Consider the following 144,179-nt stretch of genomic DNA (forward strand, 5'->3'; position numbering starts at 1 on the left):
ACCTGAGGCGTTTGATCTCAGGCCCCTCAGACGTGGTCTGGACCTGTTCCTCGTCTCTGCGTGCAGTCACATCTCCGGCAGCAGAGAAGTTGACCTTTGGGCCGCGACGTGCAGATCATCACATCAGACGCAGCGGAGTGAGTTCAAAAACTCTTCACACACTGAACTTGAAGAGGGGAAAACAGCCAGAAATTACACAAGAATGCTTCCGCAGCCTAAAGGTCGTGGGGTCACGTGTTGTACCTGCTCTAAGGACACAATGTTCCCTTCTGTCATCGCTCAAAGGCTTAATAGTTACAGGTGTTGTGACACGTACACTGACTTTGCTCAACCCTGTAAAGCGCTCACTCTCCCACACCAAAGCCCATAGAGAAAATCAGCGATTGTAACCTCACATATTAAACTACTTCAATCAGATTTACCTCAGTGACACAAAGTGACCACACGAGGCAGCAGCACACCAGCAGCTCCTGTGTCCCCGTGAGCTAAAATCGCTGATTTTCTCAATGGGCTTTGGTGTGGGAGAGTGAGTGGTTTACAAACTAAAAACCTCTGTCAGACAGTGAGTTAAAGTGGCAAACATATTTTTATTATATATCATAGACTTAAACAGGCGTATATCTGATGACTAAAGGTAAAAAGATTTTTATACAATTTGCGTGGAAACCCATGGAAAAGGAGAAAGGGCCACTTCGTATAATCACTCCAGCAGACTAACTGACTAACAAGTCCATTTCTGGGAAGTGCTGTATATAAAAACGCGTAATTACCACCTAATAAAGGCATTTATCACTCTGTGTGATGGGTTCGCGCACGCTAACAAAACACAGACCTCACAGGTGACCGCTTCGCCCGCGACAACGTCGGCCGTGGAAATCACACGAGGTGACACGAGGCTGACGCCGGGAGAAGTGTACACACAGCTGGACGTCTGGTGAACCAGGGTAATTTGGCAGCTGGATTAGAGAGAGAGGGAGAGAGAGAGAGGGAGAGAGAGAGAGAGAGAGAGAGAGAGGGAGAGAGAGGGAGAGAGAGAGGGAGATTTGGTGCTTTTACCTCTGTGGACGTGGGCGGGCGCTGTTGAGAAGGATCCCCGTGGCCTCATGGGAAAACCCTCTTGACGTCAAAGCGCGTTCCAAACTCACAGATAGAGTGTTTTCATACGAGCTGCGCGGGCTTGGATTACAGTAAAGGAGGGGAAATTGCAACCGCAGAGCCCAGTTTGAACTTAGGAGCCTCACTCCTTCTCAAATATGATCACGTACCTTCACACACAGATTTATCCTCTTTCTGTTTTCTCTCTCTCTCTCTCTTTGTGTTTGGGCTTCTGTTTTTGACAACACTGTAGTTTTGTTTTCCATGTTTGACTCACGGACGTCTTCCCGCTCACTGAGCGCGTGTTTTCTGTGCAAACTCAATTTTCTTGGGCGTCAAAGAAACAGAGAATAAAAAGTTAAAACATAAAAAAATACGGCTTTTTGGAATCAGGAATTTGTTTGTGCGTGGTAACACAAGCAGAGAGTACGCTTCCTTAACAATTGTTGATTATTCTATCATTTATTTATAAGATCTCTGATTTTCAAATGATTCAAATTCTGTAAACACTGTAAAAACGGAGAAAATGTTCTGATTTTTTGCCTAAAAAGACAAATATTCTTTGTAAATGATTTTTGCACTAGAAAAAATCTCATATGAAGTAAAACGTTGTCTCACTAAGATGTTACAGCTTACTTTAATTTAGCCTCAGTCACCAATAACAAACTACAATGTGTTTATTTGAAGTAAACGTTCCCCACGTGACATCATTGTCAGCTAAACTTTCTTAAATGTTAAGGTTTAAGCCTTTTTTTTCTTTGTTTTACTGCACGTCACAGTCTGAAAGAAGCTGCTGATTTATAATCAAGGTCTAAATATTCTAGCCGAGCAAAATGAGCTTACTCTATTCAATTCTTTTTCTTAAATCAAGAAAACTGAAGTGAGTTGAAGAATATTTGGCGTGTTTTTAAAAAGGGCTGCTTTTACAGTGCATTTTCTTGCGCGCGCTCTCTGATTATTGTTTTGTGTTTGTTTGTTTGCACCTGCAGGGTCAGTTGTTATGGACTTTAACATGTGACATTAGTGTTTAAAGTTTAACGCTTACATTGACTCGTCGTAGTCGTTTCATTCCATCCACTCATCCATCATCTGCTGCTTTATCCTCCATATGAGGGTCGCTGGTGCCAATCTCAGGTGACACAACCTCAGGTGACACAACCTGGACACACATAGAGACAAACAACCATCCACACTCACACCTACGGTCAATTTAGAGTGTCCAATTCGCCTCATCCTGAAGTCTGCATGGATTTGGACTGTGGGAGGAAACCGGAGAACCCGGAGCAAACCCACGCACACACGGGGAGAACACTGAGAGAGTGATTTAACACGAGCTAACACGGAAAAAAAGGCTTTAGAAAACAGCTCATTTCTACAGTCTACGTATGTTGCTCCTCCACGTCCCTCCAGGTGGCGCTACATGGGCGGCGACAGCTCCAGCTGTTCGTGCTGCAGCCGTAGCCAGCTGTTCCTCTCTGTCTCTGCACACCTCACAAAAACACACACATGCATAAGTACAGAACCACAGACACGCTGACATTTGTGCACCTGTACACACTTTTGTGTGTATTTATTGCTTCCGCTGCACCAAAACACATGCTTCTGTGTGTGAGTGTTTTCACAGAATACAGTGTTTGAGGAAAATGATGGACCCGGGGACGGAGCGGATCTTCACTTTCCTCACTGTAAAACCACAGCGCTGTGCTCTCTGCGGCGGCGCCTTGATGTGCACCGCGCCGTGAAGCAACACTGAGGTTCAAACAGCCGGAAAAACACAGTGTTTTTGATGGACACTGACACTGTGAGGACTCACCTGTTAGTTCTGCGCCTGCGTAAGTCCACGAGATCTGAAGAGAACGTCCACTGCTTTATCACGCTGTTGAAACAGTTTGAAGACAGAAAAACAACAGAACTGACATAAGAATGCTTCTGCAGCCTAAAGGTCACAGGGGTCACGTATTGTACCTGCTTTAAAGACACAGTGTTCCCTTCCATCGTCGCTTGAAGGCATAGTTACAGGTGCTGTCAAGTGTGGTTGTACACTGACACATAATCAACACTGACCTCTCTGCTTTATGTCACTGTTAGACCCACTTTTCTGACTGGAAACTGAAGTTTGTAAACCTCTCACTGTCCCACACCAAACCCCATAGAGAAAATCAGCGATTTTAACATCACAGCACACAGGAGTTGTTGATCCACTGCTGCCTCCATCACTAAGTTCAAATGTGTTATTTTGTGAATTCGGCTCATGAAATTCTCCACTCAGGTTTACCTCAGTGACACAAACTGGCCACACGAGGCAGCAGTGGACCAGCAGCTCCTGTGTCTTCACAAGCTAAAAACGCTGGTTTTCTTGATGGGCTTTGGTGTGAGAGAGCGAGAGGTTTATAAACGTTCAGTTTCCGGTCAGAAACACAAGTTGCTTTCACTTTTTGAAGTTCAGGGAACTTTTTCTTTGGACGTTTCTGGGCTAAAATATTTGATTAATGAGTAACAAAAAAAATACGTTGTAAAAAAACATGTTTGTAAACCACTCACTCTCCCACACCAAAGTCCATTGAAAAAAAACTGCGTTTTTAGCTCACAGGGACACAGGAGCTGCTGGTCCACCGCTGCCTCTTGTGGTCACTTTGTGTCACTTACACAAATCCGAACTGATTACTTCAAACACGGAATTCATCAAATAAGACATGTGAACTCACCGATGGAGGCAGCAGTAGATCAACAACTCGTGTGTTTCCGTGAGCTAAAATGACTGATTTTCTCTATGGGGTTTGGTGCGGGGAGAAAAGTGTCTGCACACTTGGCCTTGGTTGGAATCCTGGCAGGCTGAACGGAGAATGGACAGAGTTACAGCAAGAACAATCACACTACAGTACGTAGAATTCATTATACATTCCATATTGTTGTGTTTGTCCAGGTGTGTAGCAGCAGTCTGCAGGGCCTACGATGGGGGGGCGTTGAAGGGGTTTATGGGGGGTCTTGTTTCTAAGATAACACCAAAACACAATTAACCCCCGTGATACATGAGAAGCACTTCCTGAGCTGCAGCTACACCAGCAGTTTCCCCTTCAAACCTGCTCTATAGTCAGGGGGTCTATTGTAAAAAGGTGTGTTTACTTTGGCCTGAGCTCACCTTTTTGCCATTACCTAACCCCTCCCCTCTCCATCACACACACACGTGCACACACACTGACACTATGCAGATGAAACACAAGCTGAATTGTGCAAATTACCTTTGTCAATGAAAAAGAAAGAAAGAAAAAGGAGCCTTAATCTCCTTCGGTTTGAAAGGAAATGTTATTTTGCTGAGTTTCATTGGCAGTTTTTTGGTGCGTTGCCCCCCCCGCCTGCCCCCCCCATGTCACGACGGCACATTCCTGGCAAAGTGCTGTAAAATAAACAGCGCGCCACTAAATCTCAACGAGCCGAGAAGGAGCGGGCGAGAGGGAAAACAAGCGCACGCCGGCGAGAAAATGGGCAACCGTTGTTTGTTGTTACAGATGTGTCCACGGCTCTCTGCTGCCCGCCACTGATTTTCATTGTGGGAGAGCACGAGCGTAGTGAGACACCAGAGCTGGAATGATTCTTGTTTTAATCGTAGATGATGATGAGGAGGAGGAGGAGGAGGAGGAGAGGTTTTGTTCAGTACTAAGCTGCAGTACGTACGTAACCCTTGATGATTGTTGTTGTTGTTGCCTCTGAACTCAAAACTATCACACCTGACTGAGGGAGCGTTTGTGTGTATACAGCAGCAGAGCTGGCGCGGGCGGAGTTTAAGATTTTTTTTATCGACTTATGGCGTTTTGCTAAAGGTTATTTACTAGAAGTTATTTAGGTATTTCCCTGTTAAACAGACAGAAAACTGAAGTTTGTAAACCGCACATTCACCTGCACCAAACTCCATAGAGAAAATCAGTGATTTTAGCTCACAGGGACACGAGAGCTGCTGGTCTGCCGCTGCCTCGTGTGGTCACTTTTTGTCAATAAGCGGAATGTGAACAAAGTTTTTCAAAAGCCGAATTGACAAAATAACATATTTGAACTTACTGAAGGAGGCAGCAGTAGATCAACAACTCCTGTGTGCTGTGATGTTAAAATCACTGATTTTCCCTATGGGGTTTGGTGTGGTGGCGCTCAAAGTGAAACAAACTTCAGTTCCTAGAATTACACACTACAGCTTTAAAAAAAATATATATATATGCCAGGTTAAGTCTATTTTAAATAAATAATATTTTCAACACTATATTTCCCTGTTAAACAAGACTTTTCCAACAGGAAACGGAAGTTTGTTTCACCTGCACCAAACTCCATAGATAAAATCAGCGATTTAAGCTTGCACGGACACAGTTGCTGCTGGTCTGCTGCTGCCTCATGTGGTCAGTTTGTGCAACTGAGGGGAATGTGAACAAAGTTTTTCAAAAGCCGAATCGATAAAATAACATATTTCAACTTACTGAAGGAGGCAGCAGTAGATCAACAACTCATGTGTGCTGTGATGTTAAAATCACTGGTTTTCCCTATGGGGTTTGGTCAAAGCGAAACATCAGTTCCCAGGTGGGGAAATGCTGTCTCATGGCTCCAAAACGTTAACATTTAATATATTTTAGACTTGAGCAGGTGATGATTTTAGTAGCTGAGCCTGTTTTTGAAGTGGCTAAAAAATCCGATTTCCTCGTGTCAGAGTGTCCATGTTTCAGGGTTCGTTCTTGGCCACACACACACACACACACACACACACACTGTGCAGTGTCTGTGGGTGTGTCGTGTTAAAACAGCCGCTCCAAATGGAGAAATTGCTGCTCTTGCACCTTGCATTCTTGCCGGGGCCTCACTGCTCTGCTTTCTGTGGCTTCCACGGTCGGAAGCGTCCTCAGTGTTACGACCATAAAAGCTGGAACATTACATAACACAGGAGTCAGGAGAGAGGAGGTCAATTCTTTATACTTTTGATGAATAATGAAGATAATCCTCATATTTGGTCATCGAGATGTGTCCACGTTGTTTCTAATGATGATTCATTTCCTCTTGATTTCCCTTCATGCTGACTTCATATTAAGCCTGAAAGCCATTAATTGTGTAACTTCTAAGGGCGTTTGGTTAAGCAGAGGTTACACTAAAAGTAATTTATTGTTTTAAAACATCTGAAAAATCTTGAGTCGGTTCTCCAGACGTTATGTCCAGTAGTTTCTGTACATGCAAGCAGTTCAAAGAACCTTACATCTGTTGAGAATTGCATGAAATGTACAGGCTCACGTTGCATAAGATACATAAAAAAAACACACAGTCAGTGTGTTACATACATGTCTGTGCTGAGAAACTGCGGAAGGGCAAAAAAAACAGATTATAGCAACTTAATATAAGGCTTAATTAATAAAAAATCAACATTATCTTAAGTCTATGATGTCTCAGGGATATTTTAACTGCTTTAAACACAGTTTCTCAGCAGGAAACTGAAGTTTGTGTCGCTTTGAGCCGTCCACACCAAACCCCATAGAGAAAATCAGCGATTTCTACGTCACAGCACACAGGAGTTGTCGATCCACTTCTGCCTCTATGAGTAACTTCAAATGTGTTATTTTATCAATTCGGCTTTTGAAATACTTTGTTCACGTTTTCCTCAGTGACACAAACTGACCACACGAGGCAGCAGTGGACCAGCAGCCCCTGCGTCCGTGTGAGCTAAAATCACTGATTTTCTCCATGGAGTTTGGTGCGTTTCAATATTAAGTTGCGGTCTGCTCTGGTTGTGCAGTGTCCTCTGTGTTACAACCATGAAGTCTTTCAGAAATGTCCACAGCACAGGAGACGGAACATCTTGTACGAAACGACAGGCCCGCCGCTTCATGTTGAATACATTTGTGAATGAAGCCTGAAATCCATTAATTCTGAGACTTCCAAAACTTTTTAATGCAATTGTGAACAGATGGAGCGCTCTTTGAACTGCGTGCATGTATATACTGCGTATAAACCCGACATGGACGCGTCGCTGCTGCATGTAAAAGTCAACCAGGGTGCATAAAGTTGTCAAATGTCCATTGCATGACAGTGAAAATCCCCCACTCCTTGGTTCTCAGCGGTGCATCGTTGATTGTTCAGAGTTGAAAAGGTCGTCCTCGTGCATCAGCAGCAAACACTAACTGGTGTCATCGCTCTCCTTCTTGAAAAGATCTCCCCTCGCCAGGATTTATAAGTGTCTTGGAGAGAGAAGGAGGAGACGTGTGAGCCAGCGCTCTGCAGAGCATCTCCAAGAAATATACACGGAGGAGAGGCCGCGCTCGCGCTCGCCTCGCCTCGCCGCGAGGAGATCAATCACGGGGGAAGTGAGAGGTGGAAAAAAAAAACCCTGTTCCTCTGTCGCTGACGTGGACCGTGTTCGCACTCACACGGTCACATGGTCAAGCACACGTCAGGAGCTTGGCCGCGGCTTCATCTCGTGTCATCATGTTCTATCTCAGTCTGCCGTGTACAGGCCTTGTTGTCCTCCACGACCCAAACAGCTGCTGCAGCTCTCATTCCTGTGTTTACTTCTCCTCCTTCTGTCTCTCCCTCTCTCACACACACACACACACACACTTGTGTTTTCATATCTTAGTGAGGACTCTAAGCCTCTTATCCTAACCTTAAAACAAGGTCTTAACTCTTAAAAAAAGCTCTTTAAAGCTGTGGGAACAGGACAAAGTGTCCTCACAAAGATAGCTTTTATTTTGGTCCTCACAAAGATACCAATACATACCAAACACACTTAACCTTAACTCTAATTTTAACCCTTAAACCAAGTCTTAACCCATAAAGAGGGAGACAGAACATGAGCTTCTCACTTCCTGTGGTTTATAAGACTGACATTAATTTACTTAAACCTTAACTTACTCACCTTAACCTTAACCTAACCAGACAACATGTCTTCACCTTAAAATATAATCACTTACTTGATTTTTGTCCCCATAATGTGACTGTATAAAGAGAACACACACAAACTTGTTTTTCTATCTTAGCAAGGACACTCATAGACATAATCCATTAATCCATAAACTGCCATTTTAAGGGGAGACAGAACATGAGGACCAGCAAAAATGTCCTCACTTCCTGTGGTTTATAACACTTTATTTTAACCTTTCACCTTAACCTACTACCCTTAACCTACTACCCTTAACCTACTAACCTACTAACCTTAACCTAACCATACAACATGTCTTAACCTTAAACTGTAATCATTTTATGATTTTTGTCCCCGTTGTGTGACTATTAAACATCCCAACAACATGAGGAACACCTGGAACACACAAAAAAAACAATTAAAGTTGTGGGACACAGACAAAATGTCCTCATAAGGTCAAAATGTCCCCTCAAAGACAGGTTTTGTATGTTTTTTGGACGTCACAAAGACATAAATACACACACATCGCTGCGTCTTCTCATTCATCATCTGTCGTGGACACAATCCCGTCAGCGCTCTCTTGTCCCGTGTGAGAACCCCGGCGTCGCGTGCACACGTCAGGAGCAAAAACATACTAGGAACACACAACCTGACCCAGCTGTGACCTTTTTAAGCCACGTAACCTTGTCTTTTCAAGGTCACGAGACATTTCAATACGCATTATTCCGCGGCGTGACGACCGTGTGTGTGTCTCTGCCGTCACCGGCCTCGTTTCCCGCCGAAGGCCTCGTCACACTGTTTTCTTTACCGAGTGAGTTACGCAGTCTGTTAACTCTCTCTCTCTCTCTCTCTGTCTCTCCCCCTTCTTTCTCTGCTTCCTGGACAAATTTAACGACAGAGTTTATTCACTTCTGCCCTCTGAAAATCCACCAGGGACACATTTAACTTTAACTCCTTTTTTTTTCTTTAATTCCTCGCATAATTTGAGCAAGAATGGGGATTTCTGCTCAGCGCTGTATCCAAAACATATCCATCATCACACGTCTGTGCGTTAAAGATTTATAACAGAACTCGTTTTTAAATAAAACAGTTGGAAAAAGCCACATAATTAAGCTTCATTCCCACTTTTCTTTCAACTTTATTCAAATATATTGGCATTTGCTGTGATTTAAAGCTGTAGTGTGTAAAATGTGCGTTATTATTCTGCCTTTATTTACATCATTATTGATTTAAAAAGAGAAAAAAACACCAGCAAAGCTTTATTTTACTGGTTAAATCATGTCAACATCCTTTTTTGGCAACACATGGTCAGAAACAAACATTCCAAAATCATCGCATAAAGACGTATTACACGTATTAGAATGAATGCCTGGTTACTAGAATACAAATAAGACCTGAATCTGTCAGAACTCACTGAGGGAGCTTTTCTGTGTGCATAAATATTCTTAAATTGATTTAAATTCTCTTTTTTTTTAAAGAAAAACAAACTAGAAAAGTTAGAAAAACTAAGTTGACTTGCTTTCCAGACTTAAAAGTTCCTTTAAACGACCTTAGTTTGATGTTTTTTCCTCTTAAAATCAGATTGTTTTGTTGAAAAACTTGCTTTGACAAGATTATTTTCCCTTTTAGACAAAAAAATAAAGTGAATTTCCACAAAAACGAAGCTTATTTAAGTTCAGTTTTTGCTGCATATGTACAGCAGCAGCAGCAGCAGCAGCAGCAGCAGCAGCAGCAGCTCGGGGGCGACTGAGGTCAGTTTTCATGGACACTGTTTGCAGTTGTCTCACTTTACTAGAGCGTTGCTGCTGTTGCATCCATCTTCCTGAGGGAACGCGGAGCTGATTTGTTTATATTTAAAAGTCAAACTCTACAGTTGTAATGTTTTTATTGGGCATTCGATACATTTTGTTTTTCAAAATAAGAGCATAATCTCTGAGGCTGCAGCAGCTTACGGTGCCCGCCCGGTAGACTCCCCTCCTCCTGGTATGTGTGGAGGTAATAAAGTGTCAGAGCGTCGCTGCTGGACGCTGATTAACTGAACCAGTGTTGCGTTAAAGCCTCGCCTGGCTCGAGTCTCGCCGAGCGCAGGAAAGCTGAATAAACATCCCCCGCGCGCAGAGCGGCGGATACCTGCGTGTTTGCTTTATTAATGACATAAAAAGTGTCTGCGTTGAATAGAATAAATTCAGATTTGTTTCACGGGGTCGTTGTGTTGGGTTTTGCCGCTGCAGCGCAGACAGGGGGTGGAGCCATTTAGCATGAAATATGTCGCAGAGATGGAGATAGATGTACACTTTTATCGCCCGTTATGTAACCGCAGCGCCGGCGGAGGCCCGAGGCACTGGTTACTCCAGGATCTGAGGGACAGGAATGTGCAGCTCGCAGGGAAACCACCAACCAAACACTTGAGAGCAGAACCCTGGAGCTGCACATGTCAGGAGACCATCCCATGATCCCAGCGGCTTCTTCACGCTCACTTTATGGTCTTTGATTTAAAGCTATGTCCACCTGTTGCTGCCTACATCCCATGCATGGTCTTCGTCTCTGAGGTTACGGTCCACGTTTGCTGCCCTTGTGAGTTCTGTAAGCTGTTGGCTCTCCCAAACCAAATCCCATTGAGAAAATCAGCGATTTTAGCTTAGAGGGACGCAGGAGCTGGTGGTCTACTGCTGCCTCGTGTGGTCAGTCTGTGTCACTGAGGTAAATCTAACAAAGGATTTCAAAAGTCAAAGTTGCAAAATAACTTATCTGAACTTAATAATGGAGGAAGCAGTGGATCGACAACTCCTGTTTGCTGTAATGTAAAATTGATGGTTTTCTCTATGGGATTTGGTTTAGGAGAGTGAGCGCTTTCTTAAAGCTTCAGTTTCCTCCTGGAAAAATGAGATAAAGTCAAACTAGTCAACTTTATTTCTATAGCACATTTAAAACCAGCCAACAAAGTAACAGGTAGAACAGCAAGGTACAAAATAAATACATAAAACACACTAAATTGGGATAAAATCCATCAAAATAAAATGTTCTTATCCTGAATTTAAAGCCGGAGAGTAGAGGTGGGTGTTTAAAGGTGATTTAAATCTTCAATAGTGGGAGAATATTTAATTTGAAGCAGTAAACTATTCCATAGTTTGGTGGCATCTATATAAAAAAGTGGGTTTTTAGCCCAGTTTTAGTTATTTGACCATTAAAAGCTTTAAAAAACTACCCTGACATTTTAAAATCAGTCGTAAAAGTAACAGAAAGTGCATTAGATGACTATCGTACAAAGAAGGAAGATAAACCTTCACCAAACCAGAACTATCCCTTTACCGTAATGACATTTAAATGTCACATTCCTATTTTTGCCGTGACTCAAACTCAGCGTCGCTCACTGCGTCAAAGCGTGTGTTTAATGACGCTCAGCGTCCCGCTGCGCACACTGGGCCGTCTCCTCGTCATCGATCGTGAAAACACTGACACAGACCGAGCGTCACCACCGGTTACCGGATTATGAACTCACGTGACTCGGTATCGCTGTGCTGTTCAGTACACACACACACACACAGGCGTGTGGTTTGGTGTGTGTAACACGGTTTATTTGTCATGACATATGAAGTCACAGCCTGTTTACCTGCTCCCTGCTGAGGCTCCCGGCTGTTTATGAGCGTGTTTCTCAGGGAAAGTGAGAATGCTCAGAGAGACACAGAGACACTGAGGTTTACTTTAACCCTTAAGAGTTCCTTAAAAAAAAACTTACTTATTTGTTCCTAGCGGCAGAAAATGTCACCTTCCCAAAAACTGCTGTAAAAAATGTATACATTCATATTTTTTTCCACTTTAAATGAGTCAATCTTTTAAAGCTACTTCAGCCTGAACAATACATATCAAATATTAATAATATGTTTTGATATTTTAACCCTTTAAAGGCCAGTATGATTACACAACTCCAGTCTTTCGTTAACAAAAAACCTACAATAATTTCCATAAAATACATTTCAAGGAGAATTTGATAATAATAATTATTAGGCCCTGGGCTGGATCATGATTTTGATGCATTGTGTTTTTTTTGTTTTTTTTGTTTTTTGTGTCAGATTTTCCTAGCGGCAGAAAATGTCACCTTCCCAAAAACACTTTGACAAAGTGAATCTTTTAAAGCTACTTCAGCCTGAAATATACATATCAAATAGTAATGGTTTTCAAGATGCCAATTTCCCCTTTTCTCTAATGATGTCAGAATAATCCCTGAAGGTGGCATCAGTCAGTCACACTCCAGCACTCTGAGAGGGAACTACTCCCACTGCCCAACCACAACATCCTCATCTGATATCATCAGTGACGCCAGCGTGGAGTTCACCTGCAACGCTGCCGCCCTCCATTTCCATTCCTGTGAATTGTGAATGACATCGTGGCTCACCAGGAAACCGAAGAGGAAGCAGTGAAGGTTGACTAACACCCAGTTGCCTGGTGCAATGATTCAGCTTCCCTGTGGCTGGAACAGAAGGCGGTTCCCACTCCACTCCCGCCATTGTTTCACACTTTCCGGAGGTGGATGAGTGGCAGAAACACCCTCCTGGTCTCCTGGTGACCACTGACAACATGCACGGCACAAATGAATGAGCATCATCATCGTACACCAACCAAACACTTGAGAAAAGAACCCTGGAGATGATCCCAGCGGCTTCTTCATGGTCACTTTATGGTCTTTGATTTAAAGCTGCAGCCACCTGTTGCTGCCTACATCCCATGCATTGTCTTCTTCTTTGAGGTTACAGTCCACATTTGTCAGAAATTGAGATATATCTAAGTATAGTGCTGCCCATACGAGTTCTCACTCTCCCACACCAAATTCCATTGAGAAAATCAGCGTTTTTAGCTCACACCAACGCAGGAGCGGCTGGTCTACTGCTGCCTCGTGTGGTCAGTTTGTGTCAATGAGGAAAATCTGACTGAAGAATTTCATGAGCCAAAAGTTTTTTCCTTCACAGCACACAGGAGTTGTTGATCCACTGTTGCCTTCATCACTAAGTTAAAATGTGTTATTTTGTGAAATTCTGTGTTTGAAATCATTCATTCAGATTTACCTCAGTGACACAAACTGACCACAGGGGGCAGCAGTTAACCAGCAGCTCCTGTGTCTGCATGAGCTAAAATCGCAGAGTGAGAGGTTTACACCAGTTTTACTGTGCACTCGTGTAAGAATAAGTCACTACTTTATGTCACTGTTCCATTAAGGAAAGTGACATTTGTGTTATTTTGTAAACCACTCACTCTCCCACACCAAAGTCCATAGAGAAAATCATTGATTTTACATTGTTGTTTTACAGTTGATGTCACGACTGGGTGCCACTCGGTTTCCATTTCTGAAATATAGAAAAACATGTCTCGTGGTCATTCTTCAACCTCAAATTAAGCCTCATTGAAGCCTCAACACATAGCGAGCTTCCTGAAATCATCAGCGTTTCCAGAAAATGGCGAGGATAAACATCCCGCCCCTGAGCCGCGTCATGACTGACAGAGAACCCGACCTGTGCCTCGGCCTGTGCACACAAACCTGAGCCAACATCCAGACACGAGAAGGATGCCGGGAAAGGGACGAGGCTCTCCTGGCAGAAGCAGAATCAGGAGCGAGAGCTTCTCCTGCTAACGTTTCTCCACCAGCGATGGTGGAATGTGGAGTTTCTGCACTGAAAAATGTGAATTTGGCAGGAAATCGTCTCAGCTGCTCCAACACACAATCCTCTAAAGGCACGACGTGAACACAAAGGCAGCAGATATGTACAGTGTGAAGCACGAGGGACGCTACAGGAGGACTTCGAACATGATCAAGCGCCGCCACGGTAACAGGAACCAGTGGAATTGGTGTCAAAGGTGCATTCCTTCGCTCAGATTCTGTCTGTCGAGGTTATTCTTTTTACACTTTCCATGACAAGCCAAAGTGCAGCAGGAAAATGTGCAGACTCAGCGCCTTCTCCTTGACAAAGCACACATGGGAGGCCAGGAATGACAGGAATATGAGTTTGAAGAAGAAGAGGAGGAAGAGGAAGAAGAGGGAAAAGAGCTGATGCGCCGATTCACAGGAACAGGAGCTGCTCTGTGCGGCCGGTGCCTCTGCCCTCCACGTGTCTTCCCATTCATTCAACATGTCTCGACAAACTCAAATTATTATAAATACACCAAACTCCATAGAGAAAATCATCGATTTTACATCACAGCACACAGGAGTTGTTGATCCACTGCTGCCTCCATCACTAAGTTTAAATGTGTTATTTTGTAAAATTCTGTGTTTAAACTCCTTCATTCGGGTTTACCGCAGTGACACGAACTGACCACACGGGGCAGCAGTAGACCAGCAGCTCCTGTGTTTGCGTGAGCTTAAATCGCTAGTTTTCTCTATGGAGTTTGGTGTGGGAGAGTGAGTGGTTTACAAACTAAACCAAGAATTTAGTTTTTTCTTTCTGACACCATTCTGGCAGCCATGTTTAAAGTGCATGCTCAGCAAAATCAGTACTGACACTCGGCTATAGCTTGTCACTTCATCAATATACGTCCAAAACCAAACGATGATCAGTTTATCACGTTACTAGTCACCTCATCATTTCAACCCTGCAGTTTTGTTGTGCACGGGCCCGACAGAGGGAAAAAAAACAACACCCTGAATAAAATATGACCTGTCTGAATGATTTATGAAAAAGAAACACAGATCAGCTCAGCAGTGCTGGAGGTTAATTCAATAAAATAAAACTCCAAAAAGCTGAAAGCAGGAGTCTCTAAAGATTAATTACAGATCAGAGCTGCTTTACTTTTCTTTCACCCATTAGTCTTTCTTGGTCGGATCAGACATCAGACTCGTTGGTCCCTCCAACAACTCGTGTGTGTTGGAAAATGTGGTTGTAATTATCCACAAAATGATCGCTTTTCTTTTTCTTTTCTCTCTCTGAGCAGACGGGAATCTGTGGACCGTGTCCCGCGGCAGCTCAGGTGGACTGTTCTATTCTGTTCATGGTCAGTCACACAAAAAATAAGATGAAACTAGGACTCCATGTAGTTCAGTTTACGTTAAAGCTTTCAAAAAGTGGAATTTTACAGTCGTTTTCCTGCCATTTTAACGTCAACTTTGTCGGAGCGCTGAGGCCACGCCTTTTGACGAAGAGAAAATCCTTTGATTACTTTTAATCATGAACTTGTCTTGAACACATGGACTGAGTTTGATATGGCTAGCTTAAACATGCTAGGTCTCATTCCTTCAAATGCTAGCCAATGCTAGACTAGCCATTTTTGTTTTTTCCAAAATGTCCGACTCCTGGTGGGCGGAGCTAATGGAAGTACATTAGAAATTTGTTTGGAATCATGAGAGCAATAAGTGTACCAAGTTTGGTCAAACTCGCAACAACTGTGTGCGACTTAGACGCGATAGAAAAAAATAAAAAAATTGCATTTCACGCAATTTTGGCCACTTTCTCTCGCGTCAAAAATTCCCAAAAAATTACTCAAGAAACTTGGAAGTAAGCCCGACAAATGCATTAAAATTCATCCTGATCCGACAACTTTTGTCTCACCATGACCTGACTTCTGGGGGCGCTATAGAGCCCTGGGGCTACAAAAGGGTTCGTGCTCTATGCCACTATCGCATTTGTTGTGGACCCGACCTCCGTGTGAAGTTTGAAGAGTTTTAATGCACGTTAACCCCCTCAAACATGAGCGCAACGTCAGAGAAAAATAATCGTGTTCCTCATTACGCAACGGGTTTCATCAAAGAGTGAAAGTCGTGCGTGTTGAGGATATGTGAAACTGCTGCGACTGACTTTCTCCACAACTGTTTACTATTTGCGGTGCGAGCCTGGATTCTCCGGTCTCCCCACAACAAACACTGGGGGACAGTGAAAATATAAATAACAGAAATCACTTCCTTGCTCTGCATTAGATGAGATGATTGATTCCACCCTGGATACTAAAAATAAAACAGCAGAAGTTGTTCTCCTCCCCCCAAAATGATTGAATTAACTTTATGAAATTTTCAAAGTCAATACTATTCTTGGTCACATGAGTATTTGTAATCAGATCTGTGCTCGCGGTGGTTTCTCCATCTTAAGATGAGATCACAACGGTCTTAGAGTCTCATGAGATCCCAGACTGCTCTGAGACTGGATCACGGTGATAACAGTGTGATGTTAATAAATGTAAAGTCGCAGGATTTGGATGTAAATGCACACGCTGAACCCTCCAAAATAGCCTTGTTTTTGTCTCGGGAATGAAAAGTGCTGATTGTTTTTCTGGGTTATTTTGTTCTGCCGCAGTTTCTGAGAGTCACTGAATGACTGATGATGGAAAGACTAAAGATGAATTACAGGATTACGGGGCCTTCCCCACCCACGAGGATTTAAACATTTTTTATTTACATCTGTAACTGACTCAGATAATCCTATGATCTACATTAAAGGGATAGTTGACCAGCCTGCCAGTGCAGACAGGAGGGGGGAAAACACACCAACCTAAGTCTATTAAATCTTAAGAAGCTTTTTCTGGCGTTTGCAAGTTGTTTACACTCTTGCACCAAAGTCCATAGAGAAAATAAGCGATTTTACATCACAGCACACAGGAGTTGTTGATCCACTTCTGCCTCCATCAGTAAATTCAAATGTCTCATTTTGTCACTTTGGCATTTCAAGTCCTACATTTGGATGAACTTTATTGACACAAAGTGACCACACGAGGCAGCAGTAGACCAGCAGCTCCCGTTTCCCTGTGAGCTTAAATCGGTTGTTTTAGGTTTCTAAACAGAAAGGTCTATATCACAGCGAGACAAAGCAGCAAACACATTCCTGTGATGTCATAGGCTACAGTTTTTATTCGTGAGCCTTTTGTTAAGTGGCCAAAATCTGTTTTATCTGCCATGTTTTCACTGACATGTCAATGGTGTTTTAAAGTCTCAATTCAGGATCATTACGATGCCACAGAGGCCCAGACACAAAGCTTTAATTTGTCTAGTTCTGGGAAATTTGGAGAATTTATGTAAAAAACAGTCAAATCACAGCACTTTCGTTAGAAATGGGACTCCTGGACGGGTGATGTTAGCCGTGTCTGCAAGTGTTTTCTTCCTCGTTAGAGCCATTTTGGTTACAAGAAGAGGCAGATTTCACTCTTCAAACAGTGGTTTGTCATTTTTGTGGTCGGCCGCCCTCAGTTTTATTTGTTCGAGCTCTTCCTGGCAACGGCAGAAGCCCCCGAAAGATGCCGGCGACTGCAGAAACAAACGTGTTTCACACTGTCTGTCTGTCTGTCTGCTCAGAGCGAGCAGAGAGACTATCTCCTGAAAATAATAACACGCTTTGTGATGATCCGTTTTACGACGCCGTTAAAGCCACCGGGTTCACAGCTCTCCGTGTCCCTGTGTGCCATCACTTATTGGAAAAGGTTAGGACGGAAAAAGAAATCCTCCAAATACTTCCAGTTAATCGACTTAGACAAATACAAATAACCTCCCATTTTATTTAGAGTAACAGAGTACAGTAAAGCCAGCGTGATTGCAGGAAATTGCTTCTTTTTTCTCTCTCTGTGAAGGGAGGCGTGTTTTTCCATGACTGATGAGTGTCTCCTCTGCAGAAGGTGGACTGCACGGAGACCTGAGACCCGAACGCACGACTCTTCATGTCAATTATACGTGAGAGTCGTGCGCCGTGCGACCATGACAGTCGTAATGTGTCCTTGGAAAAAGCCACGGGTCGAATACTTCCTCCCTCCCTCGTCTTGGCATCTTTGCTCCGGGCTGGATGAAGCTGGTGGATGTTGGAACTTTCTGTGTTTCTCACGTGATTAAAGGAGCTCGGTGGCTTTTTTTTCCTCTGTGGAAAAAAACACGACTCACTTCTCTTATCGCTGCCGTTTCGCCCAAAAACCTCCTCTTTAAACTTTACTCCTCAACTGTGGATTAAAAGTGAACAATCACCAGACTGTCAACACTTTGCTTTGATTTAGAGGCCCCAAATCATTTAAAGCTGCAGTACATTACGTTTGATTATTGTGCTGATGTTATTATTAGGGCCTTAACGCCCTAATAATAACGGCCTTAAGGTGAAAGCCGAGCCAAAATGAAGTTCCACCAAATTTCCCGAAACTTGGTGGTATGATGTTACAGCCCATGATGAACAAAAAAGTCGATTGGGACCATGGCCTCAACTCAACAGGAAGTTGGCCCTTTTGAAATTTGGCGTCCAATTTGGTGAAACTCTTCTGAGCGCGTTTATCGTACCAACATTAAAAAAAACCAAAAACTTGTCAGTTTCTACTGATCACGTCAAAGGTAAAGCGTTCGGTGGATTAAAAAGGGCGTGGCCTCGGGCAACTATCCGAATTTTGACGAATTTTGACCATTCGTCACGAAACAGGAAGTGCTCTATGACTTTGCCATACATGGACTGATCGCCACGAAACTTCATATGTGCCACAAGAGACCGACCCTGATTCTGATTCTTTCTGGCGGTTGTGAACACAAAAAGGATGTTACATTATATTTTCCATCTGAAAAAAGGCTCTGAAACGATGACCTGGCTGAGGGAGCATTTGTATGTATGTAGCAGCAGAGCAGGGGAGGATTTATCCCGTCAAACTAATTATTACTAACTATTTGCTATGTTCTAGTTTTGGCTAAACTTTGAACATGAGGCCGAAGAGAAATCTGTTTAATTTTGATTGTATCGTGGGGGACAGGCAAAACCTGGCAACCGAGGAGGTCAACGAGATCAAGACTATTGACATCTGAGAGTAATCTGAATATAACAGACATTTGTTTGTATTTAGAGGTTACGTACTACAGCTTTAACGCCACACAATCACGCTCCATGTTCCATGATCAACCAAACACTGAGGTTTCGAAGGTCAAATGAGATGGAGGTGTGGTCTGGCGTCCGTCGTGTGATGCTGAGACTTTGGATCCATTTCAGAGATGAGGAGATTACAGGTCAGTGGTTACTTGTATAATATGAGGGGAGGGAGGAGCCTCAATCCCAAAATGTCAGTGTTTAACAACCTGGAGACGAGACTCAGCAATCAACTGTTTACCTGGTGATTCCACCGACCGCAGCTTTAAATGCACTTGGCTTCTGTGTGCGTTTGTGGCGACAAAAACCACAACAGCGCGGAGACTCTGCAGCACTTTGACCCAGTCTGGTTACACATGGCAGCGATCTGGCTTAATAGCCGAGGATTTCCATTGCTCCTTTAGCAGTTGAATCATCTCTCATCCATCTGGAAATGATGCGCTCTCCATTAACTCTCGCTTTTCAAGGTTTGAAGTAAAACTCCCAGGCCTCAGAGCTACAGCAGCAGCAGAGGAGGAGGCGGCGGAGGAGGAGGAGGAGGCTCCGCCTCCGCAGTCTCACCAACAACTCAACAATTAGTGTAAAATATCTAATTATGACTTTTCTAATTGCTATTAGTTATTTTTCTGATCTAATTTAAGTTCAGTTGAGTGATTGAGGACATGGTGTTATAAGATGTCATCTTCCTGTTTGGGAAAAAAAAGAACGCTACAGGAAGTAGCAGTTAGCCACCAGGGGGCGACTGTGCTCTCACATCATCGACCGTACGTCTGTTTTTGATTACTTTGCCATCAGGGCTACATGGCATGTCCTGTACACTGAGCTGCTTCACTCACAGCTTGAATGTTGTAACGTTGTGTTTGTAAATCAGGGTCGTTTTATTCATTTATTCATTTATTTATTTATTGACTATTGTATTTTTAACTTTAAGGCTGGGAGCTGTTAAACTGAATTGCCCATCGTGTGATAAATAAACGTTTTCTGACACTGAAAGTGATCTTTTCTCCCACAGTCTAAAAACAGTGTTGAAGTCAGTTGGACACAAACTGTAGCAACTGTAGTTAATAATATAATAAAAACATGAACGTTAATCTCTTATCTTATCTTATTGTGTCAGACGGAGTCTGTGCTCCGCTCACGGAGGAAGTACTGAACGATTCTGGGAACAAATCTTTTTCATTTCAACTGATTCTAATGAGTCACTTTCACCCAAAACAACTGCTTTACAAGTCACTAGTGTATGTGCGTTTGTGTCGCGTAGAAAACCACGTCACGACGCGGGTCCACGCCTACCTGCTCCGTCCGTGCTACATACCTTATCTGCTGGCCTCATTGTTTCCCTCCTCGCTCTGTGTTTTGTGAACCTGGTCCTCATTATGTGTGAGAGTGGGGGAAAACAAACCGGTGGAAAGCAGCGAATGATTTGATGAATTCATGGCGAAGGTTGAGTGGCATTTCTCACAATAAAGCGTGTGAGGTGAGACGTGAGGACCTGAGCTGGTTGTTGTTTCTGTCTCTCTTTAAACATGTACGAGCTTCCCTGTCGAGCCCCTGCGTGGAGGACAACTGTTGACGTTCGTATTGTGCCAGCACGTGTAGTTTTGCCAGGTGTGAGTGCGTCTGTGCCGCGGTCTCTCACTCTCTCTGAGGGCATCTGGACAAACACGTGTGAGAAATGACCCACTGACAATCTGCCGCCACCCCTTAAATAAGAAAACGAGAGCAAGCGGCAAAAGCGCTCGTAAAAATTAATGAACTTCATAAGGACGGAAAAAGTGATGGATGCTACGCTCGGCTGCACTTTTGTCTTCAACTGTCGCCAAAGCCGTAACTTTGCATTCTGATGTTTGTTTAGCAGCAGATGTTTTATTAAAATCAACTGTCCCTGCAGCGGCTCTGCTCCCCTGATAAATAATGGCTGTGATGACTTTGTTTTTGTCTGTGCATGTTTCAGACACGTGTGTGTGTGTGTGTGTGTGTGTGTGTGTGTGTGTGGGGCAGCGGGTATGAAGTCACATGGCAGGAGGCCAGGTTTCCTCCTTCTGATGAGAAACATGTATCTGGTGCAGCACGTGCAGGTATGCAGTCAGAGAGAATACCAGCACTGCTGCATCATCATCATCTTCATCATCATCATCATCGTCACCATCTCCAACTCTGCACACACACACACACACATGGGCCATGACTTCAGCGGACATTAAGGTTAAAGTTAAGGTTACAATTAAGGTTAAAGTTAAGGTTAAAATTAAAATTAAGTTTAGGGCTCAGACAGTAGTTATGGTAAGTCTCCAGGAAAGATGTCCTCTGAATTCATGGGAACCAGACGGTGTGTGTGTGTGTACAAAAAAACATGTAAACCTGTCTTTGTTTGGACACTTTAAAGTTTTTTTTTGGTTTTTTTTTTAAGGGTTAAGACCTTCAGGTTAGGGTTAGGCACTTAATTATGATGGTTAAGGTAAGGGACTAGTGCATTATGTCAATGATGTGTCCTCATTAAGATATAAAAACAAGATTGCTGTGTGTATTTGCATCTTTTTGAGGTCCAAAGAACATACAAATATGTCCTGTTAAACCTTGTGGGGACATTTAGTCGTTTTGGGGCCCCAGAAAGGGCTTTTTCAGGGTTAAGACATGATTTTAGGTCAGGGTTAGGGTTAGGGTTAAGGGTTAAGGTTAGGCACTTAATGTGATGGTTAAGGTTGAGGTAAGGGGCAAAAGAATGCCTTATGTCTATGATGGCCCCTCACTAAGATATAAAAACAGGTTTAAGATCCAATATAGATGACAAGTCCCCACAACATGAGTAATACCTGGCACACACACACACACACACACCGTCTGGTGTCCTCCTGAGTACATATGTGAATGTAAACCAGGTCAGGAGGGGAATCTGGGCAGCCTTTGTTGTTGCATATGAGCATGTCACAACAGGATTGAATACTTCCCATGGTCCTTGACACTCCGTACCCCCCCACCCCGCTTAGACAAGGGGCCTCCTGCCCTCCTCTGCAGGGGCCCCCTGGCACTTACAGCTGAGATGCAGGCTGTAGTGATTATTTGGATGGTGAGACCTACACATGCTCACTCCTTTACCCCCCCAACTTCACATTCCCCCACCAGGTTTTATTCTTGCAAACTTACCAGCTCAGCAGCAGCAGCAGCAGCAGCAGAGATCCCCGCTCCTCCCACTGTAACCTCAGGGGCCCCTTTCTTTACATTTACACATGCAACAAACAAGTCATTGTTTGTTTACGACAAAGTTTTATTGCAGCGTTAAGCAGGGACACAGGGAAAAACTGATTTTAGCCTCTTAATCAAAGGCTCACCAAATAAAAGCTCTGTCAGCTTAAATCTGTGATATCTTAAGAATATTTTCAGCAGCCTCTTCTGCCTGGAAACTGGAAAATGTTCACTCCCCCACACCAAGGTCCATAGAGAAAATCAGCAATTTTTGAACAAAGGTTTTTAAAAACTGAATTTTACAAAACAACATATTGGAAGATACTGATGGAGGCAGCAGTGGATCAACAACTCCTGTGTGCTGTCACGTTAAATCGCTGATTTTCTCTATGGGGTTTGGTACAGGGAGAAGAGACACATGAGTGGGAGCGAGTTTTCATATCTGGGGCCTCGTAAGGACAACTTAAAAAGAACCCCAACTACTCCTTTAAGAGGGCTTTTATTGTGGCTCGTTATTGGATAGATAAACAGCCCCAGAGGGCATGCTGGGTCTCAGTGGTCCTTTAAGGAAACAGTCATGAGGAGGACCAGGCTCCGCGCTGCAGCCTCAGTACGTGCCTGCAACCAGCCGAACAGCACTTCAAAGCATGTGTGTGTGTGTGTGTGTGTGTGTGTGTGTGGAGGGGGGGATATTTGCAGAGTCAATTGCATGACTGAATGCATTTATCACCATATGTATATGTGTATTGGTGCCTGTATTGTTCATAGGAAACAGCAGAAGTTGTTTGTGGGTTACAGAGAGGATGAAGTGATGAACTGACAGTGTTTAAAGAAGAGGGATAGAAAATAAGAACATGAACGAGTGACAAAAGTTCTCTTTTTGTGTGTATTTCCCAGAATTTATGGTCGACATTAGTTCCTCTGCCTGATGTGAACTTGAGACTCTGTGGTCCGTCGTTAATGACATTTTAACAAAGTAAATCCTCTCCGTTTGAATCACGACAACTTGAAATGATCCCGAGGCCAAGCCGGGATTTTCTCCCTCAAGAAACGAGGAGAATGGAAAACAGAGGCATGCAGGAGTGAGGATGTGAGACATGGATGGAGATGTTGATGTGAGCCTGGCACCGGTCAGGTGCCGGGGGTTTGTTCTGCAGCGGCGGCAGCGGCGGCATGTTCACAGGAACCTTCTCTGTGGCTCTTTATCTGTGGGCTGGCAGCACTTCAGTGGAGGCCTTATCGACATAATGGACACGACGAGAGGACACACTCAGCACATCCTCCCCTGTTTTCACTCTGTTGTATCTCTCATGCCATAAGACTACATCTGCAACTCAAGGTATCACAGACTTAATGGGACATAGATTTTATGTCAGGTGTGTTTTTTGTTATGTGGTTAAAGTCTGTTTTTCCTCGCGTCCTTCCTGGCAGCCATGTTTCCAGTGAGTCTCAGGCTTATTTCTTGGAAGTTGCTCCGTTCTTGGTGAAGTCAGTTCCCCCAAAAACTATTCCTTCACATACACATTCAATTAAGAGACATTGTTGACAGGCCTTGACTTTTTTTTGACGGGTCAGCCATTTTTTTGTCCTGAGGGGTTAGTGGAGTCCGCTCAGACGCTGTGGCTCAGTGGGCAGAGGAAGCGGATTCCTGTCACAGTCCTGTTGTGGGAGAAAACCCACAGACTGGTAATGAAAATAAATGAAAAGAAGATGATATGAATATGTACATAAATAGGGACGATGGACGGTGGCGAAGGAGGGGAAAGGAGTTGAGATGAGGACAGAGAACGCGAGGGCAGCGGCGGAGACGAGAGCTGACACGTCCAAAAATAAGGCGACACGATGAAGCCGAGTCCAGCCAACGTAAACTGTTGTGCTGCGCTGCCATTAAAGCCTCCTCCTCAGTGCATGTGAAGGCCTGGCACGGTTTACACACGAGTAATCATAAACAACTGCACAAGCAAAAACCGACGCGTAAAAACGGAATGGATGAATTCAAAAACAGGCTCCTGGAGTGAAATCTCACGGGTAGAAATGGTTCCCTCGAGGAGCAGAGGCAGGCGTTTGACCCTGTGACCCTGACCAGGCTTTGACAGCAGCTGGAAACATCTGCGTGGGGGGGGGCAAATATGCCTGCGTGCGTGGGTGAACTCAGGGGCCGAAGAAGAGAACGGCTCCAACGAGTCGTCCCGAGGAGACACGCAGAGCGTGAGGAGGACGCCGAGGAGACGCTCGGGTTGTTTACGTCTGTGGTAAACAATATCTGCAGGCTGGTGGTCAGTGAGGATGGAGAGGAAGACAATAGAGGACACATCACGTCCATGTTTCAAACATAGAAATCTCCTCGTCTTCCTCCACGGTAATAAGAGGACACGTGTCATAGTTTCCATCACGCTAATTCCAGCAACAGCTCAAGAAATAATATGTTTTCCCGTTTGCCTTCAAACAAAAATGCAGCGTCTGAAGATGATATTACAGCTAGCCCCCCCCCCCCCCACACACACACACACACACACACAGAGAAGAGCATCAGTTTGCACAGATGAATGTAAACACAGTCATTTCTGGACTTTTTAACATCCACACGCACACAAACAACTCTGCGGCAACTCAGCAAAAAAGAGATTCGCTTCTGGAGGTTTATCTCTGTAGTGTAAGCAAAGATTATTTTTGAATTCTTCCTTGTGTTAATTCTATAGATTTTCTTTTATGTCATGTGACTCAGTCAGAGGACAATGTCTCGTCTCCAGCTCGTTACAAAACACGTTACTCCTGTTCTTTTATCTGTGCACTGGTTGTCTGTGATTTTTTAAATAGATTTTTATAATTTAATTAATAATTTTTAAGGCTCTACAAGTCAAATCTCAATCTCTCAGGACATGCAGGTCTTTGAAGGTTTAGTTACTAAAGGGCGACCAGGATTTTTTGGTCAAAATCAGTGTAAAATGACTTTTTTAATTGGCTTTTACAAAATTATATTTAACCCTTATTATTCTGCTGCTCTACTGCTTTAATTGTTCCATGTTTTACTGTTTAACTGTTTGTGCTGCTGTACTTATCGTTATTCTTTTAAAGTTATTCTTATTATGTATATAGATTTTTAAATAGTTGTTTTTTTATTTGTATTGTTTGCACAGTACTTGTGTTATGTATGTGCTATGGAAATAAACTTTACTGACTGTATAATCTCATACTCCTCTAATAAAACTAACACGAGCAGTTAAGGTGTTTTTGTTGTTCTGTGCTTGTGATGATTTGTAATTCTTCATTTTTAGGCAAAGTATTTGCCTAAAAATACGTGTGGGACTCATAAAGGATTATCTAACCTGATTTAAAGTGACACGTACACCGTAAAGTAGAACGTGGTCATTCTTTTTGTAGCACAAACGTTTGACAGAGGCGAGGCACCATGAAAATAATCTTGGAGACTTTATTTGGAGGTTGAAATCTTACATTTTTGTGAAGAAGGTTCTGTTTACAACGCGACTGAAGGCTGCTTCTCCTTTTTTGGTTCCTACCTTCAGGGATCACGAACAAACCACTACCTCCTTTAGCAGTGGATGTAAATTGTGTTATCATTCTGTAAAAATGTAATTTTAAATGATTCTGGCCTTGAACCCCAATCCTCCTCCTCCTCCTCCTGCCTCTGCCATGACAGCCATAACACCAGTGACAGGCTTTTATTTTGAAAGCTGTGGTCTGTTGCTATTTCACAGGTCATTATTACATGGACATTAGATGGAAACTGGCATCAGTACTGAGTGGAGGGCGAGAATGTGCCAGGCAACTGCTAAGATATTGAGTAAGCATGAAAAATCGGAGTTCCTGTAAAAGTCTCCTCGTCTCCCACAGGACGTTATTACAAATAATAACAGTCAGCATCATAGCGCTGCAGCAGCTCCAGCGGCTGGCCTGCGTCCAAACCCCAAACAGAAACAAAAACAGGTCACAGGCTCCCAGGCCCGGCTTTATCCCCGCTGCTGTTCTTATCCTTGTTTATTTTAACTTGAAACTGGCCACAGTTTTACTACACGGCTCCAAAAGACACTCAAAAGTCCCCGAAATGTGTTGTGACGTGAGCGGGATGCTGAGTCGGTGGCAGAACAAAATCTCCCAGGCTCCGTCCAGAAGTCACTTGATTTGTGAATCATTTTCAGTTGTTTTCCGGAAAGCAGGGGAAGTTATATTTTTTTTCTTTTGAGGAGGCGTGACGTGATCAAGCTGCCCAACATGTCATCACCGAGAGTTAGCAGCTTAGAGAGGTGAAAAACAAAATGTTCTCCTAATGAGGTGTAACTCAGTCTGCTCCATCATGACTCATCCACTCTATATCTGCGATTAGAAAAGGCCCTCACAGTTCCCCGAGTGTTTCCCAGTGAGGATCTGAAATCTCAATCTCAAGTGCAATCAGTCTCTGCCTGAGATTTCAAATCTTGGCACACACTTCATATTTTCCACTTGTGCAGTTTGTGTCTCCCTGAAGGAAAAGGAGCATCATTTCAGCACATGAATCTATGGAGGACAAAAGAGATGCAGCACTGCTGCTGCTGCTGCTGCTGCTGCTGCAGGCAGAGAATGAAGCAGTTTTAAAATGAAAGAAACTAAAGGACAACGATTCTCTGGACATACGTTACTGACTGAAATCACATGACTTATTCTGAGCAAAAATCTGGTTCATTTGTGACATCTGGGAAGAGCTAAATAATTATTTTTACAGGCCATAATTAACATTAACACAAACTGAAAACGTTCAGTGTCTCAAGTCTTAATAATAACTTTGATAAAAACATCATTATAGATAATGAAATTGTTATTAATAATCAGAATCCGGGTCAGAATCTGTTTTAATGCCAAGTATGGATACACAAGGAAGTAGCTGTAATGATATTATTATTATCTACATGAATACATTTTATAGTTATAATTCAATATAATATGGTATAGCCAACCAGCCACTAAAATCTAACACAAAAACAAAAAAACCTAAATAATTAAAAATCAATACATAGAAAAAAAATTATAAAACCTGTTGCAACATTACATTTTTTAAAATAAAATTATTTCCAAAAAGAGTTGGAATGAATAAGGAAGTCCTTCATAGTGAGACTATAATGTATATTAATATAAATTTAATTACTGCCATTCATTTATTACATTTAGTCAAAGCAAACTTGCGGCCAACCGCTAAATATCAAGTCACATTTTTTTTTATTAATATATTCATTTTGCATCATAAATACGTTTATAATGTGAACTATTTATCAAAACAAAGACTTTTATTTTGAAATTATGTGAAATATGATCATAAATATCATTATTTCAATGTACACAACATGAACTATTTAAAATTAATTAATTAAATTAAATTGTGAATGTAAAACAAAACATACATACTGTATTTATTAATTCCTGTGTGCAATAAATGTATTTTATTAAGAGAAGAAGAAGAAGAAGAAGAAGAAGCAGAAGCAGGGATTGGCCAGTTTGTTGCTATGGTAACGCTGATTGGCCGGTGTCACGACAGTCAGGTGCGGCAAAGTCGTTAGCAAACCACAGTGGAGGCAGCAGAGTGCTTCAGCTTGTAAAGTCCACAAAAGAGAATCAACGGTAACGTTAACTTACAATAAATGTGATAGTTTGTTGTTCAAGTTTCTAAATATCTTACTAAAGTTTGATTGAACGTGATTTTAGAGGAATAACGGCTGCGGCGACGACTACGTGGAAACAAACGTTGGGATAGCTTAGCATTGTAGCATGGACGCCGAGGACAACAGTGATGAAGGTGAAGATGAAGAAGTGAGGTGACGTCAACAAGACTCTTCTCAGGGTAAGTCGTGCTTGTTTCGATGAGTCATGTTTAGTGCTTTCTTTAATGCTGACTCAGCAGGATTACAGTCGATTACAGTGACTGTGCATTTATTTTCCCATGGCGGCCATTTTGTCAGCTCGCAGCAGGAAAACGCTCAGGTGCAAATAATCTAATGAATGAGTTCCATTTAGTTTCCTCAGTTTCACGCTTAGTCACACACTCAAGAAATGTCTGCACTTAAATGACATGTATAACATCCACTGAGGGATGGATCGTGAAGTCATGGTGTAATGGGTGGGTGGTGTCTTGTGATGCTGTGTTTGTGATGCATGTGATGGCTCTGAGGTTTTTCCTTATTATTTTGGTTGTGTGAGTGACTTTGTTCCAGTTGTTTTTGACACTGAGCGCATTGAACAATCATGTGGAACAGTAAATGGGTTGAATCATGCTTTTACACAGTACTAGGCTGTGTGGCTGTCATACACTTATTGTCTAAGGCAGGGGTCACCAACCTTTTTGAGACCGAGAGCTACCTGAAGGGTAGAGAATAATATGGAGGGCTAACATATTAACATTTTATTCAATTTACCATTTAAATGATGAATATTTACTCCTAATTATTATCACAGTTTTTATAAACAATATCAAGGACTTTTTACTCAGTGATCATATGGATACATGCAAGTGAGGTGAAGCGAAATGAGCTTGCGGGCACCACGTTGGTGACCTAAGGTATTTAAAATTGTTTTATTATTTATGATGGGAGGTTGCAGATGTTATGTGATGCCAAGGACCAGTTCCTTTGATTTCATGACGTTGAGGTGAATATGGTTTTGCTTGCTCCACTGAGTGAGATAGTGGACTGATCTTCCTGTAGAGTCTGCATTTTCAGAAGCAAACTCTGTGTAGCCCAACCTGTGGTCCCACCAGAGACTCTGAGACCCTGACTCTCAAAGATTCCTGCATGAATTCCTACAGTAGTACTGACCCATTAATGTGTTGTATTTTAATTTATTATTTCTCTCCCATACTTTATTTATAAATGTGCAAAAATAAACCAAGTATTGGTTAATGGCAGTAAAACTAGTCAAACATGACAATGAATGCACACATTTTCCCTCTTCTCAGGTTTGTCATCTTTTAAAAAGTGTAATCTTTGTATCTATACTACAACTTATTCCATTAGATCGGTGATTTGTCTTTATGAAACACACATGCAGGAGCTCAGTGTAGTTTGGCCATGTGTGTGTGTGTGTAAGCGCGCTCCAGACTCCTGTCAAAGCAGTTGTCCTGTGGTGTGTCTCACTGTTGCTGCTATCTCGCGTCTTCTTCATCTCACTAATGTGTTTGCATCCTTCTCTCCTTTATCTTATCTTCCCTCGCTTTCATTCTCTCTCTCTGTCCGTCTGCTCTGCTTCATCCTAAAGCTCCGTGGCTTTACTTTAAAACAGAAAAACACATTTTTTTGTGCTTGCATATGTGTATTCAAAGATTGCAGCGACATAAAAAAAGTTGAACACGTGTTTTATGTTTTTGTTCTGCGAGAGTTTTCCATATATGGCCGCTTCTGCTCTGCAGCAGCCGCAGCTGTAGGGAGTGATTTACTCACAGCTCCTCTTGCCTCCATCTTCCTCTTTCTACTGTATGTGAGTCTCGGTCTCTTACCATCATTGCGACACACGCACACACAGAAAATGTCACATATGAGTTGTTAAAAACACACGTTGTTGGCATGTGGCTGATGAATCAGTGAGCTGCCAACGAGCACCAGCTCCTCGTTAGTCACGCTGCTGTGGTTTAGAGTTTATGTGTTTGTTTGCTTAATATGTTAGAAAACAGGGTGAATAAGAAGGAAATCACCCGATTGTCTGTTAGATCTAATCCAATAAAAAAATCTATTAACCATTGTTTAATCTAGGGGTGGGTACAGAACTAATGCTGCAAATTACATCACATGTAGAGCTGTATTAGCATCGCAATTGACGATTGACTTGTTTGGTCTGGAAATCGTCCGTAAAACGACAGTTTGAAGCTGTTTCCAAATTGTCCAGCAGAGGGCACTGTGAGTGCATCTTGTGCTTCATCTGTACACTCTTTGCTCAATAGAAGAAAACAGTGGTCGTTGTGCTGTTTCGTGGTGACATGTGTACGTATTTCCACTTCCGTTAGCTTAGCTGTTGGCACGATCTAAAGATTAGAATAAATCAATATTGTAAATTTGAAATTTCAGTAGTGTTTTTTTTTTTTTAAATCTAGCCTAAGGTAAAACCCAAATTAAGAAGATGAAATGAAGGAACACAATCCAGAAATGTTCTGTTGCATTGACAATGACAGAACTGAATGGTTGTTTAAGTTAAATTTTAATAAATGTGCTACTTAATAATATTATAAATATATCCCCCACCCTGGCTTTCTGGTCTACATTTCTAAATAATGGTGTTTTGACAAATTTTCTATGCATAATACAATATTAATAAGTATTAAAGTTGTTCAGTGTGACACACAAACAGACTTAATGCTGTCTCATGCTGTATCTGTGTGTGTTTGTGTGTGAGGAACCTTGAGGTTGTTGCTACTGAGCGTTTGACCTTTCCTGAGGACATTATCCAAAAAAACAGTGTGTGCTTGAGCTTGCATTAAAAAAAAATCCATATTTATTCATTTACAATAACCACAGAGCAGCTACAACTATCCCCACCAGTCCACCTTAAGAGATTTCTGCCTGCAGTGACTCATTGTTGCCTGCTGGTGTCAGTATTGCACCAGGGAATTGTGCTCCTCACATGGACTCTGGAGCCAAGAGGAGGTTCTTGTTTTTAAGGTGGTTTGTGAGGGATGACAGGCTTTTCACCTGAGTGAGAGCCACATTCTCTGTGGAGTCAGCATCAGTGTGTGTGTTTTTATTGTTGTGTTTTTATAGAAACAAACCTCTGCTGTGCAGGTTTACATCATTTTCAGGAGGAAACACTCTTGTACCTTTTGTAGTTTGAACAGGTTTAAGTGTTTGTTTTCAGCCCTACATGAGTGTGTGTGTGTGGCTCTAAGTGTGTGTGTGTGTGTGTACATGTTGGTGCCCGTTAGCACCGGTGCTGGCTGTGTCTTGGCGGCAGCTGACACAGAGAAAGCAGCTTACAGCTCGTGGTGGTGAAGGCCTGGGAGACTCCCGGACTGACACCAACACTGAGGCTTTGAGGATTAGTTATTATTTCATCACACGCGCACACACACACAAACACGGAGAACACAGGTAGTGGATTGATCGTAAACATGAACCAATATATGATACTATTATAAATGTCAGTTCAATGTATGCATCCTTAGTGGCATTATATTGTTTTGTTACATAAATACACACATTTATCCATATTTGTGCACATTATTTGAACATTTACATTTAAGAATCTACACATTTTAAATATTAAAGTGTATTATTAGCACTTATTTTAGTCCGGAAATGTTCATAATGTTTATACCATGACGCCTAGTCAGGTATATGTGGAACAAGAGGTAGCATGAAGGTGTGTTTTCAGTGTATGAGAGGTTGTTGGAGAGCGATGTGTGCACTAAGAGAAAGCTAAACAGCAACAGTTACTATGGTCTTCTCTCTGTGTGTGTGTGTGTGTGTGTGTGTGTGTGTGTGTGTTAGGGTGGCAGGGTGGCAGAGAAGGTCAAGGGTGGTTGCCATTAGAGGTCAAGTCTTGACTGGCTTTGTAATTTCAGGTCAGCCGTCCTTCCTCTTGTCCTCTCTGTACATCTTTGTTCATGCTGACACTATTTGTGTTGTATAAGTGTTTGAAATCTGTTGTTCAGATTAACCTGACTGACCACACGAGGCAGCAGTGGACCAGCAGCTCGTGCATCCATGTGAGCTAAAACATGCATATTTTCTCTATGGACTTTGGTGTGAGAGAGTGAGCACATTAGAAACTCAAGTTTTCTGTTGGAAAAGTCTGTTTAACTTTGAGAAAAAGTTGCAAATGTATACTTAAGATATCATAGACATAAGCTTGTGTAGATTTGATTAGATAAGACACTGTTTTTCATTGTGTTCGCGACACACATGGCAAAGTTTGTCACAACCACACTTCAAAAAAACCCGAACTCTGACTCTTACTCAACCCAGTTGAAGACGTTATGAAACGGGTCAGCTTTATGTGTCCTACTTCCTCACACACTGACATGTTAATGCACCGTCTTTAAACCAAAGTCTTTAGCTGCTTCTTTTCTTTTTCACTGGGAGTTTACTTAAGTTTGATTTATGCCTGTGAGTGCTGCATGTCTAAACCGGCCTGTCTGTCAGTTTGTGAGGGTTTATCCTTCTCCTTCAGGCCGACACGCTGCTTGTGGTGACCAGAACAATGAAATAACTTATTGAAGCCGCTCTTACACTGGTGTAGTGGGCAGTGGGAGCAGCCATGTGGCAGAAACAATAACTGTACAATAGCCTGAAGGCTGTGTCTGTATGTGAATACCTGTCTGTGTTTATGGATGAGTGTGAGATTGTGCATGTGTGTGTCGGTGTATTTATGTCTACGTCTGTGTTTGTGTCTGAGTCTGTTTGTGTGTTAACGTGAGGTGTGCAGGAGTGACCACGCTGTTTGTGAACGTGTCTGGCCTCTTCACTGCGATCACTTTGCTTTTCTTCCACTATAAAATATTTAAAAGTCCCTGTAAAGTGATAAAAATATCTCTTCTGTCTTTGTCTCCCTGCAGGAAAATGTGTTAGTAACCACCTCACCAAATGTCAATTTTGATTTTAAAGAAAGTTGCCATGTGTTAGAGGTGTGTATGTCAGGATTACTAAAACTTTGTTTTTCAGTCAATAAAATACACCAGAACAGGTGCATCTATTTATTTAAATCCATTGTATTTGGTGTCTTGTTATGCTGCTCCTGAAGGACACAGATGTGGCAGGAAATCAGCGAATATATAACAAAACATTAATGCAAACCTTTTAAATGCCTCCTTTAGAAAATCTAAACGGAGCACCGTCATCTCGTGAGAAGTGCCATTAAATTAAGAAGTGGACGTAATTGGCTCAACGGGCAAACACCGGCATTGAACTTCCTGTTTAACAAACATGTAGAACAGTGACATTTTAATCTGTACTGTACACAAATAGAAATGTTGGGGATGAGGTGTTTGAGCTGAGGAGAGTTCTCCCAGCCATTTTATTCAGGTTATTCATTGAGAATAAGGGCTTATTCAGATAACGCGTTCAGGGACAGGCTATCAAGTCACAAACACACATTTTCTTACTTTTTGTGCTAAGTTTATTTACTAAAATACAATGAACATTGTGCACAACCAGGTACACACTGTGTGTATCCATGAATATTTTTTTGACTTATTTATGTTCAACAGAAATTGGGTTCTTTTGTCTGTTGTTGATTTGGTGGAATTTTAAATGAAGTGTCAGCTGTGAGCTTTGGACACATCTGCGGGACAAAGACAGTAGTGTAGGAGCAGGTGCAGTTACCTATGAGTGACGGGATAAACCTTTGATAAAGCTTAGATTTTTGTATTGTTACAGTGTTGGAGGAGGAGTTCTGCCAACTGTGGCTTCTGTGCATCGTTGAGCCATATTTTTGAGCCAGGACTAAAAAAATCCCTAACAAAAGATTAAAGAGAAACTGTTTTCAATCTTTACTCCACTTATGTTCTCAGCCACTATTTTCTAACTAATGACTCTGCATCCGCTTCACAGGGTCTTTAAATGTTGATTTTTTTTTTTATTCAAAAGAATTCTTCTGAAATTACAACATGATGCCGAGTTGCACAATATGGTAAAAGTATGAAAAATCAAATATTGCAATATGGTTGAGAATTGGTCTGACGGGTCATTTTTTGTATCCTTTTCATTAAGAAAATACTGAAAATCACGTTTTGACATTTAGATTTGCCTTTTGTTGGAACCGTAACTAATAAAAACATGTTTCTTCCTGCATCGCTGCAGAAATTCCTCACCTTTTGTCTTCATCCAATAACTACAATAATCCCTCTGTTTGGATTTTGCTCACATTGCATTTTGATTATTTTGCGATTTAATTGTGCAGCGCCATCGAAAACTAAAGAGCCGAGAGCTTGTTTGTGAAGTTTGTTTTCCTCCTGTCACCGTAGTAACCGTCACTGTCAACACAACAAAGGCAGACTTAAGCGTCCATTTAGTGTGGAAGCTTTTGAGCTGCACATAATGTGAATGTGAAATCAAAGACTTTATTCAAACACTTTATTGTACAGTTTAAGGTGGCGCTGGTGTTCCCGTGTGTGTGTGTGTGTGTGTGAGTGATATGAGTGAGAATGAAGCCACAGACACCTGAGCTGCTTTTATTAATCACCACTGACAGACAAACACTGTGTAATGAAGCTGTGGGGGATTTCCTGTCTTAATCTATTGTCATGAAACGATGCGATAAAACGATCTCGTCCAAAAACTTTTGAACAGGAAATGGCTTTGTTTCCTCCGCCGCCTCGTCTTTGACGAGCCTGCAGCGCCGCGATGAGACGCAGTCATTAAGACGCATTACCGCCTCACTTGAAGGATGTATGAATGAAACGGCTTGACATCTAAAGTGTCTTAATTACACACCGCTTCCAGCGGTTTACACTCTGTCGATTGTACACACCGAGTTTGACGCGTCTTTGTTGACAGATTTGCCTTTTTTCTTTTCGGCCTCTTTTCACATTATCGGAAACACCAACGCTTGGTGCCATTTAGCATGATTATGGGTGTAGGTACAGCTGAAAAAGTGGTAAAACTAAAGCAAACACTGTTGTCTTTGAGCGGAATGTCTTGAATAATTTGGCTTTTAGTTGATGGTTCCTGGAGGGAAAGATTTGAAAGGTTTTCTGTAAATGTCAGCAAAGGGGAGAGAAAAAAGGGAAAACCTCAACTCATTGGAGAATTGAACCACAGCGATTATTCCTTATTGTCCTGCAGCGGTTGGACCACGTCTGCTAACCAAACACACACCGCGTGGTTCAAGCAACTTGTTGTACATCGTAATCCTTATTTACAGAAGCCATTAGCTGCGTGTTCAAGCCAAATGTTCACTCAGTCAGAGCCATCTATACAAGAGCACGCTCTTAAGTAAACTGCCGTCTCTTTCATAAATCCAAGCCTGCGCTTCACCTTTGACCGTTTCCCTCTCTCGAATCCGCCGTCATTCTCTCAATTTTCACCTCCCGTCCTTTCACTGTCTCATTCGCTTCACTCTCTCCCCTCCATTATTCATCCTCTGGCTCGTCTACGTGACAGACAACAGCCCCATTGTGGCTGTGTTTTCGTCGGACCACACAGACGTGGTGCATCCCTCCTTTTTATTTTCTACCTATATAATCATGTCTGAAATCAGTGGGCTGTGACAGCTCGTCACCTCGCAGCTTAGATAGAGGAAATACCTCAGGCTCTTACACTACATATCCTTTAAGGTGTGCATACATGTCTGCAGGTGTGTGTGTGTGTGTGTGCGCGCATCCCAGCAGGAAGATAATAGTGGCGTTAAGTACCTGTCTCATCATAGCACTTGAGTAGAGAGAGGGTGTAGCATGCTTGATGCATTCACACAGGCTCTCTATTGTGCATTGTTTTCACACACACACAGAGGTATGGTGTATCATTGATGGATGGAACGCTTTTTGGCAACGAGTACGACGCCACGTTCACACAAAAACTGTGAAATGAGCATGAAAATCTAACCAATGTAACCTGTCGTTATTTCACTGTTGAAAGGTCGATAGGACCACAGACCTGTGGAAGACGGTCGGAAAAGATGGTGGCTACCTAAATGTACGACTTTGTAACTCTCATATTGTACCATTTCAAAACACCTTTCAAGTGGACCGTTTTCACTGCTGCACCACCCATGCTAACTCTTATCTATAAAGTATATCTCCTTTATTTCACCAGGTAAGAGAAGCCTCATTAAGACAATACAGAAAACAACCACCACAACACAAACGGGTCACTAATTAAAATTCAATTAGAGCAGCTTTACTCTGTCCCTTAAAATGGATTTAAATTCACCCAGCGTGATCAGTTCAGACATTTTCAAGTCACTTTTGAAAGTCGTTCCAGGAGGACGGGGTGGCGTATTAAAAAGATGTTTTTCCCAAGCTGTGTTCTCGCTCCCAGGATCATCTGATGACTATAGTGAGTTTGATTACGAACCAAGAGTTCACAGAGATACGAGGGTAGCTGTCCAATAATACATTTGTTTATGAAAGTTAACCACTGTGACAGCCTTCTGACGTACAAAGACAGGCAGGTAAACCACCACTGTCCATTTGTGGCAGAAAAGTTGCAGTGATCAAATATTTCCACACCTGCCAGAAAAAGCCGGATTTAGTCCAAAAAATTATGCCTGTGTTTAATACACGGTTATCAATATGTAGTTTGAATGTCCGACTCTAATCAATAATAATCCATAAGTGCTTATATGAATGGACTCTCTATGTCAGTTCCTTGAGCAGTAGTTTTCTTGATTTGTCTGGACACCAGTTTAAGATAAAGTAGTCGCGATTGGACTACATCAAATGCAGACTGCAATATGAAATTGTATCATCCACATAAGATTCAACAAGAACAAGTATTTTAAATATTATTACACAAATTGTTTACATACAAAGAAAACAGAAGGCTCAGTATCGAGCCGTGGGGCACACCTTTCTGCACATGAGGGACAGAAGAGGAAGATCCAGCAAACTGGACCGATCATAGTCTTCCTGAGAAGTAGTTGAAGAACCAGTCATGGTCAGACAGACCAGTGATGAAGCCTTTTTGTCAAGATATTGTAGTCTACTGTGTCAAAAGCCTTAGTAAAGTCTATAAGAAGTGCTGCACAGTACTGTTTGCAATCCATTGCCTCAATAATTGAATTTACACTTTAACAGCTGCAGCTTAGCTGAAGAAGTGACGGTGGTAGTAACAGCAGGTGGCAATAACGGACAGGTTGGACCTTCAAGATTGAGAAACTGAAGTCATGGAACACGACGACGGGGTAAAATTTGTATCGCAAGCAGTAGCCGTGTTGGTTCATAAGAAGTTTCTTTGGTTGAAAAAGTCTGACGTCAAACAATTTAGAGCCAAAACTCGATCAATTATATGTCGATTATTTTCTTGTTTGGACCATTAAAATTGGTGTGTCTCAAACCTGGAAATGATGACGTTCTCAAATGTCTTGTTTTGTCCACAAATATTTACATTTCAGAAGCTGAAAAATCTGAAAAATAACCCACTTAAAACCAATTAATTGATTATCAAAACAGTTGACAGTAAATTCAGTAATCGATTAATCGTTGCAGCCCTACAACAAATTACTGCTAATTTTGTTGCTGGAGTTGGGAACATCAGCACTTTTGGACAAAATACTGTGATATACATTTTTGGTCATCATACTACCCTGCATGACTGAAAGTGAATGCTTGTGCAAATGATCTTTGTTATGGTTATGAAAAAATTAGAGCTGCAACTAACGATTATTTTCACAATCAATTAATCTGTCGATTATTTTCTCGATTAATCGTTTGGTCCATAGAATATCAGAAAAACCTTAAATGTTCATCAGTGTTCGTCACACCTGGAAAAGATGATGTTGTCAAATGTCTTGTTTTGTCCACAAACCAAAATGGTTAACTTTTAATGATTTCTTTGTTACCCAGAGCAAAGAAATACTCACATTTAAGAAGCTTAAACAATCGGCAATCTTGTTTTAATCATGAAAAAAGTTTCAAACCGATTAATCGATTATCAAAATAGTTGCCGATTATTTAATAATTGATTTATCTATTGTTTCAGCTCTTTTCCAAAATAAATAAAATAATTTCTCCAGTGCAGTTACTGCCTCTCTGTTCCAGGGTGAAGACGTTGGCTCCTCCCGCCTTCTCAAATGTGAATTGTGTTTTCTGGCATGTTAATTGGTTAAGTTTATTTATATGAAGGTTTATGAAACCTCTGAGATTATGTGTGAAGAAGAGGTCCAGTGTTCTGACCTCCTATAGGTTTACAGGTGTGTGAGAGGGACTCGGTCCAACTAACTGTGGAGCACCTGGTTGGTGGATTAGTGCCAGAGAAACATGATGAATGGCCTGCGTAACATAACATCCATGAGCCTGTGGACGAAAGCTGGACCTGCTTGGCTCTGCTTTTCAAATCTGACAACAATATATGACCGAAAGCTGCGTCATATTTATTCCTCCTGCATCCACAGCCCTGCTTTTATCATTTTAATGCATTCTACGGCAACAAGGGAGTCTGTAAAATAAAAACATCAGCCGGGTTTACTCGTTTTTAAACGAGCCAGGAGAGTTTGAATAGGTAATGAAAGGTTGAACATATATATTTATAGTGTGTTTTTGCACGTCGGCGCTGAAGGCCGTGTGACCATAAATCATACGATAGGCTACAATGCGTTAAAGCTGAACAAACAATGGTTCATCACGTACCTATACTCAGGCCCGAGGCTTTAAAAAAGACCCCTAAAACAGAACTTTATCCCCGAGTCGAGATTAGAGCTAATTAGAACCGTGTCGCAGTGCTAAAGAAAACCAGTGTTGTTTCAACTTGGAAAAATATCTTTAAAGATGAAGTGAATTCTATTTCCTAAGACTGTGACCACGAAAGAAGCGCTTTAAAACTCGAATATAACATGCAATTAACCTGCCAGCAGCAGCAGCAGCAGCGGCGATGGTGGCTTTTACAGGAGCAGCGTTTCTCCTTATATAGGCATGAACTGCAACCTGCAACTGTTTGCAGGGTTAGGTCTGCACTGCGCTCACCTCAGGACATCCACTGGGCATAAATCAGCATGTACATGCAGTAAAAGTGGGCTTAAAGTTGTTTAAGTGCTCCTCGTGGATCTGACTTCCAACTAGAAGGAGGTACATGTCCACTTTCTGCTGCGTTCAAGTGCCTTTGGTTAGAAGGTGGTTTTAATTTATTATCCGGCTATAGCAGTGCAAAGGACGTGTCGTGTGGCCTCGGCACGTTGCATAACCGTGACCAAATTATTTATTTGTCTGCGCTGTGAAGAAGTGGAGGAAAATAAAATCTCCATGAAAGTGGAAACAGTGACGAGGGAGATGGATGTAAATGTTTTTATTGTCAGACGAAGGTCAGCGGTTTTTTTCTTGCGTCTTTTTTCTACCAAAGTTGGCATCGTCTCACACACAAACACAATTAATCAGAGGACACAGCTGAGCACACAATTCAATTAACCACACAAAACCATCACAACAAGGAGAAAGAAATAATTTCACGGTGTTTTATTGAAGAGGATTAGGGCCACATGTGAATATTCTTTTGGAAACAAACAAAGCCAGAAGTCATAGATTATAAATTGAAAAAATTCTGAGAAAGAAGACAAAATCAGATTAAAGTCGTTTTACCGAGAAAAAAGGGTGAAATCAGGTTGACGTCTGAGGAAAAAAGTCTGTTCTGAGATCTAAATAAGAATTCTCAGAAAAGTTGAACAGATAAAAGTGAGAATTCTGAGATTAAAGTCTGAAATCTGAGAGAAAACTGTATTCTGAGGTTTAAATCAGAATTCTCAGATTTAAGTATGAATTCTGAGATTAAAGTCTGTATTCTTAGAACAAAGTCTGTTTTCTGATGTTCAAGTCAGTATTCTGAGATTTAAATCCAAAATCTGAAAAAAATTGAACAGATTTAAATCAGAATTCTGAGATTATGGTTAGTTTTCTGTCTTAAAAAAAAAAATCCCCAAAACATTCACATGTTGCCCTAAATCCTTTCACATAGTTTATAGTTTACATGAGTGCTGGAATAGAATCAAATTGAAGTGAGACAGATTTACTTTAATTCCCTCCGTACTTCTAAAATAGAGTCTAACAATAAATGCAACAAAATGTGTTGCTTTGTCTGTGGAGTTCAAAAGATCAACCTGTCGATAAAATTTAACCAACAGTTTTTCCTCAGATTTAAATTCATGTATCTGCGTGTCAATCAGTGGTGAGAAACACAAAAAGGTATTTCCGCAATCTTCATAAAGGATTACACGGCTCACCTGCTGAAATGATATCATCTTCCTTTCTTTTTATACACGATTTTATTCCTCCTACTCCAGATTATCCACACCTCGGCCGCTCGTCTTATCTTCTTTCCTTCCTGTCGCCCACAGAGAAACCTCCGCTTTGTTCTTCTAAAGCGTGTGCTGAGAGCAGGATTAAAGTTGTCTTTGTCATCATGGGCCAGTTTTAATGACACACCTCTGATGCATAAATCTTTTCTGTCCGTCTATCGTCAGTTTTTTCATCCTTCTTTTTGTCTTGAGGGAAATAAATCTGTGTCACTGGGTTTTAAAACCTTTTGAGTCACAAAATTTGATGTAAAGTTCAACATCCGGGATAACAGCGTTGTACATCGAATTTCGAGATTGACTTTGACCCATCAGGTTTTGAGCACATTGAATGTAAATTATTTTAATATTTTAAACCTGAAATAAATTTTTAACACTGAAAAAAATTACATATTGAAAATTTGAAGGGTTAAAATCAAAGGGAAAGAAACTCATACATAATTCTAATGCAAAGAAATTGACAAATTAGTGCTAGAATTTAAAAATCGGGACTGATTTACTATATCCAGGTGTGATTTCACTGTTTTTGAAGTTTCCTTGTACGTTTTTTTTTTATGATAGTTTCAGTTAATCATCAGTTTGCCACAAGCTTTTAATATGAGAAACTGACTATCTGGACCTGGCACAACAAATTCATCTTGTTTTACTGTGAAAAAAACTGTTTTGAATTCATCATAAAAGGTTAATTCATGGGTCACATGTGCCACAGTTGAGATTTATCCTAATAACCTTGATGCATCAATAAAGAAATCAGGAATATAACTGTAAAATGGTATTTGGCTCGCTAAATGTCACTGCCAGCACATGCAAACTCCAATTTCCAGTTTATTGACAGATTAAGGGTAGCTTTGTAGCATACAAAAACAGATAAGATATGTGGCTGTAAACAAAGCAGATATCTAATAAACAAGCAAGTAGACATGTATAATATACAATATACCACCTTGAAAAACTAATACTAATATTAAGGAGTGGAAGAAAAACCCACGTACAGAGATGCAGCACAACACAAGTCGCTCTTACATGAGCTAGTTATTTTACAATTAAACCTGGGGCGTGTGCACGTCTTCAGATACTGAGAGTACGTTCATATCTCTGTTCCCATCAGCAAACATGCTCCTGCCGTCAGTCTCGAACTCAACCAGCTGATGTCCCAATCGATGCTCTTTTCTTTTTTAACCTAAACATCCTGTTTCTACCTCCGTCAGTGCACTCTGTTTCGAGCCACACGTGCATTCGCAGAGGATGGAGTCATCGGCGCATGTGTGCCAGAGCGGGTTCTCATAAAGATAAGAGATCTTAAACTAACAGTGAGGCCTCAGAGCAGGTGAGATGCAAGAGATTACATGAATTTACATATGCACAGGTGCATGCATGCAAGGCATGGATGCACACGCACTTGTAAATATGTTTTCCATTGACATTTACCATGCGACAAGAAACCAAACAATTAACCACTCCTGTAATGGAATGGAAAAAGACTTTGCAGCATTTTCTGTCTCTGCAGAGAAAAAAAAGATACAATATTGGCCAAATGAAAAGCTGATGTTTTCTGCTGGGGAGAGAGTTTAGATGAAGTAGATCAGTTAATGCAACATTTCATAATTATATTAAAATAATGCAAAACTGAAATCTTTGATAAACCCCAATACCCTAATTTGTGCCACATCTATTACCTCAAGGTGGCAGCAGCAGCAGCAAGCCTTTAGTGAGTGGACTGCATGTGTATGTTTGCAGAAGTGATTACATTTATGGGGGTTTCTTGAATGCATCTTGTAGCTGCTCCTCAAACTGCAAAATGTTGTGAACCAGAATCTCAAAAGCGGTAAAAAAGGAGGGTCATTGAATGCATCAAATTAATGACATTTAACCATCACCGGCATTTGCTCGAGTGCAGTGTTGCTGCTACTTTTGGTCGCCTGGAGCAGTGACGGACTGCTTCATCAATCACATCATGTGAGCTGCCTGTCAAATGTCTGCACATGTTTTCAACACTGTGCTTTATTGAAGAATCTACCCCCCACACACAGACACACACAGGTGAGTGTGTTTAAGGTCGGTTGGTGAGACACGATGAGGTGGAGATGCTGTCTGTTAGTCACACACTGACACTGACAGAACAGCTGATTCCAAATCTGCTTACTGTGTCCTCTGTGTTAAAAAGCTCATGTTTGGTGCGTGTGACTCCTGTAAAGTGTTGATTTATCTGTGCGGTGATCACAGCGCAGTCAAGGTTCACCATCAAACCTCCCGCCGGCTCGTTTCCGATTCCCTCACCGCAGCCTGACACTCGGGGGAAATCCTCCATCAGGAGCCGTCAACAGCCCTGAGGCGAGTAAACATCATGCCGAGCTGTAATGACTGCTGTCTTGTTTCCTTACCAACCTGCTCTGTTTTGGTTGCCGCTGTGGCGGTGGTTTCAGGAACCCATTCATTAAAACGTCTTTCCAGGTTGCAGGAGCACGGATAACAATATCCCATTGTCTCGTACAACAGGAGGAGAGAAAGACAACATGAGTCAAAGAGTGTCACTTCTGGACTTGAAGCACAATGGTCGTGTTATCACCCCAGAGATTAATGAACGTCTTTTAGGATTCTCCGTTTCCTCTCGGAAAGGAAGAACATCGGCTCGGCTGTAACTTCATATCTCTGTGTTTGCTGCGTTCAAGGTCAAGTTGTCAAGCAACGCAAGGCATTTATTGTCTCTGACACGTCAAGATATTCAGGCAGATATGATTATATATGGCTGGCGGTGGTAGAGCGAGTTGTTTTCACCCGGGTAGGTTGTGGGTTCTCCTCTACCTGTTTTTCTCAGTATAGCAGTGTTTAGATTTCTCAAGGTGCACACAGGAAGTGATTCCTTTTGTGTCAACACAGATGGAGGCAACAGCAACTAATGCTAATGTGCTACTCAATGAGTATTTGACTGAAAACACAAAAGTTTCAAAAGTGAATTTTACTGCTATAAAAAAACCCTGTTTGTCGGGATGAAACACTACTTCTGCTCTGCAGCTGTATACACACAAACGCTCCCTCAGTCATACCTGATAGTATTGCTTGACAGAACCATATAATGTATTGATTCTGGTCAAAAGACCAAACATTATACATGTATACAAGCAGGCTAATGTTCTGTCTCTCATTGTCTCTCGTCTGTCCAAGGACATTTCTGGAGTGGGTCATATAACTCCCTCATGTCCGCAGTGTTCATGCAGTGTGCTTCTGCAGTTACAGCCTCTTAAAGGCTCACAAGCCCGAAGGCTCGTCAGAGCAGACCACATCAAAAGAAGAGCTTTGAAGTTTTCCGCCATATGGGATGCTGAGATAAATTTCGGGCTGCACTGTGAACTGTCAGATTATCAGAGGGGGGAAGTTTCGGCTTGATCAGCTCCTCTTCATCTGTTTTAATACACACATCATGAAGACCAAACATGGAGGCGACAAAGACTCACAGACAGAGACTTCGTTTTTCGGTGTCTGCACCACCACGGTTTACTTTTGTGTGGTTGTCTGTTTAAATGAAAACATTGCTGAGTCATAGTCAGAGCAAAGAGATTTATATTAAAAAAAAAAACCCTTATTTGTAATGGTTTATATAGCTCATCAGTTATGACCTTAAGGCAGAAATAATACAGCAGATGATGGATGAATGAAATGACCTTTAAATGTTTTATTTCTTAAAATTGGATTAGTTAGAAAACAGTACAGTTAAAGCCTATTTTATGCTCAAAGAAAACTTTGACATATCAGCCTGTTCATGGACCTTCAGTGCCAAATGTTGGGTCGGGACCCACATATGGGTCATGGGAGATTTTTTTTGGGTCCCCCAAATAAAGTTTTTGAATTTCCCAACCTTTTTTAGAAAATATTTACTGTATGTGTATCTGTTTTAAACAACATGCATACAATGAAGTTGTTGAAATGGTTCTCATACCCAGAATTGTTCTTGCTCCGCCCATTTTACCAAGTATGCATACTTTTTGTCGGCAGAGAAAACACACAAATCTGAAATCAAACTTTTTCTGTGTTGCACAATGCATTCAGAGTTACAGTTAAAAATGTAGTTTATGTATCAAGATATGACGTATTCGTAGTTTGACATTATCTCTGTCACTAGAGACCAATAGATTTGGTGTTGAAGCATTATTTACCGGACTTAAATTTAGTATATTATTAATGCCATTTCAACAGAAGCTGTTCCAAATGCAGTGACTGTACTTGGCGAGTATGTACTTGAGTCTGCAAGTACATACTTGGGTTTGAATAGGATTTGAAAAGGATTAATTCTTAAACCGTAATGTGGAGTCTGTTTCCTGTCCATCTGATGAACATCAGTCCAATATTCATCCTCGTTTTTGCTGAATTGTAGATTCCACTTCACTCCTCAGTGAAATATCTTGTTCCTCTAGTGGCCACATGTTCCACTCCAGTGTTTACACACTCGCTGCTAACTCACTAAACCGGTCGTATTTAGTGGAAATGTAGATTTGCGTGTAAATGTTTTGTCACATATGAGCCAAACTCAACCAGCAGCACAGTTTATAACCCAGCTTTAATATCTGTGTTAACTAACACAAGTCTGCAAAACACTCCATTAAAAACAAGCCGAGTAGTTGATTCATCTGTTCCACAAAACCACACGACACTGCGCACAAAAGGCTTAACAAGAAGCACATGAAGGTGCAGCGTAAACCTTCTGCGCTCTCTCCTCGTCCTCCTTGTTCACATGTACTGCAGCCTCCTCCACCACATCATCATCAGGTCCCCGCTGAGCGTAACAATGCCCTTTCCAAATTCAACACCCGCTTACAACTCTGGCGCCAGGCCTCCATGTGGGCCAGTTGGCGTCCACTTACACACACACACATATATGTATATACAGTGTATAATAAAGACACACACTTTTCCCCCAAGCCATAAAATGATATTCATCAGCAGAGATGATTGTTTTCAGTGAGTTATGAGCTGTTATGTCATTTATTCCAAACCAAATGTCTTTTATTGTGTTTTCTTTCTGACCTGAAGGGGCTTGTACAGTATATACTCTCTCTATATATATATGTGTGTGTGTGTGTATAAGAAACAGCTGCTGGATCAGATTAATATGTTCTGGTGTCACAGTTTTGTGTGGTCACTCTTGAAGGAGATTGAGCAGGAGAAACACGGAGCAGCCCGTTATTAGAGTCTGGAGGTGATTTAAAGGAATGCGTGGGACCCAGTTAGAGTCAAATGTCCATTGCTGACCTGACGGTGCTGCCAAATGTCCTGATGGTCAAATTTAGTGTGTTTACACAGAACTTGAGCCAGGCTTTGGAAAATCTTATACAAAACATCTTTTTTAACTTCCTGTTGTTTTTTTTGGACATCTATTGAACTCCTTTATGCCATTCCTTTATTATTGCACAATTTTTTTTTCCCACTGTTGCACATTTTACATTTTATGTTTACATTATATTTTATGTTTATAATATTTTTCTTTTGTATTGTATTGCTGCTATGTTAAAACAATTTCCCCTTGGGGATGAATAAACTATTTCTATTCTATTCTATTCTATTAAAGATGGGAAAAAATGTTTTGTTTTCCAGAGATTGTTGTTCACAGATAAGACAGTTTAATGTATGATTTTATCACGCATCATGATAAAAATCACCCAAGAATGCTATATAGTGCCGCTGCATCTTTCCAGTTATTCCAGGACCTCATTGTGTGACGATCTCTATTTAATATTCTTGTTTTTTGTATCCTGAGGAATATGTTGCATAATAATTGGTAAAATCATTGTTTTTGTAACATTAGTACACATTTTTACATGATTAATCTATATCTGTAAGCATTAAGAAAGAGTGCACACATATGAAAGTTTACTTTTGAACTGTTTGTTAGGAAGCGATGCTGTTCCTTCAAGGTAGGAGAAACCGTTAGAGCAGGCTACGTTTGAAATTCAAAAGACCAACCTGCTTTCTTCAGAATTCCCTCTGAAGCCACGCCTCCAGAGCAAGGAACGCGCAATACTTTCTTTCAGTATTTTTCAATAATTTTTGACTTTTTTGGAGACTTGTTCAAATGACAACGTGCTGCTGAAAAACAACAAATATTCTAAGATCCCTGCAGCCTTTTCTGAGCTTTCAGTTGTCCCCAATGTTCACTCTAGTCTTGGATCGCTCTGCGTCAGCCACACAAAACTGTCTTTCGTTTGCGACCAACACCTGTTGTCACCTTTTCTGCCATAATGTTGTTGCAACTGTCTCATTGGTGTCTAGCATGCGCGATTAGTGCTCAAAGAGGTGTAAGCGCATGGGGGGGAGGAGGGGCAACTGGCAGTTTGATTGATGCATCACAATCCCATTAATAATTTCTGTGACTATGCATTAATTGGTTACAATCGCGGTGTAAAGAGGATTTAAAGCAACACAGTAAAAAAATGCTGTCCCACCTGAGCTTTTAAAGAGAGAATACAATCATTTGCTGGATGTTTTCCATGCAAACTTTGCCCACTACCTTTTGTGCAGCCTTGTATCTTGTTGAGTTATGTGTGCAAAGACTTCAAAGTAAGAAATACGAGGTGTTAGAGACACTGCACTTAGGTTACATAAGGTTTAAACAGCCATAGCCTGTTTCCAACTAGCAGTGACCGGCAGGTTCTGTAACAGCAGTTTGTAGGTGTGTGTGTGTGTGTGTGTGTGTGGAAGAGAAAATGAGACAGCCACAGAGTGAAAGAGAATATTAACCGCCAGAAGACAGAAGCACACAGTGTTCAGCATTGACCTGCATGTGTGCTTCACTGATGTTTGTACCTCTTGGCCTCCGTGTCTCCATGTGAACTCTGCGGCACTCACTGGGCCGGGTTGGCCTCTGGCATGGACACGGAAGAGATCTAACGGCATTTGCAAATGGCCACGGTAATCATGAGCAGATAAATGTTGAGTGTCGATGTAGTTCACCTGCTGAGTGTTCTGTGTCTCCCTGGAAAATGTTTTTCATATCTACAGCTGTGGTAGATGTTTGTGTGTCTGGATAAAAGGAGAAACAACTGGAAAGATTATTATTGACTCTCTAAACTCTACAGTGTGAATTATGTAAACTTAACACGTCCTCTCTTTTTCATAAGTTACCCTTGTATATCCTCAAACAAAAAGGCCTTGAGACTATATCTATCATGCTGTAATTCATCTTAGAGGATGTTGGACATGGATTCAGTTATTCTGCAACAGATACATGCACAGTTAATGTCTCCTCATGACATGGATCCATTCAGAAGATGCAAAAGATGGTATATTTATGTATGGCTATGTGAGGTATTAAAGCATTTCCAGGACCAGCCCGTGACACATGACGCTCACTCTCTTCAAGCCACTTGACAAAAGACCCATGTCTATGATGGCTTCAGAATGTTATTTATCTTAATGTTAAACAGAAAACTGGCCGTTCCCCACACCAAACTCCATAGAGAAAAGCAGTGATTTTACGTCACAGCACACAGGAGTCGTTGATCCATCAGCTCCTGTGTCCCCCACAAGCTAAAAAAACGCTGATTTTCTCTATGGACTTTGGTGTGGGAGTGCGAGCGGTTTGCACACTTCAGTTTCCAGTCAGCCCTTAAGCAGGTGTAGATTTTTATTCTGTGAGCCCTTTGTGAAGTGGCAAAATCTATTTAAAACCACAGATGTGCGAAAATATGAGTCCGACAGCTCATCAAATGTTCAGATACATATAACAACTGCTAGCTAGACCACAACCAACACATCAGCCTCTCACAAATCTATCTGCGTTGGCTTTAGAACGTGGAAACCTCGCCGGTGTCGGGTTCACACAAACATGACATGTGTCTGTAAATAAGCAGGAACCATGGTTACATGTCAGGGACAGGATAAATTACAGTAACGGTGTTAATAATTGTCTTAAGTGTCAGTATCGATGCACAGAAGAATTATTCATTACTGACTGGAAATAAAAATGGAAACGGTGTAAGAAGAGGTGGATTAAGAATAAATCTGCGGATTAAATGTCAGAGTTAAGTTTCACTTCACTCTGTCATAACATCAGTCCTGCACTGTGGGTGGATTTAACATCACACGCTGCCTTTTCTTACCTCACTCGCTTACTCACCACTTAGTTTTGACCCATATTTCACGTTGCCTCGATGTGTGCTATATGTAAACACGGCTCACGAAACCAATCAGGTCCAGTGTTTGGTTCCAGTTCTGTTTACGCTTGAATTGAAGTGCTAAACGATGTTTATGCGTCCAAACTGAATGATGTGCGTGTGCGTCAGAGCACGTGCACCAGAGAACTCCCCCTCTTGGAAAAGGCCATTGAAGGAATAAATGATGGGTTGAGTTGTCATTTGCAAAAGCCTGCAAAAACCTGCGCTTTCCAGTGCATTGTGGGTGAGAAAAATGTGTTGGTTTTACAGCGAAGGTCAAAGGAGAGAGAAAACCACACAGAGTGAGTAAGAGAAGACGAAAAAGAAATTCTGAGTAACCAAAGACAGAAAACCTCAACAGAAATGACTGGTTTTAGATTTTTACATGTAGAAAGTAGGAAAACACTACTTTTCTGTTGTTTTTTTTTTACATTCCATGGCTACTATTAAATTGCAGTTTTCATGTAGTTTTTCACCTGTAAAACGACTCTCATGTGTTTATTTAATTCCCTGTTAGCATTCCTTGTAGCATTGTAGAAACAGCTGTGGAAATCAGTTGATTATTCATTTGTAAGTAAAGTAAAAGTGCAGAAAAATAACTTTCTTTGAACTGAGTTTTAATTATGTTTTTTTCTGATTATTGATGGATAGAAGATAAATATTGTTATTGCAAATTGGTCATCTGTTTCAAAATGAATCAATTTAATGTAAAGTAAATATGCAAAACAATTATAATACTTTTACTTTGATAAATAAATATCATTAGAAATGTAAGGGATTCTGATCAAAAACGTTGATATTTGAAAACAATGCAGATTAATGCATGTTTTACCCTCAAATATTAAATGTAAAATGCCAAAACAAAGCCAGTTTCTCTCTGGCTCTCGTTTCCTCTGGCTTTGCTCACTAACTGAACTGTCGTGGTTTGACCGTAAACAGCTGTTTTACATTGGACGATGTGTATGAGTCCATGTTTGTCAGATTAAACTGAGCGTCCTCTAGTCCTCTGCTGGCCGTCCACTCGTCTATCGCCCTCTATCTCTCCCTCCTTTCTTTTCCCTCCTCTATTGAGCCATTGCTGCAGAGAGTCCATACAGCACAGAGCAGATATGATTATGTATCTTGGCAGCGACAGTGTGTGCAGCTCTCGGTGTTTATGAGTGTATGTGCACACGTGCATCACAGTGTGTCCCAGTTGGAGCCCGAGAACCACATTATGGAAGACTTGACAGAAGATATACACCTTTTCCAGGGAAAAAGGAAACAAAGACGGTCTCCAAATGATACACGGCTCGCATACGAGGCCTTTGAGAGAGCGTTGGTCTCTCTGTCGATTCCTCCTCTGCAGGTAAACTGCAGCTGGAGCCCAACTGGAGCAGTTTCACTGAGTTCAACGCTCCCTTTAACGTGACAATAATCTCTCACAGCCAGACTGTCGCCTATCTCCAAGCATGTGCTGACTCGATTTGAACCCAGCTTTTCTCTCGGTTTTCCTTTCCCTTCCTCTTTTTCCCTCCTTCATGCCTCTTTTCCTCGCCCTGACTCCTCCTGTCCTTGCTCCCTCCTTCTCCATCCAGGTAGGTCTTTGGTGCCAGACGGAGGAGCACAGTGTTCCTTTGTTGTTTCCAGGGCTTAAGTCTAGATAAGAACTGCAGCCACTCAGGCTCACTAGCACATCAGCAGCCTCGTATCTGAGGCTTTACATTTCCATAATTGGGGTTTGAGAGGCAAGTCCTTAAAGAGGGAAGGGATTTCCGGGTATCTTAACATAAGAGCTCCCAGTAGACATTAGACAATAAAGACTTTTATGGACACTCTCGCTTCTGTTAGTTAGAAAAAGCTTTTATATGGAAACAAATGTCATAGGCATTTCTAGTAAATGTATGATTCGAATATTAGATGGTTTCTCTTGGAATACAGTTGACGAGATCCATTTAAAGAACCTGGTAAATGTTGTCCCTTTTCTCAGGATCTATAGTGTGTTGAGATAAAGGGAGCAGCTTCAAGATGCATTCAAGAAACCTCATGAAATTTCATCACTTCTGCAAACACATTGAATGTGCTAACTAAATGCTTCCATCTTTTGACAATAGATGCCATTAGGATGTCAATGGAGTAGATGTATTTGTTTTGTCAATGGAATCAACGATAAACCAATCGTTTTGTGTCTTTTTTGATAGGCAACAAATAGTAACCGTAACTTATGTTAAGTCACAGCTGCTGCTGTTCCTGCTCCTTGCAGCTCCAAGTTTCTAGGATGAAGGAAAGCATGAGAAAGGCTACACGCATAACTTACAGAAGTATGGAAATCTAATGTCTTGTTCTTGTGTGTGTGTATATGTGTGAGATTTTGGGGAGGTCTAGTGTTTTAGCGATTACTCAGAAGTCCACTGGGGACAATAGACATTCTGATGGCAGAAGAATTGAATGACTCTGTGGTTTGGATTGTCTTTCCTGGATCTGACGGCAATGTTGTCATGACTAATCATCCATTTTGTCCTCTGGAGGACACATTTCTAGATTAAAGCCTGTCAGCTTCACATGACTCTCTGTGTTTTTGGATTTAGCCCTAAATAGACGTAGATCGCTTGAAGTATGTAGACAAACATCGAGTCGTAATTACTAGAGGTGTTGTGGACACTGTCTCGGCTGTTGACGGGAGATTCCGTACAGAACAATGAGTGAGTAACGTTAAGCAAATGACGTGATGCGTGGGAAATGAAAATTCCAAGATCTCCGTCCCACCAAAGAAAGTTACAAAGACGGAACTCGACCAAGATCCCAAGGACAATCACTTGTCCAGATGAAGAGTGTGCTGTAAATCATTGAAAGTGGATGCTGTGGACAAAGTGGCTCTTAACAGTCCCTCCCCCCACCCATCTTAAGCTGTGTCAGCACATTCTGTTTTTGGATTTGACGGAATTGGGGGAACCCTGGACTGAAAACTGTCAGATGTGGATTCTCCTGCTGAAAATAAACTTGGACCTCCAGTGGGACTGTCATAATCCTATTTTAATCCTAGTCACGGTTGTGGCTTTGCAAACATGTGATAATCTGATATTGAAAACACATGCTCTGCTAATATTTCACAAAAGATTTGACCTTCAGATCCATGAAGGTCACGGCAATGTTGAATTTTTTTTTTTTCCACAAAGACAAAAAAGCGTCACAATAATCACTACATCAATAAAGTTACGCACTGCAGCTTTAACTCTCTGCCGTGGGAACGCACACATATTTTGGTTATGAGAGAATATTTTCATCGGCTGCTGCACATGCTCACTCGGTGAGGTTAGCAGCTGTTCCTGTTCCAGTTGGCTCCTTCATTTAACAACGGCTGCCCAGTGCCACAACTGGAGCCCATCACCAGGACGGGCAAGTGGCCAGCGTCCCACATGTGAGGGAAAAACACAAATCTTACGTATACACAGACAATTTAAACGCACAGAGCTCCTTCAGTCACAAATGTAGACTCTTCTTACGGATTATCCTGGAGAACATGAGATGCAGTTTCAGAAAGGCCATGTAGGCCTCTCTGTTTTCCATCCAAACCCAAGTGTGACCTTGTTGTGGCCACAGATTCCCCCCGTGGAAAACAGTCTCCTTCAAGACCCTGCTATTAGCGGCTTTGCGGGGCAGAGTGGCGACATGTTAATGGCACACAGACGCAGAAAGAGGCTACAGATCCCTGCACACTCCTGCACCGGGAACACAGCTGACTGCAGGGAACACCGACTCTGGAAGATAAATGTCGACAGAAACCACCGAGGGATGGTTCGGATTTGTGTTGGCCCCGGAGATTAAATGAAATTGCTTTTACAAGAAACCATGCGTAGCTTTTTTAACATCAGTACAACATGCCCACGATAATTGTGAGGCATAAGAAGGAAACATCGCTTAGAAGATTAGCAGCCTTTATACAGTTTCTTTTTTTGTTACAGTATCTACTTTTGGAAATGTGCTTAAGTCTGTGGTGTATGAACCCCAGAATTCCTTTTGTACACTGTCGATTATGTGCATGATCTATATTGTCAATGGCTCACAATTTCTGTTCCAGTTCATCCCAAAGGTGCTCGATGTGGTTGAGGTCAGCATAGCATTGTCCAAAACGTCTTGGTATGATGAAGCGTTAAGATTGTCCTTCATTGGAGATAGCGGTCCAAGAGCCCAAAGCCTGATTGAAACACCTGAATTCAATACGTAACAGTACTTTAGTCCATAAAGTGTATTTGTGCCATATTGTCCACTCCTAACTGAGCTACAGTTCAGAATTACAAAGCTCTCATGGAATTCTACTAATCGACAGCAAACCAGGTTAGTCTGGTGTAAAGTGTAACTTATAATAAGGATCTGAGGTCACTGAACAAACTTCCTGAGGCCTCTGGAGGAAGTGTCCTCAAGCTCCTGAGTCACCAGAACGACTTCACCTGGCTCTAATGTGGAAGATGAGACTTTGTTTGAAAAGTGGAAAAACTGCTCAGACAAAGAAATGAAAGACGACAACAAAAAACATGCGGAAAACAAGTTAGACTGAACATTGACTCATGGCTGTCATCACCAAACTGTATCATTGTTTCATTAGTCACGGGGGACAGTTCAAAGGAGGAGCTGTCAGATCAAAAGTGGCTTCACCATCAGATCGACTCTTTAATGAGGCTTATCTGGACCAGAGTTTACAAAGTAACCAGATGCTTTTTAAAGCTTGTCCAACAAACTTTTCCTTTCCACTCGACAGTCCTCCATTTTTAAGCTTTATGATCATTTATTTTTAAGCTTTATGATCATGTATTCATTATTAGCAATTACCTCAGGCTGGTGGATTTAGATGAAATAGCTAATTTATTGGGACTGTGATTTTAAGTATTTTTAAAAGAAGTGGGAGCAGCACCATCAGAATATTTACCACCTACTTCATATATTTGCATTGGTATTAACTTCAAAAATGTATTTATATACTACTCTATATATGTAAGTATATATTTACATATGTACTTTAATACTTTAGATATATATATATATATATGTGTGTGTGTATGTATGTATATATATATATATATATATATATATATATATATATATATATATATATATATAAAAAGATGTTAGTGTCACTTGTATTTCAACGTTTCATTTAACCGTAACACATGCAGATGGATTCATCTGTGTTTTGTTTGTCAGTTGTTGAAATGAATCTTTAAAAACTATTTTCATTGGAGCAATGAACATGCTTCAGCCATAGACTCAAATTAGAAACCTGCAACTATACTCTAATACAAGGCTGATCACATAATATATTGTATATGTTATGGTGGCAACTAATTATTTTCATTATCAATTCATGTGTTGTTGAATGAGTGTTTCCCAAACCTCAAAATGACGACGTCCATCATTCAGTTTTCTGTCACATACAAGCGACTATACTGTATGACCATGATGATAATCAGCCCTTCTGGATTTATTTTGATTTTATGGCTGTAGAATTGTCAAGAAATGTTCAATGAGTGAGTGCTTCTGCCCATTTTCCCCCAAGATAACTTTCACTTTCCATATCTGGCAGTTATTCAACAGTTTAGGAATGATGGTACTTAGAAGCTGGTGAATCTTGTCTGTGATTGGACGGTTGTTTCACGGAGGTCCTGAGGTTGTACCGTAATGACAAGTATATTGGCGTGAAAGGCGGGGTCACACCCTGGACAGATTGCCAATCCATAGTTTTTGACTTTTCTAGATAACACAAACAGTGTACGTGTTACGGTAATGAGTATGCATGCCAAATCCTGCCCAACAGGATTGGTAACAGAAGGGTTAAGAAGCAGAATTGGCTTTTATTTTTATTACTTACCAAATCGATTGATACTTTATGGTTTGAAAATCATGATTTTGTACTGAGAAATTGTGATATTCTCCCTATAGAGCAAAATAAACAATCTTACATTCATAAATAGTATTAATACATTCATAATAACAAGGAATTTATTCATTTTTGAGATAGTATCTGTTGTATGGCATCATCATTGACTTTGAAAAATAGTTGCCCTCAGCGTACACACAGTCTTTGACTTTTTAAAAAACAAAACAAAAACTGAATTTCTTCTACAGTATTTCCCCCATTTCCCAGAAATCCTGGTGTTCAGTTATGGGTCATATAAGTGGTAAAATATAAACAGAAGAGGGGGACTTGTGGTGCGTCACAGGGGGAAACCCATTGTCATAGCAACGTGCCAACATAGCAGCAGCTCCAGTATCCTTATGAAGATACTTTAGAGGGTTGAGATGGAGTGGAAAAATACCAGCATTCAACAGCATCCATGTACTGTAATAACAAAAATATATGGATATTTAAAGCCTACGTGGCCGTATATACCTGTTTTGTGATGGAATGGTTGGGATAATAAAGTTTGAATGCTGCTTTAAACCACTCTGGGTGGCCAATAACTTCATTATCAGTGTCTTTTTTAGAAATAAGCCGTGGTGTTATTGTGAGCGCTGGGCCATGCAGGCGAACATCAAAGGCTTCCATAAGTCAGCTGGTGTTTGGCTCGCTGCTCATCAGCCTGGCACCGAGCGAGCCTCCACTTCAGAAGCGCTGGCTTGGGTTTCGTAGAGAAAGCAATGATGTCAAGATTTCTGGACCCATCGCCCGCATCACAGCACTTTGAGGCTTGAGAGGAGCTAAAAGCTCTGCTGAAGTTTGGAGGCAGAGGTGCGATCATAAATCAGAAGTCCCTCACACCCTCTCTCTCTCTCTCTCTCCCTCTCCCTCGCCTTCAGTCTCTCTGCCTCTCTCGGCCAGAGACGGCACATTTTAAACCCATTAGTGAACGGCCTGCCAGCTGTACATCAGCAGAAAAACCATAAATTGTTTTATTGGATGAAGTTTCTGCAAAGTGATGAGCTCAGTTTCACCGATTCCCGGCACACCTCAAACTTAGCGTGTGTGTGTGTGTGTGAAAGTGTTTGAAGGTCTTGTTCATTTGTCACACCTTTTTATTAAATGTGTGTCAGTAGGCTAAAGGCATAACATTACAAATGCGATACAAATATTTGACTTATTTCTCCGTGCGTTTGCTCCGTCAGCGTGAATAAATCCACTGTAAACTGCTTCCTGTTGTGCAGAAACCTTGTAGCATCCAGCTCTCCATCGTTGGCTCCACTCACACAACTCAGTTCTTTTATTAGGAAATTCATCAATTCTGCTGAGGTCACACCTACACTTGAATAAACGCTGGCCCGTTTGTTCCTGATTGGCTCGTTTTGGTGAACAGGAAGCTCCGTGTCAGCTCGTACTTTCAGTTTCACTTCCACGTTATTGTTGGTTTCATAACAGAAAGGATTTCTTGTTGAGGTTATGTTTTTGGCTACTTTGGTCAGGTATTTAGCAGCATAACTCAAAGTAAAGGACCGATTTGTATAGAATCTTCTGGAGATGTGGGTCACGGCAGAGATTTGTGCTTTCTCTCGTTAGTTGTATTTTCTGATCTATTTAAACCAGTGGTTCTCAAACCTTTTATACCAAGTATCCCCTGAGTAAATATTGAACACCATTATCACCAACGTTAAAATACAGTGATAGTAACATAACTTTGATTTCTAAAGCGCCTTTCTCGAAACCCAAGGTTGCTGAAATAAGCCGAGCAAGTGAACTGAAATGGTTTGATTAAGACCAAAGTGAGAAAACTAAAACAAATAGTGAAGTTTTGCAGTGCTGCAGAAATTTACTGGCACAAAATCCTTCGAGTAAATATCAAATCATCATGATTTTTCTCCACAAGATGTGAAAATGATCAGTCGAAAATCACAATGTCTGTAAAAATAATAATCTCTTTTATCATACGATGGTGCAGCTGTGTGTCCGTACGGATGCAGATTTACTTTGGAAGTCTCCTCTGGACACAGATCTGAAAACCTGGATGTACCTTTTATCTCGGTGGTGGAAGAAGGAGCAGCTTGTGTGAAGGTGTTGACACCCCCCCCCCCCACACTCCTCTCCAGATCCCTGAGTCACACAACTGTGTGTAGTTCAAACACATCAAGCCCCCTCAGACTGAATTGCGTTGCCAGGGTAACCATGACCACAACCAGATATATTGTCCGTCCTCCTGCTGGTGGTCGGCCCGTGACCAGAGCTCCTGGAGGTCGCCATATGTACGAGCCTCACCCACTAATGTCACGGGCCACAGAGACACGGGGTCAGGGTTTTACACGGGGATGTTCTGGGGGCGGCGCCGAGTGGTTGGTGTTTTCCCCTCGTCACCTTGGAAATGAGATTCCTCAAGGATGGGAAAGACCCTCACCTATTTCCCCCCCCCCGCTGCCCTCCATACGCTCCCTCTATACACACACACAGACACCATGTGGAATAACATTTGGTGGTGTCAGCAGGACTGTGGACTCCAGGCAGGAATTTAGTCTGGGAGGGCAGGTGCGTCACACCTGTATGTCCTGCAGTTTGGACAGGAAGTCACGGAGAACCCCACAGTTACCGTGTCAGCGGGCACTTTCCGCTATAAGAGGCTCTAAATATAAAAGCAGCAGGAGCAGTGGGTGTGAACTGGAATATAAAAATTAATGCTGCCATTCGTGGACTGCCAGAACACACACACACACACACACACACACACACAGAGATGGAAAAATGTACAATTAATTATGCACAATGGTCAATTTATACCGTTCTATACGAGTGTGGAAATCACACATTCTTGCTTTTACAAATTAAAGGTTTCATTCATAAGAAGTAAAATTCCCCATATTTCAACAGCTTATTATGGTCTAGAGAAACAAAAGCCCTGATGACATTTAAAATGTTCATGTTTCCAGTAAACGGAGACTGTGCAAGACTTATTTGTACTGTTATAAAAGTCTCATTCATAATATCATGATACTGGGTATCATTGATATTGACACTGATGGTGGTACTTCTCTTCAATACTGATACAGATACCTGCACTTCTTATTGATTCAGACACCACAACTGGTACTTCTTATTGATACCAACACCTATTGATAAAGAGACATAAACTGGTAATTCTTATTGATATAGATACTGGTACTTATCAATCTCAATATTGATATTGGTACTTCTTATTGATACCAATTCTTCTCACCAATACTTGTTATTGATACAGATAAGTAAACTGGTTCTATTTATCAATACAGACACTGAAATTCTTATTGAAACTGATACCGGTATTGGTATTTCTTATCGATTCCGATACTTCGCAATAATACCAATATTTTGTTGATACAGAGATGTTGGCCATTGTTATTGATACTGATGGGTAGTTTTTATTAATCCTTATACTGATAATTATTTTCAATACTGATACGGAAACTGATGTTTCTTATTGATACTGATATAGTCTGGTGGTACAATACATATGGTATGATACAGGGTTGCCGATATGTGTTGATCTTTTGATCTATTTTCCCCCCAACCAACATTGTCTTTTTGAATAAAAACTCTTAATAAAAACAATGTTTAATGCCAACAGAACAAACTAGTTTGCTCTAGTGAGAGGAGTGGAAGGAGGGAAAGAGTTAAAAAGCCTACTGCCAACGAATGGCCAGAGGCTTAAATCCAACACAAAACCACTCATTTTGAATAATTAATACAGTATCATGCCATGAAATATTGAGATGTTTTGGTGTATGATACTTTTTATTGCCCTACGGTTGCAGTGAAGAACTGTGAGGAAGAATGTGCTCATTCTGAACCAATGGCTTTCAGGCTTTCATGTTTTACAATTGGCTCTGACAAATGTGGAACGGGTACTAATTTAGTAACGGTTCTTTGTGCCCTTTCCTATGAGCAACTGGTGGTTTAACTGGAGTAAATAAACTCATTGTTTTTGGAGCAGCAGCAGCAGCTTTGTTTAGTCTGTTAGCTGATGGTGATGATGATGGTAACACTGGCTAAGATTAGGTATCTATAAGAGTGTGCATGCATAGATGATCTTCTTGTTCCTCTCGATCGTAGATGAATACAGACTTACATGGGATTCTTTATGACTAGTTTCTTGCACAAAAAAACCACATGAAGAAACGGAAAGAACTGAAATGAATTCCTGCACAGAGAAAACTGGCTATGACTGAACTGTTATCATCAGATTTTCCGACTTCCTTGTAATTTATTTCTGTGCACAAGGGTTCCAGCTAAATGGTGAGAAGTGGACTTTGGCCTTTTCAAGTTTCCGGCTTATCAGCAGCTTTTATTTGAAAGGGAAAGAAAAATAATTTGTGAGGAAAACCCCTAAATGGAGTGAACATATTCATGCATTATTATTTATTTGATATTACCAAAGAAGTAATGATTTTTATGTTTGGAAAAAAGTAATCAGTCACCACTGACTCTTGACGACATTTGAACTGGATTCAGATACGATCCTTCCTCAGGATCTAATGGTAGCACTGACTTCTACTGTCTCGTTTAAAAATGAGTATGTGGGTGAAGGTGAAGATGCTCTTCAGGGGCAGATTTTTTTTTTTTACCATTTACCGCGCCTGTTCTACCACTTATCCTCCCAGAAAACTCCTCCAAGAAACACAAACGAAGCTGCGCCCATGAAAGACATTATTCTTATCCCGAGGTGACATCTGTTTCAAGGCGAATTCATGAAATATGAATACAAAGGGAGCTTTAAATCTGCACCTAAATGGCTGCGTAGGAATTCAGCCGTCGGTGTCGCTGCTGAAGCGTGCTGCAGAACCAGAACCGTAAATCCCCTTTTCGCCACACTCTAATCCTTTGATTAAATAACCATCCTAATGACCTCTCCAAGGAAAGTTTTTTGCATCATAACATGGATCAGTAAATCTGTAATTCTCCTACACGAGTGCAGGATGTCTGCCTGTAGCTCAGCACACAGGGGCGTAATTTGTTTGACTTCAGTCTACTGCACTGTGTGTGTGCTTAAAACATGGCATAGTACATCAGGGCTGCCACTTTTTCCAAAAAGAACTTTGATGTGTATATATATATATATATATATATATATATATATATATATGTATATGTAAAATCAATATAATGTCACATGGTATTCATAGCTACCTTGGCTCACAGCTAAGCTAACAGGTCATACCACTTCTTTGACGCTTTGGTGCCATTTTTAAGCTTCAGTTTTGAACAGATATCTGAGCTATGATATCCACAAATAATACTGCAGACAGAAATATTCGTAGGAGGGTAGAGGGAAAAAGTCTGTCACACAAAAATACAGGGAAAAAAAAATTGACTGTGGGAGAACTCGCCTGTCTGTTTTGCAGGGACAATCCTCCACCAGGTGTAATTCAGGAACCTTCTTGATTGTCAAAGTACACGTTTTTTTACTCTGATCAGAGAGATTCTGATTTAAGGGCAGCGTAAGGGAAGTGCACTCATTTGGATCATTCTTCTGTCCCAAGTCCAATACAATTAAAATGTAACCAAACCCCTAACCCACTTTTTTAGGGTAATGTTATTTGTTGGTCCTGGTGCAAGTCTTCACAGTTTAGTGTAAAATATTGAAATGATGCGCTCAGCTCATGGTGGTAATCTTGATCTGTACAAACTTGGCCCACCTCAAGTCAAGTGTCTGCTAACCACCAGCAGCGAAATATGGTTAAGCTGTTGTTCTTTTCCATTCCCATTAGGAACAGTACCAGAATATCCAGCCCCTACCATGCCACTTTTTTGGCACCCTTCTCTTGGGGTTAGGGTAAATCACAGGATACCTCACAGTATGATACAATGTGCAATACATGGTCCACGAGATAAAGAGTCTGTGTTAATCGATATATTTACTTTTAAGTAGTCTGTGAAACGTTAAAAGTGTGTGATTTCTCTATTTATTAACAACACAGAGAATAAAGTGCATAAACTCTAAGTATTGAACATGGATGGAGCATCTCTTAAAGTAACTTTTTCCACCATTAACGTGCTGTAAACTCCCTCTTCTTCGGCCAGGTAACTTTTGCCCTCAGTTTCCCCTCATTCATTTGTGCAGCACCACCCTGAGGAGACATGAAGTAGTGACGCCGAGCGAGTGAAACTGGCAGGGACTGTTTACTGTAGAGTGACTTCATTTTTAAAAATTAAAATATCAATATCTGCACCGGCATATTGGTTATGCCAGTGCAAAATACACAGCATGTAGGATCTGGCTCGACCTGGCTCAATCACAAACGTCTGTCCGTAGGCCCTAAAGTGTTTTCTGGGTGCACTATGAGGTGAACACGTCCTTTTTAGGGTATGCAGACACACTGAGATGTTCCCTCAACATCAAAACACGCTGTGTGTGCTGGGATGGATGCACACAGAACGAGCAGGCGAGCGAGCGAGCAGGGGGTAATGAATCAGCTGAGATTTATGAGAAGCATATGTACAGTCTGGAGAGGAGAGGTTTGTGATTTAGGAGCGCAGAGAGAAAGTTACTCCGATCTGTTCCTCATCAATACGTGATTACATCTCCTCTCTGCAAACAGTACAATATGTGTAGCCTGTCCACATGTCATAATCTCTCTCTCTCTCTCACACTCGTAGATCTGAGTGTTGGGTCACTTCTCTGACGTGGACGGCTGCGAATGCCTGTTACTGATAACGTGTTTACTGCAAACCAGAACAGGATCGTACTGTACTTGGTCTCTCAATTGGAGAACTGGAGAAGGGAATACAATAACATGTTACATGTCGCCGAGCACCGGGCACTGAGCGCAGCGGAGACAAAACAACTGCCGTCCACAGCGTCAAAACACACCGACGCATGAACACTGCCACATGTGGTGGCTGTCGGACAACGTGCCGGTCACAAGCAAAGGTCAACCGCAGCTTTCAAATCTGATTTGTCATAATCTCACACGCATGTAAATAATTACCGCTCAATGAGGAGACATTAGGTGAAGTCAGAGGCGTTGTGTGTGTGTGATGACGTGGACGTGTGATTCTGGAGTCTGTCCGTCAGACCTCGATGACAAAGTGCAGAGAAGAAACAAACGGGGAGATGGTGTTTGCCGTGAGACGACGAGTCTGGTGTGAATTAAGACCAAAGAGGTTTCCTGTTTTTGAGCGGAATAATTAAGATTGTAGCCGTTTTGTTGTGATGTTGTTTGTGTCTAAGAATGATTGTGCAAGTCCCAAAGGAATATTGTGATTCCTCCCGATGTGTGAACATTTGCGCGGATGACAGGAAGACGACCGCGTGATTGAGTAACACAAAGACCAGAACATCAGCAAACCGAGACGACATTATCATACAACATGTGACAACTAAATCAACAACAGCACAACAAATATGTACGGCGACACGACACATGACGTCGACAGCTCGTTTTCCTCCGTTTTCCTGTCAGTGTTGTTTAAAGCAGCAGCCACTTACTGTAAATGACGCGTTAAACAAGAGGAGCTTGAGTGGAAATTGAGTGGAACAGAGTCATCCAAGAAAAGAGGGAAAAAGAGGGAAACAGTGTTAACATAATTCAGGTGAATAACCAAATCCTTATTTACATGAGGAAAAGTGTCTTCAGTCACAAATGATTCACAAAATAATATCTATGATCTCTCCCACACCAAAGTCCATTGACAATATCAGCGTTTTTAGCTCTCGGGGACACATGAGCTGCTGGTCTACTGCTGCCGCGTGTGGTCACTTTGTGCCATTGAGGTTAATCTGAATGAAAATCTTCCAACTCAGTGATCAAATCAGTGATGTAAAAATCACTGATTTTCTCTATGGGGTTTGGTTTGGGAGAGTGAACAGTTTAGAAAGATCAGTTTCTACTTGGAAAAGGCTGTTTAATGGCAAGAAGTCGCAGTCATCAGGTTTAAGATTCTAAGAATCTATTGTTCTCAGTGTCAAACCACATCTAAGTATTTAAGGTTAGTTAAGACTGTATTTAAGTACTATTTTTGAGATACATTCCTGAGAATTTCCACAGTGTACTCCGATATTTATTCTGCAAAATAAAGGTTTTCATATCATTAAACAAATGCTGATACTGATACTGATACGCACTTATGCAACATGTTTACTCGACGCTGCTTGTTTACAGCATCTGTTTACTCGGCCGTAGGTTGATTGATCTGTTTAGATTGAACCACAACAGTCACAGCCCGCTGCACTCATTTATCGTGGAGCGTAATCCAGCACAAAGCCTTAATCCAGATGTAGGATTATCTGGAGGAAACGTGTGGTAATTCTCACACTTAGCATCTCCAGGCAAACATTAGCTCAGACCGTAGACTTTCTACATGTTTAAAGCTGCTAAGAACGTGTTGGGTCAGTGGTCAGGTAACATGGTTGCCATGTTTACCAGAGCTTAAGGACAAATACCTACAGATCCAGTTACTGTGTGTGCGTCTGTGGGTTAAATGTTCAATATGTTAGCTATTAAGATGTCTCGGCACCAGGAATTCACTTGTGATTGAAGAGAATCCTGAATATATGATTTTAATTAAGTTTTAATAAGTAAGAGCGTTTGTTGAGAAACAAAAAAGACGAGACTGTTTGTCCCGACTTCTAATCAGTGAAATAACACAGACTAAGACTGTGCTTTTGCTTATGTGATATATGACACTGCTGTGTCGGGTTTAAGAGTTCCACCAGTAAACTGAACAAAAAAAATTAATCCAGATGTGTGCCATCAATGGAAATGTACCGTTGGGCTTATGTTACATCATACATTATGTTCCCATCACCCTGGAAGAATGAGTAGTCATTATATAGAGCCTAAAGCCAAACAAGTACAAGATTATAAATCACACTGTGGAATAAAACTGCGGTGTTCACACTTTCTCTTACCTCCATTATTAATCTTTATAGCCTCGAGACTTTTCTACCACCAGTACAGCTCATTATTTGTTTTAGTTTCTACTTAATTCTACTCTATCTTGTTTTAATCTCAACCCTTAGGCACTGTTGTGCACATTTTACACGCTTTTCAGTTTTTCTTTTGATAGTTGTGGCTGTGTTCATGCATATTCGATCTCGTTATTTGCAGCTCAGCTCCTGCAGTCAGCCTAAAAAACATTGTGTACAAACAAGTGTTACACTCAGCCCGTGAAGTGCAAAAAATGTCCCATTGAAACCCATTCAAAGTGCATTTTTGAATCTCGCTACCATTAAAGCATAATGCATGCTGTTTATTATATCTGGGTGTCAGTCTTGACTTTTGCCTTAGAACGTATCATTTTTCTACTCTCCACCATGTGCCGTCATTTTTGGCCATATTTCGGTATATTGTGGAATCAAAAAGTGTTGCTCATTGAATTATCTCAGTCTGTAATAATTCAGAACCTAAAAATTACTTTACATATGTGTATTAAAAATAAATTAATATTTTAATGTTTTTTCAAACATTGTGTAAAACACAACTAGGAAAAGAGGCATTTGGATATTATTTCGAGTAATTGATCACTTTTAGGTCCATAAAATCTCACATACCCAGCACAAATATCCATGTGACAGACTATATGTGTCCCAAACGGGTTTGTCTGTGGTTTCCATGGTGGCCCCACCTTTGTTTGTCTACATTAAACCACATATTTCTGAAACCATGTAGGACCTGCATGATTCGTCCATCTCAAACCCATGCCCACTCAATACCCACTTAGTACCCAGGTAGTCTGGAAAGGGCACTATGTGGACATGGGTTTGAAGTGGGAAAACACGGGTGTGGTCTGCCCGAATATAACTCCCAGATGGAGATACTGGCTGGATAATGATGTAGAATGTGTCAATGTGAAAATGTAACCAGAATGTTTAATTGACAAGAAAAACACAGTGGAGTTGATCAATTGCACGTTCAAACAGTTGGCACATCATTTAGTATGTGATCATTACTAGATGAGTTGCTGCACGACTCTTGTTTCCTGACGTTCCACAGTGATTTTCAGCAGAAAAACACAACTCGGGCAGTGATGTGTGCGTGTGTGTGTGAAATAACGATAAACCTCTAATCATGAAAATGAACTGATGTGTGAGTCAGTTATGAAGCGTGTTGTTGTTGACCTCGAGAGCAGCGTTTGACGTTCTGCTCCCCGTGAACACTCCTGCGTCATCTGCATTATCAGGAAAGGCTGGATTCCGTATGATGATCACAAGCGGAGCCGAGGCACGCACAACAGCACGCACACTCTCCGGGTAATTGTTGTAAGAGCTGATATTGTTAATGCCAAAACAAGCAAATTACACATCTAACCGCAGCCAATCATGGGAAAGCCCTCAGCGGAAACACAGCTGCATTAATGACTCGATTATGGAGTTTCTCCAGTGACGTGCACTTATCACGCTGTCCATCATTGATCCTGGGCACAGAGTTGCACAAACAGTGACTTCAGACTTCACTCGCGACCTTTTATCAACTTTTCTCGCCAATATACGTCCTTTTTTCAACCGAAAAAAAATGTAGTTTGTTTTGCTCTGTAAATCGATCACTGTGACTGTTGTTCTGTGACTTTGGTGTTTGGATTTACTTCAGCGACACAAACTTACCACAATGGACTGGTTCAGGAGAGGGAACACTAGCCAGACACTTTTCTTTTTCCTTGAAGCCTCACATGCTTGTGTCTAAGACAACACAAGGCAAAACTAAACAGCAGTTGTAGGTTTTTGTTGTTGTTCTCAGTGTATACGGATAAAAACAGTCCTGTGCTTCCAAAAAAATCAAAACCGAGGTAACTCTTGAGATATTGCCTTGTTGTCTTTTTTTGACACAAGTGAGACTTTGATACTTTTACGTTTATCAGACATATTTTGTTACACAGATACTGACAACAGGAAGTGACCTGATGAGACTTGCTTTAAGCAGTAATGGTCACAGAGGTTCAGAGGTCACAGAGGTGTTGGTCATACATAGCTTCATAAATTTAAAGGTGGATTTTAATTTGGATGATACCGAGTTCTTATCATGCAACCGAGTAGCTATGTTTACATGTGAAGCTTCACTTCCACTTCCGTAGTTCTTCTTCTTCTTCTGTGTCCACGACTTTTGTCTCTGGTCATTGTTCTGTTTTTGGAATGTAACAAAACAGAAACATGTCACGTTTGATGATGGCACCAAACCAGGAAGTCATGATCGGATCAACTGTTTCTTTAACCTCACGACGTCAGAGCAAAGTATCTGTGCCCCCATGTGATCTGTGCTTGGACCCCAGGTTGGGAACCATGTCTGTTTTCAGAGAGACCAGGCATAGATGGTCTCAAGATGGTTCTCTGTGCAGGGGGTACACGCAACTATGTTTCTGTTCTCAATCCAACAACAACAACGATCACTTCACGCGTCGATTCACAATCACAGAAATCGTGACTCTGCGGTCTCATTCGCTGCAGGGCGTTTGACAGCAGGTCGAGAGTTTCGGCTTCAGACGATGACAACAGCGATGATGATGATGATGTCCATATAGACTTCCCAGCACTCGAGGAGGCAGTGTGGCGCCATGTTGAAAGTGTTTGCTCGTTGGTGTGGAATGTTTGGCGGGCGAGGTGAGTGCGTTTGATGTGTGTGTGTGTGTGTGTGAGTAAAAATAGTCCGGGTGGGCGTGTCTCTTTGACACCGCAGTGGCCTGGGTTATGTGCACACTGGCCAGACATTGCGGCCTTGCAGCCAGGTGCACTGGCCAGCGTGCAGGAGGAATCATGGGAAACAGTTTAGACACAGAAGGCACATCCAGTGTGGAGCTATCTGCTGGAGGCGCTGATCTGCTTTCACCCACATCTGTTAAAATAACACACAGGTTAGGTGAGTGAGGCTAAATCAGTCAAACGCATGAAATTCAACATGACTGACATTCGACCAGGCTCTTTTTTATTTTTATGCACGGTTCTTTAAAGGTTCAGTGTGTAGACGTTTGGAGAAATCTATCAAATCAGTTGAATACAATCTGTAAAATAATGTATTGGGATTATATAAGGGATAATTTAAGACTCACCTAATTAAATTTACATTTTCATAAGTCTATGATATCTGAAGAATGTTTAAGCCCCATTTATCTTGCAGTTAGATGGCATTTTCTGACTGTAAACTTGTAAACTGCTCAATCTCCCACACCAAAGTCCATAGAGAAAACCAGTGATTTTAATGCAAGGGCAAACAGGGGCTGCTCCTCTACTGCTGCCTCGTGTGGTCAGTTTGTGTCAATGAGGTTAATCTGAACAAAGGATTTCAAACACTGAAGTCACAAAATGACACATTTGATGTTGTTGGAGGAGACATCTCCTGTGTTCTGTGATGTCAAATCGATGATTTTCTCTATGGGCTTTGGTGCAGGGAGAGAGAGTGGTTTACTAAGTGACACAAACTCCAGTTTCCTCAACAACCACGCTTCAAAAAAGGTGAATCGTCCTTGATTAATTGTAGGAAATTAAATTACATGGGAGATATTTTGCTGCACATGGTGACAATCAACAAAGTTGTCTTTGTAGGTTAAATAATGAGCAGGTTTGTGCTCAGGTGTGTCAAATGGCTCACAGGTACTGAAGCGCAGAGTTAAAGTGAGCGAGTGAGGGTTTGATGGGAGAGCAGCAGTGTTGCACAAACAGTCGCCCGGTTTCCAGGTAACGCCAGAGGCAAAGGGGTCAAGTGGGACGGTGAGGCCCTGCTCCTACAACGTGATGTCAAGTGGGACGCGCGGTGTTGAAGCGGGACGGTTCGCTCATGTACCGGCACATGCTAGATGCATGCATGTTCTCGCGCTGAACATGCACGGACGTGCGAGCTCTTCTGACACAAATATGCACGTCTCAATCCCGCAAACCCCTCAAGTCATATCTAGGTGTCTGGTTGAAAATAAAAGCCCGTTCACTTGGCACATTCTCATTTACCTTGGACGGGCAGCTGCTTGAGCGGCGCCAACTTTAGCACTTTGTCATGAGAATCGTCAACATGGCTCAAAAAGAATACAAGAAGCAGCTTTCTCTGTTGGCCTCTTGTGTGTGTGTGCGTGTGTGTGTGTGTGTAAATGCTGTGTGTGTGTGTGTAAATGCTGTGTGTGTGTGTGTGGGTGTGTGAACAGTCGACAGGCCCGCTGGGCGATGCACAGCAGTTTCTGGGAAGAGGTGGATCTGGAGTGTAGGCTCTCTGTATGTTTAGTGCACGCAACTGCACACGTACCAGCTAACTCACAAATACATACACCAGCAGATTCTCAAACCCATCTTAAAAACCTTCAATTATTGTATTCAGTTCATAAACGGGCAGAAAACTCGTACTCTCTATATGCACTGTAAAATATAACATTGGTTAAGAAAATTAAAATTGAAAATCTCAATCAATTGCGTTGTAACAGGTAATCGTCTAGGGCAACTTATTGTACAGTTATTACTAATAATACATATTTTATGGTAGGGTTTAAGTGTAATTCCACAATTAAAAACCCATTTTGTTCATGACTTGATTTTGAACATGATGAATTGGGTCCACCTTCAGGAACACAGTGTAACAGAGCTTTGAGTCTGTAACACAAACATCGCTCGGTTGACTGGACGCAGACCGAGACCATCCAGAAATTAGTCTGTGACCTCAGGTAGTGGCGTGTTTTTAATCCCCCTGCCCAATTACGTGTGTTCATGCTGTGCTCTGCACACACACACGCACACAGACACACAATACACGCAGGCTCAGTGGGAGATAGCTGTGTGTGTCTGTGTTTTGCAGCACTTCAGTGGTCACAGTGTCCAGCAGGATTTCCCAGCTCCAAAACAAACGTGGCCTAAAGACAGGTTCCAGTATGTTTAGGTCAAGGGTCAGAGGTCAGACATCTTGATTACATCATGTTGGGCAGATCCTCTTTCAAAGCACACACACACACACACAACATTTAACTGTCTCCATGGTGACACTCGCACATACCTTCCAAGTACCTTGTTAAAGTCACGCCGCGCTGCACTGAACCGCCGCTGCGCGCCACGACAACAGTGGAGGTGGAGGGGGTGGGGTCTCCTTGAAGTGAGGGGGTCGTTATGGCAACGGCGGCATTTGTGCGTGAAGCATACCAAAACATTCCTGCCACATTCCTGATGCCAATCAAAGATGAAGGGATGAGGAGGAGGAATGACATGAGTGTGCGGTGGATCAGTTTCACTGTTTTCATGCAGCCTTTTACTTGCGTAAAATTGCCTAAAATTAAATATTAATGGTCCTGAACAACTTTCTACTAAATTAAATGTTAAATAAATAAAAATAAACCATACTATCAGGACATCATGTTAGGAAAAACACATGAAATAATCAGAGAGGTTTCATAGATCATCATTAAAAACATAATTTCTCAAATGTTTTGACACAAAACGATTCTGCTAAATCAAAATGTATCACACTGCTCCGTTGCTTGAATAATCTGACCTACTAAAGCATTATCATCCTGTCATTGTGAACATCAAAATGTTGCTGATAATCTGTCTATACAATATTAAATAGCCTTTTTTTTTGATCAATTGCTCACTGTTGAATCAACAAATTGTCTAATTCACCATTTCTAAATTGACTTTTTGTCAGTGGATGGTATTTTTGACATACAACAATAAAAACCTTGAGGAAAATACCTTAAATCTTCAAATGTAGGTCATATATTCAATCATTTTCATTAAAATCTCAGCCAGATTTCACAGGGACTTAAATATTCACGTAAACTCAGGCTTCTGCAGGTTATTTCACGCTGTGGTTTTGGAGAAATGCACTCATTGACAGCAGGTTATCGATTGGCTTTATAAGACGGTGGTACAGGTTGTACTCACCCATGTTTCTGTATAACAGCAGGAATAATAAAATAATAAAGATTTGGTAACTCTACGCCTGAGCTCTCATAAAAAAAAATGCTTCCAAGGAATTTATAAGCTGAGGTGTTTTATTGTTCTCAAATGGGCCTGACATTTTTGTTTTATGTCATGTTGCCAACTTGAAACTGTAATATCAGTGAAATGTGCACGTCTGAACCTCGTGCAGATTTCTGAGCTACCGTGCATGTCTTATTCTCCACCAACTGTATCCAAGACATTCCTCCCGAACCTGGCCACCTTTCCTTCTTTATTTCCTTTCCTTCCACTCCTCCCTTCCTAGTTCAAGGTCTTTTGTCAGTGCGTGATGGAATAGTTCAAAGGTTGCGGTGCCGTGGTCTGGGGGGGGTCGCGTTCTGCCGGGAAGCGCTGTCGGACTTTGCGGCGCTACTTCTTTTTCCTGTCCATCACGATAGATGTTGGGAATGTGGAGAAGGGAGTTGCTGTCGTCGTCATGGCGATAGGTGTCAAAACACTCCAAGAGTCGGATGCTACATTTTTGCCTCGTGGACTTCTCTCTTTGAACTGGGGGCATTGTGTGTGTGTGGAGAGTCTTGACCACGGTGGCTGTCAATAATATTTCACAAACTACTACAGCATTTTATAAAACGCTACACGATTTTCACAACGCTACAGCATTTCACAACACATTTTTTCACTTTTCACAAAAGGCTAGTGTCACAAAACGCTAGTGTTTCCTAAAACACGTTACGTTTCACAAAATGCTACAGCCTAACACAAAACACTAGTTACGTAGTTGTGCAAGGTCACGACTGAAACGTAGCTTTGTTGACCTCCACAACCTCTGTCTTTGGCAGCGTTTTCTTTAATTAATTCACCAGTAACAGAAAATGCGGCCCATTTTCTGTGCATCGTTTTTGCTCTTGAAATTCTTCGTATCTCCTTGAACTCGATGGTCATTCGTCAGTATCGCCGCCAGCGCGTCTTGGCCGCCGCTCATTAGGCAAAGATGAGACGACCTATCAGGAAAATCTATCAGGGTTTTTAACAAAGTCAAGGTAAGACTCTGGAGTCTCGCTGGAGCTGTCCTCGCTGCTTCAGTTTGGACTGCTGTCCGCTGAAGCTGTATTTTTTTTGTTTTTTTATCTCTTGCTGAGGCACTAGAGGACGAGGAGGAAGAGGGCTCCTTTGAGACGAGTCGGGACGAGATGAAAGCGGGATGGAGGGAATAAAAGAGGGGGCCACGCGTTCGTCAGTCTCAGCCTCCGTGATCACAGGGCCCCGCGGCAAAACCCGGCAAACAATGGCCCCAGTGTTTGTGCGTGATATGTGTGTATCATGTCAGATAAGGCAGCCGTGCTCTCCTTTTCTCCTCGTCTCCTCTCTTCCTCTCATGTCCCCTTCGTTGCCGCTTCTTTCCTCCTCCTCTCTCCTCTTTGTCCCCGGTGCTTGAAGGCCTTGGCCGAGATGAAAGTGCAGGGAGATAAGAGCAGGTAAGAGAGTGCAGGAAGAGAGAAACAGCAGCGAGGGGAAGTGATAAGGAGGCAAACAATGAAGGCTTTGATGGCATGTGAGCGGCTGTGTGCATACATGTGTGTGTGCATATACAGTATTTTGGCGTGTAACTGTAGCTATAGGCCCTGGAGATGAGTTTAATCTTGTGTTATGTAAGCACAAGCCTCTCTCTTTTATCTACAGCAGGTTAAAAGGACATAAAGTCAGTGTTCAGGCTCCTGCACCAAAGTCCATAGAAAAAAACAGCGAGCTGCTGGTCTGCTGCTGCCTCATGTGGTCAGTTTGTGTCACTGAGGTAAATCTGAACGCATATATGATATATATAAGTTACTGATGGAGGCAGCAGTAGATCAACAGCTCCTGTGTGCTGTGATGTAAAAATCACTGATTTTCTCTGTAGGGTTTGGTGTGGGAGAGTGAGCGGTTTACAAAACAACACAAACCTCAGTTTACAGTTTGTTAGATTATTTGAAGCGGCTAAATTAGTTTTATCTTGTATCCTTGCCGGCAGCCATTTTCAGTAAGTGTGACGTTCACACATACAAAAAACTCTGTATCATCCCTTTAAAGTATACTGGATGACCCCTCATTTTAGCCCCATCAGCCTCTTTAACCCCCCCTTTTTTTATTTGCACTCACTCATCATTTTAAGGCATAATTTCCCTTTTAGTCAGTCGTGACCTTGCACAAGAAGAGTCCCACGCTCACACACACACACACTGACTCCTGTTTCTCTCATTTGTCCGGCTTCCCTCTCCTGTCCTCGCTGGGTGTGGATTTCCAATCAGTCCTGCTTTAGTCGTTACAGCCTTCGCTCGACCCGAACCCGCGGCCAAACATCCACCTGCCACCGCAGAGGAGAGCACGTGGGGCCATTTTGGCCTCGGCGTTATTGTGAGATGATGCCTTTATCCAACTCATACATAAGAGCGAGATGGAGTAACTGTGCGCACGTGTCGGAGGAAGAACGTGTGGGATTCACAAAAGCTGCAGCTGCTGGCCAAACGTTTGAAAAGGGGGAAAAAAAAAGAACAAAACAAGTGAGGAGGAGGCTCGTCACGATGGCATTTCCTCGATGAATGCTTCAGTCTGTGAGATTTGTGCATCCCAAAGACAATGGCATCTCTCTTATATATGTGTGTGTGTGTGTGTGTGTTACAGGTGGGAAACATTCCTGAGGATATGGCGGCAGAGCAGCCTCAGGGTTTAAGCTGATTCTTAGAAAAGAGAAATGATTAAACTGATATTTACTCATGAAATTAAGAAACTAAACCCACTCTTGTGAAAAATGCAGGCCAATCAAAATTTCTCCCTTTAAAAAGTGCTACATTTCTTCTTCTCTTGTCTTTTTCTAAAGTGGCACAGAAATGCACTCGCTCAGAGTAAAATAAAGCGAGGCCTCTGGAGAAAATTTTCACCCTTGGCTGCCCTACTTTCAGACAGGAAGCTCCTTTTTGCCTCCTTGTGCTCGCAAACGAGTATGGCAGCATTTGCAGACGAGTCGCTGCAGTTCCTCTGTTGGCCTGCAGGAGGCAGCATGAGCATAAGAATGCTGCAGGGCCCTGGTGTTTGGTGTGTGGTGCTGTGTTCAGCAGGTGGAGCTCTGTGTCAGCAAGTGAAAGTGCAGTGGGACTGACAGACACTGATGCTGTGGGGCTTTTAAATATCTGCTTATATTTGTTTATTTTTGCATTTAATCTCTAAATTACTAAACTTTTATCTTTTCATCTTTGAATCTTAAGTGTCACTTTTTTTTTTTTTTTTTTTTACTGAAAAGTTAAATTTGTGTTACTGTGTAAGCAGCTCACTCTCCTGCACCAAACCCCATAGAGAAAATCACTGATTTAACATTACATTACATATCATTTAGCAGATGCTTTTATCTAAAGCGACTTACAAGGGAATTGAGTACAACTTGCAACTTACCTTGTTGATCCACTGATGCCTCCATCACTAAGTCTAAATGTGTGTTGTTTGGTAAATTCTGTGTTTGAAATCATTTACACAAAGTGACCTCACGGGGCAGCAGATGACGAGCAGCTCCTGTGCGCCTGTGAGCTAAACTCACTGATTTTCTCCCTGGGGTTTGGTGTGGGACAGTTTGCAGTATAGAAACATCCATGTCCTGTCAGAAAGGCTTGTCTTACAGTGAGATAAAACTCTGCTGCTGAAATAATCTCATACTGAAACAGTTGCATTCAGAGGTCACAGAGTTTTGTTTTCACAAAGTTCAATGCATCCAAAGTTTTTAACACTTACTGCCTCAAACCAGTTCCTCCGTCATAACTATCGTTCCTCATCATTTCCAGCCTCACTGTTGCAAACTCTGTGACCCTCCCTTTACCTCCATCCTCCCCGAAATCTCGACGAGACTCTTTCCTCTCTCTCTCTTTTATCGGCGCCTCTTCCTCTTTCCTCCTATCTTGTGCGATGTCTGCTTTTGCTCTGACTTTGACTTCCTGGAATCTCTGCTCCGCTCACAAAACCTTGTCACTGCGGCTTTTCCAGCAGGAAAAGCAACATATTTGTTCGGGGGAGACGTTTGGACAACGTAACAAATTGGCACATCAAATGGTAATGCACTTATCTGTCCTGATGTGACCTGCTGCTTTCATCACATGACAGCGAGCTGCAGGCGTCACACTGTGCAAACAGGGCGTTTAAGTGCTTTCAACTTCAAATGAGTCGGTCTGCGATCGTGATCCTGATGCAGCTGTTAGAAAAACAATATTTTACACTTGTTTTGTCAAAATACCGACGAGTGAAAAGGCCAGGAAGACAAATTAAGACATGTTATTTATTCATTTCACCCTACACACACACACACACACACACACCACATGAAGTGCTGTGTAAGTGTGTGACTCATCCTTGCGAATGCTAACAAACTCCCAGCTAAACAGATCTGCTGACAGCTGCATTATGTGATGGCTGTGTGCTTTGTGAGACTTGGTGAGAGTGTGATTTATCTGCAGCATGCACACGGGTTCACCGAGTGCTCCTGCAGTCGTGACTCCTGCACGCTCGCCCCTGGACTCATTAGGATACAAAGAGGAGAGATAACTCTCAGGCACATTCAGGGACTTTTCAAAGTGAAAGTACAGGTTGTTAGGCGGCGTTTTCCGACGGCAAACTAGAGTTTCTGTGTCTCTGCTGTAAACCACACCAAAGTCCATCAGCGATTTTACATCACAGCACACAGGAGTTGTTCACCCACTGCTGCCTCCACCAGTAAATTCAACCATGTTATTTTGTGACTTTGGCATTTGAAATCCTTTGTTCATATTTAATTCAATGACACAAACTGACCACACGAGGCAGCAGCAGACCAGCAGCTCCTGTGTACCCTGTGAGCGCAGGTTGTGGGAGAGGGTTTTGGTGTACACACTCACACAAACTCCACTTTCCTATACAGTGGTTGAGAAAAAAGTGACATATTCTTCTTTAGCAGGCATCGATTTTACGAGGTGAGACTTTTATGAAGTGGCTGACTGAGTATCAGCAACACGAGTGCTGACGATGTGTAAAAACCTCATACAATGAAACCTCAAAAGACCTTAACTGTAACCTTAATGTCTAACAGAAGACATCAAGGTTTAGTTTCATAATCTTTCAGGTTGGGTCACGTAAGGCCTTGTGCATAACAGCATGAACCGTGACTGGCCTATAGGTGGAGCTCTCCATTGTTTTGAGCATGACAAGGGCAATGGAAGATAAATTACACATGCACACTTTCACAATACATCATCTGATGATATTACCTCTGCCTCATCTCGGCCACAGTTGCTCCATAGAGACCGTGTATATAGTGTGACCTTCTGTGCGGAGCCTACAATGGCCTACAGAGTCGTGAAAGCTCGTCATTGTGCATCGCGGTGATTGTCCAGAGTCTCCGCAGCGCCGAGCGAGCAGTGACCTCAGAGCGCTTCACGGCAGTGATGTAAAGAGGCAGGATTACAAAGTGTTCCTCAGTAAGTCGTGAGAGAGGACTCTGGGTGTCCGTTATCTGTCGGGAAGAACCGCTTAATGACGCCGTCTCTCCCTCTCCTTCCCTTCCCTCGAGGAACAGTGACATAATGGGAATCCCCGCCATGTCGGGAGAGGATGACCCAACACTGACATCAGACAACACTCAGGGAGCAGAGAGGACAGAGAGCTAGATTCCATCTCGGTCGCCATGCCGATGTCAAAATGGGCGAACTGTATATTGACTTTTTTAGAATTTTTACTGAGGGATCTCGTGTGTGTGTTCAGAAGATGAGGAAACTGGAAACTCCAGCCATGATTATCACAGTGATGGAAATCCAACATAATAAACTGATTTTAGACGATATGATTCTCTTTTTTTCCCTCTCACCATCCGATAAAATACAATATACACTTTTGGCTCACAATGGCTCACTAAATACACCTTTGCCCTTGTTTATAATGTGGAAACTCAACATTAAATACATGAAAAGGGTATTTAGCCAAATACAATTTTGAAATTCAATATTTTCTAGTTTTAGGGTCAATGGAGCAAATATATGTGAACTTTTGGACAAAATAATAAAGTTTTTGTGCACTTTGAGCAAAATGTCTCAACTTATTTAAGTAATAATTTCATTTAGAAATGCAAAAATAACAACCCAAATAATCTGTCTGTCATTCTCTGCTGTTCTTCTCAGATTATACAGATATATATATATATATGTGTATGTGTGTGTGTGTATATATATATATATGTGTATACTTTATATAGATTTATTTATTTTTTAAATAAGGGCATGGAAGTCACACTGGCATGCACAGACTGTGTGTTGCCATGCCAACAAATACACCCTTATATACATGAGACATGACCCTCAGACATAAACATCCACACACACACACACACACACACACTGAGGTGGAAGAGAGCGGCAGCTGCGAAAACAGGCAGTCAGTGATGTCAGAGCAGCAAAGAACTCTGGGTAACAGGGCCACTTGAAAGTCATAGAGGTTTTTATGGTCGTCTTGAGAGAGGGTGGTGGGCGTAAAGAGTGTGTGTGTGTGTGTGTTACACATACAAAATATGCCAACATAAGGGCAAAGTGAAGTGAGATGAAAACAAAGAGCAAATATGGGAGGTGAAAAGAGGTGCATTCCCTGCATTGCGATCATCATTTTGGCCTCCGGACAGGTCCTAAATGCTGCAGGTGCAAAGTTACGACCCTCGCTCCTCTTCCTCCCCCCCTCCTCCTCTCCCACTCTCCCACTCTCTCCATCCCTCTTCAGCTCTTCCACCACCTCATTCCAGTGAAAACACAGTGGGCAGGAGGGCAGCAGGGGGCATCGTGCCAGATGTGCCAAGTCACAGCAGCAGACACACTCGAGATCAAAGAGCATGGGGTCCAGGAGGGGAAGTGTGTGTGTGTGGGAGGTTGTGAGGGAGGAACGAGCGTCACAGCCGTCTCATGTTCTCATTCCTGCACCCTTCTCTCCAGATATGCGGCTAAAACGGAAACTTTTCACCATTTCATCCAAGATTTGCAATTAAAAAGCACCTCCTTCAGTTTCGAGAGCAAACATCGCCGCTCCATCTTGCCGCACGCCCGTCGCATTTTCCCTTTCCCATTATTACTCTGCGTTAATAGCTATCAGATCATTCCAGACTCGGGGCTCAATCCCGACTGCGTCCGCTGACTGAGCAAGTGTGAGATCCTGACTGGTGATTTCACCAGAGACACGCGTGGCCTCGTCCTCTCACCGTGGAAAGAAAAAGGTCACCAAATCTACACCTGCTCAAGTCTATGATTATGTTAAGAACACGTTTGCCGCTGAGTCTCACCGCTTAATAAGCAAGTGAAGCTTTTAAACCGCTCGATTTTAGCTCACAGCGACACAGGAGCTGCTGCTCTACTGCTGCCTCGTGTGGTCACTCTGTGTCACTCAGGTGAACTGACTGATGGATGCAGCAGCGGATCAACAACTCCTGTGTGCTGTGATGGAAAATCAGGGATTTTTTTCCATGGAGTTTGGTGTGGGTGGCTGTTTAAAATCTTCAGTTTCCAGTCAGGAAAGTCTGTCTAAAGGTGAGATAAAGAGGTCAACACATTCTTATGATATAATAGACTGAAAGTTATTAGATTAGCCTCAGTTTTCATGAAGAAACCTCGACTGTGCAAGTTAACAAACATAAATAGTGACTGTGATGCTGCTGCGATGTAAAATCACTCCTTTTCTCTATGTTCTTTGGTGCATTTAAATGTTTCTCATATCGTCTTTGGTATTCAGTTCACTGTTGACTATAATGCCAGACAATTATACTTTCACTTTGACGTAGTAGAAGAACGCATTATACCCAAAAAAACACACAAGATACGTCACGCGATTTGATTGAAGGCTCATTTTTAACAACTTTGAGGCAAATCCTGGATGTAAAGTGTCTTGTTTGGCCCCCAAATGTCATTGATATTCTCTGATTCAGCGTCAGTTTCCAGGTAAATGTTTGTGAGCAGGTCACTTTTGCCGCTGCCTGTCTTCTCCCAGGCGCTCGCTGAGATTCGGTTTCAGAAAAACATATTTGGAGACATTTTTCAGTGATATCTGTCGTCAATTCAATCTGCCTCGACTCAACAGGAATGTCTCCCCGCTGTCAGCTGTGCTGTGAGTAATTAAATGGAACAGGCGTTATGAAATAAAAAACCCTAAAAAAGACGTGGCTCCGGGGGCAAATCCGGCCAATCCGAGAACACGGAGCAAATACCTCAGAGTATTTAGCTCATTTAGTGTCTTTATCAAGTTACAGCAGGCTCTTGAGTTACAGGCGTGAAGAGGGAACTCCAAGAATTCGGCAGCGGACGTGTTTTCGGTCGGTCACGCAGACGGGAGCGGCGCGGGGATTTGTTTTGACTTTTATTGAGAGCCAGCAGGGAGGAGGCCAGGTGACTGCACGGCTGTATTTCTGTCAGCGTCACATAAGGAGCGTGTCCGCCCACTCTCTAGTAAAGGTCAGCGGGGTCAACTGCTCTGTCGAGCTGAAGCTCACTCGTGATCTGAGGGAAATCCTCGAAACTGGAAAGAGAAGGAATAAGGATCGTTTAGAAATCAGTGCAGTGTCCAAAGATGCTGTGTTAGAGATCAGATTTGACTTTACTGATCACATGCTTCACATCAGGATCACACAAGTCCTACAAAAAACTAGTGACTGAGAATGTCACAAAAGGAGGAATCAGTGCAGCCAATGTCCCATATTAGGATGAAAGGCGGGGTCACACCCTGGACAGATCGCCAGACCATAGTCTCGACGTTACGGTAACGAGAAGTACGCATGACATGATGGTAACAGAAGGGTTAAATCCATAGAAATCTCTATTTCTCATCCACACCAGACAAGACTATGAATTCCCATGATTCCACGCTGCTTCCCGATATCATCAAACTAGATCTTTTTGTAATTGTTTTGATTGAGAAACCCCTAGTGGCAGGAATTGCATACTGTGTTCTTATAAAGGGACCCATTACATTTACGTATATATATTAAATCTCTTGAATATCCCTGGTTTTCTTCCGTTTACGTTCCCATTTCTTCTTTGCTGATTTATTGGTTGTTTCTCTGCTCGTGTTCCCTCCCAAATTCCTCTATTCATCTTTCAGGACTTCTTTCTGGCTCAATGCTTTTTTCTTATCTTTCTGCAAATGGTCAACGCGTCCTCTCCTAATATAACGTACTTATAGCCTCCACAAATCTTTCCTTCACCTCGAAACACCCTAAAACCTCATATAATCTTGCGTGTTTTTTCTGATTTTGGCGTGTCCGACAGTTCACATGAACTCACCAACCCTGATGGAAGCAGCGAAGGCTCTTGGAGGATGTGGATTTCTCTAAGTGACCCTGGATTAGCCTTTGTTAGGCCTCCAGCTTTCTGTCAGGGACTTGGGCTTGACTTTTACTCTAGTTTGGATGTTCCATGAATTCATAAATCCACTTTCTTTTCTCAGTCTAGTTTTAAGATGTTCCCGAAACGAAAAGAAAAAATAGACGGCGCTATTGTATAAGTTATTGATCAATAATTATACAGTTACCTTTCAGCATAATATAAATCAAGTGATCTGGGAGATAACTTACCAACTCTGTGCCAAAATCACAGGCAGGTAGAGGGAGAGAGCGCCTCCTATTGGCTGTTCTCTTAGAAAGCTGCATGTACACGAACGTTCAGAGTAAAATCTGAATGGAAGCTGAAAAGTTGGTGTAAACCGTTCACGCTCCTGCATCAAACTCTGCAGAGAAAATGGTTGATTTTAACATCACAGTTCACTGCTGCCTCCGTCAGTACATTCAAATGGGTTATTTTGTCAATTCTGTGTTTGAAAAGGTTCATTCACATTTAACTCAGTGACACAGAGTTAAATGTGACCACAGGAGGCAGCAGAAGACCAGCGGCTCCTGTGTCCTATGGACTTTGGTGCAGGAGAGTGAGCGTGTGAATACGTGTGAGTATGTAAATACCTCATACAGTCACTGTGAAGTGTGTTGATGTTCTGCGTGCTTCACATCCTAATCACGCAGGCATCGCTCGTCGCCATCTCGGAGACAGACACAGTAATGGACTCTTGACGCTGTCGCTGCTGCTGACAAAGCGCAGGGCTTTAACGCTGAGGTTAAAGACACACATGAGGCTCAAGTCAGTAATTATAGCTTTTAGTTGAAGGTCAGGAGGTGGTGGTGCACTTTTCAGTCCCAGGTAGCCTGTGTTATGCCGGGGTCAGATTACATGAATTCAGGCCCAGGTTGGAAAGTATAGCATAAGTCTGACGACATGCTGCTGGACGTTGACCGATGCTATAACGCGGCGTAACAACAAGTGACGCTGAAGAATGTTACGTTGTGGGGTCGGGCAGTACTTGTAGTTGTAGTACTTGTAGTTTTCTGACAAGTTTTCTGTAGGTGATCTGACATTGTGACGATCTTGGAAGACAAAAATATCGAGTAGTCTGATCCCAGCATTAGGACGCTAGGTCCTACTGATTTATTTTGTAGTGCCACAAGGGGGAGCTGTCTTTTACATAGTTTCAGGGCGTTTTATATCTACGATGCAAAAAACCCTTTAAAGTCGTAAAAGATAAAGTGGTTAAAGACATTCTAAAAGTTTAAAGCAGATTTTTACAATTACGTGATTTTCATATCCTCTCCTTCCTGTTAGCATCTGTTAGCAATAGCGGCTACATTTTGACAAGATATATAATAGATCCCGCCTTCTCCAGTTGGCCCTTGGGTCAAAGCTCCGCCTACAAAAACTCTAGTTATTGCAACATTTTTAGTGTTATAAGTTATATTTTCATAAGATTAGTAATTTACGGATATGAACTAAATGAATGTAGAGTTCAGACAGGGCTCTGCCCATTTAAACCCTTTTATTGCTTTACTTTTACAGTTATATGAATCATATTGTGAATCGTGGTCAAAGCTCTGCCCCCCAAACACTGAAAGTCGTATTTTTTTGTAGTTTTAGTTCCATTCTTTTGTATAATAATGTTTTTGTACAATTAGAAAGATTAGTTTGTCTGTTCTGCACACATCTAAACTTATTTAAAGCATATTTTTACAGTTAAAATATTGTGTATCACAAATATTTGGACACTTTGCCTGATGTGTTTTAACATATTGTATTTTAAGAAGTGGGCCAGATTTTATTGTTTGGTTTCTCCAGGAAAGCAGACTTCCCTCTCCTGCAGCAGCTGCTAAGTCCATCTACATGTCAGTCCGTCAGTTTTTAGTTTTTTTCTTTTGACCCAGAAACTTGACTCAGATGTGAATTATGATATCTCAGATCTGGCTTCACGCCATCATAAGCTGCAACGACAGCCCATATTTTTCTTCTCCTGTGCTCTCAGGCCTGTATTTACCATTTTTCAACTATATAATATTTTTTTCTTTGTGAGTGCCAAGTGGGACAGAAGATGTGGAGTGAGAGGGAGGCGCGGTTAAACACATTATGGTATAGACACGCATGAGGAATATTAAAAAAACAAAAAACCAAGTATCCATCCCTGCTTCACAGAAGGTTGTGATTAGAGCAGATGACAGGCCAAGTCAGGCCCAATCAGCCGTGCGCTTGAATCCATGCTAAGCCCCTCATACTTACACATGGCCTCTGCTATTGGGGGGGAAAAACTGCTGTGTAAGCAAAAAAAAAACAGTGTCGGTTGATGTGGGCAGAAATGTTTCTTGGTATGCTTTGCTTCGTCGACCAGAGGCGTCCGGGGAACCGTGATGGCTGGCCCGCGTCCGGATGTTTTGCTTAGATTATGAGTACAGAATATCAATTTGTCAAAATGTGGGGGGCAAAGCTGGAGCGAGGCCAAGCAGCGCAGCTGTGATGGAGCGAGAGGTGAAGAATGACTTTGTAAACCAGAGAGACACGAGCACGAGGACATTTGACTTTCACACATCTTTCTGTGGAGTCTGTGGGTTTGACCTTTGTTTGACCTCAAAGTTTGCTCTTTTATATCTCTGAAAATTATGAAAATATAAATATTTCAGGTACAGCAGCGCCCCCTGCAGCCACACGTGTGAGTGAAATCTGCTGATCAATCTCTAAAGTTAAATTACACCTGAACTAATTCATTGTCCCCAAATTCCTGAACCAGAAATGCTGTTGCTTTCATAAAACACACCAAACTCTTGTATTTGCTCCGCACTAAAGAGGCTTCATGTGTCTGTACCAGCGTTGACTGCTGCAACAGTAGATGAACGTAAGAGTAAAAGTCTGTTGCCTCATTAAGGTAGAAAAAGTTCCATAGTGTTACTTTAAATAAAATTCTTAAGGACCGTCAGTAGCTGTTTTGCTCTGAGTCAAATTAAAATGAATCACGGTTGTTTATACTTCGAGGTCCAGTTTCAGGATGACAGTGAGGAGAAGAGGCTTCACTTCCCCTCACACATCAAATACAGTACATACAGGAAAACACTGAGCACTCACAGGTCACAGCTGAGCCACAGCCGAGCCACAGCCGAGCCACAGCCTCTTTCTGGGAATCCCGTCTTCAACCTTGTCATCCTAATTGCCTTGTTTACTTTTCCAGGTCAAGTAGTTTTGTGACTAAAAGCCTTTTTTCTTCTTCTTCACTATGATGACTGACATCTTGGACAGGAGACACAAGAGTGAGTGGGATTACGAGATTCTTTGGCGACGGCAGCACCGATGAAAACATCCCTGGAAGTTTTCTTGAGACAGAAAAATATGTCCGTCTCCTTTTTGAAATTTATGAACTCATCAAAGACGTGAGCTGTGCAGCAGCCGGTGCTACCTGAGATGAATGGATGAATAATCAGAATAATAATCCACAGGATTATAGTGACGTGTCCCAGCTACATACACATAATCTGAAACACATTAGAGGTTGTGTTTGTGTTGGACACAGAGGTGGGTAATGACATATGAGAGACTAATGGCTTGTTATGAAACATGAACACACACACTTATATATACAGTGTGTGTGTGTGTGTATGTATGTATACAGCTTTGAGCTGGTTTATGTCATCAGAAAACATGGAAACTATGCTGAGGGGAAAATTTGACTGCAACTCATGTTTATTCTGTGTGCGTGTGTGTGTGTGTGTGTGTGCGCGCGTGATTACTGAATGTGAGGTGATATTTTTGTTTGCGTTACTCTCACGGTTTGCGTCGCTGGCTCGTGAGACGTCATATTTTTGTGTCACCAGGTAGTTTAACTTCCTGTTCTTCCTTATAACTAAATTATACAGGTTGCCAATCACAAAGGCTGCAATTCAATTCATTTTTGAATATATCAGTAAATAAAAGAAATGATGATACAGTCAAATCCAACTTTATTTCCAAAGCAAGCTTTCAGATTTTTCAGGTTCCCAAATGTGAGTATTTTAGTAGTTTATTTGCTCCATATAACAAAGGAATTGTTTTATTTTGGTTTGTGGACAAAACAACACATTTAAGAACATCATCGTATCCATGTTTGTTGACATTTTATGTTTCACAAGCACTCGATTTAATCAAGCAAAGAATCAGCAGAATAATGGTTAGTTTCAGCTCTAAAGACATAAAAGCTCACACAAGGCAATAAAATATATTATAAAAATAGATTATATGATCGTAAAAACGAATAAAATAACATCAGAGAAGAGATGGGGTTTCATTTTATATACTGGGTTTGATAGACCTTGAAAGCTTTTGAGAATCATCCTAAATAGACCTGGGTCATTGAAAGTGCTTGAATTTTGTGCAAGAAAGAAGTGAAGTTGATATTTAGGTAAATGTCTCTATAAGATCCCAAAGGGACAATCACTTGTCCTGATGCAGAGCGTGCTGCAAATCAATAAAAGTGGACGCCATCATGGGCGAAGATGCTGTTCTTCAACTGTGTCAGCACATTTGGTCCTTAGTCCTGAATTTGATGTCAAAGGTGGTGTGGGAACCCTGTATATATTCATACATCCTGTGGTAATGGTCCCATAACCTTTTTTTAAACAAGTAACACAGTGAATATCTTCAAATTACAATTGCAAAATGTGTCCGAAATATCACAGTTAGGCGTCTTTAGATGCCCTAACGCCGGCTCACTAGCTCCTTTGCTCTGCAACTCTCAGGGAATTAGGAGAATCTCGCAACACTGATTAATTAGTTGTCACAACAACAATTGTATATTTCAACTGGAACAACTTTAACAAACTATGTAAAGTTTGCATGGTGGGGGGGGGATTCATGTCAGCGTGCCTACTTCTTTGCCATTGCGCGGAGAATCTGTCCCGTTTAGTGTGAATGCATCTTTAGAGAACACATAAATAACCATAGACATCTGCAGACAGTGTGTGTGTGTGTGTGTGTGTTTGCCTGTGTTCTAAATACCATAGACTGGAATCTTTTAAACAAACAGAAAAATAGCAGACAGAACTATGAGTATTTTTCCTCGTCACCTTTCTCTCTGAAAAACTTTCCCTCACTGTCTGTTATTGCAGGATTTCTTCATTTGACTCGTGTTGGCACCAAAACAAACTAATAAATGTTTTCCACTCTTTATTTCTTTTTCCAAGTCCGTCGGGTTCTGTGTTAATGTTCCGCTGCCAGGAAATAGCCTCGGTCTCAGACTCTGCTGCCCACTACGCTTTTTTAATTTTTATTTTTACCAAACAACCTGCCAGGAAGTGAGAAGGAAACATGACAAATGTGGATGCTAGGCTGCTTACGACATCACTCAAATACTTCAAATGGAGCTTTTTAAAGTGTTTTTATGGGTCAAGTGAACACTGGTGTTTTTCATGTAGTGTAAAAAAGTAAGAACTGAAAAACCAAAGGAAAAACTACTGTAAAAGAACAGTTAGTGAACTTTTTTTCCCTCAAGGTTTGTTGAAGAAGAAAATTGGATTATTTAGTCATTATTAAGTGATTAATGTAAACTTGAGAAAACTTAACTAAATCTGACAGCTCTGGTTTTTGTGGTTAAACGCGACTTAAGCAAGACTCACTCACATCCTTTATCCTTAGCGAGACTAACCTTACCTGAGTTTGTTCTTCAAAATATTTGGACTATTTTAGGTCACTCTGTTGTCTGTTGGCTTCTAGTTAAAGCTACCATTAGCTCCATGTATGTATTAGTGTTTTCCCAAAGTAAACAAATCCCAAAAAAGACTGAAATTAGCATTGTTTTCTTGAGTCACTGAAATATTTGAACTATTTCCAGGTTGCACTCCTACTAATTAGTTGTTGGCTGTGGTTAGCACTAGCAGTAGCCCCAGGCAAGTAGTTTTCAGTTGTGTTTACTTGCCTTAGAAACACGAGTAAACACATCCCACAAAGACATGACATTCACATTGTTCAATTCAGTGGCTTGAGTTTAAATATTTTGATTATTTTTAAATAAATCATGTGACATGAGGTCGCTCTGGCTGTTGGTAAGCATTAGCGTTAGCTCCACTTGAGTGACTGAAATTAGCTCTGTTTGCTTTAGTAACTTGAGTTGTAATATTTGAACTATTTCAAGGTTGCTGTCTTCTTGGCTGTTGTTAGCACTAGCATTATCTCCAGGAAAGTAGTTTGCAGTTGTGTTTACTTGCCTTAGAAATGCAAGTAAACAAATCTCCACAAGGACACGGAATTCACATTGTTCAATTCAGTGGCTTGAGTTGGACTATTTTTAAATAAATCATGTGACTGAGGTTGCTCTGGTGTTGGTTGGCTGTTGGTTAGCGCTAGCATTAGCTCCAATTCAGTAAACAAATCCTGGAAAAGACAAAAATTGGCATTGTTTGCTTCAGTCACTTGAGTTTGAATGTTTTTTAATGAATTGTTACAATTGACCTCGCATGACACGCGGTCGCACGGTTGTTGGCTGTTGTTTTGCACCAATTAGCGTTAGCTCCAGACAAGAAGTCACATGGTGTGTTTACTTGCCTTAGAAACACAAGAAAACAAACTGATCCAGTGATGCGGATCGTGGGAGTGATGCATCAGAAAAAATAGCTTTGTATTCGGTGTTAACACACTCTTACGATGTAAACCAGATGTTGTATTTACTGAGGCATCATACTCACTGACTCACACCAGCCAGGTGCACAAAGTCTCCTAAATCTGACATTTGTCATCTTTGGCACAACTTGTGCCATAATTGGTGCAATATGGATGAAGAGCTATAAATGTGTAAGTAATTACTTTAAGCAGACATAAGGTGAATTTAGATGTTTACGGTTGTAGACGACGATCACCGTGAAACATTTGAAAACTGTTAGAATAAATAAATCACATAATGTGACGTTAGTGAGCTGATGGTGTTTACCAAACCGGGGCCGGTCTGTGATCACTTTGTACCAACGGATACCAGAGACATGAGAGACGGAAAAAAACCACAGTTTTGTGGACATTGTTCATCAGCGTCTGTGGGTGGATTCATGTTCATTAGGGAAAACTGGACGCGGCATCAAGGCAGAGGCTGTTTCTGATTTAAGCTGATAAATCTGTTGAAGTCTTTGTTGAAATCCTTTAAGGCCTCGGACATCTAAAATATTATCCGTTTACGTATGTGCGTCAAAGTAAAGATCATTCCACATCAAAATCTTGGTTAAAATGCTTGTTTGTTATTTTCAAATGTTTCACGAAAAATATTCATCCTTAGTCACTTGTTTTTGTAACATTACACAATTTGAAGTTGTTTTTTGTAACGTTTATTGGTCATGCAATTCATTTTGGTCATGAAAATGGTTTTGTAGTATTGTAACATTTTGCAACATTACAGTCTCTTTTAACATGTTTTGGTCACATAATTAGTGTTCAAGCATTTTTACAGTTATAATAATAATATCATAAACCGCAAATATTTTGGTCAGGAGAGTTTTGTATCCTCCTATGTCGAGCACAAATATTACCTGGAGCAGTTTAATCATAAAAACACATGTGATGCAGAGCTGTAGCAAGTGTGTGTGTGTGTGTGTGTGAGAGAGAAACTGAAGAGACATAGACTACTTAGACTAAGTGCTTTAATCTGCACTCTGTCTTCTTAGTGACATTTGTTTTTGTCTGTGTGCGTAAGTAAATATTTGTCGCCTGTTTTAGAACACAATGATCCGCTCAAAGAAACACACACGTGCCATTGACTGGGAACAAAGAAACGTCAGGAACGCCTCCACATGCATGTCTCCGTTAATGAGAAACACATGCACGCTATGGTTAAGGATGCACACACAAGTTCCTTTTTTAAACACTATATATGTATGGAAATGGCTTGATCTGATCCAATCAGAAGCAGCAGGGAAATGTTTTTCTAGCTGCACCGGCAGCAGTGACGTGATGCGAGGTTTATCAATGTCACATACAGTATGTGTTTCATATATGATCCTCGCTGTGAGTCTGGACTGTGTCTGTCACTGTGGCCTCACAGCTCAGGGCCAGACTGTGCCGCGAAGACTGTCGGCTGGATTCATGATTTTGTTTTTAGCACCTCAGGTGTGTTTGTGAATCAGATTAAAAAAAAAAAACGTTAAAGTTGATGCCAAAGAAAGGAGGAAGACAGGTCTGACAGGAGTCATAATGAAGTAGAATTTGATCAAGGAATGAGGGAGCAAGTGATGTCATTGGTACACAAGGTTTAAGCACAGATTTGTCTGTCAAATGTTGAAAGGTTTAAGGACACATTTGTGCGTCAAACATTGGTAAGCACGGTTTCAGGACAGATGTTTTTCTGTCACACGTTGGTCCACACTTTATGGGTCAAGATTTGGGTGTCAAGTGTTTATATGTACAGTTTAGGCCCAGATTAAAATTGTTACGCACAGTTTAGGCCCAGATTAAAGTTGTTACGCACAGTTTAGGCCCAGATTAAAGTTGTTACGCACAGTTTAGGCCCAGATTAACGTTGTTACGCACAGTTTAGGCCCAGATTTGTGGCGTCAAAAGTTGCTATGTACACTTTAGGCCCAGATTAAGGTTGTTACGCACAGTTAAGGTCTAGATTTGTGCCTCATACGCTGGTATGTACAGTTTAGGTCCATTTTTATGCGTCAAACGTTGGCACACGAGGTTTAATCACATCTTTGTACATGTGGTTTAAGGACAGATTTTCTACAGTCAAACTATGGTATGCACAGATTAAGCACAGAGTGTTGCATCAAACGTTTGTACACACGGTTTAATCGCAGCTTTGTCTGTCAAATGTTCATACGCATGGTTTAAGCACAGATGCTCTTCTGGCAAAAGTTGGTACATTCGGTTTAAGCCCAGATTTGTGCGCACACACTGTTTGTAAATGTGTGTGTCTTCAGTTTTATTTTGATCCATGACCCCACTGTGAATCTGATATCCACCAGGATACAGGGAATGGATGATTGCACAGTTGGCAGAGCTTTTAATGGGGATTTTTTCTTTTCAATAGGAAGTATTAAACAAAGAACCTAAACTTTTCAACATGCATCCATAAACTCATTCACCTACACGTTCTCTGCTCCCTGCACTCCTGTACGTATATGCAGTACATATTTGTTATACTGTGTATATAATCCCTGCTGCTCTAATCTGCATTTTATGGCATGCCCTGTCCAAAGAAGCCTCTCAGGTACTTTCACATTCCACATTAAGTATCACATATATCTTGGCAAACGCTCCGACATCTGAGCCTCCTGCAGTGAAGCAAGTCAACGGAATCTCAACCGCTGCAAAGCCCCGGTTTCAACCTGGCAACTGTTTTTTATTTACTGACATGAGGTGTGTGTGTGTGTGTGTGTGTGTGTGTGTGTGTGTGTGTGTGTGTGTGTGTGTGTGTGTGTGTGTGTGTGTGTGTGTGTGTGTGTGTGTGTGTGTGTGTGTGTGTGTGTGTGTGTGTGTGTGTGTGTGTGTGTGTGTGTGTGTGTGTGTGTGGAAGGAGATGCCCTCTGGGTACAATCTTTTAAATTAGAAAATCTCACAATTTTTCCACACACTTAGCAAACATGACAGCGCGATGCGGTCACTGACTAAACGCCACATGTCTGGGGGAAAAAATCATTTGTGTGGGGGGAAATCTAACTGCCCTGTATCAGCGTTTTCTATAGGCAAAACTCCCTCTGTGTCATGTCCTCTCTTCTTGGAATTTGTTCTTGCTTCAGTTTGTCCCCTTCTCAAGGAAGTAGCTTCCTTTCTTTGGAAAAATAATCTTTCAAGCTTTCAAAGCCAGTCGCACATGGCATCAAAGGAAGCTGCAGAAAAACGTTTTAAAACAAAACAGTTGAGAAACGCTGACAAAGAACTTGTGACCTCTCTTCCCTTTTGCACAAATCCAAAATGAATCTCATGTCTTCATCATCCCGTCCATGAAATGAGGGAGTCTCTAACCACCTGTGTTCACATGGTTTGTTTTTATTGAATTCATATGTGCCTGCAGGATGTAAATGGACCTCCATATGCAATTAACCGTTTTAATGGCTCCTCTCTTTTATACAAGACTCTAGACTTCTAGGGCTTATCTTCAACATTGTAATGCACATAAAATGATCCATGAACAGGATCTGCTCCAGGCTGGAACACGAAGAACCTGGTCATGGTGGTAAAGGAGTGTAGGTGAAGGTAAAAGTGTGCTTTGGAATCTGGGAGCCAACAGAGACGTCGATCCACTGCTGATTTTCTCTATGGGGTTTGGTGTGGGAGATTGAGCGGTTTACAAACTCCGGTCTTGCAGCGAGATAATCTCACTTGACTTGCTCTTGCTATTGACTATTAACAGGTTAATCTCTCAGTTTAACCCGAAAAAGCAAACAATTACCAACTCTATATATATGCATGGTGATGAAATCTATAGTTTCCTTCACTGCTTTACTGTTTCCACCAATTTCATCACGTGACTGGATACTCAAGCATGCACACAGACACACACACACACACACACACATTGACTATGGAAGTGAATGTTCATAATGTCAGCGTGTGTTTGTCTTGCAGTCAATGGTCTGAAATCTGACTGAACTTCCCTGCTGTGTCAGAGTTCACCCACAGAGTTGCGCCTCTGTGGAAGGGGAAAATCTCCACAGCTGACATGCAGCTCGACCCTGGCTGCATGAGTTTTTGGTGAAGCTTTAAAGTTTCTGACTCTGCATACTTTCCCCATGTGTGTTTTTCTTTTTCCACTGCACTCATCCTCCTCTGTGTCTCCTCTCTAAATCAAAAAACCCCAAACCACAAACAAACAGCTGAGGCAGCTGATCAAAGGGAAAGAAGGTGGCCTAAAGAAATCAGCTGTTTGCCTGAACACACCACGGGCCAATGTGACACAAGGCAGTAAATCACGTTCCGGAGCGATTTCTTTTGAGGCAATGGAACAAACTGCCTGTGCTCCTCTGACACTTTTATGTTGGGGTCTGATTGAGTGAGTCATATAAACACGGTCCAGTTCGATATCTTTTGTCAAACTGTCACAGGCGAGTGTGTGCAGAGGCGTCCGTGTGCTCCACAGACACAGCTGTTCCTCAGATAAACTCTTCGTCCACAGGAGTGCGACTGGGGCCGTGCAAACACAATCAGCTGTTTGACTCGCATGGCGCTCTTCCACTGTACACGGCTCTACTTGACTCGGTTTGGTATTGTGCATGTCGTTTTACCTCCGCGGTACCTCCTCAATTTATCTGGATCCTCATAGGCCGCCAAACACAGGAATGTCTGCACCTCGTTGAAGGACCACAGTTATATTATTTATAGTATTTTTGAGGAGTTTTAAAAAATAACAGGTTTGATTCTTGTGTCGGACGTCGCACTCATGACTCATGAGGCACATTTTAGTATCGGCTCGCCAGAGCAGGTAACCAAAAAATGCACCAGATACCAGCTACCGTATACAGTTCCAGCTCTACTTGACTCAAATCTACTCAGTTTGGTGTCAGTCACGTCATTTTCCATGACTTCAGAGTACCTGCTCGGTGTGGGCACGGTCCTCATAGCACAGAAACGACCGTGATGTTGACGTGCATCAGAAAAGAGCTGCTCGGGGGCCAAGACGACTCGCTCTACCCCTAGCAACACTAGTTACTCTGGAGAAACAGTCCTCGTGACGAGTAAACTAACCTTGAAACAAAAATGGGTGGAATGCCTCTTTAACCATACATATGAACACACACACTGTGGTGCTTCAACACATGTGTGGACGTTGTGAAAATAAGCCTCGAGGCTTCAGTCACTTCCCCTCCGCCAACCGAGCTCCACCCAGGCAGTGTGAGCGTCGGGGCGAGGCCTCCCTGCAGCTCTGGTCACCCGCAGGTCAAACTCACCACCAGAACCAAGTCAAGAACTCTACTGTGCTCGTCCAAGAGAGAGTGAAGAGAAAGACAGATGGAGGGAAGAGCCGCAGTGAAGCTGACATATTTACAAGTCACTTAATCTAATACAATCTAATGCCTTCAGATCTGGTTTCTTCTCAGAGCCGGTGAAAAACAACAATAATGGAATGAGAGTACAAGACGTGTTTCTGCGTCTCTGTTTATTTGATCCACCCAATGGGGTTTTTACAGGATCCAGGTTTTGGCGTTTGTTTTGCAGTGAATTTGCCTTTTTTGTTAATGTGTTTAAAAAAGAAAGTCTGAGCATTTTGAGTCAACGTCTGCAGTTGGTAAATGTTTGGCAGAGCAGGGAAATCAGACTAATTGCCTGTGTGTGTGTGTGTGTGTGTGTGTGAATAACACAGGGTTGGGCAGGATTCACTGTCTGCATTTCGTCCCAGTTTGGAAGCTTAAAGTTATTTTTCATCAGCGTTTTCCCTGATTTTGAAAGTGGCAGTGTTTAAATTCCTCTGGTTTCGTCAATGAGTGACACATACTTTTCTGGAGGTCAGAAGTCTGAGATGTAGAACGGCTTCTGAATAGCGGCAAAAATAGGACTTTTGCAAGTTATTATGCAACTTTCTCTTGACTCTCTCTCTCTGACTTAATAAAACCAAGCTCCAGTGTTCATCTAGCAACCACTGAATATCACACAGTCCAAGGGAAACTGCGTAGCAGCTAAAAATGCAGCAAAAGCAACAAGTTTTCATGGATTTGATTGTTCCAAACTCCAATTTTAAGTGACATAAATCACGTTTTCTTATGTCGCTTTTGGCAAATCAAGGTGTCCCACTGAGATTTATACAAGGACCCCTTTGATTTACTCTGTATTTAAATCCTTTAAGCTCTTGGGGCACATTGGCACAACAGGATAAGGAAACAAGTAGTAGATATGTGTAAAGATGCTGTCCTATCAAAATAAAAGCTCTCTGCGGTTGCAGCTCAAAATATTAACCTTCCAAATTACTAAAAGAGCTGGCAAAGGGTTTCTTATAATGATAATAATGTAAGATGCTATATCTACGCCATATCTTATCACATCTGTTTATAATGTACCAACATGGCTTACATGTAATAATTCAATACAATAACAATATAATTGTATTATGGTGTTATTTAGAGGAATATCCAGCTTTTTATTGTAGGTTACCATCAATTAAATACATTCTAATGAAAATATGTGAATAATTGTGATATTAAGATGAAATTAATTCTCAATACTGTAAAAATATGACACTAAAAGACCATAATCTTACTTCCCTATTACTCCGTGATTGCCATACCATACTCTATGGTACTGTACTACAATGTAAAGTGTTACCAAGGCGACAGGAATTTTTACATACCTTACTGACACATGTATGCACACACACACACACACACACACACACAATTACACACCCATGTTCGTACTCAGGGTCATACCTACAAAGCACACCCTCAAATTACTGTTTGGTTTAGCAAGCAGGAAGTACCTAAGCCCGCTGAATCTGACCGTTGTCATGGTGTCGGCCAATGGGAGCCCGGGGTTAATGAGGGAGTCACTGGCCCGTCTTGCCAAGTGGGATCGTCAGTTATTCTCTGTTTGGCATGAATGCAAGGTATGTAGTGGTGGTGGACAGTCTGAGTAAAGTACTTTTAAGAAGAGGGGAAAAGCTAAGAGGGAGGATGGATGAAGAAGGAGAAGAAGAAGAAGAGGAGGAGAGGAGGAAGTGTAGAATGAGAGCAGAGGCTGGAAAGCACCTGAGGTGTGAGTCAGGGGAAGAGGAGGAGGAGGAGGAGGAGGAGGAGTAGCTGGACGCAGCTGTAATAACAGTGTCTGGCAGTCCGAGGGGGAGCAGCAAGGCTTACAGCACACTGCTAACACACACACACACACACACACACTTCTACACTGAGTGTGCATGATTGTCCGTGTGCTCTAAAAACATTTTCTCATCTTTTAAGACTTGCACGCTGTGCATGTGCACCTTACAAAACACATTAATCAGCAGTGTTTTTTTCCCCACACAATGCGTTAAAAACAAAAAGGCTGTACATATCATTATAGTGTATACACACACACACACACACACACACACACACACTGGCTCAGGTCAGCTAGTGCAGCCAGCCACAGACATGGCCACAGCCGCCCGTCCACACCCCCACATCTGGCTGCTGTGGATCTGGCCTTGGCCTCCGTTCTCAGCCCGTGGTGGTCTCCTCTGAGTCTGTGTTTCCCAAAAAGCGTCTCACCTCGTGTCTTCATGTCCTCTGAGTCACGGTTCTGGGTCCTGCGTTGTCGAGTCGACTCCTGGGAAAAAGAGACCGCCGGCAGAGGAAGCCGCGTGCTGTTTACTCTGGTCACTGTGAAAGTAAACACGGGTATGATGTTGTCGTAATCTGAGGTCACGGTGGTGACAGACACGGCGTAGATGTAGAGGAGTGAGGCGATGGGACTTCTCAGATTGACTGGAAACTGATGTTTCACTCCCTGGGCCAAAGTCCATAGAGAAATGAGTGATTTTTCATCACAGCACACAGGAGTTGCTGATCCACTGTTCTCGTAAAAAACTGCCAGCGCAAATGTGTTGTTTTGTGACTTCAGTGTCTGAAATTCTTCATTTGGATTTACCTCAGTGACACAGACTGACCACACGAGGCAGCTGCTGTGTCCCTGTGAGCTAAAAACGTTGATTTTCTCTATGAAATTTAGTGCACAGTGTCCAATATTCAAAAGTCTGTCTTACAGCAAGATGAAGTGGTGAACATATGCAGAAGATTTGCAGACTTACTAGTTATAGATAATATATGAAAAAAGGTGTCCCACAGGGATCAATCGTAGAGCCCCTTATTAATTTAAATAGTTTGATGCTTATTTGCTTTTAACATGAAAAATCCAGACCTATTTCTGATATAAATGAATAAAATTCAAACACTCAGTCAGGCACTTAAACAGAAACTGTAATTTAGTATCTTCCAACATAAAATTAACTAGTTATTGATGTGTCTGTTACAAATGAGTTTGTTTACATGTTGTTTCATCAGGTTTTACGACTGGATTCCACTGCGTATAACGTATTTGTATTTATTGCTAACTCTTACCATCCCATCGCTCAGAGGAAGAAGCGAGAAGTCGAAAAAAATAGAAGGGAGCAGATAAAAACAAAGATGAAAGCGGTTTAGGCACATGAGGGAAAACACTTAGGGGAGGTATGTTTATGAACGCAGCTTAAGATCATAATCGTGAAAACACAAGCTCGGCCCAGAGCTCAGCAGCAGCAGCGGCAGCAGCAGCAGCAGCAGCAGCGGTGGCGGCGGCAGCTGGGACAGGAAAAGCTGCTCCTGCTTCACCTCCTGAACTCCAGCTCCTGCTGCCGTTTTTCTGCCTGTTCAGCAGATGTCTCCCACTGATGACACGCACAGATCCGTTCGCTGGCCTCAGATCAGTGTTTGGCTTTGTCAGAGACTGAATAGAAAAACACCAAGGTGTTTGACCGCGGTTCCTGTGTTGAACACTTTTTATACAGCACATGAGGAGCGGCTGGATAAGTTCATCTGAGAGTAAACTTGTCTTTTTGCTGATATCTGCCTCAAAATGGTGGACACTCTCTGCTCAACCGTTGAATTTCACGCCACCTCCACCTCGCTATGAAAATCCAGTACGTGTCTTCAAGGAAAACACTACTTTCCACAACCGTTGAACCACGTTTGTACCTGGAAGTGTGACGTCATGCTTCACCTCCCCCTGAAAACACCACGTTTGTACCTGGAAGTGCGACGTCATGCTTCACCTCCCCCTGAAAACACCACGTTTGTACCTGGAAGTGTGACGTCATGCTTCACCTCCCCCTGAAAACACCACGTTTGTACCTGGAAGTGTGACGTCATGCTTCACCTCCCCCTGAAAACACCACGTTTGTACCTGGAAGTGCGACGTCATGCTTCACCTCCCCCTGAAAACATCGTTCACGCATGCACGACGCTCGCTCGCTCGCTGTGACCGCGGCAGCGTCACACCACGTGTTGATTGACTGCATTGTTTTGTCCGTTGCTTCACTTTGCGTGCGGCGGAGGTTGAGAAGTGTTCAACTATTTCCAAGCGCCAGCTAATCAAATCATGTTTATTCGTTTAAAAGAGCGGTTGGTCTGGTCATAATCACGGGATCTGTTCCTGGAAAAAGAATAACGTAAAGTCTGATATCATCCAGAAACTCTAAATATGATATAAATGGAGACTAATGAGCCATTCATGCAATGGTTGACTGAGGGCTGAACCCGTTTGTTACGCTGTGTCATCCGTTCTAAATTGTCATGGCTGGGTGCTAATGAAGTAGTTTGTCGTGAAGTCAGTATCAGTTAAAAGTTACCTACTGTATTTGTAAATACAGGACAGGAGGATAAAGAAAGAAGATTTCAAAAATATAATAAAATGATTATATCTATTTTTAACACATACATACATAGCAATACTGTTGTAAAACAGCGACACTGTGAAAGTGTGTAGTTTGTGGGAAGTAGAGAATAGGATGTCGTCCCGAGGTCGAATCATTACGCTCCCGCTCCTCCGCCACGAGACCAAGGGATTCTTCTTTGTCGTTTTCATCTTCAGCTAAAGTCGACTGTAGATTGCGGATGTTCTCCAGTGTGATGCAGTCACAGCTTGAGCAGAAGTATCTGCCAAAGATTTGCGCCGTAACAGCCACGTTTTAGTTCTTCTGCAATATGTTTTTCCTGGTCTTCTTGCTTCAGTAGCAGTAACTAGCGTTACTTTATATGGAGGAGCGGCTGCATAAGTAGTCATGTGGTTCCTCATTGACGTGCAGCTGATTGGCTGAAAAAAGTAGAAAAGCACTTAAATAGCCAATGAAATGCAGTACGCTACTTACTGTGGTATCACAGAGTGTGAATTTCGTGATTTCATCTTGCCTATTCTGCAAAAAAACCTCACTGACACGGTCACATTTCAGAATGTATGTTACTGGACTTTTAATTTCTGTTGCCGTGACAAACACTTTCCACTCGTGCCTCAGGCGTCCAGTTTCTTCTCCACTTCCTAATACTGTGCGGTGGCGGCAGCGAGTATCCCAGCATGCATCAGGTGAAGAGGCAGGGGAAACACCCTGGACAGGTTACAGGTTTGCAGAGCTGCAGCCTGAGCCAGGATAAAAATACTCTGCTGCTCACAGACAACAATGCAGGTGATGTTTGCCGGCGGCTGCACTTTACAAGCCCGTCTGTTTCCCACCGTGGAAAAGTTGTGCAGCAGCTCGGAGGCCAGCGCTGGACGCTGTAAACACGGCTGCTTTTTCACATTAAATCATAAGAGGGCTCTTCCTGTGTGCAGGATATATAACCTCCCTGAGCTTCTGTTATTGTTTTTTTGTACGTGTGCGCTCCCATTAAACGCTCTGCGATAATAACGTGACTGGAAATTTCAGTTCCTCTCGTAAAAAAAGGTCTTAATTGCTCCTCCTGGTGCCTCTTTTGTGCGACCCCTTCCTCTCCCTCACACAATCGCACACACAGTGTTAATTGACTCACAGTGGGGCCAAATGGAAACCCCTTTAAGATACGTTTGAATTCTTTGGATTCCACATTGAGTGGATGGCGTCCAAATAAAGCAGCATCCGTTTATCAAAGATACAAAATCTGAACTCCGGGAACTCACTTATTGGATATCAACGTCCAAACTTTGCACCACATTGACTTGGATAATATGCAGAAGCGTGTTTTCACCGAGCTTTGGCCATCCTGACGGAAAGTCATTTACTTAAAAAAGAAAAAAAGAAAAAAAAAACGAGGTTATGGTTGACATGTCGCCATGAAAAGACGGATTTTTTCCAGAGTCCGTTGGGGTTAAACATGTCACCACAGTCATCGTGCAGTAGCTTAAAAACAAGCCAGTCTTACAGAGACACCTTTATGCTGTGCCAACAAACACTTAAAGAATGTGTGTGTGTGTGTGTGTGTGTTTGGGGACTGCAGAGATGACTTACTGTTGGATATAAAACCTGGTTTAAATATAATTAGAAGAAAAACATATTTAAAGCCACTCGTACAAGTCCGAGAGCGTATTATTTATCCCAAATCTTTGCAAAGTAGGGGCTCATAAATGGTTTGTGGCTCCTGGAAAATGAGCTGAAACAATCGTATTTGTATTTAAAGGCAAAGTTCCGCGTGGTTGTGAGAGGCATCGACACATTTTCAGCTCTGACTTTGCCAAGAATCGGACACACTCGCACCAACGAATGATCAAATCTATGCCTGCTTCAGTGTCCAACTGTGTCTCACCGTTGGACAACCTTTTCTGACTGGACACTGAAGTTTGTTGTCGCTCAGAAAACCAGTGAATTTACATCACAGCACACAGGAGTTGTTGAGCCACTGCTGCCTCCGTCACTAAGTTCTAACGTGTTTTTCTGTGACTTTGGTCTTTGGAAATTCTTTGTTCGGATTTGCTTCAGTGACACAAAGTGACCACATGAGGCAGCAGTAGACCAGCAACTCCTGTGTCCCCATGAGCTTACATCACCGATTTGGACTTTGGTGCAGGGTCGTGAGTTTTGAAAAAGTCTGTCCAAAAGTAAAATAAAATGGTGAAAATATAATTCATATGTTATAGATTAAAGCAGGTGCAGATTTTATGAAGCAAGCCTTTTGTCAAGCGGCTAAAATCCGTTTTTCTGTGTGTTTTAGGAGCAGTAGGCGGGGTTTGTACTTGACGTCATTGAGGCAGTAATTACACTCTAAATGTGTTTGTCTGTCGTGGTTTCACAGTCATTACGGGAACGTTGCTCATCAGCGTTAACGATGACATCAACCCTCGTTTCCGTGTACGATCACAGCGACGTTACCACCCCCCCCCCCCCTCCGTGAAACACGAGAGTGGGGGAGTTAGGAAAGTTAACAAATAAGGCCACGGCCCACACCTGACAGAGGGGCTGAGAGGACGGACCACACACTCTGCGCCCCCGAGAATCTGGGCTACGAGATCTATTAACATAACAAACCGCTGGGTGTAATTTCCCAGCAGATGAGCCAGCTGCTCACTGCCAGAGAATGTCAGACGTAAACCTCAGAAATGCCCTGAGCCCTGCGGTGCAGGTGAACAGATCCACTGCGTCAGATTGCAGAGTAATGGAACAGAGAGGGAGAGAGAAGAGCCATTAGCCCCCGTAATTGGTGGAGTTTATCAGATCTGAACCAAACAAGAGGCCGGGCGGTTTGGCCGAGACTCTCTGTGCTGCCCTGAAACCATGCGAGACTTGGACCAAAAGACACACATTCTTTCAAGTCCGTGCGACATCGAAATCAACGTTTCAGTGCTTTAATCACGAATATGTGGCTCAAAAATGTCCAAAAAAGCCTTTTTCCAATATCGCTGTTGGATGTTTTGCCATAGAATCCACTTTGAAGCCGGCCCCTCCCTCCTCAGGCATCGCGTATCAGTTCAACATTTCTGCTCTCGCTCCAGAATCTTCCCCAGAATCTTCCCCAGAATCGTCTCTGTCACAGATTTAGTGTTGAATTTGTTGTTTTAAACGTCTCTGTTTAGGACACTTTATGACCTGGAAGACCTACAGGACAGTGTTAGTGTTGCTGCAGACTCTTCCACGGAGTTGTTGGCTGTTAGAGTTCAGTTGTGGTTGTATCCCTGCTGTACTGTGACCTTTGAACCCATGAGGAGCTGACTCAATCTTTGGCCTCTGAAGCGCACGGTTCATATTTAGCCTCCTCTGTTTTGATTCGTACGTGACACATGGTTAGAGGAGGAGAAGTGGGAGAGAGGGAGGGAGAGATTTAACCTTTCATTAGAAACATGAGCCATTGATGAAGCTGAGTGATGGCTGTGTTTTGGTCGTTCATCATGTGCTATCAGCGCCCTGAAGACACCGTCCCCTCATTTCCTAGAAAGGAACATACGAGCAACATATGGAGAAACATCATACTTCAACCTCATGGACGTGCAGCAGATTAGAGACAAAGCAAATGAAAACATGATGGAGATAATGAAGAAAACACTTTTTCACTGATCTGATATGGTTATCCTGACCACATCAATGCGATGATGCATGATATTAGAACAATAAATTGTAAAAATATGCTGTAATATACTTTTATATAAAGGTTCTTCTCTCACATCTTGCATCTGGGCTTGTGCACACTTTTTGAAGTCACACAGGGGAAATAGAGGAAGTAGAATAACTCATTTAACTAATACCATTACTGGCACTCCCAAAGATTACGACATGTGACAAATGTTGACTAACGCGACCAAAATAGGTTACCACGTGTGGACAAAATCATGTCACCAAATGTTTTTAAAGTGAAAAACAAGGATCTTAAGATCATGATAATAACTCACAAGGTCCTGGATTGAGTGGAAAAATGCAGCTTTTCCTAAATCACATCTTCCCCATCTCTGCGTCCAACCCTCTGATAATTTTTCTTGCTTTAAAAAGAACGAATAAGCTCTAAGATTAAACGTAAAGTTCGTGAATCGACTTCAAAGTCTGGATTCTGTCTCACAGCGTCTTCACATCATTATCAGGATTAAAGCAGTGTTTTGTCCCTGTTTCTCCCCCCCCCCCCCCCCCCCATCTTTGTCTCAGGAGTGACCAGAACCTCTCTGACGACTGGAGAACATATTATTCCACTGACTAATGAGTGACATTCACAACTGTGTGTGTGTGTGTGTGTGTGTGATCTAATCTGCTCTAATGGACGGACTCCGACAGGGCGAAGCCAGGACCAGCAGGTGCGTCCAACAGAAAAGTGTCATGTTTATTCCGTGCGACCCTGGCGACTGAGTGACTTCAGAGGAAGCCATTAAAGAACGAAAATACAAGGGATTCTATTTCACCACTGTTCTCTGTTCTCTGGTCTCTGTTCAGTCAGCTTCTTTGTTTTCTTCCTGTACATTTCTCCGCCTCTTTCTCTGTATCTTAACATCACAGCACGCAGGAGTTGTTGATCCACTGCCGCCTCCATCACTGACTTCAAATGTGTTGTTTGTGACTCGGGTGTTTGATTCACCTCAGTGACACAAACTGACCACACGAGGCAGCAGTGGACCAGCAGCTCCTGCGTCCCAACCAGCTAAAAATGCCGATTTTCTCTATGGGGTTTGGTGCGAGAGATCAAGTTTGTTAAATCAGTGCATGCACTGTGTCTGTAGTCTATACAAAACCCCAGGACTGTCCCTTAAAGACAGAGGAGGAGTTTGGCTGTGGACAAACAAACGTTGACTTAACCTGCGCCTCAGCGTCTGATCTGGATTAACCCTGACGCTGACACTTGTTGACCTTTGATCTTTAATGTGGGCCTGTTCAGCATCCTGGTGTGGTGGCTTTTCAAAGCGTTGCTAGCTTGTTAGCAGCGCCGGGGTGTTGTTAACAGCAGGAAGCCAGCGAGGGGGCTCTTTAAAGGCACAGTTCACCAAAATCCCAGGAATGTGTGACTAGTTGTTGTTGTTTTTTTTTACTTTTTCACATAATTAGCCAGTAGTGAAGTTAGTGTATGTTGAGCTGTCATCTGATAGGAGAAGATTATTGATTAGGATGCCCACACAGTGTGGATGCAGCATGTGTAACAGGTTAGTTTTGCTGCTGTGTGCAGTTGGGTCAGGGCGATGTCGCTCTGTGTGTGTGTGTGTGTGGCTGTGAAAAAGATAATGTCCAAAAAAGTGCTGAGCTGTCGACAGAAGGAGCTGAGATTCTGTTCACGTTTTCATGAAATCGAGACACCAGAGAGGTGGGAGGTGTGTTCTTCCTCTGGAAACGTTCTAACAGGTTTTGGGTTTTGTAGTGATTTTGTGTGGTGACCCCGTCCAATCACAAGATTCATGACGTTTGTGACGTCAGCTTCTCAGTACTGTAATTCCTGAACGGCTGAATAACTGCTAGATGTGGAAAGTGAAAGTTATCTTGGAAAAAGGGGTCAGAACTCACTCACTGGACATTTTTTCACAATTCTGCAGCCATAAAAATCTAAATAAACAGTGGTTGTGTTTAAATGTGCTTCACAACTAAATCTGACCTTGACAAAAAGCTCCACCCGTTTATATTCACCAGTCAAACAACAAAAAGAGTCAATCATAATAATGGTGACAGGATGTTTTCATATCGTCCCATGTCAGAATGCACCTCAGGTCAGAATCATAAAGCCGCGCCGCACACCTCGCCCTCTGACAGTCATTGTGCAAAACGCTCTCGTTTTCAGCCACAACTTCCTGCCGCGCCGACCTTTTCAATCAACCAATCAGGGTGATTTCCTGTGCAGAGTGGACGTCCTGTCTCACAGGATGTGGAGAGAGAGCAGCAGAGTCTCTACATGTCCACACTCTGCTGTATATGTGTAGTTCTACACAGGCACAGGAGGACAATTCTACGTCTACTGCATATAAACCTTGTGTGGGGTCGCTAAATCCATGTTTAATGAGTTGGGTAATGTGTGTGGTTCATGCTCATTATCTCAATTTATAAACTTCTCTCTCTCTCACCCTCTTTTTTTCTTCTTTCCTTTGTCATGCCCGCCTCGCTCGTCCGGAGGTCCTTTTCCCAGCGAACTCAGTGTAATACCAGGGTGAGAGAATGGAAACTGCATATTAGCACATGTGGGTGTAGACAGCGCCTTCAGCATGTGTGTATGTGTGTGTGTGTGTGTCAGAGATACACAGAGCAGTACCAGCGTTGACCACATTATTTACACACACACACACACATATGCAGCTAACTGTCAAATATGGCAGCTTTAAGAAAAACGTCTTCTAAACACCACATTCTCCTGCGGCCGCAGACAAATCCACGGGCGGTCGGCTGTAAGCGCCGCTCATCAGGTGGAGTCGGCGCCCGCAGGACATCATATGTCAAATTTGTCATAGCATTCACCGTAACACACCACACACACAAACACTGGCTCTCCTGCCTTTAAATCATGTTTTTAACTCATGTTTAAGTCACAAAATAACACAATTGAACTTACTCTGCTTGTCCATGGGAGCTAAAATCGAAGGTGTGAGCGTTTTACAAAGAGAAACAAGCTTCAGTTTCCTGTCAGAAAAAGCTGCGTAACAGTGAGATAAAGTGGTGCAGAGATAAAACAGATGTTTTTATTTTTGTCGGAGCAGCTATGAGATGCTTTCAAGGAACCCTGTAAACTCATGACTTCTACTTATTGAATCAATAGGTCATTGGAAGAATTTCTTTTGTATTTTTTCTAATTGTCTAATTTCCTTTGACTATGTCGATAGAACAGTTTATATCAGTTGTTTGTAGCAAATTGCCTCGCTGTAAATTTTTCCTGCTGCTTGTAAAGAAGTTGCAGTAAGTTTCACACCTCACCGTGTGCGAGTGTCTGCTGCCGGACTCCAAATAGAGATCAAACGACTTGTCTTAGGTTTGAGACGGACACTGTGCATCGCTCTTCTTCCACTTTCACCAAAAACAAATGTGTCCGGTCGGTGAGGCTTTGGAAACTTAACGACGAGTGAATTTACACCTTTTTTGGAAATATTTCACAGCCTCTCAGGCTCTGGGAGGAAAAAAAAGGAACAGTAGAGTGATTCACATCAGGCCAAAGAGGTGGTTTTTAATGTGGAGATTTGTGTAGCTAAGAATGGGCCTGACTTCTGTAGAAAGATGCCATACGTGTCCCAGATTAACCCAACGCTGGCCTGGGAGGGCTCTGCCTCCCCGGAGGTATTTCCACTCTGAATTTATGACGGTCAGTGGAACTAAAGTGGAATTACCCTGATGAACCTTCAGACGTCTTAAAGGTGCTCCACGCAGGTGTTTGCCGTTGCTACACGGCGCATACCAGTCAAGTCAAACTTGATTCCTATACTGCCTCTAGTGGAGAGAATGTGTTTGCTGCTTTCTTTCACTGTTTGTTTTCTGACTCCCAAACCAAACCCCATAGAGAAACTCAGTGGTTTTAGCTCGCGTGGACACAGGAGCTGCTGCTCTATCACAGCGTTGTTTGCTAAGTTTGTGTCACTGAGGTGAATCTGAACAAATTCTGCAAAATAACACATTTGAACTTAGTGATGGAGGCAGCAGTGCATCAGCCTCCTGTGTGCTGTGATGTTAAAATCACTGATTTTCTCTATGGGGTTTGGTGTGGGAGAGTGAGCGGTTTTCTAAAGCAAGTCAAACTTCAGTTTCCCGTTAGAAAAGAATCCCTTAACGGCAATATAAACTGATGAGCACATTCTTAAGACATTGTAAACTTTTATTACATGAGCCTTTTGTTCAGTCTGTTTTAAATGTAGCTTGTGAATTTGGGAGAAAAGAGTGTGGCCTTTGTTTAGTGTGCAGAGTCACAAACTACATTCATTTCCACACAGTAAATATTAGACCTGGGTCACATGGCGGATTAGTGACCCCGCCTTTCGCTGTATGATTTTCCTTGTTTTCCTTCAAACGCGTTGACGTGCAGTTTGCAGTTTTTCCCGCCGTGTGGATGCAGCTAATGAAGACACTTGACAGTCAGTCCTACGTGGGCCAGTGGAGTCAGCCGTGTGCTGATGAAGGGATCTGCAAACACGCGAGCCATCAATCAAGTGCAGGATCACTCCTCCTCCTCCTCCCCCCCCTCCCCCTCTCACCCCACAGTGCACGGCTGTAACATTGCGATGATCCATGTGCTGGCTCGCTGCCGCTGCTCCTGTCCTGGCTATCACACCGAGGTGAACACAGAGACGGAGGGAGCAGAGTGGGATATTCAATCTCCGGCGTTGTCACCGTGCCAGACCATTTGCTCCATTTATAGTCGTGTGTTTAAAGAGTTACCGCTAAAAAAACATGTCACAGCCTTGTCCTCTCGTTCCAGACATGCAAAATAAACAATATATGCATCAGCGTTTGGGGAGAGTTCAGTGAGCTGTGGGGAAAAACATTCAACTTGCAGCTCTGCACGCATTGAATTAAAGGTTTTAAAAGCAGCAATAGAGACAAAAAGCAGCAAAATGAATGAATAAATAAACCACACAGGTGTTTTATCTTTATTTATTTGAGGAGGGATGAGTAATTGAGTCGTCTCCTGGAAGCTTTATAAATTACAAATAGTACAGATCATACAAGTGGAGGCGAACTGGGCCGCAGGATTGGGAGAGACCGGAGCGTCTTGGTTTTCGTGTCCTCGGGGAGCGCAGATGGAGTTAAGTAAGAGAGCAGCTGCAGCAGGCAGGAGCCGCGGCCAACTTCTTCCATGGAATCCCCCAAACTCCTTCATCCAACACTGCAGCTCGAGCCGTAGCTCACTGCCGGGCCCCGGGGAGCCCGTCACACTGGGCGAGGAGAGTCAAACGTTTAAAAACTCTAAAATTATATCCTTTCCACGGATTAATCCTGTGGCCGTCAGTCAAAGATGTTCCTGCACTGGAGAAACTGTAGCTGTAATCCCACCCAACAATTAGGACCAAAAATGTGGTGTACATTACTTTACAGGCAGCATATGTAGCAGTAAATGTAGGGAAGCGGGTCCAAATGAGTGATTTCATCAAATTAAAACTTGAGTCCCTGTTTCCTGTGTTGCATTGTTGCACTGAATTACAGCGCACACTGATATTCCTGCTGCTGCTGCTGTTGTTTCTTACGTTGTCATACAGACACTTGAAATCCAAAGACTGGTATTTACATATTTAAAAACAGGTTTTTAAACTGGATAAAAAAACAGGTTTTTAAACTGGATTAAAAAATCAGGTTTTTAAACTGGATTAAAAAAACAGGTTTTTAAACTGGATTAAAAAATCAGGTTTTTAAACTGGATTAAAAAAACAGGTTCTTAAACTGGATAAAAAAACTGTTTTTTAAACTGGATTAAAAACAGGTTTTTAAACTGGATCCTGGAGTTGACAGGAAGCCAGTGAAGTGAAGATAATACTGGGGTGATGTGATCATGTCGTCTGTGCCTGGAAAAAACAGGTTTTTAACCACTGAAATCTGACTTATCTTTTTAAATCAGACTTGTGTCACTTGCTTTAATTGTGAACCGTCAAATCTGATCCGTATTGAACTGGAATGGAACAGTGAGGCTGGTAATCAGAGATGTTTCTTGGCTCTCTGGTTGCCCTGGGCAAGGAGGAAACACCCCCATAGGACAATGGGGGCGTTTCCTTTATGATCGTACCTGGGTGAAGCTAGACCGGCTCCAGGAAGACACCTACATTTCTCCAAATTCAACCACATTGTTTTTATGCAGATGTCGTCTTGTAGCTTGTTTTTCCAGTCTGCTAACATCCAAGACGTTGAGATGATTTATCTGCAGCTTCGGTGATGAAAGCTTCACTGTCAAACTGGGTGTGTCTGCTGTACAGTATGTCTGACAGTTTTTCTTTCTCTTCTTCTTCTTCTTCTTCTTCGTCCACCCACAGAAACAAAACGCTTGGCACCGTAAAAGCAGCGTCAGCGAATTCTCCGTCTGAAGCCATGTTGTGTCTTCAAAAACGTGTGAAAAAGCCTGGGCAGACCAAGCAGTGAGAGGAGGTATGCTCAGATCCCACACCACACCATCGACACATGCACATGCAGACTTTTCCCAGCAGTCAGTGGGAAGAGAGCAGCCGACTGACATCACTCATGTTACACACTGAGACAGACAGGTCGTCCCGCAGGATTAGTCTGGTGTTTCCCACACACTGGTGCCAACCAACGCTGTGTATGAACTCTATTAGTGTGTGTGTGTGTGTATAGATTTGCACGTGTGTGTGTCGGACATTTTTGTGTGTTTTCACATTGCGCGAAGGTCGGAGAGTCCACTTGTTGCTGCATCCACAATCCAAAGGGTTGCTCTCCTGTAATACCACTCAAGACCACAAGGGTTTTTATATTCACCACATAAAAACGTTTGTGTGCTAAAATCAGTGATTTTCTGTATAGACTTTGGTGAGGGAGAGTACGCTGGTTCCAAACTCTAGTTTCCTGTGATCTAACACATTTATTTGATGAAGTTAATTCCCACTATTGTCTGAAATGTTCTCTGTTGAGCTCAAACCACTGAAGTATTACAACTTAAGTGCAGTCTTTGTACTTTTCTGGGGCTTTGACCTGGGTCTGGTCGTCCTCTGTGGTTGTGGAGTCTTGCTCGGTTTACACCCAAATATCTAAAGGGAGGAGAAATGGGTGATTTCCACAACATTCCATGGAGGCAGACGAAGCTGAAGCTCCGGAAAAGGTTGTCAAGTCATTGGACCTTGATTCTGTGATTTCTACTGTGAAGTACAACTGAACCTGAGACACAGACACACGGTCTGGAAATGAGAGATTACGATGGAAAAAAGAGTTGAAATATTCAATCAAATGTAGTTTAAATGTATGTTCTGTTGCTCAGGAGCAGCACATACACATCTCAAGTGCACAAACGGCTTCTGAGGTTGTGTATTTATGAGTAAAGGTACACGGACAGATGGTTTTTAACTCTCACTTCATGGACGCGCAGCATCTCCCTCCAGTCTCTTCATGTGTCGTCCTGTCTGGAGAAAAGATCAGACCTAGAAAGTGGAAAACAGGTCACACGTGTGCGTGTGTGTGTGTGTGTGTGTGCATGGATCTTATTCTCTATCTCTGAATTTACCACACAGCTCGGGAGCGATTTACAGTTTGTGGCTGCAATCTTTCACACTGTATGTGTGTGTGAGGTGACCTCACCGGCCGTCTGTCTGTCTGTCTGTCTCCAAGCTGTGTTTTGGTTTTAGGAACCAGGCAGAAGGAGCTGTTTGAGCGCAGAACTGAAAAGTCCAGACGGGATAATCAGAGGAACGTGGCGGGTTTTTGGTGAAAGAGTGTTTTTTGTTTGTTAAACGTACAGCGAAGGAATGTCTGCTGAAACACGTGAGGCTTAGTCAAAGGTACTGACGGAGACGTTTACGTGTTTGCATGTGTGAGTGGGAGTTAAGCTGTGGAATATTAATGTCGCTCTGTTGACAGACGGGGAGGAATCTGTCCTGAGGAGCAGCTAATCCTCAAGTACAGATAAAAAAAGACATGAAAACGTACAAGAAAAACATGTAGAAGCCTTTACAATCATGAAAGACATGGAAAATGTGTGCAAGACTTTAAAGAAGACATGAAAGATTTTTAAAAAGGCTCACAAATATTTTAGACTGGTACAAGATTTTAAAAGAAAAAAACGTCAAAGACTTAGAAAAGACACAAGAGACATGAATCAGACAAGAAAAATTTGGGTTTTTTTAAGAAAAGACATGAAAAAATTAACAAAAGTTTAATAAAGACATGAAACGGACATAAAAAGACGCAAAAGGATTTTGAAAAAGAGACACCACAAAAACAGATTTTAGAAGACATTGAAAAACTGAAAATAAAACATGTGAAAGACAGACGACGGGCATGAAATAGTCATTAAAATTAGAATTTGAAATACACATGAAAAAGACACAAACATATGTATATGGAATACATGGGGAAAAAAGACAAAAAAACACTACAGGCATGAATGAACTCATTAATTCATTCATCAATTATGAATTCATTCATTCATTTCTAAAAAAAAAAAAGACATGAAAACATTAAATAAGACTTTGAAATACATGATAAAGACAAAATATGTGCAGGACTTAAAAAAAAGACATTTGATGCTGACAGCAGCATTAGACAGGAAGTTAGCCTATGGATGACGTCGCTGACAGCAGCTTTAAGTTTTATATACTTTAATATATATATATATGTACGTTAATGGCGCTCAAGAGGCTGAGATATAGTATTATTCATCCTTTTTTATAGTTAAGCTGTGTCCTAGTTTTCCCCCATAATGCAGCGTGATAGCGTTTTACCATCAGCTGGAGGTGAATTCCCATTATTCCAGACGCACTTTTCCCTCCACAGCTCAGCAGTAAAGTGAGGGAAATGTTCTCATAACCAGCAAATAAAAATGCTGCTTTAACACCTTAGAGCGGGACGTTTTTGGAAAAGAGAAATTGATTTTCCTTTATAAAGTGAAACAAAGCGTCCAGTATAAACATCCACACCTCTTCCATCCCAAACACATGGAGTGGTGTAAAAGGCCAGCCACAGCTCACAGCTCACAGCTCACAGCTCACAGCTCACCTCTCACCCTCAACAGTCTGTCAGGACACTCCCTGCTTGATTAGATTTCCTGCTGTGCGGCCACGCTGACAGAAATATGACGGCGGCGAAGTCGAAAGGATCGAGGGGGGAGGATTTTTTTGGAAGCGCTGAGCGATATTTGTCCGTACGGGGTTATTTTCTGTCGAGGAATATGGGACCACAAAAACACATTCCTGCCTCTGAACTTTTATGTGATTCCTGTGGAAGCTGATGAAAGAGAGAAGGGCAGGGTGTGTGTGTGTGTGTGTGTGTGTGTGTGTGTGTGTGTGTGTGCGCTTTACTCAGGACAAACTTGAAAAGGAGGTGAAGTCAGGGCAAACAGGTCAACAGCAGGTAAAGATAAAGACCGTGCAGGCCTTTGAAGCTCACTTTCCCTAAAGATATGGCTAAAACAAAGCCAAACGTAATCAAATCTACACCTAATTAGGTCTACAATATCTTAAGAATGTGTTTTGCTGCCTTTTCTGACTGGAAATTGAGATTTTGTGTCACATTATAAGCTGCTCACTCTCCCCACACCAAACTCCATAGAGAAAATCAGCGTTTTTACATCACAGCACACGCGAGTTGTTGATCCACTGCTGCCTCCGTCACTCACTTCTTACATGTTATTTTTGTCACTTTGGTGTTTGAAAACCTTTGTTCAGATTCACCTCAGTGACACAAAGTGACCACACGAGGCAGCAGTGGACCAGCAGCTCCTGTGTCCCCGCGAGCTAAAAACACTGATTTTCTCTATGGGGTCTGGTGTGGGAGAGCGAGCGGCTTACAAACTTCCCTTTCCAGTCATATAAATCTGTCTGAACAGTGAGGTACAGTGATGACCATGTAGGTGTAGCTTTTATCGGTCTTGGAGATGGTGGCACGTGAGGTGAAAGTCAGTACGGGCATACGAGCGCGCTTTTAAAACGAAATCCTCAGCTATTCCTTGAAAGCTTTTCTTCTGCAGTTTGCCGTCTGTCACCTCAGGTGATTGATTTTTATGATTTACGACAGATTCAATAATATTTTTCCTGGCGTCAGAAAAGTGTGATTTAAGAGTGTGTAGGTGAAACCTCACTATTTCCACCTGCAGCCTGTGTGTGTGTGTGTGTGTTTAACCTCTGGCACCGAGCTTGTGTTGTTGAACTTAAACCATGCAGCAGATACTGTAAACACAAGCTGCTTTTGCAGCTTGTATGATCTATTTGTGCACACACACACACACACACACACACACACACACACACACAGGCTCACACACCATGGACTTCATTCACAGGTCAGTGTTTTTGTTTCCCTGCCTTTTTACGTTTAAAATATGGTCTTGGATGTAGGTCACGGCACAGGGAAGAAATGAGAAGATTCTGGAGAGAACCGTAGGGACCAGAACTGTTCCCTAGGTCTCTCTGGAGGTTTCTCGAGTTAAAAGTATATTTCTACCTCATTTTGTGTCATAAAATCTGCTCCAAATATGCTGCTTGATTTTTATTTTGAAAAACTCCTACCTTTTAGATTAGATTAGATCACCAGGGAAGTTGCAGCAGATAAAATGCTAAAAACAAATATGAGTAGAATGAGCAATTCAAATGTAAAAAAGTAATATATAATATAATATAATATACAGAATATAAGATCTGTATTTTCCTTGAATATATCGATATATTTCATGTTTGATCCATAAAAATGATAAAACAAGGATATAAAATCTATTTAAAGTGTCATTATCAACATATTTACATAATATACAGTTTCACTATGTCACAAAGGCAGAGGCACAGAATGATTGCACGGCTACTTTTCACAGTTTTGTACTGATAGTGATGGAAATATGTGTGTAAATACAGACGTGTTAGTACCAGGATGTGCAAAATAGTGCAATAGTGCTGACTTTCAGCTGTGAGCCGCTCGAAACCACACGTGTCCGAGGAAGATGTAGCATCGTTCTCTTCTTCTTCTTCTTTGGTACAAATGCGTCCTATTCCCTGTGTCCAGAGTTGTACCGCCACCTGATGGTGAAGTGGGATCCTACGGCCCGAGTATACCAGGGTCACTTTGGCCCGCGGCACGTTCGTTGTAGTATAACACGGGCTTAAGCGTGTACTTGCAGGAGTAATCAGACTATGAATTGCATTGTCCAGGTATGTTAGTAACATATCTACATGACATTAAGAAAGCCGAATCTTAAATCTGACGTTTTGCACTTATGTAAGCGCTCGGACAGATCGTTGAATGGATGTAGCAGGTGTCCGTTGACGTTGGCCTCGGTTGTTTCCTGTTTTCACCGTCGTGTCATTGTTGAATTTCCGTCTAAAAGTGCACGGATCAATGAGGATGTTTTGGTTGTTGTGGTCGCTCTGCATCTCCCCGTCGCCCTCGAGCGCTGACCTACTTCCCCAAACACTCGTGTTAGTGTCACCAGGCCATTTCACACACGCCGGTGACATTTTGTTTCCAGCGGGGAGGCGCGAGAGTCTGTGTTGACACACTTTGTATCATCTCCAAACCACACCCTCGTCCACAGCGTACAGTACTGTAACTCAGCCAGACACCCCCCCCCCCCCCCCCCACAGGAAGCTGACCTTTGTCCTCAGGGTCACTGACCGTGAGACCCAGACACACAACAACAGGAAGTGCTTTAAATCCAGGCCAACGGACGCTGATGGCGCACGACATAGTCACACCAGCTGGACGCGGGAAAAACGCTGTATCTCCATCAGTATCGTGTTGTTGCCCTTTGGAAATGCAAAGAATGCTTGAATAAATGCAACCAGACCCTCACTCATGCCAAAACGACTTCTGACCCCTTTAAAGTCCAATAACATTCTTTCAAGTGGAGAAGCTGGAGGAGGCAGGAGGCAGGAGGCCAGATCGCTGACAGCCTGATCCCAGCGACCGTATTTACTCAAAGTGAAGCATCGTGCAGTTGTTGTTTGAGAGGGAGTCCAAATTGGGGTGTGTTTGATTCGCTCTGCCATTTGTCCGGGCGGCATTAGCGCGGTGGGAACTCGATCCTGACGGCTGTGGAGCATCAGGAGCCATTAAAGGGAGGTGAGGAAAAGCAGAGCACAGCCTCTGGACAGAATCACTGCGAGGAGAGGAATGAGAGGTTACGGTGGGGGTTAAACCGAGCGTGTCCTCGATGACACGCACAACTGCAGGGCACGGCTCAATCTAACGTTTGAAAGATGAATTAAAGCTGCAGTCTGCAACTTCTGGGGATTCTGTTTTTATTTATGATGAGGTTAAAACACAGTCTGTCAAGCAAAACTATCAGAGCTGAATGAGGCAGTGTTTGTGTTGATTAAGCAGTTTTTGGACCAGTCGACAATTCTTTGTCATACTTTGACCCAGGGGTGTCGAACTCAAACGACCTGAGGGCCAATGACCATCTAGTCTTGTCAAGAGGGGGCGGGTCTAAAGAGAGACATTCGGGGATTAAAACAACTGTTCAGTCGTGGGTGGGCAACATGGCGATATTCCACCATGTTTGAACAGAATTTCAAAGTAAAAGTGTTTGTTTTAATATTGTAAGATGCAAAGTTTGTAATAATAAATAAAAACGTGAGGCAAATTAATCCATAAATAACAAAAATATGAACATATTTAGTATTTCAGTTTGTCTATATTCCATCACATCAGCATACGCACAGTGTTTACGAGGAAGAGGAGGTCTGCTTTGTGTTTTTTCAACATGTTTTTCTGCACTTTTATTGGATGTTTAGATGAAAAAAGTTTATCAGGTATTGTTATGGTCGTGTTATAACTACGGAGCCTCTGTAGGGACAAAAACAGTGAGGGTTGAAAAGACAAGATTGTGTGATGTCACAAAAGTACTGTTTTTGCACCTTCTGAGATCCTGGGAATATGTTTGAATGTAGTTGGGAATCCTCGGCTGAATGTTGCCTACCGCAGCTTTAATGCACGTTTTCCAGGAGTCCAGTTTGGCTACTGACGGAGAAGGAATTCCACAATATTTTGAAATGAATTTGACATGCGTGCGGAGGAGTGAAACCATCCGTCCGGAGAATCTGCTTTCATAATATGCACGTTAAAGTAAATTTAAACATTTCAACAGATGCCGAGCGTCACAACTGCCAAGTGCACAGATCACTCACTCCTGAAGCGAGGTGGACCCGGCGCTCGCGGTGATGTCACCACAGCTTCCACTATGAGGACATGTGAACAGCTGCGTCCTCTGGCCCTGTGCCGCTGCGGCGCTGCTGAGACAAACCCCACTCGTGTAGTAATACGTCGAGAGCGCTGTTCTGGCCCCCGCCGCAGATGCCCTGAAATCAACATATACATGTGTGATGAACCACCTCTAAGTCACCTTCAAGATTCTCTGCAGACGACACCAGCAGAACCACCCTGACTCACTGTGTTGTTTTGACACCAGCATCATCAGCCCCGCCTCCCCTCGCTGTAAACTGCCCAGTCAGCGTTTCGATATAAACACACACATTAAAGAGCACACAGAGGGCAGATCGTCTCCAGATGTCTACATGGAGAGACATAAATAGCCCGACAATGGCAACGGAGGAAAGTCACAGAGTCAGACTGTATCAGTGTGTCTGTGCAGAGCAAGGCCAGAGAACAGAGCAAGTGGTTCTATAATCCTGGGCCTTTCTCTGTGTGGTTCATACAGTTAAAAATTAAACAGTACTATGTGTACAAATGATTTCCTGTGAATTAAATACGACAGGAGTGATATTAACAGTCAAAGAGGCAGTGCTTATATAGTGGCAACCATCTGGGAATCAGGGGGCATTCCTGCTGAAGAAATTCCAACTTCTGACTACAAGTGGAACACAGCATTAGCCCTGACTGAGACATGGAGGCTCACTTAAAGTAAAAACAAGGCTTCCAGCAGGAAATTTAAATTTTAACGACTCACCTCACACAATCTATACCAGCTTAAGTTTACAGTATCGTAACAATATGTTTTTCCTCCTTTCCTCACCATTAGTCTGCTTTTTTTGGACTGGATACTGAAGTTTGAGTTGCACCAAAGTCCACAGAGAAAATCAGTGATTTAACATCACAGCACGCAGGAGTTGTTGATCCACTGCTGCCTCCATCAGTAAGTTCAAATGTGTCATTTTGTGACTTCAGTGTTTGAAATCCTCAAATACACAAACTGACCACACGAGGCAGCAGTAGACCAGCGGCTCATTTTCTCTATGGAGTTTGGTGCAGGACAGCGAGTGCTTCACAAACTTGAGTTTCCAGTCAGAGAAGTCAGTCTAACAGTGAAATGCAGTGGCAAATATAGTCTTAAGATATCAAAGCCTTAGTGTTGTGAGGTGAGCCTTTTGGGTAAAGTGGATAAAATCTCTTTTTCCTTGTGTATATGAATATACTGAAAACTCCAAAAGTCAGAAAGACATTTTTGCTCGATGCAGAAATGCAAATGACAGTGAAACCCAGTCTGTGTACGATTAAGAAGAACGTTGAGAGGTCAGCATCGGGGGTTATCTCTGGAACCAGCAGACTAATGCTGCAGGGAGGTTCTCCCAGATCCTATCTCCACGGGAGACAATGAACTCTCTCAGAGCTCTCCGTTTAAGAGCCGCATGGCTGGACTTTCTCTGCCCATGTCAGACTCCCTCCTATTAAATGTGATTATCAATGGCTGCTGCTCTTACAGGGCCTCCACCCAGACCACCTCCACACTCCCCCCTCTGAACTTCTCCGTGCTTGATGCACAGCTGATCTTTCCTGTCTAGTACTGCACACTCTGTTCTTGTTTTCCCGTGTCAGCCAGTAGATGTTTAACAAGTCACTGAGTTCAGTTAAAATCCAAAACTGAGACTGTAAATGATTTTAAAGGGATAGTTTAAGGGTTTTGAAGTGATACCAACGTCTCTGAGGAGGAGCCTGAGACACAAACACTCAGGTACACGAGGAAAAACAGATTTTAGCCACTTAACAAAAGATTCACCTCATAAAATCTACACCTATATGAGTTTATGATTTGTAAACCGCTCACTCTCCCACACCAAACTCCTGAGAGAAAATCAACGTTTTCACATCACAGCACACAGGAGTTGTTGATCCACTTCTGCCTCCTTCAGTAGGTTCAAATGTGTTATTTTATGAGTTTGTTGTTTAAAATCCTTCGTTCAGATTCACCTCAGTGACACAAACTGACCACACGAGGCAGCAGTAGACCAGCAGCTCCTGTGTCCCTGTGAGCTAAAATCACGTATTTTCTCTATGGAGTTTGGTGCAGGGGAGTGAGCGGTTAAAGTTTAAAGACATTAAAAGTTTAAAAAAATGATGAAACTTTATCAAACTGACCTGAAATAACTTAACTTATAAAAGATATTTTAAAACATTTTTTAAGTGTCACTGCATCATGTGACATATTTACTGTCACACTATAAATTTAATATTGTGTTGAGAGTTAATGGAGCCGAATCAACAGCTGTAAAAATGCTTCTGACAGATGTGTTTTCATGTCAACAACACGCAGTCCCAATTTAAAGTGCGAGTCGTGCCAGTGCGGAGCAGACGGCGGGACTGACAGCCACATGGAGCCCGGGAACAAACGGAGAGCGGATGAAATAACGGAGAGGCTCCAGGGCTTAATGAGAGCGGGATGTTTTCTGACAGGCGGAGGGAACCACGGATAAAGACACACTTGACGTGGCGAGACAAATGCTGCGAGTGCGAGAGATGAGAGGACGGACAACCTGCCAGCCGAATGTCATCTGGAAGACATTTTTGTCCTCACAGTTCACCAGATGTGTCGTCCCATCTGAGGAGAGACGGGGGAGGGAGGGGAGAGGAGAAGAAAGCAGGAGGAAAGAGGAGAGAACAGGCCCGCTATCACATGTCACTGTATATCAGCCAGGATTCTGCCCTGGATGAGAATGAAAAGCATTCCTGTGACCACCACCAACCTGCTGCTAATCCTCACTCTATTGACACCAGGTGCTGAGGTACGAGGGGTTAACGGCCAGCGCACATCGTCACACGCAATGTAGTGTGATGACAACATCGCCGAAACCATGTTACTGCAGGTGAAACGCGCCCTGTTGTCTCTCAGAGGAGAAGTTTATGCTTTAAAGGTAGAGTATGCAAGAACAGAAACCTTTCAGAACGATGTCAGTGAAGGGATTTGAGGGAGGACATGGACAACTCTGTTTACAGCCTGACTACTACATCTGCAGCACAGGTTCCCTGAGTCATTGAAAGTGCTGTGATGTCTGGGAAATGAACATTCTTAGATCTCTGTCTCACCAAAGACATGACAGACTGACTTTGTCCTGGATCCCAAGAACAATCACTTGTCTAGATGCAGAGTGTCAATGAAAGTGGACGCCATCACGGGGCGAAGACAGGCTCTTATAAGTTGCCCTCCCATCTTAAGCTGTGTCAGACCATTTGGGCCTTGAATTTGAGGGAATTGGTCCTGGAATGTCCTTGAAAAGTCATTGAATTTGATGACAACCAAGGCGTGGGAATCCCTGGCAGCATCACTAGAAGATGTGTGCAATCACAGGGCAGCTCAGAGAGAGAGAGAATCAACAGTTCCTCCAGCAGTCCTGCATAGTGCAGCTTTAACGTCTGAAACTGAAGTTTAACTTTACAAGACTCAACCAGGGGGAGGAGCTTCATACACATTTAACATAAAGCTGTTGTCTGTTGCTTTTTGTGGTTTTTGTGGTTGTTGATATTTGGCCTCTGTCTGTTCTGATCTGGTCTTGTCAGACGTGACCGAGGGAGCATTTGTGTGTATACAGCAGCAGAGCAGTGGCGGGCAGGGCCAAGAAGCATTTTGTCCCGGTAAACTGCTGAATGTGAGTAAAATCAGCCGTGTTTTCTCTCTGAAAGACTCTTTAACACCAGGCTCCCATTGGCACTCTGTTTGGAACCTTGGTTCTCTCGCGGTCCTTTCACACAGCACGTTCAAACCAAAAAATAAAATGGGTTTGGATTCTGAACAGTTGGTTCTGACATCATCAGTGAGCGTGTCATATTCTGGGTTGTGAAGATGAGCGGAAAGTAGAGGAAGTTGCCAATGTGTTTACTTCCACCGGAGTAACACAGAGTAGCGTCCTCCCGCTTTGGTTCCTCTTAAACTGGTGTGAGGCCCGAGCTCGTACTGCTCCAAGAAACCTGAACTATTCCTTTAGGTTTGGTTTTGTAATAAAAAGATAAACTGAGGACCGCTGCAAGATTGCCAAAGTAAAAGTTTGATGAGTCAGGAATCATAAATAAACTCTGAAGTCACCGCCGCTTGGCTGCAGATCAGCGTGTGAAGGCGAACAATGGCGAAGGCCGAGGATTAATGAGCGAGGTTTCGTCCTGACTCACACCCTCAGCACGCATCACGCCCCGTCAGCACCTGGAGGAAGAACGACGGTGATGCAATCACATGGCAGCTCTCCCCCTGGAGGAGCCGTCCTTCCCTGGGCGAGAGATCCAGTGGAGACCTGCCGGGTGTTTGTGGACGGAGAGGAAGTGGAAAGCAGCCCGGACGGGGAGGTTTCTCTGCCGCTGAAGGATCCTTTAAGCTGCTGCCAAGGAGATCATTCCACAGTCACACACACACACTCTGACGTGAACACGCTGTTCCTTTTCGCTCGGTGACAACAGCCGCTTCCTTTTTCACACACACACACACACACACAAGGCCAATGTCAATACGCTCACATTGTGTTTGTGGAGGAAGCTCGTCATCAAAAGAAAAGAAATGATTTGACAGATACTGCACCTGGGATACACATGAAAATGGATTTCATTTGCATCTTAATTGTCATGAAATGTTCAAAATCAACTCTGTTTTTTTACAAGAGCCAAGTTTGATCTCAATCCAACGTTTGCAGCATCTTTCTATTTTGGATTCTGCACGTGGTCGTATTGTGATTTTGATTATTTTGCAATGAAACGTGACGAGTGTAATCCAGACACAGTTTATTTATGAATTTATTGGTGTTTTTTTAATCTTAGTCCAGTCGATACGATGGATTTTTTATCTTTTTGACGACGTGACATTAGAGACATTTGAATAAGCAACAAACAAAACAAGCATTGTCATAATGTCTGTCCTCAAGTGGTGAAGTTTAAGGGCCCGTCCACACGGACACGGGTTTGACGTTCCGTCCACGCTGAAACGGTATTTTTTGAAAACTCCTCCCAGAGTGGGAAAATCACAGAACGCCGTAAACGTAAACAAACAGACATTAGTTCCCTTTCTTCCCCTGACTCGGTTAATTGTTTCTGTCGTTATATCTAATGTTTACAACGTGTTTTTGGTGTAACGGTACAGCACAACTACAGTGCTGGCATAATTATGTACCACAGCGCTCTGTGTCCGTGAGGAAAAAGATGGTTTACCTTCTGCACCTTCTTCTTTTTAAAACAAACACAGAATATGAAAGTTAACAAACATTTAAACAAACAAAGATGGAAGATGAACACATAGACATGTAAAATTCATTATATTATATACAAATATTTTCTATTTTTATTCACTAAACTTTCCGAGCCTGTGCTTCTTATGTTTGCAGTTACTTTATAAAAATGTAAATGCATCAAAAGTCACCCTCTGCTTTTGTCCCCGAGCTCCAACGCTTAGAAATCAACCCGCTGACTTTTCCATGTGAAGACAACACGGGCCAGTTCTGTGCAGCTCCAGCAGGAGATGCTTGAGCATTAGCATTTTTGAATTCATTACCAGAGGTCATGCATATTTACACGAGGTTGTTATGGCAACCGTCGTCGGTCCAAACCACCCAGAATCTTTTTTTTTTTTTAACCAAATTCAAATCAGAGCGACGTTACACCTGCTCGACATTTTACAGGCATGTGTGCCGACGACGGGGAAAAATGTCCATGTTTTGGAAGTGGTTTCAAAGTCTTGCACTGGGTTGTTTCAGGGGAAAATTCCCACCATGTGGTTCTGGTTTCATCTTCTGGGAAGTGGTTGAAGAGGGAGAAAAAAAGACTGCTCCTCCTGACCAGTGGGTTTTTTCTTTTTTCCCCTGAATGCCACAAGAATGTCTCTGTAAGTCAAGTTGATAGGGACGACGGCGACGATGATGATGATGATGAAGGCCGAGGAGATGTCGCCCATGTGTCGTGTTCCTCTGCGTCTGATTGGTCACGCCGTTTGGTCGTCAGATGCTGTGACCGGTGTGATTAGGAACAGGTGGAGGAGGAGGAGGAGGAGGGTAAACATCTTACTCCATGCTCAGCGCTCATTGGCTGGACGGGGGCTGAGCGAGGGCGGGGTCATCTTGTTGTGTTTAGAGGGGAGACGGCGACGCCTCTGTGTGGCATGCGAAAAATGACAAAGAAAGAGTGGACGTTTGCCAGCCCACACTGTTTGTTTGTGTTTGTTTCTGTGGCTCGCAAACAACAGAAATCACCAGAGATTCACTTTTTATGAGGCATTAAAGTTTCAGTGTGTTGCATTGAGGACGGGCTTTATTGGCAGACATTGAATAAACTACCCATAAATGTTTGTGTATAAAGTGTATAATCACTTTAAAATGAGAATCACTTGGTTTTCATAGCCTTGGAATAAAACCTTTATGTGCACGAGAGTCAAGGTTACAGTCTGCAGTCCTTTGGATTATTGTAATTCTCTGTATGTTGCTTTAGATCAGTCGTCTGTGCAGAGACTCCAGCTGCAGACAGAGAATGTGTTGCTCCTCCCTCCACTGGCTTCCTATTCATTTTAAGATTGATTTTGAAAGTTTTTTTGTCGTTTTTGTCGTTCTTAACGGTTTGGTGCCATCACTGAACTTCTTCTTTGTCTTCACGCTCCATCCCGAGCTGCTTTTTGACGTTCCTGCAGCGATCTGGTGTTTTCTGTAGCTGCCCCTAAACTTTGGAACAAGTTACCTATGGAAATGAACCATTGAACATTTTAAATCACCTTTAAAGAGCCACCTCTTCTCCTTGACCTTCACTTGAGGATAAGAATAGTCAACCCGGACACTTTGACTTGACTTGACTTTGGACCCTTAAGAAAAGTCTCGCCTGAAAAATCCTTCGTCAGCTGAAGTCGAAGATAACTTAACAATATATTTGCCTCTTTTTCTCGCCGTTTGACAGATTTTCTGATTGGAAAGTGATGTTTTTAAAGTGGTCGCTCTCCTGCACCAACTTTCAACATGAGATGATGGACACAAATACATTTACATTTAAGCCTTTAGCAGACGCTAGATGGGAACAGCGGCCTGCCGAAGGGTGAGAGTGCCGAGGTGGATCCAAGTGTAGAAGGAGACAAGTGAAGATGCTCTTGGAAGAGCTGGACAGGGACACCCCCTGTTCTAAAGTAAAGATGGTTTGGTCATGTGCAGAGGCGGGATTGTGATTATATTGGTTCATGGATGTTGTGAAAGGAGGACATGAGGACAGTTGTTGTGACAGAAGAGAGCACTGAAAGAAGAAGCCTCTCCTGCACCAAAGTCCACAGAGAAAATCAGCGTTTTTAGCTCTATCTCGGCCGCCAAGTGTGTTGCAGACTCCGCCCTCCTCCAGCCTGAGTGAATACATATTTCTGTGGGTCACACAGCAGCATGAATATTCACCTCACACTGACCCGTCCGTCAACTCTTTTCCAATTTCGTTATACGAGAGCTGTAGCGTCACTCAAAACCCCCGTCGTCTTCAGCTTGTCACTTTGTAATATTTCACCCTCTTGATGCTCGTAAACAGCCATAAATATCTTCTCTCTCTCTCTCCCCCTCATGCTTTTCAGATGATTTCATAAATGTCTGGATGCATTAACATGACTGACAGTGAAGCAGAGAAACTTGCTTACTCACTCTCTCTCTCTGTTAAATCTCATTAAAAAAAAAAAAAGATTGTTTACTTAAACAGACGTACTTCTCACACACACACACACACACACTCCGATCACTCATCAGTCTGGTTATCAACAGACACGACGGTCAGTGGGGGGTTCTGATCTCGTGTTGTTATTATGGATGAAAAAGAGCATGTGGGCGATGATGACCTTTGACCCCAGCCTGACTTTGTGTACAGAGCTCAGCCGACTGTGGAGCAGGAAGACGGATGTGTGGAGAATGGGTGTTGTCCATTTGTCTTTTGGGGTGTGTGTGTGTGTGTGTGTGTGTGTGTGTGTGTTTGTTTGTTTTAACGCAGCACAGATGCACTCATACATTAACATAATCATGTGCGGAGAGTGCAACACACTGGAAACGGCTTCTCCGCATGAAATATTCTACTCATTCTCGACAAGTGCACACTAAATTTGTTTGATCAATGCGAAAACAAACAGCAACGCGGTCATAATTGCTGTTTAAATAATGAAAGAGCCGTGTTTACCACAGAATAATTGGAAATAATAAATCCTCCTGATTGAGATTTACATAACTTTACTTTAGAGTAAAGTTTGGCCTTGGCCTCTGCAGGCGTGAGAGGTTCCCACACATACATGTGATCCTCTTAAGGTGGCACGTGTGAGGTGAAAGCGCCTCTTTTTTTCCCCCCGTGTGTAAATAGACCAGGTCCTCAGACCATCCATCAGTCTGCAGCCACCTACAATGTTCCTGCACCTGCCTTTAAGGCACATATCAGTCACTCAGTGGGGCAGAAAAGTTGCAAAGAGCATATTTCTTTTGCTGAAACAAGTGTGACGTGCAGGTTTAAAGAGGAAGCTCATGTCACGGACACTCGCTCTCACGTAAAACGCGGCTGTCAGCAGGGAAACACGGATTTTACCCACTTGACAAAAGACTCCCCTAATAAACCATACAACTGCTGAAGTCTCTGGTATTTTAAGAATATGTCTGCTGATTTATCTCACTGTTGACCTAATTTGTAAACCTCTCACTCTCCCACACCAAACCCCATAGAGAAAATCAACGATTTTAGCTTGCAGGAAACACAGGAGCTGCTGGTCTACTGCTGCCTCGTGTGGTCAGTTTGTGACACTGAGGTAAATCTGAACAAAGGATTTAAGACACTAAAGTGACAAAATAACACATTTAAACTCACTGATGAATGCAGCAGTGGATCAACGACTCCTGTGTGCTGTGATGTAAAATCGCTGATTTTCTCTATGGAGTTTGGTGCAGGAATGAGAGCGGTTTACAAAGCGACATCAACCTTTAGGTTAAGACTAAGATAATGAAAAATAAACTGATTTTGAAGATGTTGTAGCATGTGTAGATGCTGCAGGGTTAGAGCAGAATGTATTATATATATATACACACCTGACACAATTCTTTGAGTTGAGATTCTCCGAATGACGTCACATACTTACCAGTGTCCAGACGTTATTTTTGTGTGTGGACACTTGGAGCTGTACGACACTTTATCTCTTGTGGAAACGTCTGCAGAGAAGAAACCATCGTCTTGTGTGGTTTGTCGTCTTATGTGAAACTTATGTGCAACAACGCTTTGGCTGATGGTGAAACAAATGCTACGTTACTTCTGTTTAAAATACGGCGACTTGCTGCCGGTGCCAGTGCATTAGGCTGGAGCTTGCTGACAAAGTCAGTGTTTAATGCTTAATGTTTAATATGCATCACTACAACCACACACACACACACCTGCTCAAACCAGAATCACTTAGTTGCTTTGGGAGTGATTCTGGTCCAAAAGAAGCCCAAACATTAGCCAAAGAACATACACAAAAGTGTGTGTGTGTGTGTGTGAATGATTGCAGGAGCATGAATAAGCATTTTGCATGAATGACTTTGAATCAGAGATCTCACACACACACACACACACACACACACACACACACACACACACACACAGAGTGCAGAAGGTCAGGAGTGTGTGTGTGTGTGTGTGTGTGTGTGTGGGCCCCGGTGCTGGACCGTCTGAACAGTAGAGTCAACGGGTTGATGTGGTGAAGTCTGTCATGAGAGCGCTGTAGGTTTGCACCGTCAGCTGTGCTTCATCAGGGAAACCCTCACCGCCAAACCTTCCTCCTCCTTCCTCCTCCTCCTCGCCGCTCCACCACTCTGTTTCCAAACCATCTCTCTTTTTTTCCCCCCTCCATCTGTTTCCTCTCGCCTCCACGCTATCGTCCTCTTCCGTCTTTGTATCAGTTCGTCGTCCATGCTTTATTTTTTTTATCTGGCACCGTGTGACCTTTAATACACTTCTTGTATCCATGTAAACATTTGCCAAACACTTTTTTTTACCATTGTTTTTTTTAATACATCATCCCTTCAAAGCTGTGATTTATGAGGTTGAGCGAGGTCACGTTTTCTGGAGACCGCGACAGTCCACATCAGTCCACATCAGTCCACGGCGCCCAGAGGACGTCAAGGGCAGTTTTTCTCACGGTGGTCTGGGTTCTGTCGTAAGCTGGCACGGCCTGGCACGCCGGCAGAGGAAGTGGCTGCCCCCGAATAAAACTCCCGCGAGGGATTTCAGCCAGTTCCATTTCCTGTCGAACATCCTCCCAGAGGAAAGGAGTTCCAGGACATTAGAGGAGAAACCCACAGGGGTAGAAACAGAACTGGACTCAAGATAAACATTTTTGATTCAACTCGAACTGGAGTAAAAATACAGGCTATGTTGAGTTGTGTGTGTGTTGCTGCCAATATAAAACCTCACTCGTGCCCATTAAATGATTATTAAAACACTTAAAAACTCGGGTAGGCTTTAACAACACACTTTTGTTGTTATTGATCATAAAGTTGAGTCTATGATATGTTAATAATATCTTTGCCGCTCTATCTTGCTGTTAGACAGACTTTTCCAATGGGAAACTGTAGTTTGTCCTTTTAAGAAACCGCTCACACCAAACCCCATAGAGAAAATCAGCGATTTAACATCACAGCACGCAGGAGTTGTGGATCCACTGCCGCCTCCATCACAAGTTCAAATGTGTTATTTTGTGACTCGAGTGTTTGAAATCCTGTGTTCAGATTTAACTCAGTGACACAAAGTGACCACACGAGGCAGCAGTAGACCAGCAGCTGCTGTGTCCCCACAAGCTAAAAACACAGATTTTCTCTATGGGGTTTGGTGTGGGAGAGCGAGTGGATCACAGACTTCAGTCTCCACACAGAAAAGTCTGTCTAACATCTTAAGATTAAGTGTTGTACATATTCTTAAATGATTGTAGACTTAATCTGGCATAGAGTTTTATGAAGTGAGTGTCGGTGTCCCACACTGGTTCTTGGCAACGAAAGACGCACACAAATGTTTTGAAAGAGTCTGACAATAAAGATTTTATCGCGGCGCGGCCTAACCCAGCTTCAATAACACTTATTTTATCACGCAATTTGTTCTGTGCTGAAAATATCCGGTGTCAAATCGGTAATAAAAGGTAACGTGAGGCCAGATATGCAACAACACCTCCCTCATGTGCAGTGTTTGTGCTTTCAGGTGGAATGGCAGTATTGTGCTCTTCAAGGGCTCAGATTCCAGTGGGTGAATTGGTGAATTCTTCTGTCGTATAATTAGATTACAGTTTAATTGCGCAGAGCTGGAGGCGTCTCTGAATGTTGCCTGTGCAGCATATTTGTTGGGGAATGCTCCGCTATCTCCTACCACTGTCTGGCTCTCTGTCTCCTCCGCTCTTGTTTTTTGATTTGCACACATGCAAGACTCGGGGCAGAGTTTGCCTCTGCGGTTTTCTTGGTCGTGCATTTTCTCTCACACGGCATTCCAGGCATCTCGCTCATTTTTCTTTCCCTCTTTCCTTTGTAGAATCCCACAAAAGTCACTGGCTGCTTACAGGCAGACAAAGCGACTCGCTTCAGTCGCGTGCGCACAAGCCATGTTTTAAAGTGTGCACATTCAAAGTAGCTGCGCCGCCGCACAAATCATGTTTATGGGGTGACGCTAAGATCCCAATTAAGACGCTCACTATTTTCAATCTGCGCAGCCTCCAATCACAACAAGCTGCTGTTACCGAAAACTCCCAAACTATTCATATTTTTGGTGGAGGTGCTAACGTCGCCGAGCACAGGGGAGCCACACATTCACCGGGGGGAAAAGACGCCTTTCGGGTTTATGACGTGCTAATGTGGAGGAATGCCTCTCTGCTGCCTATTAAGAGCTTAGATAGGAAAGAGGCCCTTAAGTTCAGGAAAAGTAAAACAAAAACAGGGATCTCTAAGCGGCGGAATGTCGTGCAAGGTCACGTCCAGCTCCACTCCGAGTCTGGAGTAACGGAACATTACTGGCTCAAGGGTTTACAGTGAAACTTATCTGACCTCTCCAGGGTGGGGAGAATTCTCTTGATGTATGGCATTCCTTTCAGTGCTGGAAAGCAGCAACACTTCTCACTCTTGTTTGGTGGTCACACAGCGGTCTAATGTGACTGAGGCTGCACAGCATAGACTTGAACTGTGTGCTGAAGGAGCGCCTGTCCCCGTGATGGCGGTGACAGGCGTCACAGTGGCTATTGTGGCCGTGGGTAATCCATCACAGGGGGGAAGGTAATGAAAAGCCCAGGGCTGAGTGTAAATCTGGTGGAGCTGCAGCGACCTGCACGCCAGAGCGTTAAATCACACCCAGCCTGTCTGTCAAAGCTGCTCAAAATCAGCGATGGGCGTGTTAGTGTGTGTGTGGGGGCGAGAAGTCTGTGGTTCTTTCTCATAGTTTATTCCCCTTAAAGATGAAAACATTTTAAGCCCATGGACGACACAGGAGCTGCTGGTCTACCGCTGCCTCGTGTGGTCAGTTTGTGTCACTCAGGTAAATCTAAACAATGTTTTTTTAATCACAGAAGTCACAAAATAACACAGAAGAACTTAGTGATGAGTCGTGATGTTAAAATCACTGATTTTCTCTATGGGGTTTGGTGTGGGAGAGCGAGAACGTGATTCCTGTCGCTAAAGTGTGTTTCACAGTGAGATAAAGCAGTGGATTTATTCTTGTCGACTTAATCTGACATGTTTTATGAGCTGAGAGTGTGACTGTGTTTATTGTGTTGTTTCTTTGAAATGAAACACTTGGACATTTCCTGAATCACAAACCCTGGCTTGGATGAGGACAAAAGGACAGAAAGCAAACAGCGGGGGGGGGGGGTGTTTGGATGACATCCCAGTGGAGGAGTGAACCCTCCCTTCTCTGTAATAACTCAGTCATGTACCAGGATTCTGCTCATGCTCACAGACATTGCCATATTTGACAGAACCGTCGCAGTTATGGACTGAAAAATGACGGCGTAAAAAAAAATCTGCCTTGTCATTGCCAAAGAAGCATAAACACATGTCTCATCGCATGACACCATCACCCACGCCTCCTCTCCACGTGCCAAATTTCCCCAGAAGAATGTGTCCTGGCAGCGGAGTCACATTTGTCCATCACAGCCTGTGTTTGTGTTTGTTTACAGTGGAGGAATCCCTGCGTGCCTCTACTCACATGAATCCTCCTCGCTGTCAGATCCGTCTGCTCCACCTTCGCCTGCTAAATGAGAGCTTGTTGAAAGGCGGAGGGCGTCGTCATCACGGAGCCGCGTGAACGTGTCGTTTCACAGGTGTGTGTTTGCGTTTCAGCGGAAACAAACGCCGGCGATGGAAAGGTGACGATTGGACGCCGTTTCGCCGCTCTTTGCATTAGATTCAAGAAGTTTTTATTGTCATTATGAGGACATAGTGACATTTTTGCAGAGACTCCTGGCTTGAGGTACACAAGATGTAGACAATTACATCTTAGAGAGGTACACAATTATGAGAATGCAGTTCATTTTCAATGGGAAACAATCGCAGAAAAACTCCCATATTATTCAAATTCAAAAAAGACACAGATGTCCAAGTTGTGGGAGGAGTTAGTGTGTGGAGTCACGTGGATGCCGTTTGTACGCTCGTGTTGTACGCTGTTAGAAAACTTCACAGCAAAGATGCCTGGAAGGCATTTCCCCGTGTCAGAAGTGAAGAGGGTGTGGATTTAATCGCACCAACAATGACTCTGCAGCTCGCTTCACTAATACAGTGATAACAGTTACACACACACACACACACACACACAGGAGTTTTCATCGTGTGTTGTTTGTGTTTTTTTGTCACTATTTTCACCCACCAGTGGAAAATAAGACAATTTTATTGGCGCCAGTGCAGTTGGAAGGAGTGGAAGTCAGTTCTTGAGGATTCACCACTAATTATATTTCACTCACATGCGGAGGAACGATGATGTATGTTGTCCCTGATTGTATTTTGAGAGTGACACACGCCGAGGGGAAGGAGCTTGTTGGTAACTCGCTCCATATGGCGACATGTCGCATGACTTAATGGATTCATCGGCTGCATGGGCAGATTTTTGGATGTTGTTTAGTACACAGTGGGAGAAAGTGAAAGTCCTGCAACTCGGTCAGGACAGAAAGACCACATGCTGTTGTTCTTCCTTAGAGCAACGGCATTAAATCTGACTTTTATTTCATATCAGAACATGACGCGGCCAAAGAGAACGGGAACAATTACTTACAGACCTCATAATGTAGTTTGGCAGATTACCACAGATGTTGTTTCCTTTGTGTTTGGATGCACATCACTGTCAATCCACTTTAGAGAGTCAAGTGTCTGCGACCACACGGCCTCCTCCGGCTCTGTGACCCTGGAGGACCTGACAGCAGGACCAAGAAAACAACACAAAAACAGGGGAGGTTGACAGAGTGGAACGCTGCTTCTCCCACTGTTTAAGTCATTTGTTCATTTTGGAATGAGACGCGATGAATTTGTGGCACCCATCGTGTGAGGCAGATTACTTAATTGCCTGTTATTACTGGCAACACACACAGTGGGTGTTGCCAGTCTCTAATATCTCACTATGTACAAATTAGAGGTATTGGCTTTTGCAGATTGTCTCAGCTGCGGCAACTTTGCATGAAACTGTCTCATGTGAGAAACTCAGGAAAAGTTCCCGAGTCATTTGAAAACATGGCTGACACACGGAAACACAGATCTACACGACTTGTTTTGTAGTTTGATGCAATTTTCTGTCTGAAAACTACCGTTTGTTGTCGCTTTGTAAACCCAGCACCAAACCCCATAGAGAAAATCAGTGAGCGTCCTCTAGTCTGGCGCCACCCTTATTCTTTTATCTCATTTCTTTGCGTGGCTAGATGAGGCGATGTGATTATCTGCGATGCGAAATGTGCCGTTCACTCAGGAAGCGAGTTGTCATAATTGTGCGGAAGTGAAAGAAAACAGCAGTTTGTTTAAAATTTCAAAATTGATCCAGAAACAGATGAGGGGTAAAAAATAATGTGTGCAGAGAGGGAAAAGCTGGTTATTAGAGCTTGCTGCTCTTAATGATAGACTGCTTCTGTCTCTCCCAGAAAACCACTGAGGTGAAACAGATACAGGCAGACAGGCGTAACGTTCCCGCTCTGCACACAGGTAGTGACACATCTTATAACGGGGACTAGCTGGAGGCACAACGGCTGCTCTGCACAGAGTCAGGAGAGTCTGACGAGCATGACTGAAAGAGTAGAAGTGTCCAAAGTAAATTATAGACCTGGGGACGTGTTGACCGATTTTCTTCTGCCATGACGGAAAAATCTAAAGCCTTCCGTCCATCCATCCATCCGTCCATCCGTCCATCCGTCCATCCATTTCACCCAGTTGAGATAGGGCGAAAGGCGGGGTCACACACTGGACAGGTCGCCAGTCCATCACTGGGCCACATATAGACAAACAGCCATTCACTTTTCAATTTAGTGTGTCCAATTTGTCAAATCCCCAAATTTGCATGTTTTTGCAACACAAGACAAATAATCCATAGTCCAGACCAGATTCTGGTTCCACTCTAGGTGGTAATGATTTCTGAAAAAGGCCATGTCCCATCGGCAGCTGTGTATCAACCCCACAATGAGTTCCATGTTAGATGTTGATGAATGTTGTGGTTTAGCTCTCCCTCATCATCTGACGACCTGTTCTCAAGGTCTGGTTCTAGATCCTCCTCCCGTCACTTTAGGTCCTTGTTCCTGACATTAAGTTCCAACAATGTTGTTCCTTTGAAGGTATTCAGATTTTCCCCCACCTACACACACACACACACACACACACTGTCATGTCATCGTTACAGTGCAAATACATACAGGTTTTCCACTCTGCAGTTGTCACACAGCTCAACCCTACTTTTCATTCTGGTGAGGTGCCAAGTGAGCTGAGCCGATACTAAAACGTGATGTCGACAGACTGCTGGCCACTGATAATCTCCAACATTTAGCAAAGAAAATATCATTTTCAAGTTTCAAAACATATTACTTACTTTTACCACTCCCAGTGGTACCAGAATGTGTTCTGGCCTACGGACTAGTTCACATTTTTGAATGTTTTACGACTTCAGTGACAAAAAAGATGAATTAACCTGGCTCTCCACGTACATGTTGACAAACCAGTTAAGCTCTGACAAAACAGTTACGCCCCGACCACACTCACAAAAACACAAGCCAATCCCAGTGATGGAAGCTCATCTGCTCCTCCCACCAGCACCCAGTGTATTATATGGTCCTCCAACACCTGACACACAACAGAGTCAGCAACACTATCCACTGACTGGTAAGTCCACTATGTTGTTAAGTATTGTAGTGTGTAGTATGCCACTGTTTGTTGATTATGAAGTGTGAGTGATAAGGCAAGTTTACAACTCAAGAGGTGAAAGTGCGCTCAGTAACACATTGTGTGTGTAGTGTGTAACAGTTTATGTGAGTGCAGCTGATTAAAGGTGGAAATTCAACTTTCTGCATGGGTTGCAATGGTGCGATGAACTTTTTTTGTTTAAGTGCACCCAAATGTTTCATTGCTTCGCCTTTAACGCCATGCGGTCACCTTTTTATCGCTCTCCATAACTCTGATATAATGTGAAGGTTTTTTAAACAAGAATAAGGTGTAGAGAAATGCTTGTCTTTATTTGAAGCAGGATTATAAAGAAAAAGAAAGTGCTTCACTGAACTGAAAGGAAACATTTCAAATCTCAAAGATCATTTCAGATTCCTCAGAGGACGTGAGTATGACTGCCTGCCGCTGAAAGGGGGCCCCTTTCTCTGCACACGTGTCACGGCTTGTAATCAGAATCAGAATACTTCATTGATCCCCATGGGGAAATTCTTGGGTTAATTGTAGTGTGTGTTACAGATATTTTGTGTTTTTTAATGTTTCGATTCGAAACATTGTTGACCCGCTGTTACCGGCCATACATGCGCGATTCGTTAGCGGCCTGGACGCAGAGCGGGGAGGGTCTCCTCACCTCTGGCTCTGACTGCGGACGCTACTGTGAGACTGACCGCCCGTGAGTGCTTTGGGAGGGGGGCGGGGATCCCGACAGCACCCGCTGCTTGTTGAGCGCAGTAACTGCAGAGTGATACGTGTGCTTTCACGTGAGAGTCTCCAAACACCACAAAAGTCTCCAATAACACCAGAAACAACAAAAACAAGTCGCTCGGAGGAGTTGGAAAGTGAAGTAAAGCCTATAAAGCAACACTTGGTTGACTTTATAAACACACACGACTTAGAGTAGTGAACAGTACCACAGCTAATCAGAGGCAAAGACCCGCCCTAGCTCTGTCGCTTATTGTTTCAGACCACGATATGATCCTACCACTGAACTCAGAGAGATGATGCTAACAAAAGAAATTCACATTTTCATCTGGACAGCGTCAGGTGCACCAGTGCGACCTGAAAAATTGTTAGGTGCACAATTAAAAATGTTGGTCACATGTGCAACCAGAAAGGTTATGAAACCAATGACACGGGTGTTATGTAGTTATAACACGTAACAGTCAGCATAACACATAACAGTTGCACACCTGTGTTATGAATGTCACATGTTTGGCTGTGGTTGTCATCATGACTGACATAAAACTGGTTTGGTCACTTCCAGCCTCTGTGGTGCTTTGTGGTCAGAATCCAGAATGATCCAATATGACATGGCACAAACTCGGATGATCCGTCATGTCATACAAACACAAACTTGACTGTCGTTTGTCCCAGAGAGAGGAGTAAATGCAGTGAATGTGAATGTCGTGTTATTTTTCTCAAGCACTGCAGTGGAATGATGAGAATCACAGTTTATGTCATCGATCCCCAGAGGGAAATTCTTCTGTTACAAAAAAGTAAACAAGGAAGATAATGAGCATCCAATGGTTGATGAGCACACCTCCTCTCTCCTCCCCCCACAACACGGCTGGAACCACTCTGTCCATCACACACCCATACATACATGTCTTTTTCATCACCAAAACAAGTTCAAATTTGACTTTAAAAAATGTAAATCTGTTAGATAGATAAATAGAAACAGTAACCATGGAAACATGGTTAAAAGAAGCAGGTGGACATGAACTCGCTGAACGTCTTCTCTGCACTTTGTCCCCCATCGAGTTACTTCTGAATCCATATAAACATTAATCTTTATGGCTGGTAGATCGACCCATGTTAGGCTTTGTAATTCTACAACAGATATGCTTGGTGTTGCTCTCTTCATAGCAACTCTGTGTCAGTTATGGTTCTTGCTTTTTCCTCGTTTGTAAACAACTTACTCTCCTGCACCAAAGTCCATCGCTGAAATCTGTGTTTTTCAGCTCATGGTATTTGGAGTGCGGTTGTATGAGATACTGTTACGTTCGCACTGATGTTGCTTCTTGGCATCAGTCCACTGTTGCCCCGTGTGGTCAGTTTGTGTCTCTTATATAAATCCAAACTGACAATTTCAAACATAGAAGTCACAAAATTGACGGATGCAGCAGTGGATCAACAACACCTGTGTGCTGTGATGTAAAAATGGCTGATTTTCTCTATGGACCTTGGTGTGGGGGAGAGAGTGGTTTACAAAAACATACAAAAGTTAAGATTTGTCGTCAGAAAAGTCTGTGCAACAGTGACGTAAAGTGCTGAACATAGTCATAAGATATTGTAGAGCTACATAGGCATGGATTATCATATGTGATTACAGTATTTCAGTCATTTATATCCCCACTTACTAACTGTACAGTTAGAGCGTGAACATCCAGTGCGTACAGTAAGGCATTTAGTCACCTACAGACGCACCTCACACCCCGTGTTACTATAGGATGATGTCATTCCTCTTACAGCACATGTGTTTTATTTGTGGTCCCATTTTAGCAGCATGGTCTTTGTCATTTCTGCCAAACGTCGACCGCGGATGTTTCCAAACCCTTTCTTGTGATCTGACCACAGTGCTGAGGCAGCTCCTTGGATTTGGTGAGTTGCAGTTTTCTGTCATCACCATGTGGCGAGACGTTGGCTTCGCTTTGAGCAATCTGGCCTTTTTGATGCGTCGTTGGCAGGCGACTTAAACACAACAACTAAACCAGTCGCCAGGATCCTCAGCGCTGCGCTGCGTGTCTGCGGGACAGACCTGATGTGTGTTCATGAACCATGTCTTTGCACAAGTTCACGGAGGAAGCTGCAGGAGTGTGGCGTGTGTTTAGGCTCAAAGCTCAAAAGCATCTGAAAGCCGCACGCATGCACGTGTGATGCAGAGTTTCCACGAGCGTAAAACCATACTGAACATTTCTCCATGAGCGGAAAAGCTCACTCACAAGTGAGCATTTCTGCTCCACTTGGACTACAGGGATCGAGATGTTGGCTTTACTGTTTCATCTTGAAACTGTGGATTCAGAGACGGGAGCTAATATCTCCCTCAGATCGGTCGACGATGTGTTCCACAGTACTTTCCATTCAAACTTCAAATTTGAACTTTAAAAACCTGTTAAAGTTTAAAATAAACAGCCTAGAAGCACAGCAGTCTGTCTGATGTAATTACTGCATGGTCCAGCAGAGGGTACTGTGAGTGGAGCCTGGCCTTAGATCCACTTCAATCAATAATGACGTAACAGACAATGACGATTTGACTTTGTTTATATTCAAAAGTGAGGACAAACTTGCTGCACTCGTGTTTCCTTATTTCAAAGACTCAACAACAAGCTTCAAACTAACAGACTTCACAGTCAAAAAAATCTGAACTATAATAAATGATTAGGCCAAAATGTAAATGTGATTTCATTTTATTTGAATGTGAGGCTCCCAAAGTGTTGGGAAATGTATAAACATAGTTGGTGACCCCTGCTGTCCACCGTTGACGTGAGATTCCATGCAGAACAACGAGAGAGAAAAATGACGACATGATGTCTGGGAAATGAAAATTCCAACATCTCTGTCTCCCCAAATACAAATTTGCAAAGACCGACTTTGACCAAGATCCCAAGGACAATCACTGCAAATCAATAAAAGTGGACGAAGACCCCCCCTCACAAGATGCCCTCTTGTCAACCAAGATGTGGGAACCCTGTACAATGTTGATGGCAAATCTGCCGACTTTTCTTCCCCTGGACGGCAGAGAAGTGACGTGTAGCAGCTTTTGTATACATCTAAGATGGCGGCCGAGATGCATGCGTCATCCCGCTGATTGGTCTGATTGGTTGCAAGTCGATCTAAAGGCGACAGAGACATTTTCATCTCTGCCTGTTGGTCAGAAGTGGCATCAGTAAACTTTTCCACTCGTGGTGAGTGTTGAAAATCTGCGTTTGCAGTGGCAGACAGTGCTCATCGTGCATGTGGCATGAGTTTCCAGACTAAATCAATGCCATTCAGGACGCTGGGTGTCTCTTTCTCAGAGGATTCATTCTGTCTCTGTTGTGGAAACATGTCCACTTCATTAGACACAAAGTGTCAAAGATTGTTATCTTTTGTCAGCAGCTTTCATCACTGGTGCTGGTGATTCAGTGTCCTGGCCTGCACTCGTTCATATCTGGGGGAAAGTATCGGCCTAATGTTCCCACTTATTCCGCTGTTTTCGCTGATCGTGTGCAGGGAAACAGATGATCCAATCACTGACCACGTCCACTGCCAACAATCAGCTGCAGCAGTGGAGTTTAAGTGAGGTCAAAAATCCTTCAGGCCAGCCCCTTTCCAAATACTAAATACTTTCACTGACGGAAATAACTTTGTTAATCAGGCTTCACACTGCACCTCATGTAAGGACACGACTCCAGTGTCCTCAGTTCTTTCCTTTACCTGGCCTGGTGTTCAGTTTCAAACAGTCCCAGCATACCAACAGGACAGGGTGGATGTTTCCATATGTTCCTGTCTGAGCAATTTCACGCTACGCTGTTCCTTTCTCTGCTGTGTGCTTAACCTCGTCAGCAAAGAATGCAGTAATGCCGTGTTATGATGAGTCTTCATGTGTGATGAAGCTGTGACGTAAAATCACTGATTTTCTCTATGGGCTTTGGTGTGGGAGAGTGAAACTTCAGTTTCCAGTTAGTAAAGGCTGTGTGATGGTCAGATAAGTCCGTGATCATACTCTTCAGATGTCATAGATCTGAGCAGGTAGTCATTTTATCCACTGAGTCTTAGGCCGACAGGATATGGCATGTGTACATTTATTATCCTAACTCCTAGACTGTTTGTGCTATTCATGACCCCGCCTATCGCCTTATGTCACCTGAGATTGGCACAGCACCCTGAGTGACCCTCGTGTGGAGGATAAAGCGTTGGAAGATGGATGGATAGATACCGGAAAGCAGAGCTTTGCACCCATATACTTGCCATTACGGTAGAACCTCAAACTTCCATGGAACGACCGTTCAATCTTCAGCTTATTCCTAAACGGTTGAATAACTGCCAGATATGGAAAGTGAAAGTTATGTTGGAAAAACAAAACTACAGCCATAAAATCAATATTCATCCAGCCTGCCTGAACTATCCCTTTAAACATGGCAAAAAACAGCTGTGGACACATTTTGTCAAAGTCATTTAACTGCAGGAACGATGCTGTCATGCTACTGTATGTGTAGAGTTTCTATAACGTGAGATATTTGGAGGCTGCGGCCTTCAGCGAGGACCACGATAAGGAAAACATAACAAAGTGACATTTGGACAGATTTGGACAAATGACCCAACGTTCCCCGATGAAACCCCACAAACCCCCGAGAGCAGCACTAACACCTCACTAGACTTCCCGCTGTGGTTAAAGGCCTCGCGTGTTGGGAATTGCCCCTCGAAACATTCCCATAAAATCTCCAGGAAAAGATTATCAACACCAAATATCTGGCCTACCGCAAGCCCTCGGGGGAGCCGTGTACAGTGTGGACATAAAGTCAGAGGTTACGTTTTAAACGACTCCTCTTTTACAAGGTATGTTTCTCACACAGGTTTGGAAGAGGAAGGGGGCAAAAGCCACAGGAATGTTTACCTCTTTAGGGCATGGGAAGCAGAGTATGGGGAGGAGGGAAGGAGTTAAAAGCTTCACGGTGACCACACCAGGGTTCAAACAAGGCAAGGAGACCACTTCAAGACGGCAGATTAACGGGTCTGGACTGAGCGCACAAACAATACATAACACACTCACCGTTCCTGTCTGATCATTAAATCCCAAGTTTCTGCTTTTGCATTAAAATGAGCAAAAGAAATGATGAGAAGTGTTGTTGTGTGAGGTGTCGACAGCATCGCGAGAGACGCAGTCATGTGTAATGACACGTTGTTGGAGCACGGCACCGTCTCCAAAGCTTGAGAAAAACAGATTTTAGCCACAGAACAAAAGGCTCACATCGTAACATCATCTACACCAGCTTAAGTCTGCAATATCATAAGAATGTGTTGGCTGCCTTATTTTTTTCCATTAAACAGCCTTTTGTGACCCCACACCAAATCCCATAGAGAAAATAAGCGATTCTACACCATAGCCCACAGGAGTTGTTTACCCACTGCCGCCTGACTTAGAAAGTTCCAATTGTGTTATTGTGTGATATATGTTTAAAATCCTTTGTTTGGATAAAGCTCAGTGCAACAAACTTCCCAAAAGACTCCGCAGTAGACCAGCAGCTCCCGTCTCCCACTGAGTTAAAAATGCTGATTTTCTCTATGGGATTTGGTGTAGCTGTGTGAGTGCTTTTTTTTATTGCATTTAACGACTACAATCTTTGCTTGAGTAAGTTGAGTAAATCTTTATCATGTAATACGCTTCTACTGTTGTTCTATGTACCTGGACCTTGTAAGTTGTACGACAGGACAGACAGACGGGGTTAGACACAAAGCCTCCCACTGTATATCAGTGACCCACTGCCCTGAACGCCAGACACCCATAAAAGCAGCCGTAAAACGTTTCAGAAATTGTGTAGCACCACCAGCAGCAGCAGCAGCAGCAGCAGCACCACCGCCGCCGCCGCTGTGGCACCGCCGCGTTTACAGCGGCTGCAGGTTTGTCCGCGCAGAACAATGAGGACTGTATTGAAGGAACCGTAGTGCAGAGGGTTTTATTTGGCCCCTGGGAAGCAGAGCAATGTCTGCAGTTTGAGGGAAGATATGCATCCTGTGCATGTGTGTAGTTGTACATTGTATATGGTTTAACCACTTCCTGACTCTTGACCTTTGACTTTTTGTTTTTTTTTACCTTCTCTAATGAGAGAGAGGGTGGAGCTATTCATTTTTATTATTGTACCAACAAGGTTAGATTGGTTTTTAATGATTAAATCAGTGAATTAATTATATATATATGTGTATATATATATATATATATATACACATATATATACAATAAAAATGAACTGTTTATTGTATTTTTAAAGGGCTGCACCCTTAAAACTGGTAGTTTAGGACGTGTTTGGCCCTCGCCTCCACATAGAGACTGGAAGTTTTCATGCGGTTAAATGTCGTTGAGACTGTTTCACACTGAGTCCACAGTATGGAGTAACATGTCAGCATATGGGATAGAATTAAATTTACACAGACCATGTTGTATATACAGTTATTTCATCAGCTAATCCTTTGTTTTTGTTGCCGGTGCAAACACAAATACATGTTCATGCAACACAATTTCCTTAGCTCATGTTCAGAATTTCCAAGGTTACATTCCGAGGGGCGTTCCTTCTAAGGGAATAACTTAAATAATACTTAAATAATCATAATTTGTGTATCACATTTTCTTAAATAAACACTTAACGGAACAATCTCAAGTGTTTCTTTAATCTCAGAATTCTGACTTGTACTTTAATCTCAGAATTATTAAAGAAGAGTATGTAAGAGTATTAGAGCCACAATGAAAGATTGAATATATAACAATTGAAATAAAGAAAGAAAAAAACTAAACGGCATGAATTCGGAGATTAAAGTCAGAATTCAGATTTTTCTCAGAATTCATGCTGGTTTTTTGTCTTTCTTTTTTCTAGAGTGATAAAAAAACATCCTTGTTTTGTAACGGTAACAACTCTATGATAATAATAAATAATAATAATAGAGTTAATTTAATAAATGAAAGTGTTCATCTGTAGTTTAAAGTAAAGACCTGCACCAGGCTGAATGTACAAACTCACTACATCCCCCGTCGACCCTCTGATCACGTGACGGATGTGCCCGGCTGCCGGCAGCTGCTTCACAGGAACAAACCATTCGTCCAGCCGGTCGCAGGGGTGGCCGCTGTTTGTGACGGGAACGGCAGAAAACGCGGAGGTAGGCTGTTGCATCAGCTCTCTAGTCTCCTTTGTGCCTTCACAACCGCGTGTAAGAATATTTCTTGTGTTTAATTCGAGTTATATTAAATGAAGTATCGTTCGTGTGGAGCGTCGTCGTCGTGACCGCTGTCATGGTCGCTTCCGCGCTGCCGTTTTTCTATATGAAACCTCACGTGTTTTTGTCCATGAAACGTACAAATGATGATAGTATCAAGTGTCATACCACTTTAAACGTTATTTCTCTGCGTGTTGGGCTCATTTACGCGTCACTAATTCACCCGTAATTGCAGGTAAATCTGTAAAATGTGCGCAGCAAGTGTTTTAACACGATACGGGATGCAAATATCCTGTATGTCTATCATGTGGGGTTATTAAAATGCCACAGAAACCCCATCAAACCACAAATGATGATTCAATAGAAATAGATATCGTGATATAATCATAATATAACGGTGTATATATATCTCATGTAATGTTGCACAAACACACCTTTGAGTAGTTTCCCTCAGGTGTGTGAGGTTGCTTTGTGTGTTTCTGATCATAAAAACGAGGAGAAAGGACAATTTACTGGTTTCTTCAACTTCTAATCAAGAGCAAAACAATCTGGCTTTAGTTATAATACGACATTAGTTGGGATAAATATGGATATCCGCTGATTTTTTGCTGCTGTTTCTTGGTAATAGGATTATTTATCACAGCAGCTGTTCTGTTTGGGAGCATAATTAGCAGGTTATATGACTTATAAAATGTAAATATTTAGCAATTCAACAAAGAACGATGATTTTCGATGAGAGCTGGTGTTTTGTTGTGGGTATTTTTCTCGCTCTTAGCCTCAACATGAGTAAGTAGGAGCCAGTTTTTGGTCAGTCTGTGCGAAGTAAAGAGATAAAGTGGAAAAACACAGTGTTTTATCCACTTTATTTGACTGGGAGGAAAACAGAGCCACTTGAAGGCCTTGAAAGATCTGCACGGCAGAGATAAATGACGTACATACACACACACACACACACGTCCTTGATACGCATGGCAGATAAGGAAATGAGGCAGCCAGACCAGACCAACTGTCAGAAAATACACGCTCTCCTTTCTGCTGATTCAATCCTGGCAGCAAGGATGTGAGACAAACTCACGTTTTTGTGTCTCTTTGTTGTGTGTAGTTTCTCCCTCGTGTTAGATTTCTTCTTAACCCTGTGATGTTTTTTTCCGTCAGGAGCGTGCGTGTGTTGATGCTGCCTGAACCTGCGATGGCTGACCAACTGCAACCTCAGCAAGGAGACCCGCTGCTGAGCAAGCTCCACAATGGGAGCCTCCCCAACGGCAAAGAAGCCCCGAAACATGCCCTGCTGCACGCCAGGGGCCAGTGGGCGAGTAAAGCCGAGTTCCTCCTGGCCGTGGCTGGGCAGATCATCGGGTTGGGCAACGTCTGGAGGTTCCCTTACCTCTGCTACAAGAACGGTGGAGGTAAGTAAATGACTTCTTTCTGTTGAGATGAGATGTTTATTTTGTGTTCTTACAAAACAGGAAGAAAATGTAACTGTCGATAAATCTTAAAATAAGTTAGGTTTTATGAGGGGCCGTTCACACCCAGGCACATACACATTGTATGCAGCTTGTAATGCAGCATGTTTTTCTGGACATTGCGATGAAAATGTCTCATATGTTTAATACGCTGACCACACTCATCTGTGTCCGCTCTGAAATAAGTTTTGATGACGCTCAGGCATTGGTTTTCCCACACGTGTGACTATGTGTGTCATTATTTACTCAGTCATCACAGCAGCTTTGAAGTGTTTTTACTGTACTGCTGCACCTGTAAAAACAGTGTATGTTACCTAACTCTTATTTTATAAACAAATGTGCGCTACGTGCAAATCATTGTCAAATGAGTGTGCACAGGTTTGGATAAGCCACTGTTTTCCTTTTAGACGTTTGATGATGGAATGTCACCCGTGACTGTGTGTGTGTGTGTGTGTGTGTGGAGGTGTGTTCTTTGTACCTTACCTGCTGTTCCTGGTGCTGTGTGGCATCCCGCTCTTCCTGCTGGAGACCTCGCTGGGTCAGTACCTCAGTCTGGGAGGTGTCAGCGCCTGGAGGACCATCTGCCCACTATTTGGAGGTACACTCGCCTGAAATGACCTGATTGTTGCTGTTCTGTTGCGTGGGTTTCCTTTTCCTGTTGATGAAATGATTTGTTGTTACAAAGTTGTCAGTTGTCGCGTCATTAACTTATCTTGTGCAGAACACGGTGCACAGTGAGACCATGTGGTAGAGGGAGGAGGAGGAATCTGGCCTTGAGAAGTCTCAAGGTTTTCAAAAAAGCGAGTAAATCAGTTCATGTGAATGTTTAAAACCAAGCACCAAACTGTAGAGTTGCCGTTGTTTTAGCACTACTCGGCTCTCGTATCAGGCATCCTTTCTGTACCTCGAGTAATCGGTTACTGAATGAATCTGCAACTATTTTGATCATCGATTAATGAGTTTGAAGCTTTCTTCATGATTAAAACAAGATTTCAAGATTGTTTCAGCTTCTGAAATGTGAATATTTGAGATTTTTTGATAAGAAATCATTGAAAACGGAATCATTGTGGTTTGTGGATAAAAGAAAGACGGCTGAGAACGTCGTCATTTCCAGGTTTGACAAACACTGATCAACATTTCTTCACGTTTTCTGACATTTTATGGACCAAACAATTACATGATTAATCGTGAAAACAATCGTTAGTTGGAGCTCCAGTTGTAAAGCAGTTGTTTTTGGTGTAACGACTCAAGATCGCCGGCGTTCAGCAGTGCTCTCACTAAATACACCAGACTCCTCTGTTAAATATTGACATTTTAGACTTTTTCTTTGCTAAAAGTTGGAGATTAACCGGATTTAGAGTCGAGCCGAGATGTGCTTGAACTGTATCATGGATAAGTGTCAGTAGTTAACCTGCCGTGACACAGCTTTATCAGCTGAACTATCCCTTTAAACTCATGAGGTCACGTTCAAAGTTCCTGCCTGGAACAAAGAAACACTTCTGCAGTCATTTCTCTCACTGCTTTGCAGATTTAATATGCCATCATCAGATGAAAGCCCGAGGTTCATTAGTGCAAACAGCCTCTGCTTTCTCACCCACTCGCGGCCTCATAAGACCATCATTCATCCCTAATGAAGATACAGTAGACGTGGGCTGCACGTCCACTGTTCCAGTCAATGGATTCTTTCATATGAGACTCCAGAGACGGAGCAAAGTATAAAATATTTGTGCTTGAAGCTCATTTCTCTGTGTGTGTGTGTGTGTGTGTGTGTGTGTCTGCAGGGCTTGGTTATGCCAGTCAGGTGATCATCCTGCACGGCTGCGTCTACTACATTGTCATCCTGGCCTGGGCCCTCTTTTATCTGTCCTACAGCTTCCAGGCCGTGCTGCCCTGGTCACACTGTAACAACACGTGGAACACCGGTCAGTCAAATCACCTGTCCGTGTCATTTGAAGCTGCTGTTTGAAACTTAAAGGTGTTTTTTGTGCGTGCGTGTGTGTGTGTGTGTGTTATGGCAGAGTCGTGTGTCCTCTTTGATCACCACAACCAGACAGCTAATGTGAGCAGCCTGCCAGAGAACGCCTCGTCTCCTGTCATGGAGTTCTGGGAGTGAGTGTTGAAAATCTGTAAACTATGAGATACTGTTACGAGAATGAAAATCCTATTTCACCTGAGAAAATCCACACCTGTGACATGTTTAGAATATGTTGTCTTGCTTTATCTCGCTTCTCTTACTGGAAACTGAAGTTTGCACCAAAGTCCATAGAGAAAATGTGTGTTTTTTTGCTCATGGCGACACAGAAGCTGCTGCTGCTGCTGTACTGCTGCCTCATTAGGTGAGTTTATGTCACTGGGGTAAATCAGAATGAACGATGTCAAACACCAAAGTCATAAAAGAAGACTTTCTAATCAGCTGATGGAGGCAGCAGTGGATCGACTGCTCCCTTGTGCTGTGTTTCCTCCATGGACTTTGGTGTGGGAGAGTGAGCGGTCTACAGAGACACATTCTGAAGATGAGCTGGGGCAGATTTGATCCATCTAACTGTGTGTGTGTTTGTGTTTCAGGCGGGAGGTTCTGCGGCTGTCCCCTAACTTAGACGAGCTGGGTCCAGTCAGCTGGAAGTTGGCTCTGTGTCTGGCCGTCGTCTGGCTCGTCTGCTACTTCTGCGTCTGGAAGGGAGTCAAGTCCACCGGCAAGGTGAGCTGGACGCCCACTTCTGACTGAGGGACACGGCATTAATAAATTGGCAGTTACAATTTTGCTATGATTTAAACACACTATTTTGATCGTTTGTAGCACGGTACCATCTCTTTTAATATGATAATGAAGAGAAATGTAGCACAGTGGTAAGGTGCTGAAAAAAGCTGGAAAATGGACCTTGAAAGTGCTTGAATTTGACTTTGGGAAAGGCGTCTGAACCCTGATTTAGCAACAGAACATAAAACTTTCAAACGTCGAGTGAGCACTACAATCATTTTTGTTGTGTCAACACACGACACACTCCCAAGTTTCCCTTTTTAACGTGCAGACGTGTCTTTCCTGTTTTCTCCGTCTCCGCGGCGTCCTTCCTGTCCGTCCTGTCCGTCCTGACCGTTCCTGACCGTCCTGACCACATCCGTGTACATTGTAGGTGGTTTACCTGACGGCCACCTTCCCATATGTCATGCTGTTTGTGCTGCTGGTGCGCGGGGCCACGCTGCCTGGAGCCACAAAGGGAATCATCTACTACCTCAAGCCCAACCACACCCGCCTGGCAGACCCACAGGTACACACACGCACGCACACACACACACACACACACACGCACACACACACACACACACACACAGAGCAGAAGAAAAAAAAATTATTCACGAGGTCAGAATTAAACCCAGCGCATGAGTTCCACATTATCTTTAATATGTAACGTCAGTTTGATTTTGACTGAGTTTTTATTGAATATCCTCAGGAATGTCTGTTGTTTTTATTTCATAAAAACGATATTCAAAATCAAACACAGAGATCTGGGGTTCGGAGTGTGGGGTCGAGCGGCGATTAAAGCAAAGCAGTTTTGTAACTTTTTCTAGATTGATTTATTACACAAGGATCAATATATTATGTATGAATGTGTGAACTTTTTCTTTTTATTTAGAGTCTTTTATGGTTCAGCTGTAAAATATCAAACCTCACTTATGTGTGATTAAAGGTTTCTTCAAGTCATTTTGAGAATCTCTGTGAACCATTTAAATTGGAATCAGGAGTCGGTGCTCGTCTGAAAGAATGATAATCCTAATTTATTCGACTGTTTCCTGTTAGCTGTTCAGTTGAGTGAAAGCCTGGTGCTTGTGGTTCCAGTGTTTGTCCATCATTATCTCTTTTCCAAACATGTGTCTCTGGTGTGTGATGAATCCTGGGAAATCCTGAGCCCAACACAGATCCACCTGCTGCTCTAAAAGTAAAGTGGATGTAGTCTCTGGGTGAATCTACCCAGGAAGCTTCTACTGCTCAGTCGAACAATAACATCATCAATAAACCGTTTCCTGAGAAGTTCATGTTCTCACTTCTTCTTTAATAGAACATGACGTCACCACACGTCATTTTTAAGGAACTCTGTCAGCTCCTGTTCACTCTCTCTCTCTCTCCCTCTCTCTCTCTCTCTCTCTCTCTCCCCCCCCTCTCTCTCTCTCTCTCTCTGTGTGAAGGTATGGATGGATGCTGGCACCCAGGTGTTTTTCTCCTACGGAATCTGCTTGGGCAGTCTCACCGCCCTGGGCAGCTACAACAAATACAACAATAACTGCTACAAGTGAGAAGCACAGTCTCACACACACACACACACACACACACACGCGCACACACACAATGGCAAATTCCACTTCAGACGAGCCATGTACATTTGAACTGTACGCTGTGAGTTCCCACTGGTCAGATGGTTTCCAGAAAGAATTGCTGGAATGGAGAGAGAAAACACAGTGATACAGCCACACCTTAAAGAAAAGCCCTCGCTGCTGTGTTTCCCACACTCCAGGACACACACACACACACACACACACACACAGCCAAGCATTTACAGTAACAGGCCACAGTTCCTTAATACAAGGCCAGAGACTCATTTTTAGTCTGAATACTTTGCTTTAATACTTTCTTTATGAAGTGTGGTTGTCGCTCACTCTCCCACACCAAAGTCCATAGAGAAAATCAGTGATTTTACATCACAGCTCACAGGAGCTGCTGATCCACTGCTGCCTCCATCCTTAAGTCCAAATGTCTTATTCATGCAAGTTCTGTGTTGGAAATCTTTTGTCTGGGTTTACCTCAGTGACGGGAACATTCCAAATAAGGCGACAGTAGACCAGCAGCTCCTGTGTACCTGTGAGCTAAAAGTCATGGTTTTCTCTATGGGGTTTGGTGTGGGAGAGTGAGAGGTTTGACAAACTTGAGTTTTGAGCCAGAAAATGCTGCATAACTGTGAAATAAAGCAGTTTACCATATACTTAAGGAGCAGATTTGATTAGGTGAGCCTTTTGTTAGGTAGCTAAAATGTATTTTTTCCTTGTGTCCCTGCTGGCAGACACAAGAGTGCGATCGTAACAGTATCTCATAGTTTACAGTCGGTATAATCTGTCTAACATTGAGATAACGCAGCTAACATTCTTAAGATATCGTAGACGTGGATTTTATTAGGTGAGACTAAAAATCAGTTTGTCCTCATTTTTGTCTCATACGTCCACACCTGAACTATCACTTTTAAGTTATATGTGTGTGTGTGTGTGTGTCTCCAGAGACTCCTTCATGCTGTGCCTCCTGAACAGCGCCACCAGTTTCCTGGCAGGTTTCGCCATCTTCTCGGTGCTGGGCTTCATGGCAGAGGAGCAGGGCGTGGACATCGGCAGCGTGGCTCAGTCAGGTGAAGCAGACGTCTCGGATGATGCTTCATTCATGAGTAATCAGTTGGCGTTGTTGAGGGTATTTAATTAAAAGAAATCGTATCCTTTCCCACGTGTGTGTCTGTGGGTGTGTGTGTGTGTGTGTCTGTGTGTGTGTGTGGTCTCAGGTCCTGGCCTCGCCTTCATTGCCTACCCCAGAGCCGTATCCATGATGCCTCTCCCTCAGCTCTGGTCCGTCTGCTTCTTCCTCATGATCATCATGCTGGGGCTGGACACGCAGGTGAGACATTGATCTGATGTGTATTCAGTGTAATATAGAACAGAGCAGCCGCACTGACCCCCTCTGTCTCCCCCTCTGTCTCCCCTCCGTCTCCCCCTCCGTCTCTCAGTTTGTGAGCCTGGAGGCTCTGATGACGTCGGTGACGGACCTGTACCCTCACCTGCTCAGACGAGGCCACCGCCGCGAGCTGCTGCTGCTGTTTGTCTGCGTCGTCTGCTTCCTCATGGGCCTGGTCATGGTCACGCCGGTAGGTCACACATTACCAGCCTCTTTTTTTGTATTTGATGACATTCAATAATGGTGTTTTGTGTGTGTGGCGATGCAGGGAGGTCTGTATGTGTTCCAGATCTATGATAAATACTCCTGCAGCGGAGCCAGTCTGCTGCTGCTCTCCATCTTCCAGTCTCTGGCCATCGGCTGGGTCTACGGTATGAGTAGTAGCTCCTCTTTTTAAGTCTCACTCCACCCTTTTCATTTATTCTTTCTGCGTGGAGACGATATCTGACAAGCCTATTCCTCGTGGACGCTGCTGCAGATATCTCAAATAGATTGAGATTCACAAGGTTTCAAATCCATTGGGTCGATAATGATTCAATTAGGGATATTTCCCTCGGAGTAAGAGCTTCTCTGTCTTTGTAGTTTGTTCAATCTGGAAATTAAACCAGATGTTTGCCTTTAGGTTTGGCAGCGCTGATGTTTTTATGTTGGCTTTTCTCTCACGTGGCCTGATTTTAAACTAAACCAATGGGTTTTTTTTCTGTAAAGTGTGGATGTATGAGGCACTGACACATTGTTGGCACCGAGCTCTGCCGTCTCCAATATCGTAAGAATGTGTTCACCACTTTATCTCACTCTTAGACAGACTTTTTCCAACAGGAAACTAAAGTTTGTCCTGCGTTCTCTGTCCCACACCAAAGTCCAGAGAGAAAAGCAGCATTTTAAGCTGGTGAGGACACAGGAGCTGCTGCTCTGCTGCTGCCTCGTTAAATCGGAGTGAAGGTTTTCAAACACTGCACTCACAGAACAACATATTTGAACGTAGCGATGGAGGCAGCAGTGGATCCACAGCTCCCGTGTGCTGTGATGTACAATCACTGATTTTCTCCATGGACTTTGGTGTGGGAGAGAAACATCGACTAATGATGGGAGAAAGTTGTGAAATTACATTCCTCTGAATGGAGCTCATTAGTCTGGAAATAGCAGTTTACATTCTGCCAAATTAGAAAACACTTAAATAAATCTTAACCTAGCTCAGGTTTTTATAGGAAAGCACGAGAATTGAACACTTTTGTTTATCACTAATTACAGTAATCCCTGAAATCACTCCGGGTCATCCAGTCCACTTCCTCCCCTCCCTCTGGAGTCAGTAGACTGTATATTAACGCGGCTGCAGCTACCCACTGTTGTCAGGAGACTGGCGCGTGGCCAGGACCCCCTCTGTCTCCTGCAGGTCCTAAATCAGCCCGGCGAGCCCCCCGTCGCCTCCCAGTCTCAGTCTCCTGGACCCCAGGGACCCGCTATCCCCCTGCCAGACCCTTTTGCATTTAAAAAAAAAAAAAACATGATTTGTTCAAGTGTGACTGTACCATGTAATGTAAAGTCAATACAGAAAG

The 144,179-nt window shown here is 42.7% G+C and overlaps 1 protein-coding gene and 1 long non-coding RNA gene across 2 annotated transcripts in view; both read left to right on the forward strand.

Moving 5' to 3' along the window:
• Nucleotides 1-27,442: 27,442 nt before the first annotated feature.
• LOC131454152 (uncharacterized) lies at nucleotides 27,443-65,554 on the forward strand. The gene is made up of 3 exons (XR_009238832.1): nucleotides 27,443-27,558; nucleotides 27,643-27,778; nucleotides 65,306-65,554. It is a non-coding gene; the product is annotated as an uncharacterized LOC131454152 (long non-coding RNA).
• Nucleotides 65,555-136,428: 70,874 nt separating this feature from the next.
• LOC131454136 (sodium- and chloride-dependent GABA transporter 2-like) overlaps nucleotides 136,429-144,179 on the forward strand; it is a 9,477-nt gene continuing 1,726 nt past the window's right edge. The window contains exons 1-12 of the mRNA XM_058622527.1: nucleotides 136,429-136,516; nucleotides 136,612-136,862; nucleotides 137,383-137,517; nucleotides 138,701-138,841; nucleotides 138,938-139,028; nucleotides 139,485-139,617; nucleotides 140,051-140,185; nucleotides 141,102-141,205; nucleotides 142,182-142,306; nucleotides 142,454-142,566; nucleotides 142,676-142,813; nucleotides 142,892-142,994. Coding sequence (XP_058478510.1) covers nucleotides 136,440-136,516; nucleotides 136,612-136,862; nucleotides 137,383-137,517; nucleotides 138,701-138,841; nucleotides 138,938-139,028; nucleotides 139,485-139,617; nucleotides 140,051-140,185; nucleotides 141,102-141,205; nucleotides 142,182-142,306; nucleotides 142,454-142,566; nucleotides 142,676-142,813; nucleotides 142,892-142,994 — 1,546 coding nt within the window. The 5' untranslated portion in view covers nucleotides 136,429-136,439. The remainder of the gene's footprint in view (nucleotides 136,517-136,611; nucleotides 136,863-137,382; nucleotides 137,518-138,700; nucleotides 138,842-138,937; nucleotides 139,029-139,484; nucleotides 139,618-140,050; nucleotides 140,186-141,101; nucleotides 141,206-142,181; nucleotides 142,307-142,453; nucleotides 142,567-142,675; nucleotides 142,814-142,891; nucleotides 142,995-144,179) is intronic.

The sequence above is a fragment of the Solea solea genome, chromosome 2, assembly GCF_958295425.1.
Source record: "Solea solea chromosome 2, fSolSol10.1, whole genome shotgun sequence".
NCBI classification, from domain to species: domain Eukaryota; kingdom Metazoa; phylum Chordata; class Actinopteri; order Pleuronectiformes; family Soleidae; genus Solea; species Solea solea.